The sequence below is a fragment of the Triplophysa rosa genome, linkage group LG5, assembly GCF_024868665.1.
Source record: "Triplophysa rosa linkage group LG5, Trosa_1v2, whole genome shotgun sequence".
NCBI lineage: Eukaryota > Metazoa > Chordata > Actinopteri > Cypriniformes > Nemacheilidae > Triplophysa > Triplophysa rosa.
In genome coordinates this window covers 25489869-25632273 of record NC_079894.1, presented here as the reverse complement: position 1 = coordinate 25632273, position 142405 = coordinate 25489869, and the positions used below count along the sequence as shown (strand labels likewise).

Below are 142405 nucleotides of genomic sequence, written 5' to 3'. Positions count from 1 at the left end.
GCTGGACCACCGGACTGGACGCCGGCTGGATCACCGGACTGGACGCCGGCTGGATCACCGGACTGGACGCCGGCTGGATCATCGGACTGGACGCCGGCTGGATCATCGGACTGGACACCGGCCTGGAAGCCGGCTGCACCGGACTGGACGCCGGCTGCACCTGACTGGACGCCGGCTGCACCTGACTGGACACAGGACTGGACACAAGACTGGACACCAAACAGGACGCCGGCTGCACCTGACTGGACGCCGGCTGCACCTGACTGGACACAGGACTGGACACAAGACTGGACACCAAACAGGACGCCGTCCGCACCGGACTGGACGCCGGCCGCACCGGACTGGACACCGGCCGCACCGGACTGGACGCCGGCTGCACTGGCGTGGACGCTTCTCCGCTGCGCCTCTCCCTCCTTCTCCGCACCACCTGATCCATAGCCGACCTTGGCGAATCCGTGGGGACCGGAGGGAGTTCCGCAGCGGAGGAATCAGCCGACGTCATCCCCGGATCCCCTCCCTCCCGCTCGCTACCGGCGCCACCAGAGTGAACGGGGACCGTGGAGCTCAAGCCGGAGGGTACCGAGTCCCCCCTGGCAGCGGCAGTCAGGTCGAGGCCCTCCGGCGTGATCGACCGCGAGGTGGAAGTCCCACGTGGAACCCCACCCCCGGGATCCTCCCGGTTGGCCACGAACCTGACCATTGCCGCGAACCCTAGGGGACCCAGCAGCCTCTTCTCAGACGGGGTGAGGCGCTGAGTGAGGCAGCAGTTGAAGATCGTCTTCAACTCTGCCTCGTTGAACTCAGCTCTCTCAGCCACCGCCGAGAATGCCCCGGCGAACTCCCGATTCCCGTAGTTCCCCTGGCGGAAACCTAACAGCAAGCGGGCTTGAGCGGACCATGAGGACGATGCCGTGCCGTCCATCTTGCTGCCCGCTGGGTTCTGAATTGGCTCGTGTATTCTGTCGTGATCGTGGCAGAAGAACCCAAATGCAGGCAGGCAGTGAAGGGGTTAACAGACAAGACTTTAATAAATAAAGAACAAACAAAATACCCACGAGGGGGTGACACGAAAACAAACTTGAAAATAAAAGACTTCCCACGAGGGGGACAAAACGAAAACAAGAAAAGTAAAAACTAAACTAAAGGACACGACCAAACGTCTTAAATCAAACACACGACAATGGTAAAACACAACACTCACGGAACACTGGCATGGCTAGGAACAAGGAACACTCGATGAGGTAAACAGAACATACAAAACGTAACATAGTACATCCAAGCGACATGGTACAGGGATACATACGTAATACACGAGCACAGGACAATGAAACATGAGGGTATATAAAGGGAACACAAACGAGGGATAACGACAAGGGGCAGGTGTGGTTAATCAAACACTCAGGGAAAGATTACGAGGAAACGAGATGGGGGGAACAGAGACGAGACACTGGAGAGAACGCATATTATTGTCAAAAGGACAATAATATGTTTCTCTCCACACATAACCAAAGACTTTGCCATGGCTCTGCTACAGGACCAAGAAAAACATGACTAAAGAAGCAGAGCCATGACAGTCACGACAACTTGACATTTTGACATTTTATATAGTATCATCTGCATAACAGTGGTAGCTAATTCCATGTTTTCTAATAATGTTTCCAGCATGCATATGGAGAATAGCAAGGGTCCTAAAACCGATCCCTGAGGTAATCCATATTTTACTTGCGTTAGATTTGATGATTCCCCATTAGTGTTGTCAAAAGTCCCGGTACTTCGGGTCCAAGTCGGTACCTAAAAATAAAAAAGTTGTCGGTACCTAATTTTCATAAGACCCGGTACCACCGCCGTCCCGGGTCAACCGGGTACTGATGCTCTGTCTGACAGGTTGTCAGTCGGAAACTTTTTATAGACGCAATAAGACGTGATGAGCGGATAAGCGCGGCTCCTTCCACAAGAGATGCGCACAGAAATACTTCAGATTAAAGTCATATCATGAAGAAAACGAACAGAGTTTTGTGGTGAAACGAGGAAACATCCGGATTTAAGTAACAATTCAAGCGGTAAGTTTCAAATTCTGTTCGCGTTTGCATTATGAATGTTGTAGCATATGTAAAATTAAAGGTTACATCAAATGAAACGTCTGTTTACGTGTTAATTTGTTAGTGCAGTCCAATCCAGTCAAGTGTCTTTATTAACCATTTAATGCTTTTATAACTGTAATGGGGTCAAATAAATGGGAGGACAGGATGGGGTTTACAGTATCTATTTTATATAGGCCTATCTGAAATCTATGTGCTAGAAAACGAGCATACTAACTGTATGACTAGCAATGTGTATGTCTTGGATAGATACTGTAACTCTATTAGGTTTAAAAAGCCACAATTAAACTAAAGGAAAATATATCTGTTGCATTTATTATGTTAATATACAGTTACCTTAATGTAAGTAATCTTGTGTAAATGCAGTATAAAAACTGAGGTTTGTTTTAATATTGCATATGCATGTTTGTTCAGTCAGTTGACTTACTGAAGTTTATTCTATTTGTCTTTTACAGCAACAGACTGAGGAGGACGTTCATCAGCATGAAAGACCCCAGTGAGCACACAACAGTTTCAGCAACAATTAACTTATACTTCATGTAAACAAAATGGCATTGCTTTCTATACATTTATATCAACAATGAGCTTCATTAATAAAATTGTGTTTCAATTAGCATTTACTGGTGTTTTGCTTTGGTACCGAAATTGGTACCGAGAACCGTGGAATTTTACTGGTATTGGTACTGACTACTGAAATGTTGGTACCGTGACAACACTATTCCCCATTTAAATGGACAAATTGATGTCTGTCTGAAGATCTGACCATAAATAACCAGGGAACGTTACTTTCTGGTTGCAAAAAAATAACCAATAAATAACCATCAGGGAACGTTACTTTCTGGTTATTTTATGGTTTGCAAATAAATTACCAAAAAATAACCACCAGGGAACGTTATTTTCTGGTTATTTAAAAAAACAGCCTGCAACGTTCTGGGAATGTTATTTTCTGGTTGCAAAAATAAAACCTGAAAAGAACGTTCCTAGAATGTTTTTTGGTTCCCAAAAATAACCAAAAGGGAACCAAAAACTAACGTTAGGGGAACATTCTGTGTTTGCTGGGTATATACTTTGCTAACTGCATGAGACTTTTTAGTTAAAAAACAACCTGTAAACCTTTATTGCATACCTGAGTGACACAAAATTGTTAATGAATTATACATAAATAACACTACAGAAGTGCATCAAAAGCAAGAGTTAAAAACTACATTAATATTTGTAAGGGAAGTCAGAAAATAAGTTATTTTTGTATGTAATGCATTATAAACGCATCTATCATATCCCATGACAAAATAACGACTCAAACCCAAAGACTCGGGAGATGAGATAAACATTTCTGTTTCCGGCACAGTCTGCGACGACTGGCTTATGGGGTTGTCACATGACAAAAGAACGAACGGACCCGTGGACTCGGTAGGTGAACTAATTATTTATTTTTTCTGTAAATGCCGCCTATATGGGGAAAATAACCAATGACTCGGGCATGAAGTCTCTAGAGTTGAGCTATAATCTAATATAGTTTCTTGTACAGATTGGAGAGCTTATATGGCTGTCAGAAAATAGTTAAATTACTGTTTCTCATAACTTGTCCTTAACTGCAATATAAGTTATTTCTTATTATAAATCTGATCAAAACTAGCATGTAATGGGGTAATTTGGCTATTACCACATTAATTTAACTCTGCTCAGATGAACGAAATGACACGAAAAAAGATTTGTTCATTTTGTTGAGCGAGATTCAAACATCCGAATTGCAAAAATGACTCGAACTTCCCATGCATGGGCATTGCGACATATTGCAATACCTCTCCAGGCCTACAGGGGTCAGGTTTTCTTCTAATACCTTGAATCAATGATCCTAGGACACTGTTGCCACCTGGTGGTTAAACTAATTACTGCAAGAAATGGAATGCGGCCTTTTCACATGACCTCACGCATCTTCTGTCCCAGCCAACATTTTTTTGTGGGGCCAATGTATGCCCCATATGGGCTTGAGGCATGGGCCCCAAGTGGGTTTGTCCACGGGTTCCATGTCGGCCCTATGTGAATTTCACGAGCGCGTATGATGAACGCATTTCATACTGTCCGCGTATCTGGAGTCGCGGCTCTGTCTTCAGCGAATATAACTTACGAGTGTGAGCAAAGGGATATGGTGAGAAAGCGGAGCATTTTAATGTTGAGTTTGTCTGAAAGACAACATCAGTCTATTCACAAAGTTGTAATTGTGAATGATCCGCAGGTCTGTCAGTGATGGTAAACTGCACCAGTACTATCTCATGCGGGAGATGACATCTCCTGCTGACATCCTATTTATGTTTTCAATTAGCCTAATATGATAGCCCATTCCATACTACATTGTCAGACCTTTATCTATTTTGTGAAACAGATACTTATTACCAAGACCTTATTAGACGGGTAAAAGTAAATAGATAAATGGTTTAAAATAAATAATTGACATTGTTATTATTAGGGCCTTTTTATAACATTTCCATATACTGAATTTACTTAATAAAAGTAAACCAAATAAATGCATCATAACTAACAAATCTTTATACAGTAAATACCTAAATAATTAGGGTCTTGTTAAACTTATTTTTAACCTCGTTTTAATGTCAAGCTGTCATGTATGAATTGAAGTCCTTGAACTGGTGTTTGAATTGGTGTTTTTCACCTCATTTTGGCACACTGAATGTGGCAACTCTACACGTTACAGAGTTTGCTTAGTTGCATCTGAAAAGTGGAATAAAGAATTTCAGGTAATTCAAATAGACCCACAATTATAGGCTAAATAAAAGACCTCAAGCTGGAGGTTCAATCTGAACTTTTTGAGTGGTAGATCTTGCCTTTCAACAATTCCGAGGTCGGGGATCATGGGCTCAAAAAGGTTGGTGACCACTGCTCTATATGAAGAAAACAATGGCATTATGGTTTTGTTAGAATGAGCAGACAGTAGGGCTGTGCGATTTGGGGAAAATATCTAATTGCGATATTTTTGACAGACATTGCGATTGCGATTTGATTTGCGATTTTAACTTTTCTAATTCAAGCTTCAGCTCAATATTGTTGTGTGGAGCACAGTATGGGTATAGTTACCCTGCTGAAAGAAAACAACAAAAAAAATATTACAGAAATTCTAATTGTTTCCATTAAAACCATTACAAAATTCATTTTTGTAGTGTAGTTGTTGTTCAATTGGTTCCCAACTTCCAGATTACATCACAACAATAGAATCCAAATACCAGTGTACACTATTATATTTTCCATTAAAACAAATACAACTCCCATTGTAACCCTTAAATCCATAACATTTTCTATTGTGTTAGTGAATTATTAAAATAGTTCATAGGTTACATAGGCTGATTTATAATTTTTTAAGTATGTGGGATTTTTTAAAACAAGTAGAAAATGTGCTGAATGTTTAATTTCATCCAAGTGAAATTAGCAAAACAGTTAGATAGAATTTACATTTGTTTGAAACGCGGAGATAGGCGTGAGTTGACACAGGGTGCGCGCGTGCGTCAAGCCTCCTCCATATTGCCAGATGCCCGTGTGGAGCCGGACTCAAGTACTATAAACGTCATTACGAAACAGGCTGTGTGTGCGCGTCAAGTTTAAACGGCTCGTCCGCGAGACGCGTGAGTATGACACAGGCTGTGTGTACGGTCTTCTGAATTGGACGGTTCTTTAGTATTTATTTGCCTAATATGATCGATCTGACTCTGCAGATGCCATAATAACACACACTCTCTCTCTCCTGCCTTCTGTTTGTTTGTTTTTTTAATGTCGGATGTTTACGCAGTTGGCTAGGGCAGTGCTGATTAGGCATAACGGAGGTGCGCTCACTCAGTTGGTCAGCAAGAATGCCACTCAAAGCGGGCTTGGAACAGACGCGTTTCCTATTTTTCACATCGCTTCCACATCGCAGCCTCTTGCGATTAGCAAATCGCAACGTCTCACATCGCGATTGCGATTCGATTAATCGTTCAGCCCTAGCAGACAGTCAAGTAGCCTACTGTCAAGATAGGCTTTTATTTATAAAATAAGAGGGCAGTCTGTCATGACTCTGCTTCATCATGTCATGTCTATTCTTGGTCTTGTAGCAGTGTCATGGCAAAGCCTTAGGTTTTATGTGGAGAGCGAGATTGTTGACCTTTCGGCCTTCCATACTCTCTCTCTCCGGTCCGCGTCTCTGTTCCCGCCATCGCGTTTCCTCGTTAACTTTCCCTGAGTGTTTTATTACCCACACCTGCCCCTTGCTAATTATCCTTTGTCTGTCTCCCTATATATAATACCCTCATGTTTCATTGTCCTGTGTTTGGTCATTTTGTGTGCTATGTGCTGTATTCAGTTGTCTTGTTCTCGTCAAGCGTTAGCCGTTATTGCCTGTTCCTGTTGCTGTGTCATCGTCTTAGTAAGTGTTTAGTTTGTCTAGTGTTTATTCAGTCTAGTGTTTAGTCAGTCTTCGTTCTGTGCTTGTTTATTATTTTCTTGTTGCTGTTTTTACCCCATCACGGGTCCTTGTTTTGTGTTTGTTAAAATAAAGTCTTTTGTGTTAACCCCTTAATCCCCGGCTGCCTGCAATTGTGTTCTTCCCCTGCTGATTCCTGACAGCAGTCATCTAGCCCATATTCAATTAGAGAAATGTTTACTATTCCAGTAACGGGGTTTCCCCCAGAAAATGTATTCTTTTTGTTAGTCTTTAATTTCATGCAAGGAAAAGTAATGGCTAATAAGCCCTTTTCACAATGACGTCACTTAACTTTCACCTTTTCGCAAAGCAGTGTATCATAACATCCGCCTTGCAACAAACAAGAAGCAGAACTTCCGTTTTGACGTCGCGCTGGAATTTAACAATAGTGAGAAAAAAACTGACAGAACACGTATTCCTACTTATCCTAGCACCTTCGCTAACATAAAAAGAAAAGAAAACACTTACCTTGATAATCAAACAGGTACTGTTCAACAAAGAATTTGTATCCTTTCTCTAGCTTTGATCTTGTCGTTAGCTAAAATTTGTCTGCAAGACGTTTGTGACAAGCAGAGCGGGATGAGGGATTTGGAAAGGGCTTGAATATGGTATCAAAAACTGTATATAAATTTGCACCATGTGTTGGGTTTTCCCAGATCGAATCACATATGAACATAAACATTAAATACAGATGAATATGAACAACAACGGCTTTATTGGGCATTCAGTTGTATTTTAATACAACAAGTTCGAGACGCAAGTACAGTGTGATGACGTCACGAACATACTAATTACCACGTAGAGCCACCTTGCACCATAGTGACGGGTAATAATAGATTATGACGGATTTTTTACGAGCCTGTCAGTCAAAATGATGGACAATAAAAAAGTCTAGCGCAACCTCTGGTGTGTACGTGTGAAAATGCGTGTGCTGCAGTCAGACAGAGAGAGGTGAGTAGCCTAGGCCCATCAGTTAAACAGAGTGGATGTAGCCGCGGATGATGAGAGAAGATGAAAAGAACGATTGACAACTTTTTCGTGAATAATGTTAAGTTAAGTCCTGATCCGTCCGAAAATCATAAGCAATGCTCTGACACGGAGCCATCAACCTCCCAGGTTATGTCAAGCCCTGGTCCATTTATCTTGAGATGTTTTAAGTTTAAATTCCAGTTCAGTGAAGCACTTTAAGCACCAACACTTTTTCAGTAAGTTACCTTTCTTGTAGAATTGTGCTTCAAATAAAGAACTTCATGTTGACCAGATTGTTAGTTAATCATTTACAAGTCAATTTTGCCTATATGGACAGCGATTAAAAAAAAAGTGAACTGGTAAAACTGCGGTGTTAAATGCAATGCGGTCGAAACTTTGGGTGCACCTAACTTTTGTGCTGGTGCACCTAAGAAAAAAAGTTAGGCGCACCAGTGCAGCCAGTGCAAAAAGTTAGTCTAGAGCCCTGCCTCAGGTCAAGCTGTCCATGTCGCTTGGGCTTGGCGATGTTGCTGAAATCACTGGCACCAGTACCTGCGCTGCTATGTCGCTGACTCATGTGACGTCAATTTAAAACAAATCGTCGTGTCATTATATGCACGTTCCCCTCGTCCACAGTATTTTAGCCTATTCAATATTCTCAAAAACTAAATGTTGAAATAGTGGTAAATTACCACTGGTAATATTTACACATTCATTGATAAACAGGGGATGGGAAGGGGGATGGCCATTTTAGAAGGGGGATGATTTCGATCATCTTTAATTCAAAGGTGGATACCATCCCCCTCAACTCGAGTACTGATAGGCCCTTTTCACAATGACGTCACTTAACTTCCGCCTTTTCGCAAAGCAGTGTATCATAACATCCGTCTTGCAACAAACAAGAAGAACTTCCGTTTTGCCGTCGCGCTGGAATTTAACAACAGTGGAAAAAAACTGACAGAACACGTATTCAAGTACTTATCCTAGCACCTTCGCTAACACAAAAAGAAAAAAAACAATTAACTTCATAATCAAACAGGTACTGTTCAACGAAGAATTTGTATCCTTTCTCTAGCTTTGATCTTGTCGTAGGCGAATATTTGTCAGCAAGACGTTGAACATCATGTAGCCGTATTGGTGGCAGATGTGCAAGGGACTTGGTAAACTCCATTCTGAGGCGCTAGCGGAAGAAAACTTCTTCTTCTTGAGTTTTACTGGCGGTTGGCAAACCAGCTTATAGGTGCGTTACCGTCACCTTATGAACTGGAGTGCTAGCGGAAATAATGATAAACTGCTTCGCGGCAGAACGGAAGATGCGTGACGTCATGTGAAAAGGGCGTATTGTGGACCGTCACATAAATTCTACTGGATTTAATGGTTATGATGGGAATTTTATTGGTTGTAATGGAAACAAAAGTCTCTACTGGTATGTCTATTGATGAGACCATGAAATCACACTCAAATAATGCCCAAAACACACTACAAAAAAGGTATTTAATAAAACCTAATGGTTTCTGGTTAGTAATATATAGTTTATTACATTTTAGAGGTAACTTGCCCAACACTGTTTATAAACATTAGTCAATCCATGAAGACCTGTAAAATCATAAAATCTCATATTCAACACATTTTGATGTCACAAAAGACAGCTGAAATCCTTTAAAAATCCTCAACATGAAATCCTTAAAGTGATAGATTCACGCTAATATTTTTAAAAACAACGTTCAACTTCAAATTATTGCAAGAAGCGTTCGATTCGCTTCACAGGACCTCAATATGTCACCAGGAGGCATGGCAGCTATTCACATCCATTACATAAAGCACAGAGGGCTATGGATTTACATAAGAATCTCCTTTATTGTTCTGCTAAAGAAAAAACTGTCACCTACATCCCGGATGGCCTGGGGGTGAGTAAATAAACAGCAAATTTTGTTTTTAGGCTGAACTATCGCTTTAAGAGTCAACTGACAGCTCCAGGTCACTGTGTATTCATTTTGTGTTCTGTTGAAAAAAGAGGAGAAATGAAAAAGGTTTGGAATAACAGAAGGGTAAGCGAACGATGGTAAAAGTTTAATTTGGTTGAAATCAAATCCCCAAATCATTTGTTCAGTTTTTAAATTTGGTAATGTAAAAAGTAGATCATCACTGAACAGATTTGTTTGTCTAAAGACACCCGTAATAAACTCATCACAGGTTTAAACCTAGATGCAAGCCAAAATATATGACCACTATAATCTAGATATTTAACAGTGCTTGACCTGCAATGTAAAAATAACATTTCTATACCAACATTTTGAAAAACATTTAGCAATGGCAAAATGCTCTTTAAACATAACAGCAGAGAATGTAACCAAAATTCAGAGAATATTCCCTGTTAGTTGGGAGGCCACACAATCCGAGCTGTCAATCATGTCTGTAGTTTCATATTTGTGTTATAAGGGGCCAAACATGTTCCAAATGAAATATGCAGCTAACACAAGAGCAGCTAACACAATTAATACAAAGATGTATGACGCATAACTGTCACGACACCTTTCTTAAGTTTGGGAAAACCTTTAAGATAAAAGCTTTAGGCACTTGGAACTAACTTTCTATAACCTATTACTGTCAAGCATGAATGTCTAAAGAATATGTTTAAATCCTTCCTTTCAAAACCAACTGCGGTTAATAAAAACAAACAGGAACAAATATGTAGGTCAAGTCAAATATATAGACTTCAAATGCAAAAAACATGACTCAATGCTTATTTTGCCAAAAGAAACACAGACGCTAATTCAATAATATGAACATGCTTCTCCATTGTTTTATTAATCCATGACAACACTTGCTATTGGAGGATTTGTGAGATTGGAAAACTTAAATTTTAGAGATTACATTTTTTTAAGATGACCCTTTTATTCAGGTTGTCAGTAGATGCAGTTCTGAACGTGTTGGAGCTCATCTAACACATGCAGGAATATTAACACAAGCACCACAAACAAGTTTCTTTCATACATGATCTGATTCTGAAGTCAGAGAAACAATGCAAGGTTCTAAGGTTTGGAGCACAACAATATAATACAATTATTGAGATTACAAAATATTATATGAATAATATTGTTAATATGATATTGATATTGTTGTGCATTTAATTCATTTTATGGTTTACTCTTTTTATCACACGGCTGACAGCACTTGAATGCACATTATCTCTTATGTTTGAATCAATCGGCTGATGATGATTTTAATGAAGAGAAGATAAATATTTCAATTAAAAAATATATTTTGGTTCAATTTAACGCAGAGAAAGTCTTTTTCACTTTAGAGTAACACTGATATGTCAAATCTTCATTTTTAAGCTAATACTAAAAGATGACCTGTAAGAGGAAAGTTAATCTTTTTTTTAATACGCTTCTAATTCTCACATCATGCATCATTACAAAAATAAGCAAATCTTTTTTTTCATTGCATGTCATCATTAATAAATGTAAATTTAAACATCATCAATACTTATGCTGCGTTCACACTAAACGCGAATTAAGCAGGCGATGCAAATGAAACGAATCAGACACGATTGCCGCAAACACGCGTCAATCGCGTCTTCCGCGCAAGTTGAAAAATTTGACGTGTTTTTCACGTCACGCACGTTAAAATAACCGCGTTTTTAAAAAAAGAGCGTGGAACGCAATTGTTCGCGTTTGGTGTGAACACAGCATTACACCGCGTCCTAACCAAACGCCACGATAAAAGGTATCTTTCCATGTTAACCAGAGGTTTTGTCCTAACCAGCCGCGACAGCATTGCGCGACGAGCAACGGCCGTTTTCTATTTCTGCGACGTCGCGGCTGACAGCTCCGCCCACACAACGGTCTCATTCGATGTAAGTTCTGCACCTCATGAATATTAATCGCCAAACATGGATGAGGACAGGCTATATACGTTTGATTACATACGTTTAGATTCTAAAATTATAGCATAGCGTCTGGTGAGGCATAACTAAAGTCATGAGAACAGGACGCTCTCTTTGTGCACTCTTCAGCTGCACGTGCGAGGCTGTGCGGAAAGAGAAAAACTGTTCTGATTGGCTGAGTCTTGTGATTGATTGTCGCGTCCTGCCCCTTTTTCGCGTTTGGTATGGACAATCATCGCATCGCGTTTGGTTAGGATGCGGTGTAAGACAGATTCTTGCTCTCTCAAAAAATAAAACAAACACAGAAAAGTAACTGTAAACTGCCTCTTTGAGGATGGATTAGGCCTCATATCTAAAACCCATTTTCACATTATTTACATGCTAGTTCATAAAATTTGGACGTTATGTACCGCTGTTTTGACACGTTTAAATGTGGCAAATAAAAAAATCTGGTGTCCTGCATCTGGTGCCCATTGAACTTATTTCACACAACAGTGAAATGTCTGGGGAACTTCAAGATCAACAATTACAATCTATCATGCCAACAATGTGCTACACCTAAACACATATTAAAAGAAGTTTCCCCAGGGCAAGTGTTTAAAAACCTACGACAACACTTATTATCCTTTTAAACTGTCTGATGATCACTATTAAAATCTTTTAATTTCATACCTGTTCACAGGCCATAATGAAGCTTAAACAATTTAATAAATGAATCCATCAACAGTGATTACAACTTTTAACACTTCTGAGATTTTTTTAAGTCGGCTGCACGATTCAAAATCTTCTGCTTTTACTGAAGTCACCAGGATTAACAGCCTAAAACTTCAATTATCTAAAACCCCTAAAGGACTTCATCATGTCTACATATGTCCTCAAGATTCTTACCCAAACTTAAACATGATAAAAAATGATTCTCTCCACACAGCGTTCAGCATGAGACAGGTTTAAACACAGAGCGTGGAACATTTTGTTTCTACATGGACCTAATAGTTACTCTAGACCAGAACAAAATGATAATAAACTGCCATGACTGTGATAGAAGATGTCAAATTCACAATCTGATCTGGATGTGCTTTAGTAGAGCATCACTCCAGGGGCCTCTTTAGAAGAGGAGGTGACTCATATGTTTTCATAACCCCTGTGCCTCATGAATTTCCTAAAATACAGCAAATCAAAATGAAAGAATTTGGCACTCACTGACTGTAAATATTTCAGCTGTATGATAATTAATCAAACATGGGTGGGAAAATCTTGATGCTTTGACATTAATTGCTTCACCACAGCGTTTTATGTTCGCGAATGCAAACACACTGAATCCGTTCTATCAATATCGCAAATATTAAAAGCCATAAATTGTGATGGGTTATTCTACAAATGTTTTTCAGTTTTGTCAAGAAAATCTATAGCACGCTGTATACAGTAGTACATCCCTATAGAATTTAATTGACATATTACATAATTGTAATGTTATGTTAGAGACATTCACTAAATTAAATAAAAAATTGTGTCCCTACACTGTAAAAATAAAAGGTGCCTCAAATATCCTGTTGTGTACTCAAAGAACCTTAAACCTTATTTTAAGTGCTTCAAAGCTCCTTTTCTCATAATAGGGTTATTAGTGGAACCATAGTCTTTGTGGTTCTTCCAGGAACCTAGAAGATTCTTGAATAACCCCACATTCCGTTCTGAAGTTCTGGAGTCACCTTTTCACTACACTGGGACCTCAAAGTGTTTTGCGGGTTATTGAAGGAACTCAAATTCTAAAAAATGGTTCTTGTAAGATCTGTAAACTTGTAAGTGGTTCCTGGAGAATCTCTCTTGTACAAGACAGTATCTAGAGGAACCCCCAAAATTCTGCATGAAATGGGGATTTTTAGACTGATCATTTTGATGCTTTATAAGAATAGGCCAAAGTTTGGTTTGTGGCCCCTGCTATGTGAACACACATTTTAAAATCATGCACATGATTAGAAAAGGCTAAATGTTATTTTGAAAAATTTCAGCAAGCTTTTAATTCTTTTATATTTATTAATATTGATATTATATTAACTGGAGACAAAACTATCATTCAATAACTATTCATTCCATAAGATCCTAAATCACTGAAATCTTTTGAAAATGTAATGTTGTTGTGTTTTCCATCCAAACAAACTGCAGCTGCTCTGTGTGTTTATTGTGCAGTCTCGCCCTCCACAGTACTGTGGCGCTGTTGGCCCAATGTCGCAGCGTCAAGGCATGTGTCATGTGGCGCTTTCGTTAGTATGTGTGTTTAACTTTTTCCAGCTCTGCGCAGACCGATCACCTTATGACAAAAAGCATACGGACTTAGAATAACATCTCTAAAGCATACAGAGCAGTCAGTTCACAAATAGCTCTCACTGTGCTTTGATGTCATACGACGTTCCGTCTGCGATCAAACATCTGACTGGCACACACGAGGTGTACGAGTTTTCACCTGTGTCCTCTCGCGCCACAGGCGGGAATTCAAAATAACGGATGGCAACAACCTCTCGACTGTCCCATTGGAGGTAAGTAAAGTAAAAATATATAAATAACTGAAATATATTAACTATATACTATTTATACAAATGTGTACTCTGACACGTCTAATTGTATGGCCGCTTTTGGCTGTTTAAACCGTTTACTTATTTTATACAGTGTAGACAGCGCTTGTTTTAGCCGAGATGCTAACGAATATAAGTTAATGATGAAGCTTGTGGGGCTAACGTTAAATTGGTGTTAAATGACAAACAATGACTTTTAGCCACTTTTAGCTATTATGTTCACTTTTAGTGAATGTATAGCTCTTTTTTAACTTATTGATGTTTGTGTTGAATGGTTTCCCCACCCATGTTACATAAATTGCCTGTAATTAAATATTTTTATCATTCAGTTCTGTTTTTATCCTTTTTCCTCAGAATTTTCAGTATTTTCCAGTTGAGTAGACAAAAAAAGTAAGTATTATATTTATTATGATATTTTTATTGTTATGTTATTTGTTATATTTGCACATGTAAAAACACTCACTGACTAGGGTTGTCACGGTACCATAAACATGTCTTACGATACTATACCAGCTGAAGTATCTCGATACCAAGTAGTATCACGATGCTGTGCCATATAATTCAAATCTATACACAAAAACACAGATTTAGATTGAACATTTTGTATTTACTATAGTAAACTGTATTATACTTTGCACTAGAATATGTTGTTGTATTAACTGTAGTAATTTGATAAATTGTAGCAAATACATTTACATTTAGTCATTTGTAAATACTGTAGTATACTTAAATATTTACTATGATAAGACTCAAAAACACTAGTATCTATGAGTTTTAGTAGTTTACTGTAGTAAATACTAAAGTACACTAGATCATTTTTCACGTAGGAACTAATTCAAATGTTGGACAAATTTAATTGATACAGCAGTCTTTATAAAGGGAAATATTAGGCTTACTTTAAATGCAGAACTAAAACGGCCAGTAGGTGGCGTCAATTTTCCACTGAGTTAGTGAATCATTTAACCAACTCGTTCAAATCGCCAATTTGAATCATCAACTCGCCCGAGACATTTAAAACACACATTCATTTAGGAGATAAACACCGCAAAAAGGCAGATGTAAGTGTTCAAATAAATATTAATGCGCATATGCAACATTACCTACGGTACTACGATACTACCGGTATTTTGAAGCTTTAGCATCGCGATGCTACCGTAGCACCGGAACACCGTGCAACCCTATCACTGACAATGAAAAAATCGGAATAAAGTGGATTGTTGATATAAATAGCCTACTGTACTCCTTAACCATAGACCAAAGCAGTGACTAACAGGCATTGTAATATTTTGTTTATTGTTACATTTGTAAACCAATTTGTGATGTGCTAAATGATTAAATGTAATGTTATGAGACGTTATCTAAATCCCTCTTTTTTGTATCCATGTCTTATTCCCAGGGACACCCAAGGCCAACAGATCCAGCCCACCCTGATGCTCATCCTTGCACTGCCTGGGACACCTAAGGCCAACAGGCGCAGCTCCTGTTCTCTTTTTGCCATAAATACATATCTACTTTAGCAATACAAAATTGTGAAATGCACTATAGAAATTATTTTGACTTTGGATCCTCACACCACCTGGTAATAGCAGGAAACCCATTTGGAGAGAACAGCATTGTTTTCTCTAGCTCGCAAGGATTTGCTTTTTGGCAAATTACAACCTTAACATGGGTGTAGGCCTTGCTATTAGAGACTACTTTTTTGCTGGACTTTTTTACAATTGTACATTTGTACAAAGTACCTGAAATATTTCTGTATTTATATTTAAAGTTAAGACAAATTATTTGGTTAGTTTTGTTAAGATGTTGTTTTCATTTATAAAAATATCACCAACACAGTATTAATTATACATTTGATTTCATGAATTTAGAATTGTAATGTACAATATTTACTATTTTGTGAATATTTATTCAATGTAAATTGTTGTTGTTTATCAATAAACTGTTTGCTTTGTATTTGCTTTTAGTATTTCTGCATATTAAAATATTGTGAATAGCAAATATAAACTGAAATGGTGCCTTGAAGCACCCAAGATGGTTCCAGACCATTTTAATAAGAGGGATCCCCAAGAAGCCTTGAGGGTTCCTCAGAGAACCGCCCTTCATTAAGCGGTGCCTTGAGTTTCTCCTGAGGGTTCCGCCGGCGTGGCAATGTGAAGAACCTCAAATGGTTCCTCAAAGAACCTTTAATTTTTACAGTGTAGGTTATGTGTGAATCCTGTTGTCATCATGTTGTGTAAGTAATTAAATAAATCAAAAAACATTTCTCATGACATCATAGTCTTTGAATTGAACTCAAGAACAAGTCAAAGTCTCCTTTGTTTTCATCCCTTCAAGTGGTTTTGCAAAGAACTGATGATTACTACGAAGAAAAGTGGATGATTTTGTTTTGCTGTATTTCCGATTAAACAACACAGACAAAGATTTGATTTCAACGTTTTTCCAGGTCAATGCACTGGCTTGTCCCAGCCTCTCAAATGTCTGTATTGCCTTGTAAATCATCTAACAATAAAAAAAGCATCTTTTCAAATAGGGCTGTGCAATTAATCGAAAATTAATCGTAATCAGCAATTTTGGCCTTCAACAATTACAAAAACAAAATAATCGAGGTAAAACGATGATTGTGCCGCATTCCATTTTGCAAGGATCCTCTTTTTTCTTGTGGTATAAAACCACAGTGCACAGTTTTCGTTTATAGTGGTTCAACAGTGCTATTTTCTTTACATTTATTTTTCAGTTGAATTCACATATTAAAAGCCAAGCTTTTAAATTTTTCTGTTGTTTCAAACGTTAAGGAGTAATCGTGTTAAATAATCGCGATCTCAATATTGGCCAAAATAATTGTGATTATGATTTTTGTCATAATCGAGCAGCCCTATTTTCAAACTTTAAAGACACCCCTTTAATAGCAAAAGTGACTGAGCACTCATAATAGTGTGTAGGCCTAATTTATATTAAAGGGATAGTCCACCCAAAAATGAAAATGCTGTTACTCATATAAATATATTTTGAACAATATCAGTATCAAAACAGATTTCATCCCCCATTGACTCCCATAGTATTTGTTTTACCTACTAGTGCAGTAAATGGGTGATGAGATCTGTTTGGTTACTGACATTCTTCCCAAAATCTTCTTTTGTGTTAAGCAGAACAAAGAAATGTATACAGGTTTGGAACGATCCAAGGGTGAGTAAATGATAATATATATATATATAACTATCCCTTTAATATGTTTCATCTTTGCCACAATGCTAATACAAGTGTTAATGAATAATGATCCGTTTAAATTAGCCCTGATATTAATAGCCGTGATTATTGATATTGTGTTAATATACTACAATTACGATTAATTGTAAATAATTCAGTGCCAGGAGGTATCTGGTTGACCTCCAATATAGGTGGTGGTGGTATTGCACCAGTTTAACAGTGTGCCTTAAGAGCAAATACAGCAACAAACTCTCCCTTCTCACACTCATTGTAAAATACAATAAACAAAATTAAATTAAAATGTGACTGATTCTTTTGGTCGCGTTATGTAGGCCTACTGAGTGAGAAAATAAGATTCTGGCGCCCTCTTCTGATCACCAGTGAAGCAGCTTCAGTCACAAAACCTCAAAAGACTTTTAAGAAAAGTGTCCCAAAACTTACTGTAACGATGCCCGGGTGGTGGTTGTCAGGGTATGTTGCTATGCACCTGCTTACTTAAGTTGTTCCGATTGTTTTTATGCAGTTAGGGCCTTTATGGATGAATACATGACGTTTTCTTCACCTGTTTTAACTGTTTAAAATGCGTGAATGAATTTCACTTGTACTAATTTTACTTGATTTCGGTGCTGTGTTTAGATACAGAGATCTGGTGACTCACAGATGAAAGTTGTGTATGCAACACAGGGTTTTGTGCTATGCATTTGAAGACGCCGTTCTTAAAAGGATACGGGTCCGTGTACCATCTGATCATTTGATTATTCCATTCAAGATCTTTGGAAGAATGCTTATAACCAAACAGATCTCAACACCCATTGACTACCATAGGAAAAAAACAATGGTAGTCAAACGTGCCCCAGAACTGTTTGCTGTCCTATATCTTCAAATGTGTTCAACAGAACAAAAAAATGGTAAAGTAATTTTTCCTATATGGGAGTCAATGGGTGTTGAGATCTGTTTGGTTATAAGCATTCTTTCAAATATATTTCTCTGTGTTCATCAGAACAAAGAAATGTATACACATTTGATGACAGAATTTTAATTTTTGTGCGAAGTGTTACTTTTAACTTCACAGGTGATCTCGCGCCTCAAAATTCGTTTATTAAATAACTTCTCGTAAGCTGTAATGTGGTGTCATTTGGGTCGCCATTTTTGACATTTCTTTAAGTCACTCACGCTGTAATTAACGTGGGTTTACACTGAAAATGCTAAGTATTGTTTTGGAATCCGCTCCCTTTGGCTCTGCGCGTGAAGACTGCTTTCGCGCAGAACACCGGCTCTCACTAAATCCTTGGTGTTTCGAGTCTGACGTCATCACCCAAACGTGTTTTTTCGTCAATTTTAACAATCTTAGGTAGTTTAAATGGTTAGAGTAAGGTTAGGGTTAGGGTGTGGGAAATGTTTCGTAAGACTTGAAACACCAAAGATTTAGTCAAAACCAAGCCACGCCCACGGATCTGACTCGAAACACGAAGGATCCCGCCGCGTACGCGTTTTGCTCGACTTCCGCTCTGTCTAAGTGAAAATGTCGAAATGTGGCGCTCACCTTCGCGTAAAACGCGCCATAAACTTTATTAATGTCAGACAGCATTTTAATCGCTGCTTGAATTATATATGAATAGGATCATATGTCTCAACTGTAAGTATCCGGTTGTGTATCACAAACACTTTGAATTTCTGCATATTCACCATTTGAAGTTTCACTTATTTTAATAAACTTCTTACAGTTATTTTCACAAGCTTAAGGTAAAACGTCTCGTAGAGTGTCTCAGTTAACATGAAAAAGGCTGCACGTATATCGTGATACAAACAAATGCTAACAAACAGAATCCAACATGTCACATCGCAGGATATTACAAGCTTTTCAACATATTTTTTCTAACAGTTTAATTCCCATATAATGTGTAGAGATGTCACATCAAAAACTGAATAAATGAACACGAATGCCCACATGAAAAACATACTGCTGTATATGGAGGACTAAACCTGCAAAAATTATAAATAAATAAATGTATAAATAAATAAATATATAAACGAATAAATGTAATAATATGAAAATAAATAAAGGAATGAATGGTTTGATAAAACAAAATAATTCGTTTTAGCTATTATTGATCTTAGCTTTAACTTTTCTTTTCATTTTTTAAATTGATTTATTATTTTTTGTGTCCATTTTTTAATTATTTTTAATTATTATTATTATTTATTTTTAGATTATTTTATTTATCATTTCCTTTTATTTTTACATTTATTTATTTATACGTTTATTTATTTTTATATTTATTTATTATCGCATGTATTTATTTCCACTTTTATTTATTTATTCTTGAATTTATTCTTACTTTTCTGTGTCTTGTATGATAATTAGATGGGTTGGTCTTGCCTACTATTGGTTCAGCGTAGATTGAAGCGTTTGATCGATTACTCTTGACTTGTTTTGGACTAACGTCACGTCACTCACTGATCGTTTGCTTCGTGTATAACGTTAAGTAACTATGGCGTGCGCACAATTAGCTAGAGAGTTACAGCATTTAGCCAATGAAGTCGATAACCATGCATCAAATGACTGTGTGTCATTCAGATTAGATGCACTTATTGATGATTTATTACAGATTGACGGCGAGATAAATGACAAAGTTCTCCCTCGGTTGTTAGCCTCTTTGCAGCACATTCAAAGTCTGTGCGAGTCAGAGGGTGCTATGCTATGGTGGCGTTACAGTTCAACTGGTGAAAATCATAAAGCACAAAATGTAATAAGGTTTAACTACACAGATGAGCTTGTAAACCGAAGTCGCAAGCTAACGCTTTGTCAAAGTGATAGTTATTGCCTTTCGGTTAGAAAAAGCGTAAAGATTTAATGTAACATAATGTAAATGAATTGAGACATAGTGAACTTAAGTCACAAGTTAACACGGTAGTAATGAGCATCGTTCTTTCACTACAGGGGCCATCAAATGGAAACCATTCCTTCTAAAAAGACGTGGTTACTAAACGGTACTCGTAAACTACATTCCATAAGAGATAAATAACACAGAGGTCACAAGTTAAAACGGGCATATTCCCTTGATTCATCCAGCTGCATATTGTTGTGTGACATCTTGATATTATTGCAAAGATCCGCAGCAGCTAGCATTGCGAAATAGCTTAGTGTGATTGTTACCGTATGACACGCTTCCTCGCTTTATTGTATGGGTACGAATCCTGTGTCAAATCGCTTTATTTATTTTTTCACCTCGCTTCAGCCGTTACGGGCGATCATACCAATAATTTGCAATCTTAACAAGAATGTCAAAATCATGTAACAAGAAAGTCTGATTAGACATTAAGATTAGACATCTTAATATCAAGTCGTCTTGTGCTTTCAGAATCGACGAATCTGCTGAGGTCGTTCATGCACCTCTTTGGCAGAGGACCTGTAACCGGAACTTGGTCACCACCTTAGCACCCCCTGACTCGCACAGATTTTGAAGAACTTTGTCATTTATCTCGCCGTCAATCTGTAATAAATCATCAATAAGCGCACCTAATCTAAATGACACATAGTCATTTGATGCATGGTTATCGACTTCATTGGCTAAATGCTGTAACTCTCTAGCTAATTGTGCGCCCGCCATAGTTACTTAACTTTATACACGAAACAAACGATCAGTGAGTGACGTGACGTTAGTCCAAAACAAGACAAGAGTAATCGATCAAACGCTTCAATCTACGCTGAACCAATAGTAGGCAAGACCAACCCATCTAATTATCATACAAGACACAGAAAAGTAAGAATAAATTCAAGAATAAATAAATAAAAGTGGAAATAAATACATGCTATAATAAATAAATATAAAAATAAATAAACGTATAAATAAATAAATGTAAAAATAAAAGGAAATGATAAATAAAATAATCTAAAAATAAAAAATAATAATAATTAAAAATATTTAAAAATGACAATAACAAAAAATAATAAATCAATTTAAAAAATGAAAAGAAAAGTTAAAGCTAAGATCAATAATAGCTAAAACGAATTATTTTGTTTTATCAAACCATTCATTCCTGTATTTATTTTCATATTATTACATTTATTCGTTTATATATTTATTTATTTATACATTCATTTATTTATAATTTTTGCAGGTTTAGTCCTCCATAGCTGTAAGCCTTCTTTAGGTTTTACTATATTCGTTAAAATATTGTAAATTGTAGCGTAGCTATATTATAGTACTTTTTGCACTTTGGTAATGTATATTATAGTAGTCTGTAGTATTAACTATGAACTTTAAATACTGATAAATTGTAAATACTGTAGTGTTAACATTTAATTCGGTAAGGTTAGGGTTAGATTGAAAAACAGTAACCGAATGCTAGTCTCAGCCTCAGACGTCACTCCCACGGACCGTTGGCTAAACGTCTGATGCACAAGGCACACTTTTCTGGAAACACTTCAGCAGCACGTGCAAAGTCGTCATCTGATTGGTTGAATTTCACAGGATTTCTTTATCTTTAAGTTTATGATTATAAACTTATAATCATTGTTGTTGCTGTTAACTTTTGACGGTCGTGAATGTAGACCGGTCTATTACTGCGGGGACATTTCCACGCCTCTAAACATGACGCGGCACAAAACGAAACTTGATTGGTTGCTTTACCTGTGAGTCATATGGCCTCTTGGGCGGGCCTTGGCCAAAGAAAGCGGCGAAAGCTTAGTTGACTACGCGAGACTATCCGAATGTTACAGTGTTGTTTTTTCATGTTGGAGTAGGTGCACATAAATAAAGTTTCGTCCCAACTTAAATCTTAAGAATGATACTCTGTCAAAGTTCTGATTTTGCTCAGTTTGATTGATTTTGGAACCAAGATTCAAGAACTAGCATTCATACAACATTTTACATTTTTAGGGCATTATATAAATGTATAATAAAAACAGATTTGATATTTAGATATGAGTATATTTCATGTTAAAACAGCTCATTTAGGCTGTAGTGTAACATTTGTCTGTTGTGTCTATAGGATGGAACATACAGCTGACTCGTCGTGTTTCTTTGGAACGGTTGTAGGATGTGACCAGCGCCGTCTTCTGGGTCGGGTGTTGGCGGGGTAGAGCACCGTGTATCCAGCTGCCTCTATGGATCTTGTCCTTTGAATGCGATGCAGAAGAATGCGGTAAACCCCGGTCAAGGGACTGCGGCACTCCAACACCACATTGTTCCTCAGGTGAGCCTCGGTAATGCCCAGCGTCTCCAATGCCTTCTTAACCGACTGCTCATCCACAGAGAGCGTCCGTGAAGAATCGACCAGGTGTGATGCTGTTGGTAGGGCAGGTGTGTAAGGCCGCGGGTACTCGATACCCTGCAGCCAAGGGCTAGACATGACCTGTGCCAGAGATACACGACGCTGAGGCACAAGCCTCAGCGCCCCCTTAATAACCTGCTGGCAGGCATCTGGGATGTACGCTGGGATGGAGTAAGAACCCCTGAGAATACAGAACCTCAGTCGTTTGAGGCTAGAACCGTTAAAGGGGAACGTGGCTGTCGTCATGAAGTACAGCAGGACACCCAGAGCCCAGATGTCCACCAGCGGCCCAATGTAACTCTTGTCTCTAAAGAGCTCTGGGGCGGCGTAGGGTGGAGAGCCACAGAATGTTGTGAGGTGGTCACTGGGATTGCATTCAGTACTGAAACCAAAGTCACCCACTTTGATGCAGTAGGTGGTGGTGTAGGAGATGTTTTCAGCTTTCAGGTCCCGGTGGATGATGTTGTTGTCGTGCTAAAGGGCGTGAAAAGAGAAAATAGCATTTTAGATAGTAACATACAGTGAGGGAAATAATTATTTGATCCCCTGCTGATTTTGTAAGTTTGCCTGCTTACAAAGAAATGAAGGGTCTATAATTTTTATGGTAGGTTTATTTTAACTGATAGAGACAGAATATTTTAAAAAATCAGGGTAAAAGGTATTATATAAAGGTTATAAATTGATTTGCATTTCAGTCAGTGAAATAAGTATTTGATCCCCGGGCAAAACATAACTTTGTACTTGGTGGAGAAACCCTTGTTGGCAAGCACAGAGGTAAGACATTTCTGATAGTTTGTCACCAGGTTTGCACATGTGTCAGGATACATTTAGTCCTCTGTAAATCTTTACGGTTTCTAAGGTTTCTTTAATTGGAGTTTTAGCCTCCTTCACAGATGTTCTATAGGACTAGGGTCTAGAGACTGGCTAGGACATTTCATGTGCTTCTCCTTAAGCCACTCTTTGGTTGTCTTGGCTATATGTTTTGGGTCTTTGTCATGTTGAAGGCACATCCACGACCCATCTTCAGTGATCTAGTTAGTGGTTCTCGTCCAAGATTTTATGGTACATGGGATAAGTAATTTACAATAAATGATGCAACACTGTGTAGATCAATTTGAATTGACATTTTTAATTTCATGCCGACTTTAAAATTGATTCTTTGCAAATGTTCTATAAACAAGTTAATATTCAAATTGAAATGTAATTAAAGTTAATTAAGTTTCTTACTTCTAAAAATAGTTTTCACATTTGCATGGACTTTGTCATTTTTATATTTTTATTTTAGTATGATCTGTTGGGGTTAAATGGATTTTTCAGATGAATTTGAGAAGTGCTGGTCTGATTTTGATCTAGACTTGCTCTTGCCCTGCCTTGGTCTTGGTGGGTCTAGTTCTGCCTTGGTCTTTGTCTCAACACTCTGGTCTTGACTCGGTTTCGCCCGGCTTTGGTCTTGGTTATGACTTGGTCTAGGTTTAGGTGGTCTTGACTACAACACTACTATCTGTTAAATGTGCAATAAACACAGTTTCCCACAACACAATCCACCTAATCCTTTATTTTATTTCTATTTGTCTTTTTTTTCTCTTTTTGACTCATTGTGTAGTTCGCCTGCCATTTTATAAATGTATTATTTTGACAATATTAAGTTAGTATGTTATATGAATTGGTATTTCAGGGATGATAAACAGAGGTCACTTCATATGTACTCACCATGTGTTTAACAGCAGACAGTATCTGTGAGAACACTAGTTTGCTCTCTATATCAGACAGTCGCCCTCTGGTGGCAATCCTGGAGAACAGCTCTCCTCCGGGGGCGTACTCCATCACTAGATAAAGCCTTCGAAATGTCTCCACAACCTCAAACAGATGCACAATGTTTGGATGGGACAGTCTCTCCATGCAGCAGATCTCAGACGAGAACAACTTCTGGGAATGCTGGTCCAAACGCATCTTGTCCAGGATTTTGATGGCGACTTTTTCTTGAGGAAAAGAAAGAGAAATGTTCATTTTAAATGGGGCACATGGGAATGTCTAAAATGATCCAAATATATCTAAATTATGTCATATTCATAGATACTGGTAGGCCTTGACACACCGTAATGTGGGACTACATACATTTGTCCTCTGTGATGTCATTTCCTGTTTAATGGTTTTCATGTCACATGACAGCACGTGTTCTTTTATAATTTTTTCTTTGTCATCGTAAAGTGATTTCATCACCTTAATATTTTTTACTTGGATAGGCCACGAAAATGAGTTTTAGTTTAGAAATGTATATGTTAATCAAAAAATAATTTAGCATGATATAATTCTTGTATTTACAGCGTGATAACATCATTTTATGAAATATCAAGGAATTGGAGGGGTCTCGTGACTGAGATTATCAATAATCTTGTCCAGGATTAACCTACATCTGACTCCCCCCCCGTACCGACATACTGTTCCATACTCGATGGAGACACACTAAGTATTTGACAAGCAGGACATGTAATATTAAAAATGACTAAAAACAATGTTATTGCATTACATAAATATTAAAGTATATGATTATATGATATAATATAAAATTAAGGAATATTTATTTTGAAAGAAGATAGTACAGGCAATTTTGTAATAAAATATAAAATGTTTAAGTTTGTGGTTCACACATATTTAATGTTCAAATACAATGTTTTAAAATGCTTCTCACCTTTGGTCAGGTCATGAATGCCCAGTTTGACCTGAGAGAAGTTTCCGCTGCCAATTTCCCCACGAAGTTCGTAAAACCCGATCCGTCTGCCAAAGGTGAGGTCATCAACAAGCTTTTGGTTGTGTGTGAGGTCATAGACAGCTTTCTCAAAGGGCGTCTGCTTCACGCTGACCTCTGCAGGTTTTCTGTCCAGTGAACGGCCGCTTTTCTTTCTCTCGTCTGTTGTTTTGCTCAATTTCTGCGCGGCTGACTGAGAGAAGACCTCTATATGATGAGAGGGCATCGTCTGCTGTGCCACCTGCCCTGTACAGAGAAACAAAGGCTTTTTAACATCTGTTTTGTTCAGAAGACCTCTTTAATATCATTCTGAAGTTCTACTAAAAGAGGGTTCTATTTAAGTTTCTTTGGACAAATACACTCAACACACTTCAACATAGTTGTGGATAGCATCGTCAGATCATTCGTTCTCACATTATATATGAGAAATGTTTCATTTCATAGTGCCGTTAACTCTTGTATGGTTTATGTAAGTAAAAACACTTTACAGATGTTTACAAATACAAGCATCATAGACCGTACAAATTGTAAATATTTGGCCTTTACCTCTTCACAAATGAATGAAAAAAGGTGCTACTCACTTTTTGTACAAAACGAACCTATGAAATAGGTGAAAAACATGTTTATCTTGAACCAATATAAATGTCTGAGGTTGATTTTTTAGTAGGCTAAATATTCAGAACGGGTCCCAATGACTTAAACACCACACCAGTGTTAAAATTCTGAATTTCATTTGAAATTCAAATTCTGGTAAAGGTGTACTTCCATACTCACAGAGAACGTGACTTCTTCCATCCTCGTGAGTTATTATAGGCAGAACGGCAGGATTCATACTTAAAAGCATCCTCTTCTGTCTTCCAGTTTGTCCTCAGGATGTCAGATATGTCCAGTCGAGTGTGTGTCTCCAGATCACTTAAACTGCACATGTAGAGTTCAGGGCAGCGCAAACTCTTTGGGAGGCGATAATAATGTTTGAGTGAAGTTCTTGGTGTTGTGTGATACAGCAGTGTTTCTCTGTCACACACCTGTTCAGTCACACCCGAGCTGTCCGGTCTGCTGGACTGTGTCTGTGTAATCCAGTAGCACACAGATTACTGACCTCCAGACAGGTGACTCACACCTGACCTCTACTGTCTGCCACAGACAACACAGCCGTCAGATTACAGCCGCTCAAGAGCACGTGTACTTTGTGTCTGGAACATGAATTCCGTTTTTATCGCTTTACAATATTGTATTATTGATTGTACATGAGCGCTATCATTTGCAAACTTCCACATTTCCCAAAGAAAGCCATGATGCTGCACTGTAAACCCGGATAAATTGCCAGTCCTCAAAAAAATGAAGGCAACTCGTTGCCTCAAATTTTTTGAGTTTTAGAGGTTCTTGGTTTAAGTAAGCAGAACTTTTTTGATTACTGTTAAATTGAAGTTCTTAACATAGATCTTTGTGTACTTTTTTCAGTTCTGCCTACTTCATTTCATGAGAATGTGGAATGAAATATTTAAATCACACGTGCTAAGACTTAAGTTAACTCAATTTTCCCAGTTTCTTTAATTTACACATTTCTTAGTCTTAATATGCTCAAATACCTTGATGCACCCCAAACTGAGCAAGATAAGACTGGTCTCAGAACTGGCATAAGCAAAGTCATTACTTACTGGTGACATAACGCATGTTACAGCCGGGTTACATATAGCCTCCCACACAGCCTTAGCACATGCACTACTCTTCTAAACAATGATAACCAGAAAACTGAAAAATATGTCAAACTCTTCTAAATATCCAAGATAAGTGAACATTAACTTTACGGAAAAGCACACAAAATAATCATTTAAAAAGTTACTCTCCTAATACAGTATGACGCAAAGCATGCTGGGAATTGGAAATCCTTCTCGACCAATTGTGTTGAATTTGCTTCTTTAAATTAAGTAAATTGATTTGTTTTACTTTAAACTTCAAGTTAATAAAAAATAATCATTATACTTTACTCAAATGTAAAAATGTTTTTTAGGAACTTAAAATATTTAAGTGAGTAGAACTTTTCCATAAAATTAAGTTTACGTTACTTAATCTGCTTGATTATTTTGAGCATTTGGGTTTACCGTGGGGTATTCCCTGCGATAGTAGCTAGGGTGTGTCAAGACTGGTGGTGAAGAACCCAAGCGCAGGCAACGGCAGTGAAGGGGTTAACAGATATATTTATTTAACAGAAACAAAACACCCTCAATGGGGAAAACGGAACTCAGAAATATATAAAACAAAAGACTTCCCACGAGGGGGCAAAATGAAAACAAGACATAACTAAACTCAAGGAACTCGACACAACGTCTTAAAATAAAACAAGGCAGGATAAAACTAACGCAAAAACACAAAACTCACAGCTCTCAAACTATGCAGGACACAGGACCACGGGCGACGGCATGAACACATACACAATACAATCCACGAGCACAAGACAAAGAAACAAGAGGGTATTTAAAGGGAAGACAAACAGGGATAACGACACGGGGCAGGTGTGGGTAATCAAACACTTTGGGAAGGATAACGAGGAAACGAGATGGCGGGAACAGAGACGAGACACTGGAAAAACACATGAGAGGTAAAAACATAAACATCTCATGGCCTTCCCACATAAAACCCAAGGACTCTGCCCCGATCCCACCACACGACTAGAATTTCATAAACAAGACGTTGGGACCTTGACAGGGTGTTCTTGTTGTTTGCTAGGTCTGTAAGTTTCGCTAATGTGTTGCTATGTGACATTTTTGGCCAAACATGTTTAAATTTTTCTCAAAGTTGAGCTTCAGTTTACACTCAAGCACAACTTCACAACACTTTTCAATACATCTTTAATAATATATTTGACTATAGAGTAAATACGTCAGTTTTCCAAAGTTGGACATCATCACCTGCTTTTCTTGTAATTGGGTAATAGATATTTTTTCTTGTGCTCCTCAGGCTGAAGGATAAACCAAGGATAAATCTGCATCAGGACCAGACATGTGACATCACAGAAAGCAGGAGGTCTCGCTCTGTCTCATAACCGTCTCTCTGTCTCAGAGTAGATTCACGTCTTTCTGCTGACACTGAGGGAGTCACAGAAGGTAGATGTGTTTTATTTCAGCAGTTTACTCATGACAAAATCTTATTTTAGGGTTTGTGCATTATACTCGAGGTTTGTGTGAAGGCAGCACACACTTTAACAAAATATATTTTTTGATTTGTTTGTTTAAATATGTTTCAAAGAGCACTTTAACATTTTTAATATGAATCTAATCAGATCTAACACTGTATGTGACCTTATTTATTATCAGACATGACACGTTTTTTAATTTTAAGATTTGGGCTCGATCTTTGAACACCGCAGTTGTGGTGTGCAAAATCGCATAGATATGTGCTCATTATCTTGAAAAGTCTGTTGCCTTAAAATTGCCTTGATTGACATTTCACATATCACACATATTTAACATATTACCATAACACAGTTTGAAGGGACAGTTCACCCAAAAATGAAAATTTTGTCATCATTTACTCACTCTCAGATTGTTCCAAATCTGTAAATTTCTTTGTTCTGTTGAACACAAAGAAAGATATTTGGAAGAATGTCAATAACCAAACAGATCTCATCCCCCATTTACTGCAATAGTAGGTAGAATAAATACTATGGGAGTCAATGGAGGATGAGATCTGATTGGTTACTCAAATTCTTACAAATACCTTCCTTTGTGTTTAGCAGAACAAAGTAATGTATACAGATTTGGAACAATCTAAGGGTGAGTAAATGATGACAGAAATTCATCATTTTTGGGTGAACTGTACCTTTAATGGTAAAATGTCTGGTTTTAAATTCCCTTTACTATTTACAATTTTTATTGGAATTAACATTCTTTCATTTCATTCTTTTATCTCTGAGGTGACCGATGGGCCTCTGAAATTTTCGTTCATTCCCTCCATCTTTTCTGTTCTCATTATTTCGCTCTTTAAAATGTTCACTGAATTCACATGCTTCATGTGGAGAAGGGCCCCAGACTCCCAGAACGCTTTTATCATGGAAAAATGGCTCCCGTCATTCCATTGTGTGTCCAGGAACGAATCCATCCACAATGCTTTCAGAAACAACACGCTCGAGAAATATATAACCGTGATTGATGTTAGACGTTTGCTTGAGCAGATTAGCGGATTAAATAGTGATGGTATCACAGTCATCATGTGTGTTTGTGATTATAATGAGCGAAGTGAAAATGGCTCTGGACGGAGAAGACATCAAAACATAGAAACTCATCTCACAGTGCATATTCTCAATAGTTAGACGTCAAAAAAAAATGTGTCTTCATATTATCTTCAGTAATCGTGAGCATTCTCAGTGAAAGAGAGAAGAGCTTCTGTCTTCCACATTTAAAGGCACCATTTGTCGTGATGTTGAATAAACACAAAGGGTCGGCTGCTCTCTCCGGGGGGCTGGGCTCCCACGCCGGGCACGTTTACGTGCTTTGAGCCCGTTTTGTTTTAAGCGGAGGTGCTAAACACCTTCCCCCTGAGATAAAAGATGATTAATACCTTTGAACGAGTGCCGCTTACTGGCTCAAAGTCCCTTAAGTACTTAATTAGTGAAAGGATGGGCACAGATCTCACCGTCAAACACAAGACGTTCCCTTTGATGTTCACGTCACCTAACAGCAGGCATTAGAGTGATGGAAATTTGATTAGTTCTCTCCCATTCATTTGACACCGAGCGCCAGCATTTAACCTGAAGAGGAGATCCATATAAAAACCCTGAGAAACGGCAGAAGTCACAGCAGAAAGTGAAGAGGTGTGTGTATGTGAGAGAGAGACACCGGATAACATTACTATGGATTTACTGCCACTGTTTCTTCTGCTCGGCGCCGTCCATCAGATCTGTGAGTATTGATGATTGATTATTTCCTCATGATCTGCGTAAACTTCATGTACTTGACTGATGTTAACTCACTATGAGATATGTGAGTGTCACTGGAAATGTGACTGATGCATTTTGGTTTCACAGAGAGAGAGGGTTGAATTATTCTTGGGTATGGTTAAAACTAGAAAAAAAGAAAAGTTAGAACACCACAGTCTCAAAAAAGAACATACTTTATTGCATGTTCCCACCACAGGTGACATTTCGAGCCTTGTGGCTCTTCATCATGTGGAATATCATATGATATACCCAGATAGCAAAGATAATTGCTAATTCAACATGAAATCAAATTTCTGTGTTGTCTGGGGTATTTACGATATGGAATACCATGTTTTCATTTAATTATTTTATTTGTGGGTTGGTTGGAGATCCATGATTCCATGGGCCACACTACTTTGGAAATACCTTTAAATGGTGTATATTCAGTACTGTGAGTATAGTGCCATCTAATATGTGTTATCTCAACGATGTGTTAAAGGAAAAACGTTTCCTTTGAAGGAACAGTTCACACAAAAAAATGAAAATTTTGTTTTAATTTACTCGCCCTCAAGTTGTTTCAAATCTGTATACATTTCTTTGAAAGAAGATGTTTTGAAGAATGTAGGAAAGCAAACAGTTCTGGCTTACTTTTGACCGCCATTGCCATTTTTCCTTCTATTAGTCAATGGGGTCCAAGAACTGTTTGGCTACAAGCATCCGTCCAAATATATTTCTCTGTGTTCATCAGAACAAAAAAATTATACAGATTTGGAACAACTCGAGGGTGAGTAAATGATGACAGAATGTTTATTTTTGGGGTGAGCTGCCCCTTTATGAAAATGAACACAAATACTACTACAAATAAAACACAAAAAAATCACTAACTTTGATTATACAACATGGACGTTACACTTTTAATATAACAAACATGGTTGATTTTACGCGTATTTTGTGTGTGGTTTAGATTCAGCTGCTGTAGACAGAAACCTGTTCACAGAGCGCGCGTGCTGCAGACGCCAGAGTCACGTGATCTACATCGGCAGAGGTGAGTTGGTCGCCCTCATCGGCCGCGCATGGAGCTGATCGCGAAATAATTTAGAGTTCACTAGCAAAAGCAGAAACTCAATTTTTATTCATTTTCATAAATCATGTTGTATTGTGTTATCAAGTTTTTATTGTGTTTTATTGTGTTAGTTAGCTGTAATTATTCAAAACAGCCCAACTGCAGTTTGATTGATATTACTGGGAATGCACAGCAAAAAACATGTTTTTCTTAAACAGAGTTATCTATTTTTCAAATGAAATCTTCATTTTTCTTTACAATCACGATTCCTTTCTTAATTTAGCAGACGGTGTTATCCAACGTGACTTACAAATGAGAGAGGATTTAAAAATTTTTTATCTAATAAAATCAGACACACCGTGTTACAACAATGATTTTAAATGTTAATAATATAACTATTAAAAAAAGTCAGCCTGTAACTTTAGATGTTAGCTTTATACTAAACAACCACAACACTGACAGTCACTAAGGAACAATTTGGTATTTGACAAATGTTAAATTTTAAATTAATGATTAACTTTTGGATCACTGTACAAGTTTCTGATAGTAAGTCATGTTTGTGATGCTCCTAAATCAAGCAGTAGTTATACCATCACAATTGTTTTATTAAAAAGTATATTTTCCTTTTTTGTAAATAATAATTTCATGTAATAATATTTTTCTTGAGAAAAATCAGGAAACCTGATCGGTGTTTGTTTGTTTTCATTTTATGACTTAACCTTTCCTGTAACGTCACAGATATTTCAGGCAGTCCTGTGAATGTGGATGTTGGCCTGTGTAAATCGCATTGTGGTCAGTCAGCATCATTTGACACGAGTCTTCGGGCCTCCAAATTTTCCTCAATGCTGGATTACCTGAGGAACAAGAAGGTAAAGCGATTCCACAGCTGACCACACGAGGGAGACATATCTCATCTGTCAAAATAAATAACGTGTTCGCTTTCATGTAGCTCTGTATTACTATTTTACTACTCTTTATTCATTTGAGATAAATATGTTCATTATGAAGGCAGTCCTATATTTGTTTGTCTTTTTTTACTCGCATATTTACAATGAAGGGTAATTCTGATATATTAGAAGCATAGATTCATCTCTTTCTCTCACTATCATAGATGAGACGGCTGGAGCCATCGTCATCATTCTCAGGGGCAGCAGACCTGTCCTGTGGTCTGAGCTCCACCTGTGAGTCTGCCGGTGTCCGTGTGGACAGAGTGATGCTGTATGAAGGTCTGCGTGAGGTCGAGATCATTCAGGACTGCCACTGTGAAGCCAGAATGATTCAGTGTGTACGAGCACCGGCATTAAAAACATACTACTCAGAGACGCCGTATGAGACAGTTATAGACGCTGGCAAGTGTGTGGGAGTGAAAGGAGCACCAGGTAAGAACGTGGAGAAAAAGAAACCAAATTAACAAAAGAAATGTTCATATTCCAATATTTTCATTAAATACAGTGACCCCAAGAAGGTATTTGAAAGCTTATTTAAAAAAAATTAATGAATGAATGTCATCACACTATTGAACAAAATATTAAATAAAAAGTGGAATTTGAAGTGTTAAAGCACATTTTTCAAGCAAAGGTTTTCACACAAAAAAAGTTACAAAAATGTGAATTTTTGTAACAAAAAAACTAAACACTTTGTGGTTGTCAATCGGAAGAACGTGTCCAGTTTAGTGTTAGAATTTCAATGTGTGTAATAGATACAGAATATATGTATCTTTAAAACATTATTCTGGACACTTGGACGTTACAACAATTTGAAAGATAAATGATGATGACAAATTAAGGAATGATAATGAAGATCACAGTTTTTTTAAGTAAATAATGTTTGCGATGAATAAATGAGCCCCATCATAGCTGTACACCCGTTTCATTTCTCAGAGGGATTTTCATGCGTTCCCACAAAGTTTGATTCCACCCTCATTGAAACTCCAAACAAAGTGGAATTGATTCAGACTGTAGCTCAATGTAAACTGATGGAGGGCTGCTACAGAATCCCATATGTTGAGTATCACTACGAGACCACGTACAGCGATGACGGAGTCAAAGTGGAAAGTCTCAGGGTGAGTAAACCAACACAAATGACCATGACGCATACACTGTTTGATTTGCAAATTGAATCCTTTTTTGCATGACAAAATCGAAGACGACATTCTTGCTGACATTACATTTGTGTTATAAAGATTCAATTCCATTTTTGGAGGGGATTGTAAGTCCTCCAATGCAGGGAAATGTCACACCAGTAACTGCTGCTGGTTAGAGGAAATCAGTCATTTCCCCCATTAGCTGAACACAAAGAGGATCACAACGATTCACTTCCCTCCTCACATCCAATCCACATTCTGATCCAATGACATGTGCGAACTGTGCGTTTGTCATAAGGTGTTTAACATTGAGCAGCTGCTTTATCTCATTGGTTGACGCTATAAAAGTTAGTTTTGCAATACATTTGCAAGTATTTCCGTACTTATTCAGTTCTTGCATAATACGATTAGGCCGTCTTCACACAGCGAAGTAAATTAATAAAGCTGGCGTCTTGCTTATTGAAGACATGTGTGGTGTCTGTCGCAGTGCTGGCAGAAGGTGCGAGGAAGCCACAAATGGTCCCTGCAGGTGTCAAATCAAAGCACTTAGCATGTTAAATGGCCGTCCCGCATTAACAGCAGGCGGTGAACTGATGGCCTCTTTCTCTTGTGTTGCTAATGTTCCTACAGGAAATAGATGTGGGCAGATGTTTGGGAAGCTGCACCGCAGGGAATTGCTGCCTTCTCAGGTACACTACGAAACATCCAAGCCTACACACAGCTAAGCAAACACAAAATCAATCAAACAAACAAACACACACGCCCTTTATAGTGCGCACTAAAACACAACACACTTTGCTTCGACGCTTAAAGGGATACTTCACCCAAAAATGAAACTTCTATCATCATTTACTCACATTCGAGTTGTTCCAAATCTGTATAAATGTCTTTGTTCTGATGAACACAGAGGAGGATATTTGGAAGAATACTGTGGTAGGCTGTATGAGACCAGTTTTATTGCACTTATGCTTTTTGTTGTCCTTATGTTGTTCCAATTGGTTCTTTGTTCACCTCATTTGTAAGTCCCTTTGGATAAAAGCGTCTGCTAAATGACTAAATGTAAACGTAAATGGACGAATGCTTATAACCAGACAACTTTTTCCCCCCATTGACTACCATAGTAGGAAAAATTACAGTGCCCCAGAACTATTTGCTTTCCTACATTCTTCAAAATGTCTTCTTTTGTGTTCAACAGAACAAAAAAAAAGATAAAGTAATTTTTCCTACTATGGGAGTCAATGGGGGGCGAAATCTGTTTGGTTATAAGCATTCTAACAACTATCTTTCTCTGTGTTCATCAGAACAAAGACATTTATACAGAACTCGAAGGTGAGTAAACGATGACAGAATTTTTGGGTGAAGTATCCCTGTAAGACTCTGTCTAAACAACATACACACACACACAAGTTCACATGGGTTCTAGCTAACTTGACCGCTAGATCAGGACACAGACACTACACAGAGAGGGAAATGATAAGAACAGTAAGAAGACAAGAAAAAACATGAAAACATTCGATATTGGCATTTTAAAATATCGATTTTATTCCATTATAATGATGAAATACGTGCAAATTGTCATGTGACTGATCATGTGAGAACCGTTTTCCGGGTTCACAGGATTATAAACTCACACCTCCACTGTGAATTTATGTTCATCCGAATGCATGAGTTTTATCACCAAGGAGCCATGCAGATTTATTTTTACAGACGTCCTTATGAGAAACAATTACCATCTGAATAGGGCTATAGATCTTATATTCATATTACTCCCCAGACAAAATGCTGCTATAAATGTAGTCAACGTAGTGTTCAGTGTACACAATGTGCTAATATATTTAGCAAAATGTATGCAAATATAGTTGCTGTTGTCTGTCCTGCTAAAATCCATTTAAATAGGTTGACTGCACGGATTTGTTTGGAACTATTGTTCGCTCTGTGAACCACGTGACTACATGCCGGCGAGATCGAGTGTCGTAACTCTTTTTTTCAACGGCCCTGAAATTTACTACTGACACACTACATCAAAAGATGTAAATAACTGGTTTAAAATAAAAAAAATTGGGGGGGGGTAAAAATACTAACATTTGCACAGTATTGTAAATAGCTGCAAAAAGTCATGAAATTGAGAAAAGTAAAGAACTCACTTGCATGTGCGAAATAATGCTATTTTATATTATAACACAGCTGTTGTTTTCACTATTGAGAAATGTATTTGCGCATTTTGACAACAGAAAATAAAATATTTAAAACAGATGTAGTTAAAAAGTGAATTTTCAGTATACGGGAGAAAAACATTAAATATGAAAACATTATTTACGATGATCGTAATGTTTACTTTTTTAAATGTACACTACAGGTTTATAATATATTTTTGCAAAGATGTTTTTTGGTGACATTTTCTTATTTACTTACATAGAGCTTTATACAAAAGATTGATTCAGAACAGTTTTGCAGTAAATTTCTCTCATGAAAAGTTCATTTAATTGAATCACATTGTTTTTTGTGGTCTCTTGGGTTATACCAGTATGTTTTGTAGTGTAAATAGTTCAGTATAAATGGACAATTTTTGCATTCTCAGCTTTTCAAAAGACAGTATAAGATAATGTCAGCTTTACTGTAGCGCTCAAGTCAGTTCAACTTTTGTTCAAGTCCAACAGTGTCTATAGAGTCAGATTCGTATTATTATTGAATTTTAGGAGTCTTTTACATACCAGCTAAGCAGGCCAAAGGCAATGTTGGCAAGAGACCTAAACCGAAATACTATTACACACAGAAAACCATTAGAATTTTCCATTTCTTTAGCTTTAAATTCTTACACTGACATGCATACTTGGTGCATCTTTAAATATTGAATAAAATACCCCACGGAACACACATACCCCAAAACAATTGCTTTACATGAAAGTGTCTGCTTAATGCGTAAATAAATGTAGCTGTATGTATTGTGTGTGTGATCTGTGTTGTGTGAATGTGCTCACTAACTCTGTTTTTTGTTGTTGCAGAAGTGCATCTCACTCGGGGGAGTGTTTGCTTCGGGCTGAAGGTCGAGGAAACACTTGTGTTCCACAAGACTACGAGAGTCACACTTTCCTCAGTCAACATGGTCAAATCCGCACCGTCCTGGCCATCACCTCCTGTCTGTGTCAATCTTAAACACAGAGCCCACTTCTGGAAACTGCGATGAATTCAGAATTTGATAATTTTTTCCACAATGTTGCATGGCGCTAATGTCAAGGTTTTATGGGAGGTGCGAATGAGTTAAGGATATTTTAAAGGCACGCTGCAGGTATGCAGTTCACTGATGACAAACATCACATCTGTAATATATGTATATTATGTAAAAAAATATTTGTAAATAAAATCTACGTCAACACTTAAAAGTAGATTGCAGTCTTCACTCTTTGGATTAAAGGATTTCATGATGACATGCATAAAGAATGTTACACATCCAAATCATGTCATGGGTTTAAATCACATTACATATCAACCTAGAGTTTAGACATTAGCAAGCTATGCAAATGACAAAGAGGTGTCGTATATGCAAAGTGGCCGACAGAATACTGTAATCCTGAATAAAACATTATGATTGTCATTAGACAGACAGATAGACTGACAGACATACAGACTGACTGATTGATTTTATGTTATAAGAGCAAACAATAAGCATTATTACAGTAATCAGAATTCAAAGCTATATAGACTTTTTATTTTAATATTGCAAATGGCCAGTTTTTTTAAATTATATCAAATATATGAACTTTAACTATTATTATTACACGGCTCGTTGGAATGCTTGATTTTGATTGGCCAATCGTGACATCTGCAGGTTCGTTATTCCCAGATAACAACCACTCAAAACGAATAACACACAGTAACCCGGATGCAGCAAATCATTTTGACAGGTTTTTTTGACAAACTAAATATAAATATGTCTTTTAATAACATGTATGACATTATATTTACAAATGATTATACCAAATCGCCTGTTCTTGACATTTGAACATCGTTTCTCACCAGGGGCGTCACACCCGTGGGGGATACTTTTCCCGTTGAGAGGGTTCAACACCCGCACTTTTTCTGCAGTTTTGCACAAACGCCTTACAGCAGTCGCTCCTCCATTTCTCTGGCCGCTCTGTGTCTGCGCTGGCTGCGGCTGCCTCCTCTCCCCTCCCTCTCAAACATGACACTGGCTTTGAGTGTGACCGGCTGATGATTGGCTGTTCTGCCTTAAGTCCCGCATCTCTTGGTGTGTTAGATTTATCGGTCAGCTCGTGCAGAGGAGGCGGGAACTTATGGTTATGGTTATGGTTATGGTTATTTACATCTCCCTTTTCCAGGTACTTTGAATGAGTGTTTATGCTTTCGAGGTTTTTAAATAAGCTTGATATGTGTTTGGGAAGATGTTCTGTTTATGTTTTGTTGACATGTCGAGTGTTTTCTGTATTATATTTCGTTTTTTAGACTAATGCTAATTGCTAATTGGGATACTGTTCAGCAGCTAGCTAAATTCGGTTATGTATGAGGCATGCAATGTATAAAGTAACTGTGATGAAGAAGGCAGGGAATTGACGAGGAGGAGGGACAAATTGTCATTGTTAAGCAGTGTATTTATGTATTTATTGCCAGTGCAATTGATTTTGATATTTTGAGCATTGTTTGTTGATTAGCTGAATAGTTTTGTGGATACTTACCTGTTGTGTTTGATTGTACCTGTTGAGGAGAAAAAAGTGAGAAATGATGTCATTGTTTGCATACCTGTTGAAGAACTATGAAAGAAAAGTGTATATTATTTTAATGTTTAAAAACAGTAAATTGTTACATTATTTATACCACCAGAGAAAAAGCTTTGTTTGGTCGTTTTTAAAAAAAAATTATATCTCCCCTTTTCAAGGCGCAAGTAAGCAAAATTTAGCAGTCTCAGTCACAGTCCTGTCAGACCCATGTCACTATCAAGCTTAGCACCGAGTGTGTTTTCATACTTTTCTAGTATCACTCATTTAAATGGGAAGCTTTTTATATCTTGTATGTTATACCTTTTGTACCCTTCTGTCATTGTATTCATCGTTCTTATTGTTAACAAACAAACCACATCCATCCCCCGCACTTTAGAAAAGCTTGCTACGCCCGTGTTTCTCACCTTAAAACCGAAAGTAAACGGCTTTTCCTCGCGGAAGGTCTGCATTCGGTTAAAATGAGCTAATAAAATATTTCAAATTCACATTTCATGTCCAGTTTTTTTTTCTCATGTGTCAAGTAGCCGTGTAAAAAGCGGGATAATGATCACTGATCACACTGTCGGGGCTTATTTCTGCGATAACAACCGGCTGCCTGTACATTATCCCTTACATTGCCCCAACCTGAATCCTTCAAAAAAAAAAACAGTTCAACATTTTATTTAAAGATACTTGTATTATATAGTTGACCCTTGTCTGAACAATTGAAGAAAATATAGCCTACAATGTATGAAGTCTTTCATGTCATGTTTTACGGACCCCGCATGTACGCCTCCAAATGCAACATGTTGCAATTGTGCGTGACTTGTGACGTGTGTGTGTGAGTGACAACATCCAGAACATGGACAGTATTTACACAAGCTCATCTGAGTCTTTGAAGATATAGAATCATAAAATGTAGCAATGCTTTAACCTGCTTGTGACCACCTACTTGGATTTAAAGACTGAAAGATCACATTTGGAGAAGACTGACATTTATATTATATGACTGATGGTTTAACAAGTGATTTTAGGCATCGCAAAAACCTACATTAACAACTGAAAAAAAACAAAAATAATAATTTTATAAGGAATAATATAAGGAGAGCTCAAGCCATTAAGCTCCATTAGTATTGAGAAACCTCCAGAGTGCCAGACGGACCTGGAAAAAAAACGCTCTGTAATGAGCCACTAATGAAAACAAACACATCAGAGCAAAATGAAACGAATCCAAAGGACCCAGCAGAATCCTCACACTTACATTAACTGTCTATTGATTCAGACTAACCGAGAAATGAGCCCCGTTTTTATGCAAATATCTACTAATGCTTTCATTAACATAAGTGTCAAGGCTTGATTTTCAATCCAATGAGCTCATTTTTGATGCGCTCGGGCGCAAATCCTGTTTGAGCAGGTGTGTTTGCCATTACCATGAAAACACAGGGCACATGCTGGAACCTTTGTCGAAATAATTGTTGTTCCTGTATCAGATTATCCTCGTTTGTTTCAATTAATGGATCCATTTTGAAGGAAGTTAACCACCTGCGGTGCGCAAACAGTGCGTAAAAGAGGATCTCGGACTCTCCAAACGCGCTTCGTGCAGCATATATGCTCATAAAGCACTATAACAACAGCGTCGTTTAACCATTTTTGGCTAACTTTCTTATTTTTATTGAAATATGTAAGGATCGTTTTATAAAGCAATACCGGTGCACAGTTGAGAAACAGTAATTTCCTCCCAGAAGAGCACCGCTCCAGTTCGCACCTTGTTAACAGCTCCAATTAGATTTGCTTTACATTCATTGATTGTTGATTTACATTTGCGACTAAATAGCGGCTCTTTATGGCTGTTGACCGACGGCTTTAGACAAAGACCTTGGCAACATCATATAAATCGGTGCCAATCTAGAGCTGGTTCAGTCAGTCCACCTTCAGCTTCTTAAGGACATCTCTGAGGATTTGCGCATTCGCAGCACCGGTGAACATGTTGCCTGTGGTGATCTGGATGTCCCTGGTGGGATTAACCATTGGCAGACCGTCTCTGAATTACTTGGAAAACCGCTTTGGCGAGGAAAACGAGTCTGAAGAAGTGCGTTCGGAGGCAATAAAGAGGCTTCTGGAAGTGTTTGGAATGGAAGATCCTCCTGCGGCGCTGGCTCGGGGACACAAACAGCCTCCACAATACATGCTGGACCTGTACAACACCATCGCTGATGTGGATGGAGTCACCAAAGACCCGACGCTGCTGGAGGGAAACACGGTCCGCAGTTTCTTCGATAAACGTAAGTTACGCGTCGAATTTTCTTTACACCTGCTCTTAGAATAACGTAAAAGAGACGGGTTTTAGGTTATATCGTGACAAAAACACCTTTGTACAGTACATCTCACGTCTATTAAATATTTTAATTAAAGCCGTGCGACTCCGTGCGTAAAGTGATTGTGTCTGCGCAATGGTTGGTGTTTATTTAAATGCAACGGCAGTGTTAACATCCAATTCCTTCAATTGTATATTTTTGTCTAATCTAATGTCACCATCTCTGTTTAGTGCACAGCGATCAGGTTGAGTTTCGCTTCAACCTCTCCACGGTGGCCAAGAGTGAGAAGGTCCTCACAGCTGAACTTCATCTGTTCAAGCTCAGGCACCAAGCATCGCTCACCTTCAACAGACATCACTTTTGTCAGGTATTTCATACTGACCCACAAAAAAAGTAAACGATGACAAGATTCTTCCAGGTGTTCATGAGATGGTTTCTCTTCTGCAGGTCAATGTCTATCAGGTTCTGGATAGCAGCAAAATGAATGTTTCTCAAGGGAAGAAGCTGCTGTCATCCAGACTGGTTCCCATTCACTCCAGTGGCTGGGAGGTTTTTACCATCACGCAAGCTGTAAGTATCTGTGAAGCTTAAACTGATGTGCTCATGTTAAACAGATAAAGGATGAAAATCAGGGATTTTTTATCACATGAAATATAGTTATGTTATGCACAGACTTACCTGTGAGGAAACAAGATAAGATGTTTTGTTTTCGGCATATATTGTTTCTGTTCATGTTTCTTTAATAACACTTGATGTTTTTTTCTTCAGGTAAGGTCTTGGATGTCAGACGAGGGCAGTAATCTTGGTCTCTTGGTGACGGTGAGAACACTCGCAGGCATGGACCTGAAGACCGTGCGGTTTGCATCGGGCCGTGATCACCATCACAGCAAGCAGCCCATGCTGGTTCTCTTTACCGACGACGGCAGACGGGCCACTTCTCAGGAGAGCTCTCTTAAAGGTACAGGTGAGATTTTATTAATCACAATATTCAGTGTGAACACTTCTCATTCCTCCTTAAGCTCTTTCCAAAGATATAAAAGATCAACTTCCCTCGACTTACTTTAGATTGTCATTCTAAACTAAACTGTTTTCTCTTCAGGCTCAGATGAATCTGCCGCTGTGTCCAGTCTTCCGTTTCCCAGCCCCCCTCGGCCATCAGCGGGCCGCCGCATCGCTCGCTCCACAGACTACGATGACGGTGGAGAGATGCCATGCCAACGTCTGCCTCTCTACGTGGACTTTGAGGAGATCGGCTGGTCCGGCTGGATCGTCTCACCGCGTGGCTACAACGCCTACCACTGCAAAGGTTCCTGCCCATTCCCACTGGGACAAAACATGAGGCCGACAAACCACGCCACGGTGCAGTCCATCATCAATGCCCTTAAACTGACCAAAGGCATTGAGACGCCATGCTGTGTTCCAGACAAACTCTTCAGCATTAATCTGCTGTATTTTGATGATGATGAGAATGTGGTTTTGAAGCAGTATGATGATATGGTGGCAGGTAGCTGCGGGTGTCATTGATTTATTGATCTCTGTATGGTTCATACGAGCCACGGGATTGGACAAAACACTGACTCGATTATTGTGGCAGGACTCGCCCAGGTGATGCCGGTGCAGGGTGTTCTTGCTAAACTGTAAATATGTGTAAATAAATCAAATTTAATATATAGAGGAGCTTGAGTTGATAAGTTGTTTTGTATAAAAATAAAATGTGTATATTGCATGTTGTGAACTATTATAAAGTCTAAATAAATTCTTACAAAAAATTGATTTACTGAGTTGTTTCTTTATTTCTTCTCCTCCCATAAAAAATATTTGCACAGAGTTGGTTCAGTTATTTTACTTGTAAAGTATAAAAGGTAGTATGCACATTTTTTATAATAATGGATTGACTGTGCAACATGATTTTTATGATCATAAATTCACTTGTAGAATTTAAAATTATGAAAGGAATTATGATTCTAAATAAATTTACAACAAAGATGAATTCATAAATAAATAATACATTCATTAAATAAATTATAAATAAAACATAATTATGAAGAGTTATATAATTATAGTGTTGAATGAATAATAAAATAAACTTGAAGTATACTTATTTTTTTTACCCATATTACCTCACACCGATATTAATAAAGGTGTTAAAAAGGGTTCTTCACAGTTGAAGAAAAAATTGGTACCCCATAGAACCTTTCAGTCAAAGATTCTTAAAGGTCAGTTTATTTCTTACCTTTTTCTAGTCTTTTTTGAAGAATTCTCAGTAAGATCATAGGAATTTGTTCCAGCAAAGGCAACAGATGACAGATAGAGCCATGCTGACATCACGGCTGAGAGAGAAAGTAAAAAGTAGAAAGAGAGAGAGAGAGAGAGAGAGAGAGAGAGAGAGAGAGAGAGAGAGAACAGATGGGTACAGGATCAACTGATACCACGAGTCGTCTCTGCCAACCAATTCAACTCACAATAATGAGACAAAGCATGAAGCTTGCATATTTAATAACATAATTGCAAAGCTTTTGTTGACATTAACACACAATACACTTGAACCTGAATGTTTTTCTGTTTTTGCAAATGAACTCTTCATTTGGTCTTTCATTTAAATTCACTTATAAAAAATCTATTAGATCTTCAATGACAAACTTAAAAGTAACACATTACAGCTCAAAAGAAAAAAAATCACAGACGAGATCTCTTCTCAATTATTTCTCCTAGACATCAATGTCATTCAATAGAGAACAAATGAAAGAACTCTCGTCTGCGTCTCAGATATTTCTCCTGAGAAAAAGAAATCTGTCAAATGTGTCTGTCATTAGAGTTTGAGAAGAGATGTCAACAATGTGTCAAACTGAGCTCAGATTTGTCGAGTCTTCCATCAAAAATCAACATTATTGAAGATGAACTCTAACATTTCTCATCAAATTTGCTCAAATCCAGATTATTTGACCTCAACCCTCCATACTCCTCATGTTTCAACAATTGTTTCTCTTTCTAGTTCTCTTTAGCAAATTCAGGAGACACATCTGAGACAAAGTTGAGACTTAAACGAAACACAACCGTGAACTTCAAAAATCTCATGAGCTATGAAAGAGAAACATCTCTATCACGATGCAAAAAATCCTCAAAACAAGTTTAATCAAACTTGTTTATTTGATCATTTTGTTTTTAGAATGAAACATGACCATGACCTATTCATTGACACAGTCTTTATTTTGAGGATGTGTAGATTTGTACTGTGTTGAGTTAAACCTTCAGCATAGAAAGAGCAGCACATCATCATATGAAGACATGAGTAATCTGACGCTCTCACCCCCTCAGTCTCCATCTGTACTCTCTCTCTCTCTCTGATCGACAGGCTGCATTCACATCACCAGAGACGCTCATTCATGCCAGTAAAATGATGAAATGCTGCCATTATAACAGAGAACTAAAGGTTGATGGAGGCCGATACCTGATCTGCATGTACTGTTGTCTCACTGTGTGCCAGTATTTCATATCTGAAGCATCCGCTGGCTGGAGTTGACTGAGACTTTGCCATGGCACTGAGAACATGGGCAACAAACAGACCATCTTCACATCTCAACAACTGGACGCTTATCAGGTCTGTCACATCACTTTCAAACTTTTATATTTTAACTTCAGCTCTTGAAGAAAATGCCTTTACATTGTAGGAGGGAAGAGTTTGAGATAGTTTGCTGTGGAAAACAGACAGAATTTAAGGTTAAAATCATCAAGAATAGATACATGTAGGCTTTACAAATTTCATCGGAATAGTAACGGACTGACTGTACGAACTAGATATTTTACATGATTATCATAAATTAGATTTTGTTTTAGACATTTTTTTAATTACACATCATTTTTCATCTAAAAATACCTTTTTTTAAAACATGTGTATTCCTCTTAATCAGGTTAATATTTTTTTTATATTGTTGTTACATTTTATGCTTCTCTTGTATGTTATAGGACTGCACTTATTTCACCAGAAAAGAAATTCTGAGGTAAGTTAACAGCACTGTTAAAAATATTTGATAAATATGAATTAACGAGTAATTGTAACGAAAAAAGCCACAGAAAACATTCATCCGTTGATTTGTCAACTGTAAAAACCTTCACAGAGAAAAACTGTAATAAATGGATCAAGAATTACATTTAATTAGGTTGTAAATAATAGAAGTAAAATATATGAATTATTATCTATGAATCTTTGAATTATTTTACATTTAAAATATTCAACGTGTACTTTTACAGCGAGGTATGGGCGGTTCATATCATGTTTTATTGCAAGTAAAAAAGTTAAGTCACCCCAAAGTTTAAAGTGAAAAATAGTGAAAGGACTTTAATTCCTTGACTCTTCACATTTGATGATTTCATTTAAATATTCATGTTTCTTCAATTTTAAGCTAATATTATTATCACTTATGTACATTAGAGTGTTTTTATGTTACACGCAGTGTTGGGTAAGTTACTCAGAAAAAGTAATTAATTACTAGTTACTAATTACATATTCAATCATGTAATTAATGTACAAATTACTCTCTCCAAAAAGTATTTAATTACTTATTACTTTCTATATCCTACATCAACCTTGATTAGAATTGATTCAAGGAGAATAGACATTAAACGGTTTATTTAATTCATTCAAATAAATAATAAAATAACTACATAAATTATTATTTTTAACTGACCAACGTATACAAATGTGAGAAGGATACATTAAAGCATACATTTAGTTCAATTACATCAGAAGTAACTGTAATTAAATTACAGAAAAAATAAGAGTAATCCCTTACTTTACTTTTTAAAAAGAAAAGTAAAGAAAAGTAATTAAATTACAGTAACTAATTACTTAGTAACTAGTTACACCCAACACTGGTTACACGTTGTCATTTAAGAAATGTTTAACGTTACGTTTTGCATTTGTGTTCATGATCTCACTTTAAGTATTGATAAGTCTATGGCAAAAACGCTTGTGAAAAACTTTCGTTCAAAAGCAGATTTTTATGACCAGTTATCACAATTTAATATGAAAAACAATGAAATACACGGTTAAGAATTGTAAAAACTTCACGATGAGTCAAAGTTGCATCTTTTCATATCACCTTCACAAAATGTAGAAAATACACAAATCTAGGGGGCAAATGTAATAGGAAAGTTGATCCAAAATTAAAAGTTCTCTAATCGTTAATTCACTCTCATGTGGTTGTAAAGCTGTATGTGAGTCTTTCTTCAGTGGAACACGAAAGAAGATATTTTGAGAAATGTCTCAGTGGTTTTGTGTTCATACAATGGAAGTCAATGGGGTTCAGTGTTCTTTGATTTCCAACATTCTTCAAAATATCTTCTTTTGTGTTCTGAAGAAGAAAGAAACATACAGGTTTGACATGACACGAAGGTGAATAAATGATGACAGAATGTTTATTTTAGGTGAACACCTTTTAAACACATCGCCTTTAACATGTATAAAGTAGTATTAAAGAAGGTCATCTCTTTCTCAGACTGTTTCATCGGTATCGAGATTTAGCTCCTCAACTTGTACCGCTGGACTACACAGAGCAGCCTGACGTCCGCCTGCCGTACGAGCTGATTGGCAGCATGCCCGAGCTGAAGGTTTGACACATCTCACGGCCCCTCTGCCGTCTCCATGTTCCTCATGAATTATACATGTCAAACTAATTGATAGCGGTCTTGGTGAGGTTAAGTGTTATTAGATCCCCTTAAACCCGAGAGAAGAAAAACCTCAGCGGAGTTTCATCATCATGTGTTTGTGAAGTGTTTTATACAGTTTCTGTTGTTGTTCAGGATAACCCGTTTCGTCAGAGGATCGCTGAGGTCTTCTCAGAAGATGGAAAAGGAAACATGACTCTGGATGATTTTCTGGACATGTTTTCAGTTTTAAGTGAGATGGCACCACGGGACCTGAAGGCCTACTATGCATTTAAGATCTACGGTGAGAATTTATTTGATTTCGTTACTCAGGTATAGTTGAACTTGTACTCAACGCGAGATTCCTAAGTGTTGTTTTAGTTATATTTCTGAGAAGCACATGAAAAGTAGACTTTGTTTTTTTCCAGTTTAAAAGAAGTACACTCATGGCACACTTGAATAAACTTCTTTTATTGAATTACTGTAGGAGCAGCGTTGAATAAACGTCACGTCTTTCCTTTAGACTTCAACAATGACTACTTCATCTGTAAATCAGATCTGGAGAAGACTCTGAATAAACTGACTCGCAACGAGCTGACAGAGGATGAGGTGAGAATGGTGTGCGAGAAGGTCATCAATGAAGCCGATCTGGATAATGACGGACGCTTGTCACTGGAGGATTTTCAGAATATGATCACAAGAGCTCCAGACTTCCTCAGGTGACACTTCGCAAACCTCAGTGATTTCCATTTACAAGTTGGATAGGGCTGGATTATTACCTGTTGCTCTTTAAAGGGCTCATCTGATGAACATTTTCAACAAGTTGGCTTGATTTATTTGGGTCTTCATGAAATGTCTGTAACATATTTTGCTTAAAAAACACTCAATGGTTGTTTAAACGACACTATTATTGCCTTGTCAAAAACACTTATGCTCACAGCAAACCGTTTTGGTGTATGTCTCCTTAAATGCAAATGAGTTACTGTGCACCCCACCCCTCTTCCGTCCGGGGTGTTGACGCAATGCACATGTAGTGTTTCCCAATGCTGGTCCTTGGGTAAAACTTCCCAGAATGTTTTAGAGTATGTTTACACGATAAAAAACGGAAACGTTTTTCCTTTGTGTTTTCGAAAAGTTTCACGTACACACGACGGAAAAAACGATGTATTATGCATGCCATGCCAGTGGATGGCGCTGTTGCGCTATAAAGAAACCCTACGTGCTTGCGCACATCTGCATACACTGTTTTAATCTAAAAGCGCTCTTAATACACTTTGTTGGTGTGTATGTGTGTTTATAGTAGTGTGCATATAAATACTTGAGAAATGATAATAAGTATGTCACGCGGCACAAACAACCAGCGTGGAGGTCGCCATTATTGTTTGGGGTATACTCATACATGCATACAGACTGAACGCGTAATATGCATGCGTATGACGTCATCGTTTTTGGAAAACGCTGCCTTCAGAGTTTACATGGAAATTACATTGCCGTCGTTATCAAAAACGTGCATTTTGAGACCCGTTTTCAAAATTTTGCATTTTCAGTCCCCCAAAACACCGTTTTTGTGTAAATGAAGAGCCAAAACGCATAAAAAGTTTTCAGTTTTTAGTTGAAAACGGTCTCGTGTAAACTGCCTCTTAGATTCAACGTGATTCAACTCACCAGCTTGTTTGTGTTAATTAGGGAGACATTTCAAACATTCTGGGAGGTGTGCCCCGAGAACCAGGGTTGGGAAACACTAGTGTAGTGCATGCCATGGCCATGCAGTGGGTGTAAACATGCAGATTAATGGGCTGTAATATTATAATAAGAACCCCTTTCTATGTCACAAGGAGAGCGAAATCTGATCGGCTCGATTTCTCACATGCTTGCAGAAAAAGGCTCACCAAAACAAAGTTCTTTTTCCCCCACGTTTTATGAGTCGCTAGATGCACCGGGTATCCGATTATAGCACTTAACCACAGAAAAATTTGGATTTTTCATCCGATGGGCCCTTTAAGAGACTTAAAAAATGAAAATTTATTCATCCTCATGTCATTGCAAACCTGTATGAGTTTCTTTCTTCTGCAGAACTCCATAGACTTCCAATGTATGAACACAAAACCACAGAGATATTTCTCAAAATATCTACTTTTGTGTTCCACTAAAGAAAGACATACAGGTTTTCAACCTCACAAGGGTGACTACATGATTGGTAAACTATACCTTTAACTAAAAATGTTGATCTCCAATTTACACAACTTCATAGCTCAAATAACATATTTTTACTTGCAAGTGCTGTCACAAAACTATAAATTCTGCTTTTAAAACCAACTTCCAGCTTGCTCCGTAAGCTTCGTTTTTATACATAACTGTAAATGCAGTTCATGTCTTGGACTATTTTATTAAAATGCATTAACTTCATCTCTTCCAGCACCTTTCATATCAGGATATAAAGCTTTTCCATGATGTTCTGGGATTGACCAACAGTATTGTTTGTACAGGGGATAACTACATGGGATGCTCAACAAAAGGTCACTAAAAAAAAAATTATGCAAGAATAGTTCAGTTTTGTTCAGCACTGATGCTTTACATTAAAAGTTTCAATGCAAAAATGTGTCGAATAGAAGTTTTCTCGTTTTCTTTAGACACAAATGCAATGTTTAATTTAAATGTTAAAACTGCTATTTTATACCATTCTTGCTACATCATTCACATAATTTAGCTGATAAATCAACCCCTGAAAATGTATCCATTGAAAAGAAACACAGCTGCATTTCTTAAAAGAATCTCATTTTAATAAATCAAAAGTACAGACATCTACAAAAACTGTAGATCAGTTTCTCAATTTTTAGAAAGTACAGTACAATTTAAGTAGATCTCTCTTTTTTTGTAAGAGTATTTACAATTGTTTCTTTTTTATTACCAAAATGTAATTTACCGATCTCCCCGGTTACCTCACAATTGAACACATGGTCATATAAAAGATTCTGTAAATGATATGACAGCGATTTTAAATCTGTAAATACAAGAAAAGAGAAACAGATCTGAAACTGCTCAGATAAACACTATACAACTGCAAAGCTGTTTGCTAACGTTCCGTTATGCTTGTTTGAGCATTTTCTCATTCTGAAAGGCCAAATGAATTATTGCGTTTGAGGCCCGTCATTACGGTCAGACCGACACAAACAGACATCATGCCAACCGCTTCAATGTGCAGAACATCAATACATGAACACACATACAAACGAAATGTACAGGAGGTCATGGATATCACCTTCATGATGCGCAGATCAGAAACGAAAGCTTAAGTATTAGTTATTAAGACAAATGGCAGGTCGAGGACAGCATTACATCAGATGAGAATAAATGAAGTCGATGAACCCAAAGCGTCATGTCATGGAAAGGAAAATAAAGAAGTGCAAACCAAAGTCGTTTCAAGTTGACTGACGTTTGAAGTGCGGCCGAGTTCAACCAAAAAAATGACAATTCCTTCATCATTTACTTCGCATCATCTCAGTCCACGAGGGGGAATAAATGATGGAAGAATTGGTATTTTTGGGTGAACTGTCTCTTTAATAACAGATAATATTGCAGCAAACATCTTTACCTCTCTGGAAAAAAGTCAAACACTGTGCTTCTGTTTTTATGTGAATCTTCTGAAAACATGTCCGGGTCGCAACCTTTTTGGACCATTCAGATGTTTTGTACTTTGTCTTTTAATTGTGAATCTTGTCACTGTACTTGCAAGCAAAAATACAATATAACAGAAAATTTTGCATAGTACAACATGTACTATGTACTTGATAATGATCAAAATCATTTGGATTTGGGGATGAGATATGACCAGGCCATGTTCTCAACAAGAGCGATTCACCCTTCAGGAGAATTTTGTTCTTTCACTTAAAGATCGCGGGCATTTCAAGTTTCCTGACCTATTGCTTATATACATCACTGCACCAAATGGTAAAAAACTACAAAACGTGCATTGCATTAGACGGGACCACATCTCCTCTGCCTATTCAGATTTTTTTATTCTGGTTTGGATAAACCCAGTCATACAGACCAAATCCATGCAAACACGTGGCTGCTGGCGAGCCGAGAGATGTTTTGGTGTTTGCCACTCACTGACTGCCCGAAATCTTAAGAAACATACTGCTGTACAATCTATTAATACCACAGATAACACTTTACAGTAATGTTTCATTCATTTACAAAACGAATGTGTTCGATAACATGAACTAACAATGTTACAGCATTTATGATCTCTGCTAATGTTAGCTCATTAACGTTAACAGAGACAAATTTTGATTTCATTTATTGTTAGTTCATGTTAACTAACAGAGTTCACTCATGTTAATAAATAAAACCTTACTGTAAAGCGTTACCAATAAATAAACAAATCAACCGAGAACATAACTGAATGATTCATTCCAACTGCATCATTAGCGGCCAAATCAACATCTTTTGCGTACTATTTACTAAACCAAACGCAATTCAAGACCGTGGTGGAAATATTCTCTCTGTAGATGAAGATATTTGGGAATGTATTCATCACTTTTCTTTCATTTTAAGACATACTCCATGGAAGCATGTGTTTTCTTGATGATAAACTATCACTTGGCACGAACTACACACAACACAGAAGATACTGATAAAGTGCATGGAATTCCACATGGGAGGAGTACAGCTCGCGCGTTTGGTTCAACAAACTTCTTAATACTACTAGTTAGGAATTCCACATGGTTAAAGGGGCGAAGTGTCAGTTTAATTTAATGATACTCAACCGAATTCAAGTGTTGAATGCATCAGAACGCTTTCATTTCGGGAAGATGTCCTGAGTTTTGGATTTATGAGTTTTCGGAAGCTAGCTAGCGCTACTGCATAAAAGAGCAAACTATTTGGAAATAGCTTCTTGTGCACATTTACGAAAAGAAGAAATTAAACATACAAAAAAATATCACGTTTTGATGGAAAAAAAACTGGTTCTTCACTTGATTATAATAGTTTGGTTTTAAAATGTCATGATGGTGTCAGTGAAAACCAGACTGATTTCATAAACACTTTAGGATGAGTACTGTTTCCTAACCAGCCAATAAAATAATCCCTTTCATTTAAATCTGATATTTTTACACATTACTAGCAAAATTTCAGGAGGGCTGCTGGTAATAAAATTGGGCGCAAAATGCAAAATCATAAAAAAACAGTCCATCATCATAAGAGGTGGGTTGTAATATTCCTATCCTTACAATAAGGTCATGTGATTGTCAAAGAATGCATAAGGGTTGAAAGTGAAATGGAATGATAAAGAACGTTCCATGTAACTCTCGGAACATCAGGTCACGCTCTGTGGCCGTACCCACTTACAGGGTGGATTTTGGCAGTTGCGCGTTCAGGAGCGTTATAAAAAGAGACGGAGATATGGACTCTTCCTTAACACGCACATTTTGAGGTGTAACAAATCACACGACGCATCAGATCTTCACCTGGACTGGAGAACCAACGCAGTCTCGCCGCAATGGCATCACGGAAGAAGAAATGGCATCGCTTCAATGGAAGAAGATCAGAGGAGTCAGGAACTCCAACTGCCTGAGGCCTGGAAGCCGAGCGTGAACGAGAACAAGAAAGAGAGAGTGAGAGAGAGAGATGGAGGAAAGAGGAGGAGTGCATTGTGGGAGAGCATTGTCCAGTCACGTCCAGCCTCGGGGTGGTGGACAGTAAGGCCATGGTCTTCACAGTAGCACGCAGCGAAAGAAGCTGCTCTTTTTCTGCTGTTCAGTGGCGATTTTGACTCCGTGGTTGCTACCCTGAGGATTGTTACCCTCCTGCGTGAAAGGAGAAAATAAACTCATGAGACCAAAGGTTTTCATTGTAACACCACGTTTTCAGATGAATCACTAAAGCTTTAACAATTTAGCATTTTTGCTCAAAAGGCAGATCGAAAGTTGTTCAGAAAGAGAAAATCTTACCAATTTCGTGTCCATCTTTGCTTTAATATCTCTGGCAAGAGTTAGGAATGCCTGTCAGGTGAACAGAAGACATGACATCATCACTGCGTTAGACCTTTAAACTCTCTATCAGCGGAAGACTCGATAAGAAAACGAGATGATGATCAGTCATAAAACTTACGTTCTCAACGTTGATGTTAGCCTTGGCGCTCGTCTCCATGAACTTGATTCCGTATTCTAACGCCAGCTAAACAGGGCAGACGTATAGCCGATTTAAACCGACAACACTTGTAGGACGATTGGAGATATTAACAATGAATAGATGACCGATTAATCAAATCATTATAATTGAATCAATTAAGAGTGCGATTGTTGATTAATCGACTTAAACATGAATGCATTCAGTAATCTAGCATATCAAATCTGATGCTAAAATCTGATTTGTTTCAATTTTAAACAATCAGACATTCAGAGCGAAAGGAACTTATGACTAAACATTTTGGTCAAGAGACCTTCAAATTTTCAACAGTATCATGTACGGTTTCAGACATTTCCATTTTGTGGAACTAATTCAGTGAACCTCTCCATGTGTATTTTATGATTTTAATGCTAATGGTTCGTAATATTTTTGAAAAAGTACATCCATAACGAAGACGGTAGAGTACAGAAGCCAAACCCTGTACAATCCACTCACCTTCTCTCCTCTGTCTTTAGAGACCTGCCTCTTCTCATTGATGTCACATTTGTTCCCCAAAATCATTTTCTCCACATCCGCTGATGCATGCTGGGAAGAAAACACAAAACATGAATACAGTGGCTGTTGGTGATATGAAGTATGCAGTGTGAGTGACTCAGAAAAGCCCTTTACAAGCAGGTGACCAAAATAGGAGTCGACTGTTGGACTAGTTATGTCTTTTAGAAGTTTAGACACTCACCTCCTCTATGTTTCGAATCCAGTTTTTGATGTTGTCAAAGGATTTCTCATTGGTTATATCATAAACCAGCATGATACCCTGAGATCAGACCACAAGACAATATCACTATTTGTTTTTGGTGAACATTTAAACAAGCGCTGAAGAATACAGCATTAACCAACAGCTAAGACAAACATTAGACTCCTAAAAAGTACCCTACGAGATACACAACAGAATATGTATAAATGTTTATCACCGTCTTACCATTGCACCTCTGTAATACGCTGTTGTGATTGTTCTGAATCGTTCCTGACCCGCTGTGTCCCTGCAATAAGAAATCAATCAACTCTTTTAAGCGTGCAAAGGTGTGGTCAAATGTAGGCAGAATATAGAAAGGTCAAATGAAAGAAAATATGAAATAATGCTCAGACAAAGTGGAAGATGGACTAGGCCGACCTTCATAAAGGAGGAATTAGCCTGCTTGTGGTTTGAGTCATACAATGGTTCCTTTAGAACAATCTCATATGTACTTCCAGAAATGAAGTCACCTGTGCTGTTCCAGCAATCTGCTAATGTTCAAGCGTGGCATTAAGAGTAAAGTCGGGCAGAAACTCACCATATCTGTAACTTGATCTTCTTGCCATCTAGTTCTATTGTTCTGATCTTGAAATCGATACCTGTAAGAAAGAATAAGTAAGCGCACAGCTGTCACAGTGATGAAAACAAATGCAACAACACAGCATCTCTGTCAAATAAGAGTCTGCTAATGACCATTATACACTAATCATACATATATTCATATACATGTTTGTTATTGTATAATGATGCCAAAGATAAAAACAGACTTTATTTCAAGATTTTTTATACTACCCTATGAGCATGGCAGGAGAGGATACGTGAATCAAGCTACATGCTATCGATTGTTAAAATAGCTGATTTCAGCAGAGCAAAATATATTTATACACATAATAAACTAAAATAAAACCCTTATGCCATTAAACTACCAAAAAGCACCACAGTAAATATACATATTTTGGGGGATGACACCTTTCTTTTGATACGGTAATATTTGATCTTGTCAGAAACTTAACCATGGTTTTAATATGGTAAAACATCTAAAGTTAGTAACCATGTGTATTTGACAAATCGATTATCATTTGTATTACCATGGTTTGAATACAGATAATAAATTATATTTACCGCAGTAAAACCATGGTTAATCTCTTTAAAAGAGTTTCTTTGAAGCCTTTTTGAATCCCAATTTGACACCTTAATGTACAGTACTATGTCATACATCAAAGTGCAATCTGATATCATACCTGCAACGTTAACGTACCCATGGTACAGTCACAAGAAATCAGTTTTACTTTAGATTTGATACATTTTATCCTTTAATCTGATTTCCATTAGACATCGTCTGGCATTTCAAGCTATTTCATGTGTTAAGACGTTTAAAACAAATAATGAAATAAATTTATCATGTAGTGTCCGATTCGTCCTGTCAGAGCAACTTGCAGCGAATCACCGGCTAACAAAAGAGTTACAAACAAAACTGAAACTGTGATACATACACCACATAAATCACATAAAACAGCATACAAAATATAACTCATCACAAAACTGTCAAAGTATAAAACCAGACGCTGTTAGATGCTGGAAGTGACTGGCCCGTTAGCTTAGCCGTTAGCACAGGCTGACGTTTTCTAAACTATCAGAGGCATCAAAACCGTTACAACAGTGAAGTAAATACCTATCGTCGAAATAAAAGTTGAGTTAAAGGCATCCTCAGAGAATCTAAACAACACACAGGTCTTCCCGACGCCGGAATCCCCGATTAACAGCAGTTTAAACAAATAATCGTAAGTCTTCGCCATACTGGATGTATTGCGGAAATCCCGCCCGGTTCTTCAGCGAACAGCGCAGAAGAATCCGCAAGACAGCAGCCCTTCGACCAATCATATCACGGCAAAGGCTCGTCCCAATAAATATTAATGAGGTCAAACGAACTAGCTCATATTCTTCCTGGAGCGTCATGAGCTGCTCCTTTATCGTACTAGGATTTACTCTGTCCAGCGGCCACGTCTGACTTGTACGTTACCTTACGGTACACCTTTCTCATAGTAGGATTCGCGAATGCGTTTCCTAAATCAATAAAATCTTTTTTTAATGATATATTTGTCAGATGTATTGGCTTTGCATATAAATCTTATTCTGTATTAACTACAAACCAGATCTAATGGATTTTTGATTCTAAAAATGTTTTGAATGAATTCCGTTAGCTCAATATGTGGCTCAATACTCACGGTCACATTTCATCACCCAACATGATAAATAATTATACATAAATGTACACATGTAGATTTTTAGATTATATAGACAATAGATTTATTTAATAGAATATTGTATTTTACCCATGTGCTGAAATATGACAGACATGCAGTCCCTTTAACAATGTAAAACATATTTTCTACTAGATTACTGAAATGTGATTAATTTCTTTACATTCTGATGCTTTATTAAGTGTAAATGATGTTCCTCTTCATGTTCTTTCAAAAGAAATAAATAAAAGTTGTATTAAGTAAAATAATTTTACATGCAATAATGAGCAATAATCTTCAATGTAACTCCAAAGTTGACTTTATTACAAGCATTAAACACGTGTTGGGTTTCATACAGTACAGCTCCAGCTCAATACAGATGTTGTCAGAAGTGCTTCACATGTATTTAACCCGGGACAGTCATGTACAGACAGAATTGCAGCACAGGACGTTTTTTAACTCACTGGGAAAAGTACAGTAAGAATTATTATGAAAAAAAAAATATATATATATATATAGAAAATGATTGGCAGGACATGACATAACTTATTATAGAAAACATGACAAACTAAACACAAAACACTGTTGGAATGATTGACTAAACTGGAATGTCGTTTGTGTGTATTTCTTCTCTTGAATGTTCACAAGCTGTTGAGCTCCTGAAGCGTTTGATCCAGAACTTGATGCATCTCCAGGTTCTGTTGTTTAGCCTCAGCCAGACCCTCTGAAACAGACAAGCATCATGATTTTACTAAACATGACACACATGAGAATTTCTACATTGTAAAATCTAGACAGCACAACGTGTTCATGTAACTCACAAAGGTGTTGAATTCATATCATGCATCTTTAAAGATTTATTTTAAAGTCTTAAATTACAGACATGAATTAAAATCCTTTTAAATGATTTAAAGCAATAATCTATGAAAATTGTGTTTTAATTGCCGAGCTTGAAGATAGGTTCACACATCAGATACATCACATACTGGAATAATCTTTTTAGACTTAAACACAACGGCTATAAATGGATAGTCTTATATTGATCATGTCATTCGCAATGCATCATGGGAATATTCCCTCATAAAAGAGGTTCAGAAGTACACACCCACATAATGTCACTGTTGCTCTATCACACACATAAAATGCAAAAAGACTAAACACACACTTCCAATTCAAAAGTTTTTAGCATGTTTCAGCATCACATTGGAACATTATTTTCCTAACCATAGGTGTCGTAACCAAATGTATGTGTTAGTGCAAACAACTTCATCATCACTTTTGTTTTAAAGAAATTGTTGTGTGCTTTCCTCTTTTGAGAGAAGAACTACAAAGCTGAGTGAACAAAGAAATATTTAGATGGAAATATATCGAGCAGACAGAAAGAAACAAAACAGATGTTTAAAGAGCGGGAAAAAAATCTTTATTAAACTTGAGAAAGTGTCTCTTAAAGTCATCATAACATTGGCAGCCACAAACCATTCACTGCCTTAATGTAAAATATATTTCTGAGTGAAAAAGAATAAGCAGATGGATGAATGTCACTTGAAAGTAACTTCATAAGATTCAACATAAAATGTTAAAAACAAATATTTTTCGATGAATAGCAGAATGTGTATTAAGAAAGTAAATATTCTATTTTTATTTGGACTTCAAAACTTTTTTTACTTTAAAAGAGTGGAAATACACAAGGCACAAGTGGTGTGTGTGTGTGTGTGAGAGAGAGAGAGAGAGAGAGAGAGAGAGAGAGAGAGATTCAGAACAAACATCTCCATAACATTCCAGCGTATAGAGTCTTAAAATGTCCACTTCATGCGCTATAGAGGCATGACGCCATCTACAAAGAGGTCATATCATTGAGTGCATGATCGAGCTCCTCACTGATGGCCTTGTATTTCAGCTTCTGAGCATACAGTTCATCTGGAGGTCAAAGGTCAAGAGCGGAGAGCACACAGGAGGTGCACACAGGAAACAGGAAGTAAAAAGATAAAGAGAGGACAATGAGTTAAAGTTCAAGAGGACGAGACAAAGAAAAGTTTATAAGATTAAAGACAAAAGCTAAAGGTGGGAAATGAACATGGTAAGGCTATGGTCACTTTGCTATCTGCCCTCATGTCTGCTCAAAACCATATTAAATCTGGCTAAACAGGACTAACAGCATTAGCACTGTCCTGTCGCTACAATGAAAAGACAAAACAAAACTCAACTAACTGCCCCACGCACAGAAAATGAGAACAAAGGTGAAATTCCAGCTGTCGGTATGCGTGACATCATGGGCTGGGAGTCTGCATTACTGAGGAAGTGAATCAGAGAGAGAGAACAGAGGGAGGGCCGCTTACCCTCCAGGTCATCGATGGTCTTTTCCAGTTTGGCGACTGTCCTTTCTGCGAACTCAGCACGAGTTTCAATCTGTGGGGGGAAGAAACGAGGAGGAGAATGACCTGATGCGATACAACTGCTGTCACTTCAAAATGTGTCAGACTGTGATTCATTAGGCAAATAAAGTGTTAAGAAATACTTGCTTGGAAAAATATAAGGATAAACAGCTGTGTGTGTTTTTAGGCCGCCCACCTCTTTCAGTTTATCAGTGAGAACTTTGATCTCCTCTTCATATTTGTCCTCTTTCTCTGAATACTGCATATAGAAAACAAGCAAGACGTTATTTGAACCACAAACACACAGACAGGTGAATTATGGGTGACTGGAGGTCAGCTGACTGACCTTGTCTGATTGGGCTTCTAAAGATTTGAGGTTGTTGGTTACGTTTTTTAGCTCTTCTTCCAGATCAGCACCTTTACTGTAAAATATAGACATATCATTTTTGACAATGAGACTTTATGTGATGTTTATGGTCAAGTTACTGCATATCTAATATTATGGATCACCGTAACATTTTAATAAAACATTTTTTTTTAAAGAGTACATATTTTGCGATTTTTAAGGTCCTACTTTGGTTTATGTAGTGTCCAACAACAGGTTTACGTACATACAAGGTGTAAAAACACTTTCATTTTCTAATAATAGGCAGTTATTATTACCTTACTTCTTGATTGACTCTCAAATGATTTGTTCGACGATTCATCGGTCACCAAATGTGAATGAAGCATTAAGCGCGAGTGATTTACATGTTAAGTCAATGCAAAGACACGATAGGACATCCTGCGGCGCGATTCGCGCGAATGAGGCGGCGCAAATGACACGAATTGAGCGTTTCGGGCATTTGATGCGCGTAACGTGATTCGTGCGAGTTCTTTAGCGAAAATTCGCGCCACGTTAACCAATCAGGAGCTTGCTCTAGTAGTGACGTGATTATGACATAGCGAGCAGAGGCAGATATCCGAAACAACAATGGAGGACAAAATCATCGTCGCTGTATGTGGATACCCAGAGCTGTACGATACTTCTTACTTTTATTGAAACAGGAATAAAAAGTATCTTGCTTGGAAGAAAGGGAGTGAGGAGGTAATCTGGTGAATTGTAAAAAACGATCTTTACTCAATTTGAGCTATATATATATATACTGTATATATATATATATATATATATATATATATATACACACACACAAGACTGGAGCCGCCTGGCAGAAGCCCCTCCCATGACGCAAATTTGCATCTGTTGTGAAGTGAATTTCACACGCGAATGAAGCGAATTTCATGTAAGTAAACTCAAAATGTTCAAACGTCCAACTACGCGCGAATAGCGCGATTTATTCACGCAAATCGCGTTTGCTGGGAATGCTCTGTAATCCCCTCCTTTCTGTCAGACTAATCTGATCTGATTGGTCTAGGAATGAAACGATTCCTCGAGTAACTCGAATACAAAAAATCATAGAGTTTAATCCATTTAACTACAGTACACACGGAGCACTGCGTTTCCCCACGGACCATTATTACTGACGCACAGCCCGCTAAACTCTGGTTAACTGCTCATGTTATGTAAACACAGAAGACGCTGCAGAACAAATTGCAGAATAATATACCGAGGGCAGAGGTTTTCATTTCTGCTCTGACAACCGTGAGACTGCGACAAACACGAGTTTGAGTCGGTTATAACGTGCATTTAAAAAAGCAACACCCGTCAAACATAATCATTATACATATACTTTATTATCATGAAAATACCCGAGGACTGGAGGCTTGAGGAACAGTGAGTCCTATGCTGTGTCCGAAATCGCCTACTTCCATACTATATAGAAGGCTATGAGTAGTATGTCCGAAACCTCAGTATTGCAAAAAACAGTAGGCGAGAAATACCCGGATGGTCTACTACTTCCGCCGAGATTCGTGAGTGTGGATCGGATGGACACTTTTCTATCCCATGATGCCACGGTAGCTGAGCAACGGTCAAATTTCAAAAGTAAATAAAATAAATATAGCGGAAAACTTGAAGGCGGACGTCCGATTTTAATGTAAGTGCCAATAAATGTATTTCTTGTGACTAAATTATGTTTTTATAAACGCTCACGTATAGGCTGTTGTTAATACGTCATAGGTCAAAGAGCATACGGGTCACATGACCATAAAACATGGCGGACGCAGTATGTCCGAAATGTATTCATACTACACCCACTCATACTATATAAAACTTACTGTTTTAACGGCCGATAGGTAGGTACTTATTCAAATTCAGTACGTGCTGTCAGTATGCGATTTCGGACGCAGCCCTAGTCATTTCCTAGAACTATGTGTGTTATGGTCTTCTTCTGCAGTGCGTATTTGGAGTTTCTGCACGAGAGCGCCCTCTGGCTTTCAGATGCAGCAGCATTTTACTGTACTTCACTCACAAGCTGTGCATAAAACACGTGATATATATTTTCGGTTAATCGTGCACAGCGTGTGTGTGTGTGTGTGTGTGTTAGAACGGTGTGAGAACATTGTGCTTGGTACGTTCCTTATCTTTAAAGCGAACTTTTAAGACTTCAGCCTTTATCCTGTCTGACTAGCGCGCGTCCCATAATGTTTACAGTACGTATTATGTCCAAAGGCTGAAAGCGGTCTTTGTGGCTGTTCAAACGCATGCGCTCCTACTGACAGGGCTGTACAGTGTGGCATATATGTATTTACCAGAGTAGCACGCATGCGATACAGATTGGCAGGTGAATTAAACAGAGCCGCTTGTTTGTGTGAAATGCGTTTGGTTGTGCTTGTTTCTGTGTGACGTTAATCAATGACGCACCGTTATTTTACTTAGTTTTAGTCTGTTTTGCGAGTGAAACTCGTTTTACGGCTGCATTGAGTCCATACAGCTAGATGCGGATGCCGAATCCTGTAATTTAAACATGCCATCTGGCTGTTCTGCGTGTCTGATTGAATGAACTGCACAGTTTAACGTGCTACACGCGTGATTCTCATGGATTTGTCTGCGTCTGCACTGTATGAGGACATGAACACATGAACTTAATTTCCAGGGTTGCTCTGAGAGTTTATTTCACGAACAATTTACTGTTTGAGCGAAGCTATCTTAAAACACACACTAAAAAATAAGCGTCTTCCGACGACCTGCCAAAATAAAAGTCCGGTTAACTACAGTATTTTTATGTGGACATAAAAAAATAAAAATAAAAAACAGAACTTAGAGAAATTAAAAATAATTTAGGTAAACTAAATGCATCATGCATAAGTTGAAGTTAGTTGTTTACCTTTGAAATTATTCTTTCAATATTTATTTATGTGTCTTATTTATATATTTGTATTATATTGCATTTTGAATGTAATAAAGTGTACTAAATGGGTTTAGTTTTCACAGATATGAATGTAGGCAATTTCAGCAATAAAATGTTCCACAAATGGAACGTAGGCGGGCATTACACCAATTGACGCAAACCTGACACTGAACTGAAATTAGAACAACAGAGGACTCGATCGCGTGATTCAGAGTCGACTGCTTTTTTTCCCGAGCCAATAACTTTGTTATTCGTTCACTTTCGGCTTTGCAATTCAGCAGACTGCTTACATTCACACAAAGCAACATTACACACTTTATGAAATGTAATTTTAAGGACATTGTAATAGTTACTCTTTAAAACTTAATTAAGAATGTACATTTACTAACAGTTCAGCAATCTCTGCTCTCTCTTCTGCTCTTTCTAATTCCCCCTCCAAAATCACCAACTTACGAGCGACCTGAAGCACACACATATACAGACCAAGGTTATTTTAGTTTACTAAAATTAAAACTTTGAAAACGTTCCTGTTCATTGAAATCAAATCAAATATTGACCTAAAAATTATTGGAAAAACTTAACTCAAGGAAAATTTTGAATGTTGCTTCAAAAATAAACGGATGTAAGTTTAAAGCAGTAAAATTATAATCATACACAAAAATAAAATTAAATAAAAATGAATTAATCTTATATAGCAACATTCAAAATAAACCAATAAATTATAAAATGACAAAAGCATATGCCAAAATTGATAAAACTTTAACTAAAATTAACACAAAAAATAAAAATCTAAAAATAAAAGCTCATTTAAAATATTAATTAAACAAAATAAAACTATAATAACTCTGATACAGACATTACTCATAGATCAAAACAAACCTTCAACACCTATAAATATTTCAAGAACCGCTTTATATTTCAGACGTGTGTGTGTTTAACCTCCTCATATTTGCGATCTGCTTCCTCTGCGATGTGTTTGGCCTCTTTAAGCTGCATCTCCTGAATTTCCATCTTCTCTTCATCCTTCATGGCACGATTCTCAATCACCTTTATGCCCCTAAACAGATAACACCAAACTTTTCAGACACAGAGATCAGTTCAGATGTTTGTTGTGTGAAGGTGTAAAAGAGGAAATATTCCCTTCGCATGAATCACTAATGTAAAATTGCGTCTCCATTAATGACGTGAATCTCTCCAGCATAATTATCCGTCCACTCCACTGTGGTATTTTTCATTGATTTATTTATTAATTTCTATGTCAGCAGGCAGGTATTTTCACAGCGAGAATACATCAGTTAAACATACATTATGGTTGAAATGTTTAGGGTCATTTGAGTGAAATGTTTCTCTTGACTTCACCAAACCTCTGATCTGTTCACTTAAATGTCTGTAATTAGTTTTATAGACAAAAACCTAATTGTGTAAAAATATGAATTTCTCTCACTGCAAAACCCTTTTTATGATAAAAAAAAGTTTTAAATGGACGACTTGGACCAAACAATAAAGAAAAAGCAGCTAAAATCAGCTTGGAATAGAAACTCCCACAATACTGTTTAAAACACATCTCACTGTGAGGCATCAAGAAGCTGTGTAATAAAATGACAAGAGAAAATTTCTTAAATCACTGAATATTATTAGATTCGCTTAATGGACTAGGTGTTATAATCCCACTACTTCAGCATAGTTTTGATTTATTTTAGTCATAGTGCATATCATGTCAAAGTTTTGACAAATTTACTATTAATCTAAAAATATTAATAAATGAGTAATGAGTAGGTGATCCTACACTTTTCAAAGTCAAAACATATTAAAGGTGCCGTTCCCCGTGATGCCAATTTTAGAACTTTAGTTAGTGTGTAATGTTGCTGTTAGAACATAAATAATATCTGCAAAATGATAAAGCTCAAAGTTCAATGCCAAGCAAGATATTGTCTATAACAGAATTCGCTTTTCAAGGACTACAGAGAACCGCTGAAATCGGACAAACAGCCCTTTACTTTCCAGATAAATGATGTCACTATTTCGAGTTTTTGAAAAACATCTGCACAAAAGAATACGCCAAAAAAGGGGCGAGGCCTTCCTTAGAGAAGAGGAAGAATCGCTGGAGTAGTGTTTGGTTATCAGAGATTGTAAACGTTTGACTGAGATGCGCACTTAATTACTTTCACTTTCATCACAGTCCTACAGCTGGTAATAAGAATTCAGCTACACACATTCTAAGATAACCAACGGTCAAATAACAGCTTTTATGACTTTAACATCGGCTGTGAAAGCTGTTCTGTGTAATACACTGATATTGTGTAAGTGCGCATACCTCTAAAACACTTCTATGAAACGTCCTTTGAAGTCCTGCTTGCAAACGTCTCCTGGTCAATATGCTTGTTTTATTATCCAACTTACATCCAATATAAAAAGGCAAAACTAACGCTTCTGTTATTATTGTTAATTAATATAACCGGTCTGACGCCAATCGGTCCGGTGTCATTTGTCTTGCCATAGTAGGAAAACAAATTGCGATCTCTAACGAAGATTGACATTTTCACATGCACTAGCAGACCTCCGTTACACTTCGATCGATCCGAATGTTTTTAACTGATGATGTGAAGTTGACGCCATTGTTACTGTTTATTGCTAAAAGCCAAAGCTTATGACTACAGTGAGAGCGGGACCGACCAATCACAACAGCCTGAGAAGCAGAAGATCGCTGATGTGTTATGGGTGGGACATCTTCAGACACATGCTCTAAGCGGGGAACCAATCACGACAGACTGGGTCAGCTTTACCAATCAGAGCATTTCGGAAGGAGGGACTTTATAGAAACCGGACAAAATCTGATCGTTTTGTGAGAAGAGGGACAGCAGTTAACAATAAACTTGAAATATGTGAAATATAAAGCGTTTTTTGAAATTAGAAACATGAACATTTGAACATCATGAACGTTTAACCATTGTTAAACACCCCAAAAACATAATCAAAGCTTCAAAAACAGCCAAAGTACGGCACCATTAAAAATAGTCATGGATTTTGGCAGGAAGGGCATGATGGTGGTTCCTCAACCTCAAACTGTACATCAATAAAAATATCCACCTGTCAAACTTACATGTTTTTCAACGGATAATCTGATTTCTGTATAAATGTGTGTGTGTATAGTGACCTCTCGCTCTCATCGGCCGCTTTCTCAGCCTCCTCGAGTTTCTGAAGCGCGGTGGCCAGTCTCTCCTGAGCTCGGTCCAGTTCCTCCTCCACCAGCTGGATCCTGCGGTTCAGAGCGGCCACATCACCTTCAGCCTGCACGTGCACACAAGTGATTGAACTGGTTCAATTCCCACAAGCAATGATGAACAGAAGCTGTGAACATTAATGGGACTTCTCTGTCATATTGTATCCTATAAGCATCTTACGTTTGAAAGCCAATTTGCATTATTCAGGATCTTAAGGGATTATTATTTGATGTCTTTAGGATTTGCTTCAAATTACAATTGATTTTTGTTTTGAAGTATATTTCTAATTTGGCTATGCCTCGCTCTGTTGACCACAATTGATCGTATTTAAATCCAAAACAATAAACTCAGAGAAAGTGAGTGATCAGATGTGTTTTTGGAGTCTGAGACTGACTGTTATTGCCCTTCAGCACTTATTCGTTTTCCTCGAAAGCCAGAAGAACACGTGCTGTTCATTTATTCTGGAGAGCCAGATGTACATAAATCACAATATTCAGAGTCTGCTCGCTGTTACGAGAATGACTGTCAGCGTTGAGGAAAATCACAGGTGATTGTGTTAGAGTCTTTACTAAAACAGTCAAAACTGAATGACGGTAGTCCGCTCCGCTGTCTCTCCATCAGCATCCTCCTGAGATGAGACAAACATCTGCTGTCTGTCTGTTACTTTAATACTAATACTAATACTAACTTTTATATTTGTTTTGCCTTTCTTCCTCTTCCTCATGCTATGACATTATTAACTCATCTCTGACATTAGGACATGTGCCTAAAGCATATAAGGTGGCTGTTATAAGGCCCCTTGTCAAAAAACCCCAACTCGACCCTAGAGAACTAAGGAACTACAGGCCTATATCGAATCTACCTTTCACATCTAAAGTTCTGGAAAAAGTAGTTTCAACTCAATTATGCTCCTTCCTCCAAAGGAATGACATCAATGAAGAATTCCAGTCTGGATTTAGAGCATGTCACAGTACAGAGACTGCTTTGATCAGAGTTACAAATGATCTGCTATTGGCGTCTGACCGAGGTTGTATCTCGTTATTGGTGCTGCTAGACCTTAGTGCTGCATTCGATACCATTGACCACAGCACACTCCTACATAGACTCGAAAATTATGTCGGCATTAAGGGAATAGCTTTGAAATGGTTTAAATCTTATTTATCCGACCGTTTTCAATTTGTAGCAATAAACAATGAGGTGTCACGCAAATCGCAAGTCCAGTACGGTGTACCACAGGGCTCAGTCTTAGGGCCTCTGCTCTTCGCATTATACATGCTACCTCTAGGAGATATAATAAAGCGACACGGAGTTAGCTTTCACTGTTATGCTGATGATACTCAACTTTATATTTCCTCGAAGCCTCATGAAACACAGCAGTTCCATCGAATAATGGAATGCATAGTCGATATAAAAAACTGGATGAGTAACAACTTTTTATTACTGAACTCGGACAAAACGGAAGTGTTACTTATTGGACCGAAAACTGCTATAAGTAACAACCAAGAATACTGTTTAACTATTGACGGATGTTCCATAAAACCCTCGTCGTCAGCAAAGAATCTTGGCGTTCTATTCGATAGTAATCTGTCATTTGAGAGCCACGTCGCCAACACCTGTAAAATTGCGTTTTTCCATCTTAAGAATATATCTAAACTACGTCATATGCTGTCAATCTCAGATGCAGAGAAGTTAATTCATGCATTCATGACATCAAGACTAGATTACTGTAATGCACTGTTAGGTGGTTGCCCTGCAGGCTTATTACAAAAACTCCAATTGGTCCAAAACGCGGCAGCTCGAGTTCTTACACGTACAAAAAAGTATGAACATATTAGCCCGGTTCTGTCAACCTTGCACTGGTTACCTATAAAGCATCGCGTTAACTTTAAAATCTTGCTTATTACCTATAAAGCCTTACATGGTTTAGCTCCTCAGTACTTGAATGAACTCCTTTTGTATTACAGTCCTTCACGTGCATTACGCTCTCAGGCGTCCTGTCAGTTGGTAATACCTAGAATTTCAAAATCAAGTGCAGGTGGTAGATCCTTTTCCTATCTAGCGCCTAAACTTTGGAATAGTCTTCCCTGCACTGTCCGGGAGGCAGACACACTCTGTCAGTTTAAATCTAGACTAAAGACGCATCTTTTTAATCTTGCATACACTACTCTTCCATAATATAAATCTTCAGAGGGTTTAGGCTGCATTAGTTAGATCAACCGGAACCAAAAACACAACTGATGTACTTGTTGCATCAAAGAGTACAGAACAGTACTCTACTCTCAGCCAGTCTTGTCTCATTGTTCCAAGGTTACCACAGCGAGCAGGATGCAGTTCATGGCCTGACCTGATGGTAGAGTGGAGAATGGGAAGTGGGGACCTGACAAGAGCTGAGATGATAGAGCTGGATAAAGAAGGACGCGGTCTCTTGACATGTCTTCACCACAAAACTTCAAATGCTATTAGATTATTAATGATAATCTTAAACTACAATTTATTTTATTATTAAGTTTATTTATTTTATTTAGCCTTGTTGTGCAAGTTCTCTGGAGCTTGTGCAGAGGCAGCAGCTTTTGCCAGAGGGGAACTGGAATCCCCTGGTTGGGCCTGGGTTCTCCTGAGGTTTTTTTTCTCGATTAGAGTTTTGGGTTCCTCGCCACCGTTTGCATACTGTTTTTGCACTATCTGCCTGACCGGGGGGGCTGCTTTAGAATCTTAAAGTTTTACTTAATTAATATTGCATATAGGAATTTATTATCTGTTATATTTGACCTGTGCTTCTCTCTCCTTTATCCTAAATGTGTGCTCTCACTGAGCGTGTGTGTGTGTGCGTACTTGTCTGTGTACGTACGTGTGTGTGTGTGTGTTGTGTGTGTGTGCGTGCGCATCCGTGTGTGTGTGTGTGTCTCTATGTCTATGTGTGTTAGTACGTGTGCATATTGTGTGTGTGGAGTGTTTTGTATGTGGGTATGTCTGTCTTCTGTGTTTTCAACCTTTTCTTGTTTTTGCAGGTACAACTTTAATTATTTTGCTTATAGTCAATATGTCTCATGTACAGCTGCTTTGTAACAATGAAAATTGTAAAAGCGCTTTATAAATAAAGTTGAGTTGAGTTGAGAGTTGAGTTGACACAATGCAACATTGTAAAAAGCGCTATATAAATAAAATTGAATTAAATTAAATTGAGTTGTCTGCTCTACTAACATCTAACCCAACAGTTATGGAACCTTCCCAATTCCATCATAAGTCGTCGGTTTATGACATGGTTAAATGGACAGTAACAGAAAGTAGATGAAGATGTGAGAAATGAGCACACAAATACAACCTTCTTGTATTTAGTAGACAAAATGGATTCTGAAACCATGTGACAACTCTTGAATTGAACCATTTGCATAAGAGTAGTGTGCTTTGGCCACGTCTCCTTCCTCTTACAATGAATTCTAAGATCATGTGGGCCTCACGCCATATGAGGTACTCCAATAAGCATACGATTAGCATATCATTATATCACTTCAAAGATAACTTTAAATCAGAATTTCCTTTCGTAAAGGGGGACTTTATTTCTTCTGCAGAACACAAAAGATATTTTGAAGAACGTTGGTAACCAAACCCTCACTGACTTCTATTGTATGAACAAAAACCATGGGGACATTTCTCAAAATATCTTCTTTTGTGCTTCTTTGTAAACTGCCTCTTTCATTTACATTCTGGATCTGTGAATGCTTCATTTTTAAAAAAGTTATGCCAAAACATTTTTTAGAACATTTCCCTTTTTATATCAAAGATAAAACCGGGAGAAAACGTAGCTTTCACATCCAAAAATCATTCATTATGCCCAAAGGATGGGGCTCACTGTTAAAGCAAAGGATAAAATGAAATCCTGTCAAACACGTTTCTCTTAAATGGCAATTTTCCAGGGATGTCTGGCTTAACCACAATGCAATTTTCAGAACTTAAAAGATTAAAGATATATAGTTGCAAAGCTAACAGTTTACATTTGTTTCTCCATTTATCCATATTTAAATACAGGACGTCAGAATGAACCCAGTGGCCTTTTCTGTCCAACAATCCCTACGTCTCGCTATACTTCATTCTTCATTAAACTTTGGCCTGTCTGTGTTTTCTATGATGACACTGAGTACACTAGCCGATATGAAACAACATTTAAAATGGCTTCAAATATTTTCTACAAATGGGCATGCATACCCCGTGACGTACTTCCGCTAAAATCTCAGCCAGCTAAGCCCCTTCCGCTCTCATTGCACTGAGGTATTTTTTCATCAAGCGATAACGATGTGTTTAGTAAGAAAACGTTCGAATTTCAGCGAACCGACAGCAGTATGGCTGAACATTGCTATATGCATCTGTGATCAAGCCTAGAGATAGCACAAAAGTTCACTTGGCTTTTTTCATATTTGTGAAACGGATAGCCCGAAGCGCTTCTCCTTTTTGGTTGTCGATGTACGTAGATGTTGGATAATTTGACTTGCGTCGTTGACTGTAATCCTTTGTGCATCCTGAAGCGACCGAGTGAAATGGACGCAACGTGTGCTGGATGTAACAGAGCTGGCTGAGATTGACATACGTCATCGCTCCGTGTGCATATACCCCATTCTCTCGCTGTCATAAGAAAATGTGTAATGTTTTTCTTTCCTATTTCCTATAGGCAAGAAATTCACATTGAAATCTTTTAAACACCTCAACTATTTCTCCCAGACAACAATTGAGACTAAAAACTTTGAACGGCTGATAATAGATTTTTCATCCAGATGAACATCATTATTCTGATCACTTAGAAAAGCATACGCATACATCGGAACAATCTTTTAGAACCACAGCACAATAAATTACTAAATAAACAGTCTTCTAAACTATGAAAAAGCAAAATCTCCATAACAATTTATTTTCTGGAATTATACTTCACATTAGAGATTTAATAATAATAGTGCCTGTGAAGAAGTAGGCTATGGGCTACTGTATATGCATGCGTGACTTCCTCGTTTCACAGGAAGTTTCTGGTTGGGGAGACTTAAAGAGAGAAATGGAAAAATGAGAAAATAGTTAAATTTAGCAGATGATGTACACTGCGGCACACAGCAGTGGTATATAGAAGTGCTGTTCTTCCTGTGAAACATGGAAGTCACGCATGCATAGAGCCCATTAAAAATCTGGCTGGCCATCTGGATAAAACATTTAGAGCCTTAAACACGTTCACTTGTTGGGCTCCATCACATCATCATTCTTCAAATATCTTATATCCTCCACTTCATTATATGAAGCATACAGTTTCAGATTCACCATATATCTTCTCATCTAAATGAGACACAGAGATAGTGCGAGGGCCGGTGTATGGAACAGTTTAAAGTTAAATCTCCTTACAAATGTTTCCGTGGAAGTTTCTTTCGGTGCATTCCAAATGGGATACATCGCCTTCCGAAGGGCCTTTCGGGAAGGGGACACCTCAAAAAACGTCGCTTCAAATGAAGGCAATATTACATTGTTTTTATTGCTCCTTTTGGAAGTAAATTTTAAACGGACACATTAAATGGGTCATATGACACGGCTAAAACGATTATTATCGTTTGTTTTAGATGTAATGCAATGTGTATACACGATTTAAAGGACTCATTGTATTAGCACTTTCAACAAGTTGGTATGATTTATTAGGGTCTTCGTGAAATGTCTGGAACATATTTTGCTTAAAAACACTCAATGGCTGTGTAAACAAAACCCTTTTTTCCTCGTCAAAAACAGCTATGCTCACAGCATCCGTTTTGGTGCATGTCTCTTTAAATGATAATGAGTTACAGCGCACCCCACCCCCTTCTGTCCGGCGTGTCAACACAACACACGTGTAGTACTGCCATGGCAATGGTTTAGCTAAATTATGTTTCCTGAACTCCTCTGCGGTTAGTTTCATTTTAAACGTCTCAAATCATTCGTCTTGAGACTAAAAAATCTGTCATAGCAAACAGTGCTCACGTTGTGCGTGTATGCTTGCCTAAAATCCACGGAATGCGCACCTGCAGATCTCAGCTGAATTACGTGGATTTTAGCGCTTGTCGTTGACAAGTTATAACGTTACACACACAACGTGAGAGCGTAACTAGTATGCTGTGAGAGATTTTTCAGCCTAAGGACGAATGATTTGAGACGTTTAAAACCAAACTGACCGCAGTGTTCGCCCCTGTTCATTAGCAAAACAAACAGCTTGCCGCAGCTGAACATATTAACGCACATAATGTATTAACACACATACAGCTAAACTCCAAGTGCCCATTTGCCAAATAACATATACTGTAAATATAGAGTAAGTTTAACACTGGCTTTGAATGTTCTATTTAGCCCGTGACTGACTTAGCTCCCTTCGCTATCGTATGCTAACGTTATCCTCCTATATATACGGTAAATGTACGTCAACTTGATAAATATTACTTACATCGGCAGCTTTGTCTCATTCAGTTGGTCTCGATCCCTCTTGAGGAATAACTTTGAAGCTAATCCTGCTTGTACTGTCCCAGGTTGATAAAGCACTCCGGTTTGAAGTGATTCACGCAAACAAGCAGGTTTTTACTTATGGTTTCTGAGGGATTTCCGCTAAAAATAAAATAAATCCACTCCTGTCTCTTCCGAGGTTAGGACTCTGTGCAGCGACTACATTGCATGTTGTCCACGAACTTTAGCCACGGCGTCACGTACACCGCTGTTGCTTGTGAAAACAACAATGGCGGCAGCGCCGTGGATGGAATTGAATAGATTAAGGGGCGGTAATATTATAACAAGAGCCTGCGTCTACGTCACATCAGGAGCGAAATCTGAACGGCTCGATTTCTCACATGCTTGCAGAGAAAGGCTTACCAAAACAAAGTTACTGGGATCTTGTTTTTCACGTTTTCTGGGTTGCTAGATGCACCGGGAACCTGATTATAGCACTTAAACACAGAAAAAAATTTACTTTCATGCAATGAGTCCTTTAAGGTTAAAAAACGCTGTATTTTCCACATACCGTGCATGTTTGTATCTCCTCTTTTCCCCGCCTCTCTGAAACGTGCAGATTTTTACAAAGCTCATCGCTCTGAAAAGCAAGGTGTGCTATGATTGGCCAGTTAACCAGTGCATGGTGATTGGTCGAATACTGCAAGCGTGTGACGGAAATGCAACGCCTCTTACCATATTTGGAACATCAGGTTCCAAAGCAATTGTACTGACAGGTATGCCCACCTTACTTGCGTATACATTTGGGCGGTCTTAGTCAAATCATACCATGAACTGACGTAGATTTGTGGGGTTGTGGTTACACGAGGTGTTTCAGGCCGGTCTGGGTGAGCATTCGCTTTTAGATAGAGTGCATCTTTTGTTCTGACACTTTAATTTTTGCAGTTGTACGTGTCTAATACATGCATGCGCAACACACCAAAGATACATAAAAACACGTGTTTGCGCCATATGACCCCTTTAAGAAATGCAATTGTGTTTTTCCCTCTAGAGTTGACAGATCAAAAGCTTTACTCTTCGAAAGGGAGTATGGCATAGGGATGATCACTTTGGAATGGAACGCAGGGTTTGTCTGTGATATATTCAATTCAATTTTATTTATATAGCACTTTTCACAATGTGCATTGTTCCAAAGCAGCTTTACAGGAGCAAATAAGAAAAACACAGAAAGGTAAAACACAGCACATTGCATGGTGTTTATAGACCAAGCAAGATCATTATAATAAATAATATCTAAAAAATATATGAATAAATAAATAAATGCAGTCTCCCGGTGAGCAAGCCAACACTGCACTGCTGTGGCTAGGAACCCAAACTCCAATATATCAGCTCATAGGGAGGAGCCAGACAACAGGATCTGCTTCAAACCCCCTGGTATCCAAATCATATCAGAGCTCACTTTTAAATCTGCTTGTGCATTTAGTAAAATTGGTGCCTTTACCATTTCAGAACCACAGAATAAAAATGTTTCATGTTCTAGATATTCTAAGTGATACAGGGGGACTGTGTGAAAACACAAAGCAACAAATAGTAGGCCTACAGGAAGTGAAGAGGTAAAGTAGGGGTCACATCCCCAACTTCCTGTGGTCAGCAGTACTTTCCAGGAAAAAGGTTGCAAACACTCTCTAACGTTTAGACAACCAAACATACTCAAAACAGAGTTTAAAATATTTTCATAAATCAATGAAAAGTGTTGATCCTGATTTCCAGTCAACTGCATCTCAGATATTTCTCTGAGAAAGAGAGTCATGAATCACACATATGTCTCTGTTAGTAGAGTTTGAGAAGAGATGTCAACAGTGTGTCAAACTGAGCTCAGATTTGTCAAGTCTGCAATTAAAAGTCAATATTATCTCAATATGAACTCAAACATTTCTCATCAAATCCAGATTATTTTACCTCTACAATCTACATTCATTTCACACCACCCCAAAAGATCCAGGTGTTGACTAGGAGTGCACACTGACACACTATGGGGTAAGTTGTCACAAAGAATATGCTGTATGTTGACAGTGATTTCAGAAAAAGAAAAAAAACTGTATTCCAGTAGCTCAAATGGTAGATCATTGCGTTACATGTAATGATAAAAATATACATGCACTGTCAGTTGCTTTGGATAAATGCATCTGTAACATGCTTCGGATAAATGCATCTGCCAAATGCATCGACGCAATGTAAATATAAAATACTATGTAAAGTAGGCCAACATGCATGCAAAAATATATTTTTTAGATTTTATTTTACAGCAAATTTGATTAAATTATGTTTGTATGCGATATTGCGATTGGGCTTTTGTTTTTGCGCATACTTTCCGTGTGACAACTAGCCCCGGCCTCTCAATGCACCGAGTCACCGACCCCCTGCAATAAACTAAAAGCAAAAGAAAGAAACAGAAGAGAAAGGAGTTTAATTATGATGAGGTAAAGCTCGATCTCTCACTTTCTCCCGTAGATTTCGTTCATTGTCTAGTTCTCTCTGTAGAATCTGTGCTCTGTCTTCGGCATCATCCGCCTGCTGTTGCAGTGATTGAATCTTCCTCTTCACCGCGTCCAGGGAGTTTATGGACATCTCCAAAACTTTATATCAATATATAAAACGCGTAGACAACAGTTATGGAACGTGTTTGAAGCCTGTGCACGTTTGCGAACGGATAAAATCCAGTGAAGTAGATAAACACTGCAGATCTGGATCATATGTGTGCTTCTGCTCGCGCTTAGATCCAGATTGCAGATTCTAGAAGCAGCCAGCCAGGAATGCGTAAGAAAGTCCGATCCCAGGAAGAAGATGCTGGATCAGATGACATCAGAATGGGGGTGGTCTTCCTGTATGAAGGTATTTCAGTAGCAAAACTTGAGAGCATGTAGATTTTAATTTGTGAACTTGTAAAGTAAGTATTTGTATCTGTACACTAAAATGTACACTCACAGCCCCAATGTGAAAACTTGTCAAATAAAAAAAAGTTGAATGTTGAGATTTGTACTCGTGGACAAAACTCACAAATCTGTCTTCTGAATTTGAAGTTGCAGAAAAATAGTCACAAATGTGTAAACTGGCATTTATAAAATACATTGGCAGATACAAATGCATAGCACATATTTACATGAGAGAAAGAACGGCATTTGATGACGTCACGCGGCTGAGCCACACTTCCCCCTAATGGCGGGAAAAATTACAATGAAAGGATCTAGCAAATAATAGTTTAAATAATGTTTAAATAAAACAGTTTTCAACTAAAGCGAAACCATCACACTTATGTATACTATCATGTAACTATTCCATGACTTATACTATCTTGTATATATATCATTTCGTAATGTATTTTAATGATATCATTCTGTATACTATCGCTAATCCGTTGTGTACTATGGTTTGTTTTAAAATATAATGACGGGATGACTACATTTTCCGTTATGTATAATGTTCATTGATATACTATATAAAAATGTACATTTACACAGTTTAACATTATGATTCTATAGCCTAACCCTTGAGAATTATTATTGCTTTAGTTATAATGTTACCTATATTATATTAATATTTAAAAAAACATGTTCCTGCTAGTATAATATAAATGTAAATTAAATTCAGTGAGCAATGTATTATTGACCATTATTGCACTTTTAAGCTATTTCTACTTTTTTATATTTTTTGTTATTTTCAATATGTAAAGACATTGAAAATGAACGGAAATTGTATGCAGGACTGTGCAATGCCACCATATACAGTATTGGGGTTGTGGGTTTACCTGGAAGTTTTTTTTCTCATGGAAGGTTTGGATTTTTAACAGATGAGCTTAAACATATTTAATCAATATTTAGTGTACAATTATTTTCTCATGTGATAATTACTAGCCGCAGGATAATGCATCCAGTCAGTTGTTATTGCCGAATAAACCCTTCAGTGTTAGAACTGATTCTGATCATTCTGATATAGGAGTGTTTCAGTCAGGGTTGCCAGGTTTTTGTAACAAAACCCGCCCAATGGCCAAGCAGTAAACTAGCCCAATTTTAGAGCCACTGGTATGTATTAGACACTTCAATCAATGAAAGTAATTGTATAGGAGCAATCATTGACATAGTATATTTACATGAATAAAATCATCTTACCTCGAGATTTATAGCTGATGAACAAAATCCTTTAGGAAAGCTGGTTATTCTTTTTTAGAACTATTTGAATGAACTAGCTATTTACAGATTTATTGTCTGATTCAGTTTTATAACTGTTAGAATATACGTTGTTTGGTAGAGTAAATTAGTTAGGTCAAGTACAATTTATGAATATGTAAAATTTCAACCCGCGAAATAAAAAACACCAGTGAAATAGTGAAATAGTCTTGTCACAGTGTGCAAAAACAAACAAACATATACGCAATTAAAGAATGAAAAAGAAAGTAATCTGAAAAACGTAAGATTTAGAAAAAAGGTGAATACAACTGTACTCACCACTTAAGATTGTACATATTTCACAACAAATGAAGTTGTGTAGTGGCAGCAGTTCAGCACAGTTTATTGTGAATGTGAATTCACTGTGTGATTCAGTAAAAATGGAAAATATAGTTACTGCACGATTTCTTTTGTGGTTATTCAATTCCAGCATGCGTGGGAGTGAGTGTTTGTCAGATGTTTAAGTGAACTGCAGACGGCAGGAGTGAGTATGTGTGCATGTATGTGCAGGGGTGCATTAGACTCGAGAGTGCGGAGGTCATTGTTTGCTTTAGTTGAATTCCTCACATTCCTGAGCTGTGGGCTTTGTGTGTGTGCGCGATAGTGAGTGAAAAGAAAGAAATTACCTTGCTTTGCACAGAGCCATATTATTGCCTTGTATAGAGATATTCCACAAGCTACAATGTACTACAATGAATGAAATGTAAATAATAATTTAATCTTTTTTTGGCTTATTACTTAAGTTACTTTTTTAGAATGCATTTTATAGGAACCAGCCTCAGGTGATGCTCAGTTAAATAGCTGCTTTTTTAGTAAAGAAAATAGCTATTATTTTGTGTTTCACAGAAAGGCAGTAAATGACTTATTTTTATATTTATTTCTACTGACACTAACATAGTTTTGTATACTTGTTGTTGGCTTTTAATGCAAAATGTGAAATGCTCTCTCATTTCTGTTTGGATTAAAGCATCTGCTAAATGAATAAATGTAAGTGTTTAATCAATTTCAATTTAGGTGTGCTTTATTGGCATGACAAAGTCTACATTCGTATTGCCAAAGCAGCTGGGCTGCCTACAAATAGTGCAATATGTAAACAAACGAAAAGAAAGATAATAATAGTAATAAAATAAAAAAGTGTGATGTATGTGCACTTAAAGTGGTTTATAATATAATATATGTAAATATATAAAAACAGAACAGTTTAATCTCAGTTTAATCTCTCTCAGCACTTTGAAGAATGCAGCTCTTCAGTGACAGAATGTGGCGTCCAGACTGTTTTTCATAATGGTTTGCGTTTGTGCAGGTCTGGCACTCATGCTTTGTGGTTTGGTTTGTCTCCCTGTGGCTTTCAGACGTGGTTCTCACCCTAAATATCCATTTCCTCTGAGAGCCACGAGTCTGAGTTTGTTACATAAAAAAATGAATTCAAGAGCCTCGCTAGTAAATCCTTAGACGTCTCTGGGCGTCCGCTAACATAATGAGTGGGAAAGACATGTATTCCTGGCTGTCAGCAGAAGCCGGAAAGGAATGCGGGGAAACTTTTTCTTACAGTATTTTTTTCTCGTGGACTTGCCGACATGCTCTCGCTGTGATTAAAGCATATTCAGTGCTGGAATGGGAACAATTTGTCTGAAGCTTCCCATCCGAGCCAGGTGCAAAGGTTTTACTCTGGTGCCACATGTGTTCAGGGATGTAATTATGGTAATTGCTGTTTTTGATGTTGGGCTTTAAATGAATAGTGACTCCATTGGCCATTTTTTACAAAGAATGAAATGCTTTGTATGTTCTCATTTTTTATTTTTCATTTGAACTGTACTGCTACTGATCAGAATGCTACTCGCATGAAATTTAAGGGAGTATTTATTTGAGGTCTTCGGGATTTATGTGCTTCAATTATTAAATAATTTCATTCATAAATACTCACGTCTGCCGCCTTTTTCTCAGACAGTTCCAGTTTCTCTTGCGCGTCTTTAAGAGCTTCTGAATATTTGTCCAGCTCATCTTCTGTTCCTTTCAGTTTCTTTTGTAAACCAATCAGTTCGTCTTCCAGCTAACACAAAGACAAAACCAACAGAAACAAATAATATAAGTATAAATCTACGCAAAATAATCCAAATACACATCAGGCAATAAAATAAAGACATGAAAATACTGCTAACCATGGATAAACCTGAGAGAAAAGATACATTTTAAGAGATGCTTTAATAACAGCTAGTGTATGAAAGATGCAATATCAAGAGGTACGTAGAAGGATTTTAATACAAAAACTAAAACCTTAAAGGCGGGGTGTCCGATTTCTCTTAGCCGTTGTTGATGTTCAAATCACCAAAACAAACACACCCCTACCCCCATCTTTCGCTTTCGTCAGTGCTCCGCTCGACTAATGTCCGTCCTGTGCACTTTGCACCTTAATGCTGATTGGCTACAAGGTTGTTTTGGTACTCGGCCCGACTTCGTCTAAACAAGCGTAATTCGGGATTTTGGACACCCTGCCTTTATAATAAATTCTGCATTACATGGGAAGCCAATGAACAAAATAGGTGAGATACAGTATGCTCCCTTTTTTCAGATGCTTGAGTGGTCAGATGGTTGCTAGGGTGTTCCTTGTTGGTTGCTATGGGTCTTAGGTTGTTGCAAGGCAGTTGCTGGGAGGATGCTAAAGCATAATTTATGGTCATGTGTAGGAATGCCTTAGGCTGTGCGTAGCCTGACTTGCACCTCTACAAAAATGTAACAACGCGTCAACTCAACGCCGACCACAAGTGCTGTGATTCGTCTGCTTGAACCCCTCCCTCAGGTCAAAAAACTCTGCAATAGCGTCATGTTTACTCAAACGCATTTCCGAATTAATTATCTAAGTAAATTATTTGTTCTTCTGTATTTAACATTTCAAGCTGCAACAAAAGTGACTTGACTTCCCGCTATCACTGCTAATGCTTCTCAAACAAGCTGCTTGTCTTCGGCTCTTGTCTTGGGAAAACCGCCGCGTTGCCTACGGCATAGGTCCTACGCACGACTTGCCCTGGCTTAAGGTGTTGCGGGGCATTTTGTGATTGCTAGGGTAGTGCTTGCGTCTTGCTGGGTGGTTGCTAACGCTTTGCTAGACAGGTTTCTGGGTGGTCTCTAGGGCACTTCCTTCAGAAAATGAAAATTATGTCATTGTGTAAGCCCCTGCGTTGACCTTTCTAGAGAGTTCAACAAATGTGTGTTCTTGTGTTGATTGCTGTGTGTATTTTAAGTACATCTACACAAACTACACAGCTGTCTCATAAGCTATAGATATCAGCAGACTTTTATTATGCTGTGATCATGCATCTGTCCACAGAGACTGGGATATTTCTGTCCACACAGCTGCTGAGTTGAACATTAGTGATACTGCCACTGTTAAATGTTATTATGTCAGAGACTCGCTGAGGCCAGATTTATAGAATGTGTTGAGCGGATTTGTGTTTGTCCATGTTAATGTGCTGGAATCTTAATTCTAGATCGTGGAGACTTTGAAACATCATCACATGCATACCACCAGTGTCCCAGGCGACACTACTGTAGATTAAAACACTATAGGTTGTGGGTTCTCAGGAAACACACATACAGATTAAACATACTTTAAATGAAATGTGTTGTCCAAATGCATAAATGAAAATGGCAAAATGTTAAATGAACTTTTATTTGCAAGTTGCTTTGGATAAAGGTGTCTCTAAAATGAACAAATGTAATGTAACTTTTTGGCTGTGTTGTTTGTACCGTTGCTCTAAATGTAGATAATATTGGCAGTGCAGTCAACATCTCCAGGCCATTTTATCTTTCAAACCCTCTCCGCCAACCACCTGTCATATAGAGAGATCATTTCCCATCATTGAATCTTTAGAAATAAAATCCGGTCCTGTCCCTCATTTTCTTTCTTGGAAATGCATAATTTTAAGGAAGTAAACGGTTCATACTGTTCATAATTCATACTGTTTAAACATAAAGTTCAAAAGGTACAAATAAAATAGAACAGAGGCGTGTTCTTGTCCTGGAATGTTTCAGAACATTAAGAGATTTTCAGGATACTCCAGAGACCTGTAAACAGGCCCAGAGAAACAGCTGAAATGGTTCTGGAGTATTCCTGGTTGTCCCGGTTGACCTGAATTGGGTTTTGGTCATCTCATGTATCGTTCTCCTCATCCTTAACTAACCCATCAAAAACCATGTTATATAATTGTTTACACAATCTTAAAAATGAAGGTGTTTCACAATGCCACAGAAGAAACTTTTTGGCTAAATGGTTCCATGAAGAAAATTTAACATCCGAAGAACCTTTCTGTTTCACAAAAGGTTCCGATTATAAAACGGTTAGAAAGAGATGGCTGAATGGTTCTTTGTTGAACCAAAAATGGTTCTTACGGCATCGCTGTGAAGAACTTTTTGAGCACCTTTATTTTTAAGTGTGCATTTAGAGATTTCTTTGTCTGACAGTATCAACATTTCTATTATTTAATCTGTTTTAATGGTGTACTTCTTGTAAACCTACTTATTGTACAGCTTTTTATGAGCATTGTTACAGGACTTCTCATACATGCTAAACAATTTTTGGCAAATTTTACTTTTGAAAATTTAATACACATATTATATTTTTCTAATAGATGTACATTTTAACAAACGTAAAGATGTTCCAATCGAATGTTCCATCCTTTTCTTGGCCTCCAGCACTCACCTGTTTGCACTTGTCTTCTGCAGCTTTCTGATCCGACTCGGCCTGCTCCGCCCGGTCGATGGCGTTCTCCTTGTCCAACTTCAGCATCTGCATCTTCTTCTTAATGGCCTCCATCCTGCCCTTTGTGCTTGTGAAGAGAGTAAGAGAGTCGAGGAGAATGCTGGAGGTTCTAGAGCAGAGAGAGAAATAACAGAGCTTTTTCTCTTCAGATGAGGAGATGAAGTCCACCCGCAGTGACGCCAGAGAGAGGGGGGTGTACTATGAAATGTAATGCTGCTGTTGATGGTTTAAACCTGAGGTTGTGGAGGCGAGACCCTCAGACTCCCCTGTCTGAACCCCTTCACACACACACTTTCACATACACACTAAACGTGTGGTTTTCCCTCCCCGACTACAACCTTAACTCAAGAAATGTCTCACAGGCAGCCGATTTATTTGGTCTTCTACTAAACAAGACGTTTTTCTTGGTACATTAAACATGCTTAAGGTTAACATAAATGGACTCTGTTTAATGTCTTGTCTTGCGTGTGTGTGTGTAGGTTTCATTGTGTGCATTTTATTAGACAGAACATTTACTTGTATGCATTTGGCTTTTATCCAAAGTGACTTGCAGTGCTTTCATGCTATTTTCTCAGTATGTAGATAGTATATAGAAAAAATGCCTTCCCAATGTCAAAATCTCTAAAATATCAAAGCGATAGTTCACCCAAAAATGTTCATTGTCTTTCATCATTTATTCATCCTCATGTCATTTCAAACCTGTATGAGTTTCTTTCTGCTGAATATTTAAAGAATGTTGATAATTAAACAACACTGAACTCTATTGACTTCCATGGAATGAACACAAAACCACATTTCTCAAAATATCTTCTTTTGTGTTTCAGAGAAGAAAAGAGTCATATACAGGTTTAAAACCGCATGAGGGGGAGTAAATGAGGCGAGAATTTTTGCTTTTGTGGTGAACTATCCCTTTATATTAAAAATGTACTGAATAAACATTTACATTCATTCATTTAGCAGACACTTTTATTCAAAGCGAGACTTAACAATGCAAGAGCATTTAATTTTTTTTCAACAAGCCAGCAATAATTGTAGTCTACAGCAGTTTACATGTAGTTTAGTTGAAGCAAGGGAAAAATGAACAAAATAAGATTGACAAGCGTTTTTATATATATGAATATCCTGATTCACAGAAGTCAAATGGGTTACAAACTCATAAACCATTTATTTTATTTTTTGATAAGGCCTATGTGCAGTAAAATTCTTTGTGTTTTCTTTTGAATTGTGATTAGGGCTGCGCAATATATAGAAATGATCGGAATATCACAATATGCATATCTCAGTATTTTGCAATAACTGAATTATTAAAAAAATTCAAAAAGTTACGGATAGACCTCCTTGGATGACGTAAACAACGCTGATCCAAATCTGGTCCAAAAGAACTTCCTGTTTCAGTTTTTTAATACTACACAATGGTTGAGCAAAATGCAACTTACAGAACATTTTTAACCGAATCAAAATGTTAAACGAATATCTTAAATTTTCAATGAAATATGTGAGATTTAAGAAAATAAAAGTGAAACCGGAAGTGCTTCTGGACCAGTGTTTACATCTTGCAAAGTGGTCTATAGTCTGTAAGTTTTAGGTTGATGCAGATAGCAGAGACTGTGGGGAAGATGATCAACCATCAGAAATAATGTATAAAATATCTATGTTGGTTATATCATGTTAGTTTATATACAAACTTGAACCATTATTCTATCTCACATCGCATTATTTAGCTAATTATTGTACATCACATTTTTCTTTAAAATCGTGCAGCCCTGTTGGTTATATAATTTTTCAATATATTTTAAAACAATTTAAATTGATTTTAGAAAAAGAAGAATCTTATCACATATTGAATATCGCATTATTTAGCATGGTATTGCATATTGCAGTTTTCTTTAATATCGCACAGCCCTAATTGTGATGGAATGTTTGTGGCATGGCATCAGTATTTTTATTGCTTGACATGTAAGTGTAAGTGGTTTGTTTATATTGCTTTGTTCTATCAACTTTATCTCATTGGGGAGAGTGCTTATTTTTCTACTTCTCACAGTCCTTTGGTATACAAACGTGTGTTTGATGTTATTAACAGGGTTGGCTGGAGATTTGAAAGGCTGGTTTTGAGCCAAAGGAAAGTCTGAAAAAAGAACAATTCTGGAATGTTCTCTGCTGTGTCTCTACGGCAAGATCATATTATTTCACACAGGCATGGTACTCCTTTTCTAGAACCAAACATGTGTTTATTAAAAATGAAACTAATACAAGACAATCAGTGATGAGAATAATGACATCACATTTTAATATACTTAAGTAAAGTAAATTTTAAAGTATAGTTTATGCACTGGGTTATTTAAAATATATTTATGACAGCATAAAAAGTGGCCCTAAAGTGTAGTAAAGTATAGGCTACTAACAGCACACTAGATTAAATTTATTGTAAGGGTTGGTTGCTAATTTAAAGATGATAGTCTCCGTGCAGACAGGTGATTGGTCGCGATGGTCTGTCTGTGCTCAGCAGCTGTTCAGTCTAATAATACAGTCTAGAATCAAATCATAACATTTGTAAAAGCCCGGTACTTACGCAAAACAAACAACTGTAGTAATCCTTCAAGCATGACTCTCCCAGATGAGCTATCAACCTTATGTTTCAAGAGCTCGCTGGAGTCTCATGAGAAGTGCTTCTTGATGAGATGAATAATCCGTGAGACATGTGGAGAACGTTATTGCTCAGATGTTGCTCTTTCATAGCACAGGCAATGTAAAATGAATATAGACACAAAACATTTGTGTTGAAACACTACAACATGCAATAGCTCAGATTATGTGTTCTTTGATCAAGTGAATGAAGACTGTTTAAGATTATATTTGATTGACAGATTAAGACTTTCATTTTGGTCTCTTTTTGTCCACAAAAAAAACCTGATACAGGAGATTTGACATTTGCCTATCATTGAAATTAATTTACATCTATAAGAAATAATTGAGATATTAAAGAGATCTCATCTCTGTTTTTTTTCTTGTGGAAACATGAGTTATAATAAACACATGTGAGAACATAGAATAAGATGTGATATGCATGAATGAAGGGAGAGAGAGAGATCTATCAGTCACTGACAGGAAAAAAGATCCTCCCACAGGAAGTAGATCTCCTCTCCTCGTGTCCTTTTATAGTATAAAAGAAAAGCTTTGGGAATAGACTGATTTGATACACTGAGTAAAGAGCAATTACTGAGGTCCTGAGAATGGAGCCAAACGCCGCCGCGATTGGCTCCTCTAGAGGCATTCAACTTCTGTAAACACACTTTCATTATAGTACCTAAAAACCTTTCAGTGGCCACCACACAGTTCAGGAGAATAGGCTACTTCAAATCATGTTATTTCTTTGATATTTTTTATATTAAAGAATCAATGTAATTATGAGCTGTGTGACCACATTGACAGAATAGTTCTTTATTTCACACTTTCATCCAAAGTTACTTATCAACATTTATGCATTTGGCAAAGTGAGTGAAAGTGCATTAAACTCTACTTTTTATCGTTTTAAGATACTTGTAATAACTCCTGGAATGTAACGATTCACCGTATAAATCTACCTGAAAGACGATTAAAGTCGGTTGAGTTGTAAAATGAATCGCAATGCATGTTTTGAACAGCAGGGGCCGCTGTGTTTTCTGCAAACTTGGAAAACGTGGATATGCTGATATTTCTTAAGTGTAAAAAATCCAAAAAAAGCACAGACAAAGTCCTAGTTATTTTACTAAAGAGACTTTTGTATTATTCATCGTGAGTCGTTACATCCCCGGTTCATTTCTGGCGTGTATGGTTGATCAGTGTTTAGTCAAATCTCAAATCCGTTACTGAGAGCTCAGCCGAAATGAGTCACAGAGCCAGACGAGCCATCTGAGACCTCAGGGAAAAACAGATTTAGATCTCTCTCTTCATCCATCCATATAACCTCATTCAGATACTGTGAGATTCTTTAGATCACTCTTGTGGGCTGTAGATGAATTATAACTTGTGCACGTATTTTTGTATTCTCGGTAAACAGGACTGGACTGGGACTTTAAATTTGCCCTGGCATTTTTGACCAGCTTCGGCCCTCCACCATGTTTGTCGATGGGGGGCGGGGGGGGATTTGGCTGCGAGTGGTAGGTTGTGCTGCTGTCATTGCCTTTCCTGCATTCATGTCCGATTCGCAATTGCATTCGCGTTCCGTGCATACGTGCCCGATTCACGCTTCTAATCCGTCCGTCTCTCTGGCCAGTGCATCCGTTTCGGCCCAAAAAGTGTATCGGCCCACCAGGAAGATGCCCGGTATGCCCGATGGCCAATCCAGCCCTGTCGGTAAACATTACTGATGTCGTTTGAGGTAAAAGCATGAACCCAGTTCATTTGTTGAAGCTGTGATTGATATGAATGTGGGATGTTTGACATGAGGAGGATGTTCTGTGGCAGAGTCAGTCATACCGACACAAGAGGTATGATAGTGATTTTCATGTGGGCTGGCAGAGGCAGAACATCAGACCCTTTAGAACCCGAAGCAAAAATAGGCTGTTTTCACACATTTTGGTTTTTTTGACTATCAAATTTTAACACAATGTGCCATCATCAGAATCAGAATCAGAATCAGAAGAGCTTTATTGCCAAGTGTGCTTGCACACACAAGGAATTTTCTTTGGTGTTGGAAGCTTCTAGTACAGACATTCAACACAATGACAATACAATATAATACGATTTACAGTCTAAAAGATTCTAAATCATAATGTTCTAATCATAATGTGCAAGGTATCATATTTTTCAGAAAACAAATGTCTTTAAATAAATTAAGGTTATTGACCATTACTGTGTGTTGTGAGCAGTGTTGGGAAAGTTACTCTGAAAAAGTAATTAATTACTAGTTACTAATTACATATTCAATAGTGTAATTAGAATACTGTACAAATTACTCTCTCCAAAAAGTATTTAATTACTTATTACTTATTACTTTCTATATCCTATATCAACCTTGATTAGTTAAGTGATTCAAGGATAGACATGAAACGACTCTTAATTCATTCAAATAAATAATATAAAACTACATTAAGTGGTATTATTAACTGACCAAAGTATTACAAATGTGAGAATTATACATTAAAGCTTGGATTTTAAAGTTAGACTTTGACTTTTGATGTGTGTCCCACTATTGCACACATATATATTACACAAAGTATTTAGTTTAATTACATCAGAAGTAACTGTAATTAAATTACAGAAAAGAATAGAGTAATCCCTTACTTTTCTTTTTCAAGGGAAAAGTAATTAAATTTCAGTAACTAATTACTTAGTAACTAGTTACACCCAACACTGGTTGTGAGTATAGAATTTAAATAAATATACTGTAGCACATGCATAAAAGTCTTTTTAGTTTTTTTTCATGAGCCTTTTTTACCCTAGTTCTCAGGTGTATTTTTTGCACTAGTCACTCAAATGTGGTGGTGTCTGAAGCAGTTCCCAAGCACATGCCCACATCACACACGTTTCATTGTCAAAAATCATCCCAATCGCCTCTTCTGTTGTGCATCTCCTCTTTGTCATGTTTTGTTTGCTACTTTCATTAGAGCGCTCCACGAAAACAGCAGCAATTGGCTGACAGAACGCAAGACATTACCGTAATATACCATATGTTCAAAAAGCACAGTTTGCCTACTTTTAGGAGGAATTCGAATTTGTTGATTGCACAAATGGTTGCAGAGTTATGGTAAAATGAAAACCGCACGTCCGTTTGTGAAACAATACACTTTTAGTTTTACTAGTCACGGTTATTATAAACTCTCTTTGTATAATGGAGCTGTTAAGATTCCACTGAAATGATAACAGCATGCGGGTTTAGAGTAAGTAGTGACATTTTTCTGTGTCAACTTTTAAATGAAAACCTGACAAATATAGAACAAATGATCAGTCCAAACACAGTACACAGCCTTTTCTGTATATACAGAACACAAATCAAAAACTTCATTTAAAGAGAACATGAGATCTAAATATATCCTATTTACTTTCTCAATAAATGTCCCTGGTCTTATTGCCCCCTGTTGAAAAAATCAGCATGTGGTGGTTTGGTATGTTGTGATGCTGGTTTGCTGGTTTGTGCTGGTTTAAACTGGTCATGTGCTGGTCCATAGCTGGTTTAAGATGGTCAAACCAACATCAAAACATACCTAACCCGGCATATGCTGTTTTTTCAACAAGTTAACAAGTGTATGTTTGTTTCTTCCTTAATCTCTATGTAGACAACAAAATGACAAAGATAGGTACCAGATTGTAAATAATACTTTTAGTTTCTTTATAATTCTGGTTGTAATTAAAGTTAATTTGAAAAATGGTTGTAATAGGGCTCTTCTCAACCTCAGAGGTTTCAGTGGTCTTAAACTATACTGAGATTGGAAAATTAGCCCAAACTTTTCCTCCTCATGAGTTTTGAATCTGTCTAAAATTATTTTCCTTTCAAACAATATGTATGGAGATAATGTGGAATTATGCATTTGTTCACGAGACGCACGTGCCTCTCAGTAGCTTATTTGGTATTAATGATTTATGCCTTAAGACTAGTCACAGATTAAAATTAAAGTTTGAGTTCTCTTAACTGAAAATAACGTGCACTGATATACCTGAAATATACCATTGCCATTGCTTTGCCTGCCAAGGCATAGTCCTGGCTTAAGATAAACCTTGTCTGTGAAACCGGGCCATAGAGTTAAATTATCATTTGAAAAACGTAATAACCAGTTGCTTGTTAAAGTCACACTGACTAAAATTCATTGTATTCCGATGTAACTTTTTAACTGTGATGCAACTAAAAATTTCAAAAAAATTTTTTTTTTAATAAAATATGTGTATTGTCCATTTTTGGCACAAACGAATAGGCTACCTATCTTGGCCTGACCTGTAGGCCAGAGATCAGATATTTGATCTTAGGTCAACTTCAAGGTCTCAGTTCAACGTCATATGTCAAAACAAACAGAAAACACTGATTTTGTCATGTAGATGAATTTGAAACAAAGTGAAGTTAATTTCACAATGGTCCATAGACACAACATAATCGTATAAATTCGTCTCTGTGCTGAGTGGGTGTTGGTCATTTCTGCCCTCTAGTGGTGACATTACACCATTTACACACCATTTTCACTTCTGCATCAGGGCAATGATGATATTATACTGATAGAAAGAAGTGAAAAGTTAAGACAACCCATTTACATTGATTCATAAAAACATTAAATCATGTATTATGGCAACTTTTGCTATATTTGTCAAATATTAAACGCAGGTTATAAACTGTTTTTGACTGTTTGTTGTAGGGTTAGTATTTAACCCAAAAGGGGGAATCATAGGACAAGTAAGTCTGGCCAACCCTCTGTAGCTATAGAAGAGTCTTCATCCTCCTGCCTTCATGATACTGCAAGGTACAGCTCTTAGAAAAATGAACCATATTTTTATTATAGTAAAAGTGTTGTAACGTAGTTTTTGGATTCAAACAAGTTTTGTAAAGTAAACATTGTAAAGTCCACAGGACCAAAGTGTTGCAAACATGTATGTGTATTCTCAACCCACTCTTCTATTAAATGTTGTTTTTTTGTGTTTGAAAAAGGGGACGCTGAGCACAAAGATCGATCACAGCAGGCTAACACATATGGATGGAGTTTTCCATGTTTTCCAGTCATAATAATATAAACACAGACCAATGTGAATATCAGGAGATGAAGTGATGATATATAGAATGAGATGAGTTCATTCAATATAAATATTTGTCAAAGTTGAGTCTTACATTATCTGACCAGTTGAGATCTTTACAAATTCATACATGCAATAATTCACTGCACTGTTCATTGACTTTTTAATTATTAGGAAATGAACATGTACTCAACTGAAACTTAACCCAACACAGCTCATCTCAACTCATCTTCAAGTTTACATTTAGTCATTTAGCAGACGCTTTTATCCAAAGCAACTTGCAAATGAGGCAAACAATAGAAGCAATTAGTACAACACAAGAGCAACAATGTGCAATAAAACTGGTCTGTCTAAACACATCTGGCAATATAAAAAAAATTGCAGAACATTCTTCAAATTCATGACAATATCTGAATGCTGAAAGAATATCATAAATTATTATAAGACATTAGCAAATCTGACACCCTAGAGATAATGCAGCAATGTAGGTTATTGCCCGTTGATTAAAATCACCCACAGAATAGAGACTTCAGTATTGAAGGAGGTCCATCAAGACTGTTTGTGTAGTTATAAATCTGTCACAATGAAAAACATCAATCATGTTTTCATAGATCATAGATATACTGTTTAATACATCTGTGTTTTTCATAGACAGCAATGAGATTAAATAGACAAAGTTGAGATGTTTGCTGCTTCTCAGATGTCAAAGAGTATTTTGTTTCTGAGCATGAAAGAGCAACTTTGAGAAATAAAACCAGACACCGTGTTACAAGAATGATTTTACAACAATAATCATATAACTAGGCTACACCTTAGAAACCACAAATTTACAATCGGTTCAATATAGTAAACATAGTTTTACCGTGTGGTAACATGTTTAGTTTTCTCACGTGTAAACATTGACTTAAGCCTTGCGGGACGTATCAAAGCACTAATAAAGAAGGCTTAAATGTAAAACATTTACAATTATTCACATCGCATGTTTAACTTTCTATAAAAGAGGCTACAAAGATGACTAGAAATAGAAAGTCGATCGACTTATTTAAATGCGCTTGTTTACGTTACGCTTGATTGACAGCGGGCTGAATGTACATTCATTGAACTCATAGTGGGCGTATTCGACTTCACGTGGCGCTGCCTGCGCAGACCCATCAGCGTTTGACATAGAGTATCGCGAGAGTGGCACTTTCGACTCTCTGTCGCGGTACTTCGATGCCATACGCCGATTGGTCTGCGCAGCGCCGCGTGAAGACGAACGTATAGCTTAATAGCCGCGCCCCCCGCCCAATCGCTGAAGAGCACGAAAAAAACACGCCTGGTTTGGTATAAATGCAGCCCGCAGAAGCAGGTTCACACGCTACACGCGCGAGAATAATCAGAAAGTGCGGCTCTTTTTACGGCCATAAATAACTGTATATTATTTGTTTATACTGTACTATGGGAAAAGAAAGTATCTGGTTGCTGGTTATTGGACTTTCTTTTATTGCGAGCGAACCGATCTCTAACTCTACTGGAGCTCACTTTACAAGTAAGATGCTTTAACTCTAGCTATTTACAGACTGAATTTTATGTAATTTTTTTATTTTATATTTATTTTATTACACGTGCTTTTAAACAACATATCTAGTGCATTAAAAATAGTTTGCATTGCATTGCCTAATGGCATCTGTGAGTGTTATGACAAAAAAAATCCGAAACGTTATATATTAAACATTTAAGTATTTAACAAATCAATGTATTCGATAGTATTATAAGTGTAGCATTTATATTTTATTATATGTTTATTTTCTACCATGTTTATGGTATTGATTTTATTAAATATTTCACCATCAGAGTATTTAATTGACCATATTTATTATAAAATTGCTTAAAATTGTTTATGGCCTGGTATGTAAAACGTAATGCGCATGGCAGGTTGAGGAACAATAGTTGTGTTCTATGCAGTCTGGTCACTGTGTAGTGATCAGCTTCTAGATTCTGGATCAACAAGTAAAGAAACCCACAGCTTTAAAATCAAAAGAAAGGTCTGAAATATAGACCAAATAAACTGCAGAATATAATACAAACTATAGAATAGTTATTTATTGTTATGCATGATTTTACATGTGAATGATGTGAACAGGTTTGTGTACTTTCAGGTAACTCCACTGAAGAAGTGGACTACAGTCATATTGAGTCCAAGTTCTCTATCAGAAATGCAGAATTCCCTGACGAGGATCTTTGCTCCCTGATCCCGGGAAAACGGGAGTCCCTTTCCGACTGTCACTTCAGGACTGATGTCCAAACCTTTTTGATCATCCATGGATGGTCGGTGAGTCAATGTCATTTTGTAAAGTAGGCCGATGACAAATAGAAGCAGTAAAAAAAACACGTGCAGCAATATTTACATTTGATGTCAGTGTGTAAGAACTTTCTAAAGCTTGTAGACTTCATATTTTAAACTACTGTTTACCATTTATTATATTTATTTACTTTATGTCAGTTTTGTTACTATGGGTTTCTTTGTTACTCTGTTAAGCGACGTATGTTTCAGTGAATAATTCTATATCCACACACACCGAATTTGTGATATCGCCTGCAGGTTGCCGGACTGTTTGAAAGCTGGATCTATAAACTTGTGACGGCTCTGTTCGAGCGTGAGCCCGATGCTAATGTCATTGTGGTGGACTGGCTGGACCGGGCCAGTAATCATTACCCCACATCAGCAGAAAACACCAGACTGGTGGGAGAAGATGTGGCCAAGTTTGTCAACTGGTTGGAGGTATGAAGAGAAAAGCATTGCTTACATTCCGTGCAGGGCAGGGCCATCTGACAGTTAACATACAGCATTTGTTATTTTTGTCTTGACTAACGTTTTCTGATGTGTGTGTGGGTTACACACATAATATGCCCAGATGTGTTATCCCATTATTGTCAATACTGACTTTCATGAGGACATTCATTTTTAATGTAAATCCAGTCTCTTTTTGGTGATTAATGGGTGAAATATGACTGGATGGGTTTCTTGAGGTGATTTGGTTTGGTTTGTTTTGTTTTACAGGAGTTAGACTATCCACTAGAGAAGGTGCATCTTTTGGGCTACAGTCTTGGTGCACACGTGGCGGGCGTCGCAGGAAACCTCACAAACAACAAAATTAACAGAATTACAGGTGAGAAGCCGTTCATTTATTTATTTGGCCTCGTATATGAGGTCATAGGGGTATTTTTCTTATTTTATTGCTATCAGGAAGAAAGAACTGAGTATATAATGAGTCTCATGCTTTATGCTGTGTGTTTTGTCGGCTGCGCTGTATAGGTCTGGACCCAGCAGGTCCCAGTTTTGAGAATGCCGACAGTCTTCGGCGTTTGTCACCTGATGATGCCACTTTTGTCGATGTCCTTCACACAAACACCAGAGGATCGCCGGACTTCAGCATTGGGATCCAGAAACCCGTGGGTCACGTGGACATCTACCCAAACGGTGGAACCTTCCAACCGGGCTGCAGCATTCAAAATACAATGAAGCTCATTGCCACCTACGGCATCTACAGTATGTGACTATTACAACTTTGCATGTTGATGCGTCAAAAATCACACGATTTATCTTTCTAATAATGGGTTAATACCACTGATCTATATAAATGACTGGATTGCTCATGACGTCATTACACTGAAGCTACCGCGCCGCCATTTTTGGTGATTATTAAATTAATAGGGAGTTATCACATATTAATGATTAAACAGTAACGTACCAGTCCCCGTTTTTATATCTAAAGTCTCACTGTACATTCTTACAATGCAAATATCTTAAGCATGTAAATGGTTAATGAATTAAAGTCGGGAATTTCCCCATCTTATTAAAGTGAGTTATGTTCACTTTCATTACAGTAGCGTATGTATCAGATCAGGAGACTCACGAGACACCTCAACATATGACAAATGTGCTTATTCTGAAATCTAAATACAGGCTGTATATGTTCTTTAAGTCATGAAGCTTTATTTCTAAACATTTACACATGTGTCATTACAACAGTGTGCAATACACACTCACCTTCTATGCATTGACTTCTATACGTCGCCATTCTGCCCAAAATAAACATAAACATTGGAAAAACATCAGAAGTAACAATTCATTTAAACATACATGTGAACTGAATGCTGAAAAACTGGTTATTTAGATCGTAATTTTGACTGTGAGTCAATGGCGCTCTCTATCAGTTGGGCATACCAAGATGGTGGTGCGATCGCTTCCGGTGGCTTCACCTCCTGCCGTTGGTTTAGCGTTCTAGGCGCAATCCAGTCATTTATACAGATCAGTGGTTAATACCGACTGTTATTAAACTGGACCGTCACAAAATTCCTGGATTTTGTGTGTTTCGGGTATTATGCCAGTTGGATATAATGGTGTTCTGTTGGTTTCCATCTGCCAGACAAAATTCCACCATTAAAACTCAACACATTCGACTATTATAGTCTCCATTAAAACCAATACAACTCCCATTATAATTAAACCCATTAGAATCTCTCTAATGGTTTCCATTTTTTTTCAGTATAGGGCAGTGATAAGCTTGAAGCCAAACCGCAAGCATGTGTTGTACATAAAGTTTGTGACCTCTCTCTTCTTCCTGACATAAATCAGACATGGACCAGATTGTCAAATGCTCTCACGAGCGCTCCGTGCACCTGTTCATCGACTCGCTGGTGAACCAAGAACATGAGAGTTTTGCGTACCGCTGCAGCTCCAGAGATGCCTTTAACAAGGGACTGTGCCTGAGCTGCCGCAAAAACCGCTGCAACAAACTGGGCTACAACGTCAACAAAATCCGCACCACCCGGAGCGCAAAGATGTACCTCAAAACGCGGGACATGATGCCTTTCAAGGGTGAGATTTTTGTAGGTTATAGCATGAAATTTGGACACGTAGTATCCAACCACACAGATCACATCTGATATATCTCTACATTGTATAGTGACAGATAAGACATGACTGATCTAAACTGAATGTAATTCTTATTATTTTGTCTCTCAGTTTTTCATTACCAGATGAAGGTGCATGTGTTCCGCAGCACAAACATGACTTTACTGGAGCAGCCAATGAAAGTGTCTCTCTTCGGCACGACCGATGAGAGAGATGATATTACCATCACTGTGTAAGTATTTTGGAAATTTAAAGCAATAGTTCACCAGATTATGAAAATTCGTTCATAATTTACTCCCTCTCGTGCCATCCCAGATGTATATGACTTCATTAGAGTAATCCAAATGACTCAATCGTATTAATAAATGATATGTGTGTGAGTAAAAACGATTCTCATTGGTTCTCGCGTGTCTCGTGACCAGTTGACAGATGCATTTTTTGGTCACGAGACACAAGAACCAATGAGATTTTACTTTATTGACATGCAGCCTTGTTGATCTGTATGTTTCCGTTGATCATGCAACTAAATTAAATCAAAATATTGTTTTCTCTCACAAATGCTACGTTTCACTTTTGGGAATGTATTTTTTTCATTCTGTTTTAACATTCAGCTACAAGTAGGTTAATAGGTAGTTAAGTTTTCCTAAATTAACCTGTGTCTTCCCATATAGTCCCATCATGATGACCAACAGCACCATCTCATTCCTGGTGACGTCAGATAAGGACATCGGTGAGCTGCTGATGGTGAAGCTCCAGTGGGAGAAGGACTCGTATCTCTCCGGCTTCTTCAGCACCAATGAGTTCATGATTCGCCAGATGAGGATTAAATCAGGAGAAACGCAAGCAAAGTGAGTCGTTGTTTTTGTCATAACTCGTGTGTGTGTGACGTGACAATATTCAGACGCACCGATGCGACAAAGCCACAAAACATCTACTCTTTGTCACCTGTCAAAGTTGCCTAATAACATCTACTTTCTTTTATATTTTCAGGGTGATATTTAGACCTAAAGAGGGTGAGTTTGGTTTGCTGACTCAGGGCGGAGACTCTGTTATCTTTGTGAAATCGAATGAAAGCCCGCAGCACAGGAGAGAGCAGAGGTACCATGTGTTTTTACTCACATAATTTCATTTGAGTCAAATATCAGGTCTTCACACTTTTCTTTCCATTGCTGGATTTTCAGGCAGCACAGACTGAAGCATCATGGAAGTTTCTTTAAACAGGGTGTCAACGAAGCAACTGCAGATATGACAAAAGACAAACTGATATTTGAAACGACAGTGATCACGGCAGAAGTCACTACAAAGCCAAACCCAAATTCATGAGATTATAGTTAAGATCTGTGTGCTGGCGGTTTAGGGAATTTTTATGGTATTTAGATTTTTTTTGATTGAATTTCATAAACCGGCCTCTACAAATGTACAAGTTATGATTTTCATATAACTGTATACCAGTAATCTTTCAAAATAATGCAATATATCTTAATGGTCCTGTTGGCATATTTATTCGACAGTATGTTTAGTAATGGTCAAAACATACAGCTGGACATTATTTAGTAAAACATTATTTAGCATTAATCCAAGTTGAGTTCAGTATTTTAACTGAATGAAAGGTGTAAAGATGAAATTTGTGTCTAAATTCTAATTTAAACTCAAAGGGCTAGTCCTAGACTAAAATAAATCTTAGAGCTGTCCAAACTGATAACAACTTGTACTAACATATCTTAAAATACATCAGTGCCATTGTGTTGTCTCAAAATGCATACAAGTAATGTTTTTAGTGTGACATGTTTGTTAAAATCACTTAAATTTCATAATTAAACTAAGGTCTAGTCGTGGTTTAAATTAATCCCTAGTTACAGTATATTAGTTGTTTGTATGAATGATAATATTTTCTTTTTTAATGGTGCATACGCAACAAGATTATAGGCAGTAAACTACAACCAGTACAAAATGACATAAAATTCCAATCAGAAATTCAAAATTACTGATTTAGTTTTTCCCTTTTTTGAAATGAATTGTAATATAGTATGTTTTAAGTAAATATTGTGTTTCAAATGAAGTACCATTAGTTTGTACAGACATTTGATTAATACATATATTAATACAAATGAGTCCTTAGAATTTACCCTGGCACATCAAGTGCCTAAGTTTTTATTTGAGCACAAAGTCACTTGTAAAGCGCAAATAAAATGCTTGTGAAACATGAAGCTCACAAATGTTCATCTCTTCTTTTTTCTCTATTGTCATCCGACAAATGACACGTGAAAAGCATCTTGTGTGCTGTATACTTCTGAAATGTATATACGTTTTGATGAGTATCATCATTGTGTAAATGTATTTCAGTAAAATCATATCAAGAGTGTAAATTAATCATTATTCATTCATTATTCAAATTCTTTCTATAAGTCAGTATAAGGCTAATTCACACTGATCCAACAAACTCCAACACCAACAAATGCCAAACACCAAGCAGAGGTTCAGATGTTGTTCTTCTAAAACTCAACAGGAGGCTGGACAGGATGATATGAAATATTTCCCCAATCTCTCTCTCTCTCTCTCTCTCTCTCTCTCACACACACACACACACGCACACGCACACACACGCACAGGCTTTGGTTGACTATCCCCGTGGGGACAGTCCATAGGCGTAATGTTTTTATACTGTAGAAACTGTATATTCTATCCCCTATCCCTATCCCTAAACCTAAAGATCATAGAACACTTTTTGCATTTTTAGATTTGTAAAAAATATTGTTCTGTACAATTTATTAGCTTTTTTGCCCCTGGGGACCTCAATTTTGGTCCCCACGGTGACACGAGTCCCCATGTGTTGGTGTGTATTCAGGTTTAGGTCCCCACCGGGATATACAAACATGAACGCACACACACACACACACACACACACACACACGCACACACACACACACACACCACACACGCACGCACGCACGCACGCACGCACGCACGCACACACACACACACACACACACGCACACACACGCATGATGAATTTAATATATTTTTAATATCTGTTAATTTTAATTTTAATTGTAATACCAAAATGCGACAGGAATATTCAACAATGCAAAAAGACGAAAACACATGGTTATACAATTACAATAGCTTACTCCTTGTAAGAATGAAAATGAGGTTCCATATAGTTCATACTGTATTTGAATTTTACTATTGCTTTAACTAAGGAAAAAGAGATTGCTTTAATACCTCAGTCATTAATGATAGGCTACAACAACTTTTCATATTTACATTTCGAAAGTGCATTTAAGGTAGAAAGCAGGTTTGTTCCCTAGAAATGAAACCTGTGGATCATATCAGGAGAACAAGATCATCTTGATAAAATCAACATTGCAGTTTCTCTGTGAATTCTATCTGTCCTGCAGCCGTGACACACAGCGGTCTCAGTTTCTCCATGTCAGTTATACCGCAGGCAGAACTTGTTTAGATTTGGCATCTGTTTTTGTTGTTTACCTGTTTAAGTGACTTCAACACACAAAGATCTCAAAAACACTTTCACTAAATAATTTTTTATGTTTTGAATATGTGATTGTTTGTATGTTGTATGTCAGTGTTTCAGTAGAAACATTGTATGTTTCAGTAGAAACATTGTATGTTTCTACTTTCTGCATTCTTTTTTGACACCACTGGTTATGAAATGACACATGTGCATCACTTTAATGGCAAATTTATTTGTCATCCGGCAATACATAATGTTTCATTAAAATGTTTGTAAAAATGTGTTTCTCTTTGTCCTGTAAACGAATTTGCTGAATGTTTGACAGGAGACCTGCCGTCTGTGAGGATTTCCACAAACCTGTTGTGCAACAGTTTTGATAGTGTGGTGTTTGAGTGAATGTCAGGTGAATGTTGTCTTCGGTTTTATTCATTCATCTGCCTGTATGCTCAAAAAAGAAGTTGATATACGTCTTTTAAACTAACAAATGGAAAAGTCAACTTTTATGTACGTCTCAGAAGCATAAAATTATATTTAAGTAACATTGCTTGACTTACATTGAGTATACTCATACCGTAGAGAAGTCTTTAATGTTTTAAATGGTGTCTTATAAACTCACATGTTTGGGTTTGTAAAGGCTGGTATAAAGCATAGATATGAGACACACAGACTGATGTTGGTAGTCATGTAGAGTTCATGGGGTTGATAGCTTGGGAACATTGGGAAACCAACAATAAATCACAGATCTAAAAACCAGGGGAGAGGTTACAAAGAAAACACGATGAAAGTGTTTCAGCCCTGTTGTGTTCACTGACCGATGTCTCTGTCCGTCCTGTTGCTGATTGGTCAGATGAAGAGGTGTCGGTGTAAGTCAGCAGATGTGTTAAAATGGCTATTGTTGGCTAGGTCACGGTCGACAATGCCTTACTGACATGATCATCAATATTTATACCAATGCCAACGTGTGCTTACAATACAGCAATGCAGGACAATGAAGAAAAACGCGAAATGTGGTGGAAATAATTTGTGACATGAGCTTGATTTTGTTTAAAACTGTTTTCAAAATTGTAATATTTTGAGGTTAAAGAAATAATGTGTCTACTGTTCTCTTTTCTCCAGTTATTTTACTGTTCAGAAACAGGTGTGCATTGACAGACACCTCATCAAAAACAGAATTAGCGTGGCAAGTGTACACTTACACAAACACATGTCAATGGAAAACATTTGAAGCATCCAGAACAGCGCCCCCTGTCTTTATAATGTAAAATTGCAATTTCAGTCTCGTGTCTAAAGGATTTTTTGGTCTGTGCTTAATGTGAGGTCTGTGTGTGTCTGGATGTAGTTTTTACTTCTTATAATAATCGATAATAATAAAAATAGAATAATAGTAACTAAATGAACAGCAGAAGTGAGTTTGAACAAAGTAAAGAATCAAGTGTTAGAAAATAGGTCATTTCTAATACACAACATCTACATTTTAATCCTAATTATGTAAATACATATTTATATTAAATAATATTATATATAATATTATATTTGTATTATAATCTTGATTAAATTGAAATCAGGTTTGTTTTAAAGATTTAAAATTGTTTTATGTTAGAAAACTCCTTACTCCTTTAAACTCTTACTATAATTTTTTTAACTGTAAATGTTTTCGCTTGGAGTGTCATTTAGATCTCAAGGTTAAAATGTGTCTGTGAACCTGCTTGTCCCATAAATAAAAGTTTGACGTCAGTGACATAACTCACATTGACCAACGGCATGCAGAACATACAGACACACTGAAGTTCTCTGCACACGTGTTTTTGATGTCAAAAAAGTGAGGCTCTTCACATATATGACCCTGTGTCTTTATTCAGAAAATTGCATCAGTTTATTTGAGAATTTAATGTAGATTCACCAATTTCCACACCGTTTTTAAAGAATTTCTGTTTAGTGAAGTGCTCCAATCAGGTGTATACTTATGTATTTGATGATAACGTGACATTTAAATATAAAAAATCGATCAAACTTCTGGCCAACTAGCAAAAACCCATGCAAATCCATAACAGCCACTCAAAACACTGTCCATTTCAAAATGGAGATAAAAATGAATACAATTAATCAAATTAAATATGCCTCATTTAAAGATGTTGACGTAATTCCTTATTTAAAGCCAGAGGTTTAAGAAAGAGTTTATCAAGTTGCATCACAGAAAAATGGCATTGCAGCACTTGTTGAAGAACGTTTTCATGAGAACATTGAGAAACTTTAAGCATTAGGATTTCACCAGCCTGGACTGTCATTGGCAGATCATTGCGTTACTGACCACAGACACTGACTGTTATATCTCATCTCTAGTGATGTATCCTAGCAACTTCATAGCAACCATTTAAAACAGCATAGAACCTAAAATGTCAAGCTAGCAAGTTTTTTTTCTGATTTTTTTTTCAGAAAAACTTTTTCCAAAAGTTTTAAGGTGGGCCATTACTGGAAAGCTGCACGTTTATTACATAAACACTAAACACCTTCTGATTCTACATGTTTTCAATATGCAGTAAATGTACAACCTTCATAAAATTGACAGCTAAACCATGAGAGAAGGTCATTGAATGTAAATACTGTTAATAGCACTTGTAGAGCTGTTGATTACCAGTGGTGGAAATGGCTGAAAGAGAGAGAGGGAGGGAGAGAGAAAGAGAGAGAGAGAGAGAGAGAGAGAGAGAGAGAGAGAGAGAGAGAGAGAGAGAGAGAGAGAGGAGAGAGAGAGAGAGAGAGAGAGAGAGAGAGAGAGAGAGAGATGTTCTATTTCTTTTCAATCCAATCGTTCTTCCAGTGCAGTAGGTGGCGCTGCGGTCACACGGGCTCATCGCAGCGGCGTCTACCGGTTCCTCAGAATATCTCTCATCCGCACTCTGGTGATTTGGATGTTGTCTGAGCTTGATTAACGGATGACAGTTATTCGTTAAATTCATAAATGCATCAGAAGTGACCGGACTTCTGTAGCTCAGCGATATAAGGTGTCGTTAAAGGCGAGAAGATGTCGGCCAGCGCGGTTTATGTGTTGGATCTGAAGGGGAAGGTAAGATAACGGTTCAATAGCACCGCAGGCTTAAGCTAACCCATAGCAAACATGACGTGAGGGTATTTAAATATTAATAAGAATTCCTGAATTAAAATATATTTACACGTTTCTGCTCGTCTGAAAGCAGTCAAATGAATTGAATTAAAACAAATTAAAGTGGTTGCGTAGCTGAATGTTGTTTGACGTAATGATTAAATCGAAATTCAGTCACTGTTTACTTTTTTATACTAATTTTGAGTATTTTTCATTTAATTTTCACATAGAAGGTGTCCATAAATAAACGAATAAAAATAATTTTCATGTGAATATTTGAAATGATTATTATTGTTTTGTAATCGACAAATATGAATGTTTTTGAACCCTACGTGCACCTGTCGTAAGTGCGGTAACTAGAGGTGTAACGGTTCAAAGTACTCACGGTTCGGTTTGTGTCACTGCTTGTGGTTACGGTTTCGGTTCGTGCTATTTTCAGGGAAAAGGGACTACTGACAAATAAAAATAAGAACAAATAATCAAGCTACAAGTAACAGCACCAATAAAGCAACAAAAGCAGAAAATAAAATAAGATACTGTATATATACCTTTTAAGGTATAGAAATGGATTAAAGTAATCAAATAAAACATAACATTGCATATGTACAAATGAAATAAAGATGAATCGTAATTGAAGTTACAGAAGCTATTGAGTCACAAGCAGTGAGTGATTTCCTTGACTTTTAAAAGTTTTAACGCTTCAAGAGGAATGCAACAGATCGAGTACACTGATACTGTACACATGCGTTGTTTTTCATCTGTTTCATCCGTTCACTTAAGACATAACCTACTATATTTGTTAATATACTCGACAAGAGGGGCATATTGACCTACTTCGTGTGTGAATTTGTCCGTTTAAGCGCTTCAAAGACAACTCAATATTTGCGCCATGTCTGAGACTTTACTTGTGCGCGCTTCGGATCTTCTCACAGCGCGCAAGCGAGTTTTCTTGTACATCATCTTGCACTTAAATGTTTAAATTGGCAAGGCTTGAATGAGTGTAGTTTAAACGGCAACATGTGCTGTTCAGGTCTCACCTGCACTCGCGCGCTCACAACACCCAGGTGATGAATGCATAAATGACTGTATAGCATACGTCAGTCCTATTGAAATTTGTCTACGTTATTTGATTTGTTGTAGGTATTAAATGTGTATCCATCGACAAACATACATTAGCTGAACTTTGTCTGTTTTACGCATTATCATTTTTAACGAACCACATTATAAATGCGTCGTCAGATTTAAGATGAGCCGCTTGGACCGCGTGCCGAACCGTTGGTGAAGAACCGTGCGGTTCATTTTTTTTTTTACCAAGAACCGTTATACCCCTAGTAGTAACGTTATAGTGACAGTGATACCATGGTCCTGAATTATTGGCATTTATATGATACTCCAAGGTACTTAAATACGTATTATATTTATGGGTCGAATGCGGACATAAATTGCAGTACAGTTTTTTTTGCATTACATTTTTGGCGGATTGATTGCCATTTGTATAACCCCAAACACCATGGTAAACTATGTTTATTGTATCAAAACCATGCCTTATTTGGAGTTACCTTCCCATGCTTTAACTATAGTAACCATGTTTGATTACTATAGTTTTATTTATAGTAAAACCATGGTTAATTTTTGTAGGGGGAAGAAACTCAATTTTGTACAAAGCTCTGATGGTTTAATCTGTTAATCTGTTCATTCCTGGCTCTGGTTACTATGGCTACTCTAGTGTTTTGGGGAAATATTTATGGTGGTCTAATGTCAGCCCTGACCCTCTGAACTTGGATCAGTTTCGCTCAGTTATACAAGTAGAGTAAGAAAACAGATTTTGTGACAGATTACAAAATTCTCCGCATTTCTTAAGAGAATTTCTGCAGTAGTAGATTTTGAAGAAGGAAAGCTAGAGACCTTTGGGAACTACTTTTTTTAATATAGAAAGTGATGAATTGTGGTTGTTTATAAGTCACATGTGTTTTTCAGGTCCTGATCTGTCGTAATTACCGCGGTGATGTGGACATGTCAGAGATTGAGCATTTTATGAGCCTGCTGATGGATAAAGAGGAAGAGGGCACGCTGTCGCCAATCCTGGCTCATGGAGGAGTGCGTTTCATGTGGATTAAACACAACAATTTGTATCGTATCCTCCCCCACACCATCTAACTGGTCCTGAATGAGTTTTTACAGTGTAATTTGGTTTTTGTTAGTACTTAGTACTCTGATTTTTAAGTACCAATGGTACATGAATGCTGTGTTCATTGCGTATTTTAACCTTTTCTTTACAGATGTACCACATTAAATAAAATAATGTGTATTTACAATATGATGCTGAAAGAGCTAATCATTTTGATGAAAGTATGGTGCTGCTAGTGGAAAACAGAGCTTTAAAATGAAGAGTTTGCTTGATTTGTGTTTTTTAAGCATATTTTCTTAACTTGCGGGCAAACAGTTGTTGCAACATCCAAAAAGAACGCTTGTGTTTCCTTGGTTTTTTCATTCCTCTACAAAATTGTGCAGGTTGGTTGCATCAGTTTTACGGTTTATTTTATGCTCCGTAAATTATTTAATCTTCAAAAACCAAAGCTTGAGAAATTAGTGTCACATTTTAGCCTCTGGGGCCTTTTAACATTTTTCTTATGATGAAGGATTTGTAAAAATGAGATGCTTCCTTGTCTGTGTCTCAGGTGTTCTCAGAATACTTTAAGGAATTGGAGGAGGAGAGTATCAGAGATAACTTTGTCATTATTTATGAGCTGCTGGATGAACTCATGGACTTCGGTTACCCTCAAACAACTGACAGCAAGATCCTTCAGGAGTGAGTCCATGTTTACATTCTTCATCCAAACCTTTCTGTCGCCCACCAGCGGATGTTAATCTGGAATAATTGATGGAAAGTTGTGTTTGCCGCGTGCGTTTATCATTGCGTGTCGATACACAGATACATCACGCAGGAAGGTCACAAGCTGGACACGGGAGCTCCGCGACCCCCCGCGACCGTAACCAATGCCGTCTCCTGGAGGTCAGAAGGCATCAAGTACAGGAAAAACGAGGTTTTCCTGGACGTCATAGAGTCTGTCAACCTCCTGGTATGTTTTTAGAAACACAGCGTTAGACCTGCTGAAAATAAACACAGGAATTCACAAAAACAAACAGGACATAGGTCGCAGTAACATCTATCCTATTGTGCTTTTGTTGTGTTGAGGTGATAACGCTGCTGGTTTTCATAACAGCATTAACGTTTCACCCAATTGGCTCGTACAGAATAGTTATTGTTTCAAACAGTGCCGGGAAAATGATGAACGAATTTAGCTTGATCTTGGGTTCCATCCTATGCAACAGTTTCATAGCAACTAGATCAATCGAACTCTAAGCAAAAATCATTGGATTATGTGTATGTATCATGTAAACTGATGTATAGATCCCTGAGATCAGTTTATGTGTTCTACGTGAGCGACTCACGGGTTCTGATCTTTTTCCAGGTCAGCGCGAATGGTAATGTTCTTCGCAGCGAGATCGTCGGCTCTATAAAGATGAGAGTATTTCTCTCGGGAATGCCAGAGCTGCGTTTGGGTCTGAATGACAAGGTTTTGTTCGAGAACACTGGCCGTGAGTTGCTTTTAAATCTGGTTTCTCCTTACAGATGTTAGCACCGTATTCATCTTATTTTACGTTGGTTTATAAAAGGAATACATCAAAAACTTTAGATTCAAGATTTTACGGTGGATTCTTCTGATGCATTGTGTTTTTATGATTCGACTCTTGTCTTTCTGTCTTCAGGTGGTAAGAGTAAATCTGTGGAGCTGGAGGACGTGAAGTTTCACCAGTGTGTGCGTCTGTCTCGTTTTGAGAATGATCGCACAATCTCCTTCATCCCTCCGGATGGAGAATTCGAGCTGATGTCATACCGCCTAAACACGCATGTGTGTGTCTCCGCCTTTCAATAACATGAATGTTTTCAGTACACACTTAAAGCGGCCGTTGCTTGATTCCGTTTCTGCTCCTGATTGAATGTGTTTTAATGTCCTTTGTGAACAGGTGAAGCCTCTGATCTGGATCGAGTCTGTGATTGAGAAACATTCACACAGCAGAATCGAGTACATGATCAAAGTGAGAACACACACACCTTACTTCATCTGTATATGATAAACTTTGTGTCTCACACTTGCTTGTGTGTGTTTCTTCAGGCCAAGTCTCAGTTTAAGCGACGTTCCACTGCCAATAATGTGGAGATTCACATTCCTGTACCGACTGATGCTGACTCGCCCAAGTTCAAGACCACCGTGGGCAGTGTGAAGTGGGTGCCGGAGAACAGTGAGATTGTTTGGTCCATCAAGTCTTTCCCTGTAAGAACACACTCGCGCACACATATTCAGAGTCTGTTTGGTTGTAATACACACAAACCCCCAGCTGACGGTATGTGTGGATCTATCGGTCTCAGGGGGGTAAGGAGTACCTGATGAGAGCTCATTTTGGGCTTCCCAGCGTGGAAGCTGAAGACAAAGAAGGCAAACCACCAATCAGTGTGAAGTTTGAGATCCCTTATTTCACCACATCTGGAATACAGGTACTGTTCCCTTCAAATCAATCTTTTGTTACGCTTTTTTGTGTATGTGAAAAGCAGGCCGTTTAGAAGTTTTCCTGTCCTCATTTCAGAATAATACAAACACATACAAACTATAGAATGACACAAAGAGCGCTTTTCCACCATCGCGCCGAATCGTTCTAAGCACAGTCTGAAACAGTTACAGTTATGTTTCCACGTGAGCCTGGTTCGACATGACACGATTACAAACTGTTCTCGGCTCGGAATTTTCAGCACGGTTCTATAACTGTGCTGAATCGTGCTAATGAATGCGCGCAGAGCCGTTATAGCTCAGTCTCTTGTGTTACCGAGGCAGCGCGTGAATCGTTTGTGTTTACGTTCTAAAAATTTCCGTTATCAGCTCTGTGGTGGAAAATGAAACCATTTACGTACCGGCTGGCATGGATCGGCACTGAGTGGAACGATCAAGCAACGAGAACGATTTGGCGCGATGGTGGAAAAGTGCTCAAATATAACTATGGCCCAGTTTCACAGACAAGGCTTAGCTTAAGCCAGGACTATGCCTTAGTTAAACCAGGATATTTAAGTCGATTTTTTTAAATTACCTGAGATAAAATATTACTGGTGTGCATCTTGAGACAAAACTGGCAATGGCAATGACAATTTACGATATGTCAGGGCAATTGGTTTTCAGTTAAAGTTGGCATGAAACGGAATTAGCGATTGTCTTTTTTTTCCCGTATCGTGAAAGTATACCCGAGTGAAACGACGTCTGATATGAGAAAATAATGTAGGGCGGGACTTGATTTCATCCACCGACAACTGATTGGTTCGTTAAAAGGTGAAAGATTTGAACGCCAGTTTGCAGTCTGTTGTGTTTGCAAAAAATGTTGTTTATTAAACAAATTTTAAACATTTAATTGTACACCTTCAGTTCAGATGTTTTTTTTTAAGATCTTGAGAAACATTTCAGTTTAGTGACCCTAAACTCTTCACTGGTAGTATGCATGTTTGAATGAAGAGGTGAAATAAATTTATGAATAATTGAGATGTTGTTTAATCATGCCTGATGTAATTTGCTCTCTCAGTCCGGCTGCTTCTCTCTTTGTGTTTGTTAGCGACAGAATAAGTGCTGTTTGGTGTTACCAACCATATCTACTGGGGGATTTTCTATTTTTTTCATCAGGAATGCCATTCCTTACCCTAAGTTTTTAAATAACTGAGATGTAAATTTGTACTGGAGTATCGTTTTAACCAGTATTTGGTCTTTGTTTGGTTAAAATGTGACAGCTGTTTGTAAGAACAAAAAGCCTAGATGTCCTGAGCAGATTGTTGTATCTTCATGTTTCTGACACCAGGTGGCGCTACTGACTGTTTCTTTAATGTTTAATGTAGTAGTTTTTTCCCATGGGTGCTGTACACCTGTTTCTCAGACAGCCAGTGCTTTTTTATTGTGTCTGATCAATAGATGGCGCTACAGATCTGCATGTTTCACTCACCTTGTCATAACAGTTGACCAGACAGTGTTCCCAATGTTGAAGCAATAAGACGTTCAACAGAAAACTATGCATTACTAGATTCAGAAATGTACCATGATTCTTTTGTACCCTTTGAACAGAAAAATAATGTATTTAATTTACAATGCAGTCAACTTAACAATCCATATTCATATAAAACAAAAAAATAACTTTTTAGGTTCTTAAATCTGGATTGTGTGCATTATAATCAACCGTGTCGTCTGCACTTCATGTGGCTCATATTAACGCATTTGTACTAGTGATTTTATTTTGTTGTGATGTGCCATAAGCTCTGGTGTTGAGGAATCAGTCGTCTTCATGACAAACATTAAAATTCAGGTTTTAATAGGTAGCCGGTTTGTTTTTGCTTCATTTAACAGTTAAATTTAAACCCTGTGTGTGTGTGTGTGTGTGTGTGTGTGTGTGTGTGTGTGTGTGTGTGTGTGTGTGTGTGTGTGTGTGTGTGTGTGTGTGTGTGTGTGTGGTGTGTGTGTGTGTGTGTGTGTGTGTGTGTGTGTGTGTGTGTGTGTGTGTGTGTGTGTGTGTGTGTGTTGTGGCTTTGATGCTGTGATCCAGACGCTGGCTGACGGTCAAAGGCTGGACAGACACAACTTCACTACAGCTGAATCATGTGTTTTAGCAGACGCTGTGTTTATTTGTTAGGGTCAGCTGTGTGTCTTTGCGTGTGTTTGTGTTTCTGAAGCGTCAGCAGTTTATGAAGGTGGGCAGAACAGAATGGGACTGCCGATTGATTTGAACGCTTTTTTAAACATGCATACAGGCCCTTCACCTTTAAATGAGTCTGACAGTGGATTTAAGTCTTTTAACTTTTACTTTATTTAGAGTTTTCTGTGCTTCAGTTTCACACGTGCGGTGTTGGCATTGATGTGCTCTGAATAAAGGCAAGTGTCCTTCTGAGCATCTCCCTGAGAAATGACCTTCTCAATCAAGAGTTAAAGGAGTTGGATTCCTGTGAATGAGAGCTGTTTCCCTTTGAGAGATCCGAGTATGTGGCATGATAAGAACTACACACGTATGTATGTGCACTCTTAAAAATAAAGGTGCTTAAAAGGTTCTTCATAGCGATGCCATAGAAGAACCATTTTTGGTTCCACATAGTCAAAGGTTCTAGGGGTGACCCCGAATAGTCGATGCTTCGATAGGAGGAGCCTGATTCGACTACCAATCTCACAGTCGAATCTTCGCAGAGGTGTTATGCAATGGGGATCATGTCATTTTGGTTAGATGGTCAGTGGCGTAGCAGACAGGCACTGCGCCGCTAAAAATATTATTTATGATGTAAAGAAATGGGACATTTTTAGGGTTGGGTACCGAAACCCTGGTATTATGTTATTATGGCTTAAATCAAAACAAACCAACTGCAGTTTGATTGATAGAATGCACAATAAAAAAAAACATGATTTTTGAAAATTTTTAAAAACTGAGTTATCTCATTTTGGAACCAAACTCTTCATATGTTCCCCTGCATTTCAGACATTTTACCTAAACACGTTTATTTTACACATTGCGTCTTGAATCTGGCTTATTTCGTTATTTTTATTTACTATAAATGTATATTCTGTAATTCTGGTATATTCCGCGTGCGTGCGATTCGACTATAGGCAAGACGTGCCTACTGATTTCGACTATGTAAATCCTTAGTCGAGTACACCCCTAAAGGGTTCTTTAAAGAACCATCTCTTTCTTACTTTTTTATAATCTGAAGAACTTTTTTCCCCACAAAGAATCTTTTGTGGAACAGAAATGTTCTTTATGGAACCAAAAGGTTCTTCTATGGCATCGAAGAACCTTTTGAAGCACCCTTTTTTTAAGAGTGTTTTTGAGTAGATGTTATTGTAGAAAATATTCCAGGTTAATAGCTATACAAATCTCAGTCGGCTGCTTCTTGGCTTGTTGCGTAAATGTTTTTGTAAGTCTGTTACTGTACATGGAGTATTCCTTTAATAGATTTTCTACGAGCATCACACCCATCACGCTTGCATCGCTTGACATTCGGTCTTTCTCTATAACCCACAAACCAGAGAAACAATAAAATCTGTGGGCCATACACGCTTAAATAACAGACTGCCGTGACATACAGACACATCAGGCAAATTACAGAGAATGCAAGAAAAAAACATAAATACGAGTTTTGGGAAAACGCGAGAGATCTGATGTTGAAACTGCAGTTTTCTGTCACATGGTCATATGGCTGAACTCTGTGTGCCCTGCGTGCAGAATGAAATTGGCTTCAGTAAAATAATCCATTATTTTGAAAGAGGGGAATTTGACAGGATGGCTTGATTTCCTCTGTTCAATAGTATGTTAAACAGCCCACACGGATATAAACGACAAGAATGTTTCTGAAAACTCAATTTGCTCCTCACAGTGAGGATGGTTCGGCAAAATGATGAGGGTAAGTCAGTTGTGCGTCAAATCGAATTAAGCGCTTAACTTATACGCCATTTCCTCTCTAATTTTTTGCCGTTTTCATTGGCTGCTTCTCGTCTGCCTCGCAGCTGTCCGACAGCATCTTATTTCCCCCAAATGTCTTGTGCTCAATTACAGCTTTGGGGAGCTTTAAACGTGTGCCGTAAATCAAGACGTATCAGAAATCGCCCACATCACATCCAACCCCGCGGGCTTCAGTTTGAGGTGTGTAAAGTATGAATGCTGTGATGTCCTAAGGTCTTTGAGGTGGGGTCACAACTCTGCGGTGAACTTGTTTTGACTGTCGCGTTCCCGTGAGAGAGACGGTCTGAATGTTGACCTGCTCTGAAACCTCAGGAAGGCTTTGATAACCTCTCCCAGCCGCCCAGCCCGGGTTTGATACGCCAGCGCCGTCTCCAGCCCTGAGACAATCTCGGCGGTGCCAGGCGTCAGGTCCCCTGAGATCAGTGCCGCCCGCTGATGGAGCGACAGTCTCACGCTCATGATCCAGCCTGCGGTGTGGTCAGGCCTCGGGCCGTTTGTCTGAGACTGGCCAACCACAATCTGATCTGCAGTCTGTCTCAGGGGACCGAACAGTCTGTCGGACGCTGGCATAGAGAATCCCATGTGTTGACCATTACAAGTGCCCTGTCACAGTCACAAATAGACGCATGCGTACTCTCACAAGTGTGCTATTTTTAACATGCATGGTTTTATGTGAAAACAGAAATACTTTTCCCAGCATTTCGATATATTTATGATTTCATGAACAGCCAGTCGTGTGATCTTCAATTGTGAGCTTATGTCTTGACTCGTGGGTTTCTGAAATATGTGTGATTTAAATGTGACTTCATGTTTGGAGATCAAGCGGTTGGCAGATTCTATGACGTGTTTAACAATATTTCAGAAATATTATTTATATCAGTGAATTAAGACGCATGTTATATTAGAAATTAACTAACTGTGTTAATAACTACAATCGAGACCAGCAGGGGCGTAGCCAGAACTTTTTTTTAGAGGTGGCCAGGTAAGACCCAGTAATTTTATTAGGGTGAGCAAAAAATCCTTACAGACAGAAATTCTTTAACTTCTAGTGTAATTTACACCAATTCTTCATTAGTTTGCTGGTCAAAAACATACACAAATAACATAAAGTAAACAATTTATTTGCAATGCTTTCATGTGCTAACATTATTTTTAAATAATTTGCTAGCTATCATTTGCAGTAAGTTAGCATTTTTATAGAAAATAAACATTGCAGTACCCCAAATTAAACTTTCGCGAAAATGTAATTAATGAATGAAATCCAGTTAAACAAGACTGATTTTACTGACCTGATCCTTCTGCACGCGATGAACTTCCATGGTACACAGACCAGTGGCGTAGCCAGAATTTTGATTTTGAGGGGGCCTGTCTGTAAATGAGGGGGCCATTTTGTATATATATATATAGCCATTTATATTTTTCTATTACTAAACTGATACACCTATATTATACAGCACATTTCACCATTTTAGCTAATTTAAACATAGCCTAGCGGTTCTTAATCCTGGTTCACACTGATTTAAATCACCAGCTCGTTAGAAGAGCGCTCCATGAATAAACTGTGTTCCTATTGACATGGTCCCTAAACAGTGTTCACTGCTCTCTACTCCCTGCACACAGGAAATCAGCTGAAGTTACTTCTGAAGTTAACTTCAGTTCAGAACACGAATTTGCGCTACACGATTGCCTGCAGCGTCTTCACACAGGGACAAAACTTACTATGGAAATTTGAAGGGTTATTTAATCGCAATCGTGAGATTTGCGTAGTAGTCACGATTCGTGCACTTCAATGCCTTTTATGTTCACTTCGCAAACCCCTGAAGCGGTAAGAGAAGCATACAAAATATGCAGAGCGGGGGGTCGTAAGGATCAGTATTGAACCGCAGTAGCTTGGCGGCTACCAGTCAAACCATTGGCTTACCTTTTACATGACAATGCGGAGTGTTCGAGATCGAGAAAAGTTTCTGTTGAGAAAAGTCTTTGGACACTACAAGAAGTCATATGCAGTGTAATCGTTATCTTTAGCAGTCTACTCATTTTCTTCTTGCTCATCTTTTCGTAATTTATATGAAAACAGACTAGTGTGCACCCGCCATCGCAGCATATAAATTAAACTCTTGGCGCAAAAGATGCTACGCACAACACGTGACATAATTAAACCAATAACTTTGAAAACAGCGAAGAGCACCGATTGGTCGATCAACCAGAGTAACAAATCAACAATTCCTTATTTTTTATTTTAAGAAATCAAAGATCTGAGGGGGCCGTACATGTAAATCGTGTACATGTACGGCCCCTCGTGGCTACGCTACTGACACAGACAGTACACTGTCACGTAGCGGTTAGCAGCTGTTCAGCTATAGCGCTCAGACTGTTTGCGTCAGTGCGTCAGCGTATGACGTCATATTAACGCGAGAGTAATGTTCTCGCGTTACTTTCAGTGCATACGCTAAATGATCTGAGCAGCACTCCGTATCCGTAAACTCCGACACATCTTAAAACTGCTTCGCACAACAGAGGTGGCCAGATAGGTGGCCATCCATCATTCAGGGGTAGCCGTGGCCACCATGTAGCTACGCCCCTGGAGACCAGCATCTCTAGGGTCACATAAAATGGCCCAAAAGTTATAATTGTTTATAATATAACAGCCTAAAAAATTGTATGTTCACTTAGATGACCAACCAAAATACACAAGCTTTCTGTTTACTGTATACAAGCTGACCTGAACCACCTGAAAAGCAGATACAAAAATATCATTTTTAAACGCTCCCAGGGTGGTGAAAATACGCATGCCCTGCCCCTGACAAGCAACAGTCCAGTAACCACCATATGACAGGTTTTCACCCAGCTTATCCTTCGTTCCATCCGGACCGCAAGACATAATGAACCATTAAAAAATCAGACTATTTCTGTGGTTTAAATTGAGCAGCGGCGTGCGTCTACATAACTGAGTTGTACACATCACGCGCACTCGGGGACATTTATGTTGATTATATTTTGCCGATGTATCCTCTAATATCTTTATTTAGCACCAAACGCGCTTCATTTTAACCCTTTCCGCTCCGTGAGCGCTGCTTATCCCGCCAAAGACATCAAGAGCAGGTAAATAAATGGACACTTTTTCTGTAACGCTTAAGTAAACGAAAATGCAGCAGTAATAAAGTATTTTTTAGCTGTCAGTCAGTTTACTGTTTGCTATATAGGTTTGTGACGGATTATAAAACATAACGTCTTGTATCTACATATAGCATTTATGATATTAATAGCATAAATAATCAGCATGTTAAGAGCATTTCATTGTGAATCATGATAATTTATTTCAGTTGTTACATTTTGTTGTCAGTAGTTTTTTAAAATATTAAAATAGACCGCTCAGTTACCAGACCTTCTATGTTTCTTACAGACTGTGGCTATCAGAATATAAACAGGGCTTTTCCTGGCTCAAAATGAGGCGGAGGTGGTGCCATCCTGATCTTGTACACACAAACGTAGGCCTACCGTACCTTTAAGTGGCTTAACGTCGTGGTTACGGATGTAACATCGGTTCCCTGATGGAGGGAACGAGACGTTGTGTCGAACCGACAGAATGGGGTTTGTCTTGAGAACCTATCATCTTCTGAGTATTTAGAAAAGGCCAATGAAAATTGGCGAATGAAATTTGCATGCCGGGCTCCTCCCCGGATGTCCGGGTATAAGAGGGAAGCCGGCGTGCTCATTCATTCACCTTTGGTCTGAGGAGCCTAAAGCATCCTCCCCCGACCGCTGGGGTGGGCGGCCAGTGTTGTGGCATGAGGGACACAACGTCTCGTTCCCTCCATCAGGGAACCGAGGTTACATCCGTAACCAAGACGTTCCCTTTCTGTCGGTCTCTCGACGTTGTGTCGAACCGACAGAATGGGGTTCCTATGGAAAACGCCACAGCACTGAGCCGCGTCACAATCTCTGCGGAGCGACGTTGACTGGCCTGGGCGAGTCAGACGAACACGCTAGCGCGAAATTATGACCTTCCAGTGGAGAGGAAGGGGGACCCAGAGCTTTCCACAAAAAGTTGGGAAGCCCCCTAACGCCGGCCGTCACGGGCGGAGGCCTAATTCTCTAAATGGCGAGAAGCCGCCCGGCACCGTACGGGCCACTGGGTAAGCATTATTCCCCCTGGGGGAAAAACGCTGCAGAGGCCACTACCTACCGTAGGGAGGAATTAGTGGAGACACCACATGGTCTCACCATCAGGGGAGAACTCATGGGAGGAATGTGCGGACTGCAGGAGTTAACCGCAAGGTGGGAGTCCACCTGGGGAGGTCATGGGTTGCCAAGGTGGGAACCATTCATGAGGATACATCAGACGGAACAGCCCACGGAGGGGGGGTTACCACGTCTGGAGCACTAGGTCCGGTTAGAGCTATGTGGGAGATAACTCAACTGTTCCCCGGCCTAAGGGGGCAGGGCTGCTCTGCCCAGCCTGTCCCCTGGAAGGGTGCTTAGTGATGGATGGAATGCCTGTTCTTTACCCGAGGGGAAAGAAGTGAGGCGGGATCGCCACTGCTCCCCCCGGAGGGGGAAGGGCTTCCGCAGGCGTACGCCCTACCGGCTGCCGGTCCCACACCTTGCCAGGATGCGGGCTGACACCGGTTCCGCGCGTAGGTATTAGAACCTCACGGAGTTGTTGGGCATAGCCCAACCCGCAGCTCTGCAGATGTCTGCCAGAGAGGCGCCCTGAGCCAGTGCCCACGAGGGGTGTGCCTCACCCCCAACGGGCAGGGGCAAAATGAGATCGGTATGCCCTAACGAGGGCATCCACGATCCAGTGCGCCAGCCTCTGTTTGGAGACAGCCCTCCTGCTGACCTCCGAAACAGACAAAGAGCTGCTCAGAGCTTCTGGGCTCTGCGTGCGGTCCAAGTAGAGGCGCCGTGCGCGTACTGGACACAACACGGATAGGTTGGGTCTTCCTCCCCGGTGGGGAGCGCCTGCAGGTTCACCACCTGGTCTCTCGGGAGAGTGGTGGGAACCTTGGGCACGTAGCCGGGGCGGGGTCTCAAGATAACGTGAGAATCCCGGCCCCGAGTTCTAGGCAATCTGTGGACACGGAGGGTGCTTGTAGATCCCCTACCCTCTTGGAGGTGAGCGCCATGCGGAAAGCCGTCTTTATCAAGACTGAGAAAGAGCGGCAACCCCGAGAGGCTCGAAGGGGGCGGGGCCTCTTGAGGCCCGCCACCTAGGTCGCAAGAGGGTACGGAGCGCGGGTAAGGTGGTCACCCTCTCGCGCCCCTTAGGAACCTAATGACCAGGTCGTGCTGTCCCAGAGGCTACCCAGCACTTGGGTCATGATGAGCGGCCGTAGCGGCTACATACATTCCCAGTGTGGAGGGGGAGAGGTTACTCCCCCGTCTCTCTTGAGGACGGGACAGCTCGTACCCGACCGAGCAACTCCGCGGGTCTTCTCGCCGAGAAGAGCACCAGGACGAGAAGAGGCGCCACCTATGGGCGTATAGCCGCCCAGTGGCCGAAGCCCTAGCCTGAGTGACGTCCCAACCGGACCGGGGGTGGGTCACTCAGGATCTCCTCGTCCCGTCCAGACATGGAGACCAGGTTTTGCCTGGGATGCCGTAACGTGCCCCTTCCCCTGGGGAAGCTGTCCGCCAGGGGGAGCGGCCAGGGGGGAGTTGTTGTCAGAGCCTCAGCTCCGAGAACCAAGTCCTGGTTAGGCCAAAGGGGCGTAACTAGTACCACTTGATGCTCCTCTTCCCTGGCCTTGCACAGGACCTGTGCAATGAGGCTCACTGGGGGGAAGCGTACTTCCGCTTGTCCCGCGGCCAGCTGTGCGCAAGGGCATCCGTGCCGAGGGTACCTCGGACAGGGAGTACCAAAGCGGACAATGGGTGGAGTCCGGGGAGGCAACAGGACCACCTGTGCCTGGCCGAACTGCCCCAAATGAGCCGGCTGCGCGGGGAGGGAGTCGCCACTCTCCGCGAGGCGTCGACTGACGAGAGAGCGCATCGGCTGTCTGGTTCAGGACGCCTGGGATGTGTGTGGCTCGCAGGGAGCTGATCACCTGCTGACTCCAGAGGAGGAGGCGTCGGGCGAGTCATGTTAGCTGCTGTGAGTGAAAGAATACGCCACAGCAGCTGTGCTGTCCGACCGGACCAGCACGTCCTGCCCTGCACGAGAGGTAGTAGCCTCCTCAATGCAAGTAGCACAACCAACAACTCTAGGCAGTTGAAATGCCAACGCAGGCGGGGGCCCGTCCACCGCCCCGACACTGCTTGCCCGTTGCACACGGCACCCCAACCTTGCAGGGAGGCATCCCAAAGGGGACCCCTGTCCGCAAGAAGGTCATGGAGACCAGGGGGTTAGGGTGTGTCGGCAGAAAAGCGTGTGACCATACGCCTGCTGCCGGTGTGCCACGCTCTCCAAGGAACTTGACTCTGTAGCCAGTGTTGGAGCGGTCGTATGTGCATCGACCCGAGGGGGACCACCCCCGCCGAGGATGCCATGTATCCCAGGAGCCTCTGAAAGTTTCAGGGGGACCGCTGACTGTCTGAGAGCCTCAGGTAGTTCAACACCGATCGGGCGCACTCTGTTGTCGCACTATCTCTGGGAGGCCGCGTGGGCGCGGACTTCCTCATTGCGGGTCTCGCCCCCCCCGCGGGGGGTGAGCGGGGCCGCTCGTGAGGACAGAGTCGAGTTCCATACCGAGAAAGAGGACGCTCTGCACCGGGGAGAGCTTGCTCTTCTCAGTTGACCTGTAGCCCCACCGATCTAGGTGCCGGAGCACCAGGTCCCTGTGTGTACACAACAGATCTCGAGAGTGCGCCAAACTGAGCCAGTCGTCGAGATAGTTTAGTACCCGCACACCTCCTTCCCTAAGGGGAAGGAGGGCGGCTTCCACGACCTTCGTAAAGACTCGTGGAGACAGGGACAGACCGAAGGGGAGGACCCTGTACTGATATGCCCGTCCCTCGAACGCGAACCGTCGGAACGGCCGATGTCGAGGGAGGATCGAGACATGAAGTACGCGTCCTTCAGGTCGATTGCCATGAACCAGTCCTGACACCTGACGGACGTCAGGATGCGCTTCTGCGTGATCAACCTGAAAGGCAGCTATTGTGTAGGTGCCTGTTCAGAACACACAGACCCAAGATAGGGCGCAACCCCCCGCCTTTCTTGGGGACAATGAAGTACAGGCTGTAAAACCCGTTGAACATCTCGGCTGGTGAGACGGGCTCGATCACTCCCTTCACCAGAAGGGTGGCGACCTCGGCCCGAAGTACGGGAACATCCTAGCCTCTGACTGAGGTATATCGGATGCCCTGAAACTTGGCGGGCGTGAGGCGACTGGATCGCGTAGCCGAGACGGATCGTCTTCCCTAGCCAGTCTGACAGCCTGGGAAGCCAGACAGGCTCCCAGAATGAGACAGGGACTAAGGTACGATCTTTTTCATCGGCCCCCCGGGGGGTGGTTCGATGGCTAGCAGTACGGATTCCTTGCCGGGGGAGGTCCCCCGGGGAGGAGATCGGCTCTGCTATTTTTCCTGCCTGGCGACTGCGCAGCTCAACGCACTGTCTGACTGAGAGTGCTGAGGGCTGGTGTTTATACTCGACATTGCGCTTCGCCATGACGCAACGTCGAGTTTGCCGTTCACCGTCGTGCAGAGGGTGGGAGCGGCTGTGATAACCCAGAGAGAGAGGAAACTCTCTTTTTTGAGAGTAAGTGGGCGCTAGCCCCCCGGAGGGGGCCAGCAGATGGAGAGACGGGGCAGGATCCGTCCCTATCCGACTTCCCAGCGATGTGGCTGGGGTCGGGCCCAATGGTAGCCTCGATCCCCCTGAGGTCTTCCCATGAGGGCCGCTTCGCCGCGGCTGCTGATGGGGCGATGGTCTCCTCTTCGCTGTCTCCTCCAGGGGGGGCCGCCTGAGGGGGGGGGCGCCAGAGCTGGAGGGCGTCGAAGAGGACCAGGGCTGCTGGGAAGCAGGCAGTGCACGGGACTCGACGGCTGAGGCGGCCGAGTCGCGGCACGGAGGACTGCTTCTTTACTGTCGAGAACCCTCCGGGGGAGGCAGCGTGCGGGTCTCGCGCCCCCGACGGGCGGGGGGTGAGAGGGGCCGCTGCGACTCGACAGTAACACCAACCAGCCCCCCCTTGCGAGACGGGTGCGTCGAGAAAGCGGACCTTCTCAGCGCTACTCATCTGCGCAAGGATCGGCCAGAGGAGTTTCTCATGGACCACAAGTGTGGACATCGTCCGACCCAGGGCCCGCGTGGTCACCTTGGTCGCCCGTAGAGCGAGGTCGGTGGCGGCGCGGAGTTCCTGCATAAGCGCTGGGTCGGTCTTACCCTCGTGGAGCTCTCTCAACGCCCTGGCCTGGCAGGAGCCATAGCGTGGAGAGAGGAGGCAGCTTGGTCCGCCGCAATGTAAGCTCTCGACACCAGAGATGCCGAGACACCACATGCTTTGGACGGGAGTCTAGGTCGAGCCCCCCCAGGTGGCCGCCACCTACGGGCACGAGTGCACCGCGGCGGCAAACTCCACCTGGGGGACACCGACGCATCCTCCAGCTGTCTCAACCTCGAGGGAAGAGAGGGTGACAGAACTTTGTTTGACGTGAAACGTGCCGGGAAGGGGCGTTCCAGGTCTTACAAAGTTCCTCATGCACTTCCGGTAAACACGGCACTGGGGGCGGGCGCGGCTTGGAGCCGCGCTCAAACCCGAGGCGCCATGTAGCCAGCCGCGAACGCCGGGAGAGGCAGTGCGGGCACTGCAACCCAACACTCACGGCGGCCCGGGAAAGCATGGCTGACATTTCGACGTCCGCTTCTTCCTGGGCTCGACCCCCCGAGGGAGGGAGCCCGAGGAATCGTCGGAGTCGGATGGCAGTACGTCACCCCCCGATGCTGCAAGAGACATCTCATCATCACGCATCGTGTCCGAATACGTGATTGAGGAATAAGACGGCGGACCGTCTTTTTTGGGGAACGGTCAGACAAGCGAAACGAGGTGTGAACGGTCCGTGAGCCGTGGCTGGCGGATTATCGCTCACAGTAATCCTCATATCACCCTCGCTGCTTGCCATAGCGGACGGCAGGGCCGTAGTCCTGCCGCCACGGACCGGGGAGCAAACAAGGTGGTGGCTGAGTCCCGTGGGAACACAGCCACCTGTGACGCAACGTCTGAATCGTCACCACCCGCAGTGCGGGCAGAACGTATCCACAACGTCTGCCCCAGCGTACTGGAAGCAGGCATTGTGTCCGTCCCCCTCCTCGATGAGTGTGTTGCACCCATGAGAACAGCGGGACAAGCCACGCTGGAGAAATTTGCTCTTTTAGAAAAGGAAATTGCTCGAACACCTCCGGAACTGCCGAGACGCCCAGGGGAGAGTCACTGCAGGAAGGGACCGTCCACTGTCCACGTCGTAGATTCCAGCAGAAAGAATGATCACCAGATCGTAGAGAAGCTCATCAGATGCGTAGGCTCTGAAGAACAAAAGGTGAATGAATGAGCACGCCGGCTTCCCTCTTATACTCGGTCATCCGGGGAGGAGCCCGGCATGCAAATTTCATTCGCCAATTTTCATTGGCCTTTTCTAAATACTCAGAAGATGATAGGTTCTCAAGACAAACCCCATTCTGTCGGTTCGAAACAACGTCGAGAGACCGACAGAAAGGGAACCAAAGTGACTTTGACATGTTAAAAGTTCTAATAAAATTAGATGAAAATGACAATTATTAAATTATATAAAACATTAATTTATTCAACCAAACAGAAATGTTTTATAATCAAATAAAGTTTTTTTTTTTATCATTTTCAACTAACTTTTCAGCCCACAATAGCCAACTCAATTAACCAGTCTTACTAAATGACTAAAATGAGCAAAGCTCATTCACATCTGGCATTCTCTGTGGTTCACTTTAAATGATTCAATAATCTCTTATATTCGCTAGTGACTGAAAAGTTCAATAGTTTAAATGAATCGGTTCAAATGAGTCATTCGTATGCGAGTCGTTATGAACGCAATGTGTGTTCATACTGGCGAACTCGCTGTGTACAGTATACGCTGATTCAACGAGCCAACTGCACAGCTAAAGACATTACAATGATGTACGTCATGTTAATTTAAGAAATTTCAAGAAATTAAACGTACTTGGATTTAAAACAAACAGCCGTGAAACACAGCCAGCTCTTGTTCTGCAACTCTTTTTAGCGCCTCAGTGTGCTGATAACGAAACAGCGCCTCCACTGTGGCGTAATGCCGCAACTGCAGTTACAAATGACAATCTGTTAATGAGTAAGTAGCATATGATTTTTATGGTCCTACTTTGGTTTAAGGAGTGTCCAACAACAAGTTTATGTACATACAAGGTGTAAAACACTATTATGTCGTAATAATAGGCAGTTATTCTTACCATACTTCTTGTCTGACTCTCAAATGATTCGTTCCGCGATTCATCCATCTAGTCCCCTCCTATCCGCTAGCCTAGTGTCATGTGATTGGTCAGATGGTGTAGTCTGTTGTGATTGGTCAAACGCGTTCATCATGTGTCGCAAATGGAATGCCTACCATCATTACTGGATTACGGTTTACAGGTGGTTGGATATCATATATATTATATGTGTAGATGGAGATGGCGGGGATTTTACCTTAGCAGTTTGAGCCCGAGTCTGACGAAGAAGCGTCCGAAGACGCTAATCCACAAGAAACTCCACCATGACTGGAGCAGGATGTTTCTCAGTGGCAAGTGACAACACTTTGTCATAAAAACTTCCAGTGTGACAACATGCATGTTGTGCTTTTGCTCATCAATGAAATAAAATATTATTTTTACTTAAAATACTATTAATACGTTAGTAATAATATTATTTCGTCTGTGCGTTGTCATGGTACATAGAGAATTTCAGAAAGTTTCACATATCCTGCAGTGAACGCGCCAAGATTATTGAAGCAATCTTCGGTGAAATGACGCGCGCACAGTAAAACCCTGGGGTTATAGTCCTTTGGTATCATTTGAAAAATGAATTATAACCATTGTTCCCTCAGAAGTTCTTCCTTTGGTAGTTGAAATAAGACGGACTTAGTTTCACAACGTAGAACACTGGTTCTAGACATGATACACACGTATCACGAACGAGCGACAGCGTTTTGGGGGAAGAGACTAGTGAAGTTTTCGCGGCAGTCCCAGCAAAATGTAGGCGGGGACTATGTCTAGTGATATAGATACGCGGCGGTTAGAGACTCGGACTAGCTCATGTCTTGTTTGCATGATTCAGAGTCGACTCCCATTTTTACAAGCCAATAACTTTGTTATTTATTCACCTTCGGATTTACAACTTGGCAGACAGCTTACTTTCAAACACAGCAACATAACACACTGCATGAAATGTAATTTTCATGATCTCATGCTACTTACTCTTTAAATGCACGCAGCATTTCTTGTGAAGACACCCAACATAGTTTTGGCGAGAGTCTGAGGCGGCATGACATTTGACGGAGGCGGGCGCCTCCAATTTCTCTATGCAGGAAAAAACCTGTATAAAGTAAACGGCCTGATAAAACATTAGATTGATTGATTGATTTAACATTATTTATTTATTTTATTGTCTGGACCTCCGGCGCAAAAAAAATATAGAGACCGCAGCCCCCCCCCCAAAGCCGTAAACCTAGGGGAAACACTGTAATGGTTACATTCAATTCAATTTGATTTATATAGCGCTTTTCACAATGTGCATTGTTCCAAAGCAGCTTTACAGGAGCAAATAAGAAAAACACAGAAAGGTAAAACACAGCACAGTGCATGGTGTTTATAGACCAAGCAAGATCATTCTAATAAATAATATCTAATAAATAAATGAATAAATAAATGCAGTCTCCCGGTGAGCATGCCAACACTGCACTGCTGTGGCGAGGAACCCAAACTCCAATGATGAATAAATGGAGAAAAAAAACCTCGGGAGAAACCAGGCTCAGCCGGGAGGGCCAGATCTCCTCTGACGTGTCATAGCTGCACTCAGTGACCCCGACCAAAGCCACCGAGCAACGTCCACGAAGAACAGGGAGAGCCCACGAGCCGCGACCCAGGAAGCCCCACCTGCCGAAACCGTGCAGGTCCAACCCGGTCCCATTCCGTGATCAACAACAGACAACAGAGGGACAACCAGGGAAAAATAGTAATGGCATAATTAACTTTATTCCTCTGTTGTCCGACATCGACCACTAAACAAGACCAACCAGACCAGACCCACACTCCCAACAAATGAAACGCCCCGAACCACAACCAACAAGCCCCCCCACTCTCTACAAACACCCACCCAGCAACCTCCAATCAAAGTCACTGAGTGCAGCCATAACTTCAAACTGCTGTCATGTGATGTAAGTTTAGCATTAAATACCAAGTATTGTAAATTTAGCATTAATGTGACAAGTAGTCCGTCTTTGCTCTCGGTTGGGTATGGAATTGCCTTGGATGGAGCTGGGATGGTCAGTCAGTCCGCAGGCTCTCGCAGGAGGATGGCACGGGATTTTAAGATGTAGCTGGCATAATCTCTAGTTGGGGATGGGCATATGACGTTCATCTGGGCCTGGCGGAATCTCTCCCTACACCCGAGGCGAGGGCAGAAAGAGAATAATTAGCGTAGCTGCTGTTCATTAGCTATGTATTAGTGAATGCTTGGCTGAAAAGATGTCTTTAATCTAGATTTAAATTTGGAGAGTGTGTCTGACCCTCGAATAGTATCTGGGAGGCTATTCCAGAGTTTAGGTGCTACGTATGAGAAAGCTCTACCCCCTTTGGTGGATTTAGTTATTCTAGGTGTTATCAAAAGTCTGGAGTTTTGAGATCTTAGAGAGCGTGATGGGTTTTAGTGTGGTAGAAGCTCTGTTATGTAGGTAGGGGCTAAACCGTTTAAGGCTTTATAAGATATTAAAAGAACTTTAAAGTCAATACGATACTTAATGGGTAACCAGTGAAGGGTTGATAACATTGGGGTTATGTGATCGTATTTTCTGGACCTGGTTAGAACTCTGGCAGCTGCATTCTGAACTAACTGTAGTTTGTTTTTACATGTTGTGCAAAAGTCCGGCTGTGAGCTCACACATGCTGATTTAATGAAAGACCGGCGTGAAGAAAAACCACTGACCACCAGATCTGAGCGATACACACACATCAGCACTAGAGGCATCACGTTGCATTGTGTAGATTTCATCCTTAAAACGTATGCACAGTCAAGAGCGTCTAGAGTTTATTTTTTATAAATCCCGATATATGAGTGGAGAATTGAGTATCCATGGGTCAATGCCCAGTTCGTATGCATTGTTTAGATGCACACAAAAAAAAGGAAAGTCAGACACTATATTTTATATTGAAAACGATTTTATCCAATTGTTTTAAAAGCTTTTATCAGCTCCTGGGAACAAGTTTACGATGTTAATATTTTTATTCTTTATGTTAATGCATATTTAGCATGTTTTCTCGAATGAAAGAGGAAAAAATCAAGTATGCATGCTTTTCAACATCACCGGGTGTATATACCAGAGGTGGGACCAAGTCATTGTATTGCAAGTCACAAGTAAGTCTCAAGTCTTTGCCCTCAAGTCCCGAGTCAAGTCCCAAGTCAAGACAGACAAGTCCCGAGTCAAGTCCCAAGTCAAGACAGACAAGTCCCAAGTCAAGACAGACAAGTCCCAAGTCAAGTCCCAAGTCCTACAGTTTGAGTTTAGAGTCCTTTCGAGTCCCTTTAAAGCGAACCCGGTGTATAGAGAGATGTATGGCTTAATGCGTTGTAATAGCCTTACACTACTAGCATTTGTCGTTAGAAACACATCAAATATTTTCAGTTCTTAAAAAAAAACCCTAAATGTAATAATCATTTTAACCTAAGGAGGCCGCCATGTTCTTTTTCGATGACGTAAACTGGTTGCAAGCACAGCTAGGCAGCCAAACTAAACACCGACACACTAATCAGTTCTTCAGTAAATATAAGGTTCTGTAGGATAATATATATATATATATATGTGTGTGTGTGTGTGTAACAATGTTCACAGCAAGGAAGAAGGAGGAGGGAACCGGCGAACGTTGAACAACAAAACTTTAATAAAATAAACAAACAACAAAACGAAAGTAAAATGCCGGCAGCTCCCTCAAGGTCGACTGCCGGTCACACATAATAAAACATAACGTAAAGTCCAGGCCTGGTTCTCTCTCGTCCTTTACTGTTGTCGCTCCTGCTTTTATATAATGCTAAAAAAAGAAAGAAAATAAAGACGCTACATTTTAATATTGTTTGTCAGAAACAACACAAACATGCATATTAATAACCAAAATCATTTCGAATTTATCATATACACGATGTTTTAGCCATTATACAATGCATTTGATCCAGATTTTGACTTTTTGATGTTGATTTTTCAACATCAGTAGCCTAACGTTATTGTCTTCTCTCCCTCGGTCATTAGCTGACGGGGGCTAATATTCACGTGTGCTCCAATACAGAATAAATAACCAAACCGCAAGCATTATTATTGTGTTTATCATTATATTCTCATAATGTATAAAGTATACGATTACGGTGGATGCTGATGTCTTAAATAGTCTTAAATGTCTCAAAGGCGGTAGTTTAAAGCTATGATTTAATGCACGCTCACCTTGAACAGACGTCTTAATACTGAACGCCTTCTTTTATGGCTGGCTTGTGTCAAGAGGACATACCGCCACCTACTGTCCCTGTGTGTTTGTATATCTGATCTTATGTTTTACGTGTCATATTTTACTGTTATATATGGAAAACGTGTGTGCTTCGCTGTTGCGAAAGAGAACAGGTTTAGGTCGCAACCATTTGACATCACGGATTCTGACGCAAAAAATAGCGGCCTCCTAGTAAAAATATTTTTTCAAAGTTTATGAATACTGTGACAGTTACACTGTTTTTTTTAATTTCACAATTATAAAGTCAATGCCATTGTTCATATATTAAGCCATACATCGCTATATACCCAGGGATCCTTTTAACGTGTTTGAAATGTAACGTTAACAGTGAGTTTACAGTCTCATTGATTTGACTATGCAGCTACCAAAGTTACTTAGCCGATAAGCTAACGTTAGCGTCATTCAAAACTTACCGTTCTTTGTGCAACTTCAAATGTCGAACGAAGTTAGAAGTTGTTGCGTCTCCATCTGTAATCTTCGACCCGCATGTTTTGCATATTGCAGTTCGTTTTTTGTTGACCACCTCGTAGTTTTTATACCCGAACGAAACTATCTTTGGTATCATTTTTGCCAACTGGCGCGTTGTTTGACAGTTCTTCTTCATTGGTTGTCCTGCAATTTGATTGGATGGATACTGTCGGATCAAAACAACGTGGATCTAAATTGATTGGATGTTGTGCCGACAGCACACACACACAGATGCACATAAAAACACAGAGAGAGATAGAGCGGTCCACGTCAACATACTTTTTAATCTTTGGGTTTTGGGGAAAGTAGCAAGTCTTTTCAAGTCAAAAGGCTCAAGTCCAAGTGAAGTCACGAGTTACTGATGTTAAAGTCCAAGTCTAGTTGCAAGTCTCTTTACATTTTGTCAAGTCGAGTCAAAAGTCATCAAATTCATGACTCGAGTCTGACTCGAGTCCAAGTCATGTGACTCGAGTCCACACCTCTGGTATATACACATCTTGTTCAATCATCATTAGAAAAATTGTACATGACAATGAGTGCGTTTACATGCACAGTCTTACTCCGATTATGCATAAGAAGCTGTTAAGGTCATGTAAATGTGTTAAATGGTTTTCTTTTATCGGGGAAAGCTCATAAACGGCGTAAGCAAAATCCGCTCGGCAGAGGTAGTTTTTTGCCCATTACTCTGATTTCGCAGTGCATGTAACTGCTCCCAAGAAACCTGGCAAGTCTCAAACTTCCATGTCAATGCAGTTTTTCTATGTAAACACGTGTAAACAGATTTCCTTTATAAGCTGATTTTTGATAGAAATCTGTTTATTTTGCACATGTAAACGGACTTAATATTTACTTTATAGTGTTTATATTGTATTGCGGTATTTTGAGTGGTATTTTTCTAGGGCTGTTTAACGATTAATCGCATCCAGAATAAAAGTTTGTGTTTACATGATGTAATGGACAACACGGGACATCGAAGTTATCATTTTGACAAAGTCTGTATTTGTTTATACGATGTCTGTAAGAACACCGAACACGTGCACAACTGAGGTTAAACGCATTGAGTCAGTACTGTTTGACTGAAGACCATTCAGCTTCCAATATAGACCGTTTCACTGTACTCATCAAGAGCATCACATAAACACAACCAAAACAACATTCAAGCGCTACATTTACACAAAACAAACGTCGTACAGAAGCTGACGTTAAACTACATTTAGACCTTTACAGTCTGTCCGTCTCTTCACGCTCCGGCCCGCCCGGCTCTACACTGATGGTGGCCCGGTCAGTTTGTGTGAGCGGCACCCAAGAGTGACACATTACCGGCCCACGATCGCCAGGACGCTTCTGAAAATACCCGCGTGGGCAGACAGCAGGGTTGTCCTTAAGTTTTATTTGAAGCGACTTCTTCGAAATGCTCTTTTGTTGAACACATCTCTTATTTTCGTGCGAGTCTCTGCTTCTATTTTGCTTCTGAAGGAGTGTATTTTTGAACGTTGAGACAGGGAGGTTTTCTGTCTTAGAGAATAGAGTCTACAATTAGAACAAAGATTAAAACCCTAACAAACAAAACTACAGAAGATGGACAATACTACAGTACTATAATTCTGTACGCCTAAATCAAAATGTCCACCCTGTTGCAGCGCTCGTCCACCCGTCTGGGCGTCTTCCATTGTTTGGACGAAGGTGTAACGACAGCCGAAAGGGTTAAAGTGTGTTTTACATTAGAAACTGGCATGTTCTTGTTCACTTCTGGGTATTGGGGCATCTAGCGGCTCTTACAAAACGTGATTGTGCTCTTTCAGCATGTTTGGAACAGTTGTGCAAACGCTTCTGTTGTGAACAGTGATGCAAGGCCGGCCGTACAGATACAGCACTTGACACAACACTGCTGCCCGGAGTAAGGTGCCATTTCCCCAATCTCACTTCTTCATGTACTTCCAGCTTTCAAGTTCCACTCTGCCACTTTCCCAAGCTCGGTTGCCCGTGTACCCGGCTGTGACCTTCATCCAGATGCCCTGTGGGGACCTCACGAGACACTGATGTCTAAAATCTAAACTTACCTACAACTATCAATTCTTCTAGTGCAGAACATGTGGATTGAATGAATTCACCCACAATGCATTGCATGACATCATAATGAGGCGTTCTCTGTTTTGACAGGTGCGTTACCTGAAGATCATTGAGAAGAGCGGATATCAGGCCCTGCCGTGGGTTCGCTACATCACCCAGAACGGAGGTACGTTTGTTCCTCACGTCTTATATATTTCTGTCTTCATGTTTTTACAGCATTGCAGGTATTTGGCAACAATTAAGCAATGCGGTAAAGAACGATGGGAGATGAGTTTGTGAGTGTGGAGGTGACATTTTTCTATGAAAAGAGAAGCGTGCAGAGGTGGTGAAATCATTTTAAAAATAGAAACGCTGTTACAGTATGTTGTTTCTGCAGATTTAAGCTGTCCAAGCACTTTTCATGGGACGCAGTTGCAACCAGATTTGTTGGGTTGATCGAGGGGCATCTGTTCCGATTTAAGAGGCAGATCTGTTTTATAAGAAGATGAATTCTGGTTCTTTTTGTCCGGACAAAAAAAGGAGAAAGATACTTTTAGTTCTGGTTCACTTAGTGTTCACACTTGCATTTTTAACACCGAACCTAAAAGCAGAAAGATCACAACCCATTTGATCAGCTCTTATCATATATGATATGTACTGAGCAATGCTATGTGTTGGGCAAAATGTTCTTTTAACTAGCCGAGAACTCGCAAAGGGCTCATAGAATATTTGAAGGAGTCAAAACAGCTTCTGGAGTTCCTCTGATGCACAAATGCAGATCCATTAAACTTTCTTTATATGTCATCAAATCATGTGATAGTTGTGTTTAGATGTCTTTGATCCATGTTGTTCATATAGTGTGCACTACTGTGCCTTATTATATCTACATCTTATGTATACATGTATATAACACTACCTCTACTTACTAAATTATCCATTTGCACAAGTGTACATACAATCTGTTAATATGTTTATTCTACTATATACTACCCGGTACAATGTCTCTTATATGTTATTATCCCCCATTTTCTGTAAAATAGTCTTTATTTTATATATGCACAATTTAGAATCTTTTAGACTGTAAATCGTATTATATTGTATTGTCATTGTGTTAAATGTCTGTACTAGAAGCTTCCAACACCAAAGAAAATTCCTTGTGTGTGCAAGCACACTTGGCAATAAAGCTCTTCTGATTCTGATTCTGATTCTGATTCTGATATGGCTGTATAAAGAGCCTTTCAGGGCTCTCGGGCGCACATTGTTTGGGCAACCATCCGAGGGTTCAAGGATGGCAATCGCATCACTTCAAATGTAATAGACGCAACATCGAGAACAACAATGAGCACCAGAGTTTAGTTTTGAATGCAGTACCATGTGTATGAAATTTTGCCGACATCATACGGGTTGAAGGTCAGAGCAAATTGCAACCAGATGCTCACTTCATACCCCTTCCCTCTTTCTTTTGAAGCACTACGGTGGCTCTCACAGACAAAGATGTCGTCACGTTTTCTTTGCCGAAGTAATATGTTACGAAACGCGCTCTGTAGAGCAGTTGTCGTTTAGGGCTACTGTAGAAACAACATGGAATTCCATGAAGGGGACCTGTGGTGTATGTAGATAGAAATAGCTCATTCTGAGATAATAAAAACATAACGCTTCATTATGTAAGGTCTTATACACTCTGAACACATAGTTATGTATATTATATTGCATTTCTGTCAATAGATCCTCCAAAAAATTACTCTGGACTTTAATCGATCAAACCTGTCAAGTGTGAACACAAAACCTCATTCGGTCATGCTGACTGTTATGTTGATTGATTGAAAGAGTTTTGAGTTGTGTTGTGAAGGGTGTGGAGAAGTATCAGCTGTCATATTAAATGATTCAACTTTCTTTGCTGTGTTTTCCTGTGATTCTGTGCATTTAATTAAAGCTCTGCTCAATTTCCTTCTTGTCTTACAGACTATCAGCCTGCGGACGCAGTAAATGAACTGCATTTACTGCTGAGCCATCACAGGTCACGGGCGCCGGTCTCTCTCTCTCTCTCTCTCTCTGTCTCTCTCTCTCTCATCTCTCTCTCTCTCCTCTCCTCTCTCTCTCAGTCTCTCTCTCTCTCTCTCTCTCTCTCTCTCTCTCTCTCTCTCCTGTGCCTAGGCTAGACACTCATCTGCAGTATTGACAACATTGTAGTGATCTGTGAAATAAAGTATGTGTTAGGTTGAGTTACACCTTTACAGTTTTACTTGCATTTGGATTTTTCCATATATAAATAAAACGATAAAGAAAATAGAAGAGCATCTCTTGAAAATATTTCACCCCAAAAACTGAAAAAAATCGTAAAGTATAACTTGTATTAAGAAAATAAAATCACAGCGGTGAAACAAGATTTTCATTGTTATATCTCACTGAATCATTAATGAAATAAATTAGCTAGAGAATAAACAATATCACAAGGAATCAATAACCAGGATTACACTGGGTTCACACCAAACGCAAGTCAATGCAAAGACGCGTATAGCCGCGAACTCGCGGCAGGCGGTGCGAATGACGAATTTAAAAAAATATGTGTCAGATCGCGTCACTCACACGAAAATAACCAACTTTTCCCACGAATAATAAAGAGCGTGGAATGCGATTGTTCGCATTTGGTGTGAACCCAGCATTAGTTTTCTTTATGCGAAACAGTATTATTGGTATTTTTTTAATTATTGTATGCGTTTTGATGTGGATTTATTTAAATTCAGAGTTTCGTCACACGTTTCTGGATTTGTTTGTAATACTGCAGATGGGTGTGTTCAACTGTGGCCTGATGGGACGCAGAATGGTGTTGTCATGGACCAGTCATGTGCGTCTATGTGTGTTTGACAGTATACAACAATTACATGTCACGTGAACAAAACCGTTGTCACTCAGCATCAACGGATATGTGTCCGATCTCCTGCATGTCACATTTCAGATCAACATGTTTCCATACTGTAAATGCTTCTTCTTTTAGAACAGAGATCTTTTTGTTTGTTTATGTATCAGTATAGACAACAACAGTCATGAGGTCAAATGAATTAAAGTCAAGACGTCAATACACATGTTTTACATTTGTTTTAGTAGCACTTTATGGCTTCGACATCATTTCAGTCAGTTTTTCACGACAGGCTGTGATTCCTGCACATTAAATGTCTTTTTGTTGCGATTTTGCTTTGGATTTATTTGACGTTTTTGTAGCGTTTGTGTGTTTGTAACTCAGTATTATTTGTTACAGTCGCAGTACCTCGTGTAAGTTTACTACACTGCAGAAATACAGAACATGATCTCTACACAACTATTCCAAACTCAAATCACAAGTCAACCATGGTGCCATTTACAACACTGTTTTTGATATATTTTGTTGATTTGCCTTTAAAATATGGAATGTAATGGTTACCATTTATACCATGGAGCTGAAATGTGACATCAAACTGTTTCCCTCAAAATCTTCCTGTATCTCCTGCGAGTCATAATTCATCTCTCTGTACTTCAAACATTATAAAGCATCTGTTTACAAAATAATCCATCGGCTCTGTCTCATTTTTAAAGTCGAGTGAATCTTATTTTACATGCATAAATAAATTGTACAGACATAAATGGTTTTAAATCTGTCTTTTATATTAGACTATCGATCTAAACTATAAACCTTTCGAAAATATGAAAAGTTAGATACGTTAAACTTTTGTGGTAAAAATCACTTTTTGGAAAAAAAAGTAACTAATGTTGAAAGCCTTTTATTATTATTATGCAACAAATCCCCAGAAGCAAAAACAACAATAGCAGAGATTTCTGTACACATACTAAAGAACAACATGTTACAGCACATGCTTCATAACTATGTGCAGATAAATACACAAACATCGTGCGTAGTGGATTTAAAGCGGCTTTTGTAATTACGTTTTATGGGCTTCCTCTGTGTGGGATGTTGTTCTACGTGTTTGTTTTCTCCGTCTCTTGATTCTTGCCTGTGAAATTGTTCATCAGGTTGGTCCTTGAGATCATCCCAGCAGGTTTTCAGGGACAAAAAGATCGCGGCCTATTGAATTTACCCATCCATTCATTTGGATCTCATTGTTCCAGTTCTGTACAGGATGTTCTTGACAAGCACGTAACTCACGCATGTCAAACACGTCACGTGCCGGATGCAAAAGCTTTAATTACTTTTAGCTATTCTTTTGTTTTTCCTCATAGTTCCATTACTCTGTATTCACTTTGTTATCAAATTAAACGGACACATTTTTTAAAAGACAGTAAAATACAATTGATCAAATGTAAAGTGCTTGACGTTTTTATCATTACACATATGATTTGATTTATTATTTTTTCCTTGTATTGAATGACAGCGCTTGACTGCTTTTCATGTCACTTTATGAAAAGACGTCTCTTAGAATTCTGTGAAATGTGTCTTAACAGTCATTAAACATAAGAAAACCTTTTTCATATTTGCAACACATCACCAACAATATTCTATCATGTTATGTTATTTTGATTTAATTTATTATATTATATTTACATATATGTAAATCGTAAATAATACATTTATTAATAACTTTTGATTTGAAATGAATGTTTAATAGAAAGTGTAAGCAAATTTCATAAGTCTTACAATTAAGATGATAAAAGTTGAATGCATATGAAAGGAATATACGTTAGGAATCATTTCACCCGGAGGGCAATGATAACTTTCCAAAACGCAGTATATGATGCAGATTAATATGGGTGCTGGTTGACATTTCCATCATTGACAGACAGGGTTGAGAGGCATTCCCTGCTTCAAGTTCAGAGGTACAACTCGGGGTCCAGAGTTTCTGTCCAAAAAAGTGAGGAATGCCGCTTGGTAAGAAAGCGTACAAAGGAGTCCCTTAACATTTTTACAGAGCTTCGTAGCCAGAATATTTTACAGTTCAAAATAGAAAAATGTAGCTCTTTGCGACAGCAACACAAATGTCATGTTTGATTGGGAACGTGTAAATTGTAAATATATTTATTGATGTCACTTTAGGTAAAAGCGCACATTTCAACTACTCTTTAAATGTTCTACTATGAGAATGTATTTGTTTCTTGTTACAAACTGTAATTAGTGGTTGTTTGGGGTTCACTATGACATTCTTGGTTCTGGCTCGGCCAGTTTCAGTAGTTGTAGAAATGACAAAAGCTTTTGTGTGCATTCCACAGTTCGTCAGGTAAATCACACGTTCACATCAGAGCTTCCATTCATACCCGCAGATCATTCGCGGCGCTTTCTCACAGTATCTGCGCACACAGAAACAACAGGAATGTCAAACCAACAGGACGAACCGCTAGTTCAGCCCTCAAGGAGGATTGAATCACTGACCAGAACTTTTATTGGCCCTTATTTCTTCTGTGACGATCAGAACATATTGACTTGAGATACAAACGAGAACGACGTCACAGGACCAATTATCCCCCCGAATTATACACTAATCTAATAAAACACTACTGTTTTAGAAATCTTGGATATTTTCATTTAAACAAGGAAATGAATTCATGCCGTTGACCATTCTGTGACTCCCTCCATTGATCATGACCAAAATAAATGTACTTCAAATATATTTTAAGTCGTATACTTAAGTGAAGTTCATGTACATTTTTAAGTATACTGTATGTCCCACACTAGTGTATGAAAGATGGGTTCAAGTGTACTTCAGTTGGTAACTACGCGTTTTTTTATTACAGCGATAGTATGTTAAAAGCACATTTTACTTCATATTTGTGACCCTGGATCACAAAACCAGTCTTAAGTAGCACGGGAACATTTTTAGTAAAAGACAAAAATACATTGTGTGGGTCAAAATTATCGATTTTTCTTTTATGCCAAAAATCATTAGGATATTAAGTAAAGGTCATGTTCCATGAAGATATTTTGTAAATTTCCTACCTTAAATATATAAAAACTTTATTTTTGTGAGTGGATGATCTGCCACAGTGCCCCTGATTAACAACTTCAAAGGCAATTTTCTCAATATTTTGATTTTTTTGCGCTCTCAGATTCCTGAGTTTTAAACAGTTGTATCTCAGCCAGATATTGTCCTATTCTAACAACTCATATATCTATAGAACGTTTATTTATTCAACTTTCAGATTATGTAAAAATCTCAATATCGAAAAATTGACCCATAAGACTGGTTTTGTTGTCCAGGGTCACATTTATGGTGTCTCAAATACACTTAGATGTTCTTAAGATTTTCTTAAGAAGCACTGAAGAATATTTTTTTAGTGTATTAAATACAAAATTAGTGTGTGAAAATAGAACACTTTAAGTACATTATCGAAGTACACCACTTTTTTCACCTGAGGTCGTAAGTGTAGTAATGTCAGTGTAGTAGTAGTGTATTTAAATGTGTACTACTTGGGACATTGGCCCACAGTAAAAGTATACTTTTAAGGATACTGTATGTGTTACAGTAGTCAACTTTAAGTATACGAGTTGACAACAGCATTTTTGTTTGTACTGCAAGTGAACTGATAGATAGTTTACTAGTTCAATCCTTGTAGCACATTGGTTTAGTTTATAACAGTATATTTCTAGTTTAGTAGTAATTGGACTGAAAGCATACTTAAGTTTTCCCTAAGTGACCCTAACAGGATACTTGATTAATACTATTATGAATAAAGTATTTAATAGGCTACTTGATCAAAAGAGTAAACAAGTATACTTAGTGTACTTATACAGTATAGGCCAGTAGTTCTCAAACTGGGGGCCGTGGCCCCTGGGGGGGGTGGATGTGGGGGACGGGCGAGATGGATCCAGGGGGCCACAGATTTTGTGGCATTTTATGAAATATAGAAATTGATCATAGATTTTATGCAATCAAACATCAGAAAAATAAGACCACCACACAAAAGAATTGATGTTTCAGCATTGTATAACAGAATATGTTTTTGTTTAAATAAAAATGTTACATTTAAGATTATAAGTCTTTATTTGGGGGCCGCAAAGCGATGCACTCTGCACAAAGGGGGCCTTACAACGAAAAAGTTTGAGAACCACTGGTATAGGCTACTTCATTATACTTTTACTGTAAGTAAATCTTCAACCGAAGATTGCAGACAAGTATAGACCAAATTAGTTTGTGAAAGGTACATAAAATATACAAAGTTTTTTGCAAGGGGAACCACAAGATGTTTTTTAGAACATTCTCAGATAGAAGTAGAAATACATATTTATTATTGTTATGTTTTATCATTTCGTACATAACTGTAACATAGGTTTTACACAGTGGGGAAAAATGTCAAATGGAAGCGCTTTCACAAGTGCTCTCAGACTTTTGCTTTCCACTCAAAATCACATTTATTATGACATTTGGTTTACAGGTCAGGTGCGTCAAGGCTGTTTTGCAGTTTAATTCATTTCCCATTGTGTATGAAATATAAAACAGGTCTGTGTGTGTGTAAGTGAATATGATAAACCCACGGGGTTAAAAACCCTCATGTGAACGAGTTTTACTGTCTGTAATTTCAGACTATTATGAAACTGGAACAGATTATCTTCATTTCATCATGTCGGCCAGCGTACCGTTTCACCCGCTCACACAAAGGAACGTCGCACGGAACCCCCGTGTTTTGTTTCAACACGGAATCCTGTTGCCTAGCGACACGGGTTCAGCGAGGGAAGCCCTGGTTACGCGATTGCCCGGGGGAAGACTAACGTGACGTCAAAACATAATTCTCCCCTGCGCCTAGGTGCGCCAGGGCCTGTGATGAAACCAAAGGAATCCTTTTACATGCTCTTACACAAGATAATAGCAGTTAATGAATCATTAAAAAAATGACCGGAAATAAACCGTCCTATAAAGCATGACGCAGAAGCGTGTGAACGGTTTTTTAATTGTTATGGCAGTTTAGCATACTCTGTAATTTACATTGACATGCAGACGTTTGGTGTGTGGCCTGAGGGGCGTGAAGAAAACAAACCAAAATGAACTTTAATGACTGGCCTGAAACTAAAGCTGTAAAAGACAGGTGGATAAAGGCGTCATGAGCTGGTGGTGACAGCTTTTCATTTCAAGAGAGACCCCCCCCCCCCATCATATTTTCTTCCCAATAAAATGTTCTTTTCAGTTGTTTTCGTCTTATTTTAATGCTTGTCCTATTTAAAATCATCATCGTCATCATCAACCTTGAGACCACCTTGGAAGTTTGTTGTGGACTCTGGCCCTCTGGTTGAGAATATATCATCTTGAACTCGATTTTCACCCTTTACACCGATTCATGATCTGTCAACATTTGTGGTAGCAGATAACATATATCATATAATGCGAGAAAACATTTGCATGTGATTTTGAAATTCTCTGACGTTAAACATATACACTCTAAAATGTATAAAATTATATTATTCAAAAAGTCATATTAACTTTATTTGAAACCTTGAGTGGGTCCGGATTGCTGCAGCTTTTTTTTTTAAAGTTACATTTGTTGAAAGTGTGAAAACATGTTGGCATGACTTGTAGACATGATCATTTTTCACAGTGTATGTACACAAATATCAAAATGTTGATCACATGCATTCATGAATTCAGTCAAGCAGCATGAAATCTGTGTAAATCTTTCATGAAAGCATTCCTTCATTGTCACTTTCAATTCTATATGTCGACAATGGGAAGAGATTTCTTCTGTTTGAATGAATTTCAGCTTTCCACAAATAAACAAGAAAAAAGTAATTCCAGTTTCACAGGAGAAATAAAGCTTTGCATTTTTTAACTTTTGGAATTTGTTAAATTTGTAAGTTTTGTAGGTTGCCTAGGATAAACAAATACATGTAAATGTAAATTCAGGAACGAAGCACTACAACACATGCATTTAATGTCAAGGCCTCTTGTTTTCATAAAGTTGTGACATCAAGGGGAAATAGTCTTTGTTGTAGGCCTACATGTCTGTCTTCACTTTCCAGTTGTAGGCCAAACAATAGGATTTTTAATCTCGCACCCTCAGCGTAAACCCAAATGCTCACAGTAATCAAACAGATTAAGTAATGTAAACTTAATTTTTTGAAAAATTCTTTTTAAACGGTTTTATTATTATTATAAGTTATTTTTTAAGTTCTGTCTACTTCCTTTCATGAGAATGATAAATGAAATATTTAAGTCACACTTACTAAGACTTATTAAGAACTTTAATTTCACATGAATCTAAATTTAAAAGTTCTGCTTACTTAAACCAAGAACCTCTAAAACTAAAAAAATTTGAGGCAACAAGTTGCCTTAATTCTTTTTGAGTATTGGCAACTTATCCGGCTTTATAGTGCTGTGTGCTGCCGCTAAGTAACGTCCAAATATTATGTGTACTTTCTCGAATCATCCAGAGTCCTTTCCAGGAATATTATCAGTATCGCTCGACAGTTAACAGTGAGGGAAGGTTTAACGTGTGAAAGGGCACGTCAGGTAGCTGTGTTGCCACATTTACCTGCCCACAGACATTCCTGTGTGTGTGTGTGTGTGTGTTTTGAAACACAGTTTCTATGGTAACGGTGTCATTGTAGGCAGGCGCGAGACGTAAAGACGGATGACGTGTGACGAGCCGGATGCAGAACGCCTGATACAGCAGGTATGTGCGAGATGAGGTTTTTATGACATAAATCACCTGATAAGACTTTCACCTCACCTCACGACATCATCAGCTGCAGTCAGGAAAACCCTTGTAGTGAGGCGTATCACCGTCCTTTCATTCGTTGTCTTTTTTTCCCCATTTAATTCTGGTACACTATGGAGTGTAAATGTAGGTTTGTCACACCTGGGATGGTCATTTAACCGTATTTTGGATCATTACCTTTAAATATATCTTTGTAGGTTTTTATATAATAAGATTTATTTGAACATTTTTAAAATAAGCCAAGCTGTTCAAAAAATGAATTGACAAAAAAGAAATATAAAATAGCAATTAAAAACGGAATAAATGTGTCATGAAATACCAAACTACTGTACAAAATGGTTACTGAAACTAATGGACATGGAAATTAAAAATAAGAGTACATTTAAAAATGGTATTAATGCAAAAAGTTTCACAATGCAAAATTTTATTTCTGCTGTGAAACAAAGATTATTCAGCAGTTTTTCTTGTGTATTTGTGAAACGCTATAGTTGATTATATCACTAGCAGTGATACATTTTAAATGTTACAAAAAGTTATAAAATCCTCAATACGTATTGCCAGTTTGTTTATATTGATTTCCAAAAATAAACTTAATTTGAAGGGGTTATTTGGGGTTATTTTTTCTAACCCCATCCTCAGACGACTTTTTTGTTTTAAGCATTTTGATGCATTTTTCATAAAACAAGACATAATATCTTCCATTCATTTTGCTTCTCAAGTTAATGCATCTTGGCTGATTTTAAGACTTATTTTGCAAGTGAATATGTTGTCTCCAGTTAGAAGTTTTGTTAAATGCTATAGGCTAATTTTACGACAATACCAGAAAAGCCTGTTTTTCTATTGCTAACATCATTTTTTATTTTATTTCCCTCTTGCCACATGTACAGCGACTCTGAGTGTTGTTCTTGCAGAGTTGCTGAAGAATGCTAAATATCTCAGCGGTGAGATGCTGTACAAACATGTTTGGATTGTATACTCTGTGTGTGTTGTGGAAAAGCTCTGTAATGGTTGTTATGTAATAACATCAATCACAGTGAAAACATAGCAACGGTGCTTGTACTTCTCTTTTGTAATCTTTAATGTACCTTCACATTTTCTTGCGTACCTGCACTTCTCACATGTTGCCGGTACTTTGCCACTCCAAAAAGTCAAAGCGTTATTGTGATTCGCTAAAGCCAAGCTGTTAGTATTAGCCGTTATGCTTTTTTGGCTAAAGATTGTAGGCTTTTCATCTAGGGTCTTTGGCGCGAAGCAGAGCCATTGAGAGAGAGCGTTCTGCCAACGGAAGTCCAAAACGCTGGCGCGTCACGTGATTCATGGAGCCTTCAGATAGTTCCAGGAAGTTATGTTTTCTTTTTAAATGCTTTATTTCTTTCATTTTTTTATTCATTAAATGGCTTTCGTCTTTAAATAGGTTAGAAGTTTACCTCAGTTGGTCTGTTTAGTCGCAGCTCCATGCGTTACTAGTACTTCCTGGAACTATTGCTATTGCTATGTGCTATTGAACTATTGCTGTGAACAAACTGTTCCATTGGAGTCAACGGAGTTGGAAGAACTCTCTCTCTCTCAATGGCTCTGGCGCGGAGCTACCCAATTACAACAGATTGACCAATCAAACATGGTTTACGGAATTCCAGCCGATCAAATTACAAAGGCCAAGCAGATGTTCAGCCAATAAAACTAAAAAAGACGGAACGTTCAGCCAATCAAATTGAAGAAGACAGTCTGCAGGTGGGCGCTAATGACTGTGACTGTGTAGTGAGATGTGAGAAGGCAAACATAACGAAGCCAATGGTTTGACAATTAAAATGACAAATGGTAAGATTTCAGAGATGCAAACTATTTATCTTTTGCGAATATGACTGTTTTAAATGAAAGCTTAGTTGTCCCATAATGTAGTGTGTGTTCGACTTGACTTGTATAAAAACATAACATATACGTTTAAAGCATATAGGGCATAAAGTATGACTGTGTAAGTTATATGATTTTGGTCAAATTTGAACGTAACATTATTAAATAAGTTATTTGGCAAATGGTTCCTTTAGTAAATAAATATGTTGTCCAAAAACCGTTTTTTCCTTCTAGAAATTTCAAATGTGGTCATTTGCATTTGGCAACGTTCACAAGACAGTACCGGAACCGTTTTTTCCATCTTCAAGCACTGCACAACAACCAGTAACATAAATAAATCTCACGTATAAACTTTAATCTATCTGACCTATAAACCGGCACTGAGAGACACAATAACCCCAGGTTTTCTCACCAGTATACATGACCCGAGACAACAGCCAGCAGACGGGGTCTGACAGACGGATGTATCTCATGTAAAGACCCGTCACAATACCAGTAGCCTCAGGTCAGATTTGACCTCTCCACACGTCCATCACTTCCGGTCTGAGAGCCTAAAGAATCACACGACTCCAGTTACAGCAGTGCCTAAGATTTGTTTTTGTGTGCTTTAATGTATTTTTAGAGCACATGGGCCATGTGTCATAATACATTTCTTGACAAAAGAGTGACAAAAAAAATGAGATCAGTGAGATTACATGAAGAGCAATAGAAACGTGTGTAAGTCTGACTTGCATCTCAGAAATCTCTCAAATGTGTCTGTCATTAGAGTTTGAGAAGAGATGTCAACAATGTGTCAAACTGAGCTCAGATTTGTCAGGTCTGCAATCAAATTATTGAAGATCTCATTATGAACTCAAACATTTCTCATCAGATTTACCCAAATCCAGATTGTTTTTTCTCGACAATCTACACTCATTTCACCTCCAGACTCTTATTGTTTCATTTTTGTCTTAGAAGACAGCTGTCTATGTAGGGAGCACACTAGGGTTTTGAATCGGTCTGTGTCTTGTGGAAATGTTGATCAGTTGAACAGCTGTGAAACACGGGGTCACTTGTCAAACCCCTCAATTCACTGTGAAACTGTTTCTGGGTTTTACGTGCTTCTTCTGAAAACAGTCTGGTTTTTCCTCCTTCTGTTTGGGAACGGCAAGTAGCCTTGGATGTCGTCCGGCATAGTTTCTGCAGATTTTCGCGTTTATTTATTTTCTCGTGGACTGTTTCACGAACCCAGTGATATTTTAGCACATGTGCATGGCAACAGCAAAACACAAAGGCAGCGGATGAATTCCTGCCCGACCGCTTTTGTGAATTAGTGATCATGTAAAAAGCCGCTGTGGCTTTAAGATTGCAAACAGGCCCGTGTGGAAAGCGCACCAGCTAACCAGTCCTAGAAATAAACCTGTCTATTTCTGCAGAGAGAGAGAGAGAGAAAGAGAGAGAGAGACAGAGAATGTGTGTTAGCCATCAGAGGAGCCCAGTCTCATGAATTGCGTATAAATAACACGCGCGTTGCATTATCGTGAAATACGTACGCCAAAGTTAAACTTTGCGTGCATATGATACGCCAATTTAGCGCGCGTGCATATTAACCGCCAATTTGTCTTATTAACCTGTCCCCTAACCCAAACCCTAAACCTAATGTTAGGGTGCGTGCATATTATAACCTCTACTCTAACCCAAACCCTAAACCTAACAGTATTATTTTAATTATTTCAGTATTTCCTCTTCATATACGTTTCAAAATGGCTGCTCTCCAGCGAGGTGCACGCAAACATTGGTGTATCATATGCACGCAAAATCTAACTTTGGCGTAGTACCGTACGTACTTCACGATAATGCAACAGCGTGTTATTTATACGCAATTCATGAGACCGGGATGATCAGAGACACTTTGAGTCTTCTGTATAGAAATCTCTTTAGGTGTTCAGTGGTTTTGCTTTCATCAGAAATTATGAATTGCATTTTACACCCAGACCAAAAAAAATCTTTCTTAATATTGACTATAAGACCCCAGCAGTCTTTTGGTTTTTGCACTTGTGTGCGCTTAGAAAAAGTAATCATTTTCTTTAAAAATATTCTTTTTTCTCTTTGTGGTACATTAGATTTAACAGAAACATTTACTTACCATTAAAAATATTCTATATATTTCTATTCTATATATTATGTTTACAGTTTACTGTTTATTATGTAATATATCATTAGTATAATATATATTCTATTATATGTAATATTATAACTGTAAAAAAATAGTTGATTCAACTTAAAATAATAAGGCAATCGAGTTAACTCAACAAACAGAGACTGAAGTCCACCCAACTTAAAAAAATAATTTAAGTCATCAGTTGTCACAACATAGTCAAGTTTACCTAATGAACAACAGAACTAAATATTTTTTGTTGGCTGAACATAAATAGAAAATACAGATTAATTATTTAAAAATAAACGAATTTATTTGTCTTTTACTACAATTGTACATGTTTTCTGCCTCAAACAGACCAAACCTTTGTTGTTGAGTGCATTTATACCGGTTGTGCCGTATCAACCATGGTAACAATCAAAATCCACCATTCATTAAAGTCCCCGTGAACCGGAAGTTGCGATCGTCTTTACTTCCGTATTCTGACACATTTCCGAGTCAAAAGAAATTTCAGAGGCGAAAATTAGTGGGCGTGGCTTGCGTTTTCACTGCGAATTGATTGGATGTGTAAAAACAGCTGTTGTATTTCGAAATGAAACTGGCAGCAGACTGACAGTTGAAGGGGAGGAGTTAACGGATGCTCCGTCTAATTTACGTCATTTGAGATGGATAGTCATTTCAGAGCGGAAGTGCATTTTCAGATTTTAACTGAAGATTAAGAGGGTACATGAACTTTAAAAAGAAAAATTTCTCAGATATTTCTCCTGAGAAAAAGAGATGTCAACAATGTGTCAAACTGAGGTCAGATTTGTCAAGTCTGCAATCAAAAGTCAATATTATTGAAGATCTCAATATGAACTCAAACATTTCTCATCAAATCCAGATTATTTGACTTCTACAATCTACATTCATGTTATACTCTTCATGTGTTTCAACAATTACACTCTCATTTGATTCTCTTTTTATTTCTTTAGGAGAAACATCTGAGACTTTAATGAAACACAACAGAGAACTTTATTAAATCCTCAGAGCTACGAAAGAGCAACATCTGAGCAAAAACATTCTTAATATTAGCAGGTGAGTGTCTCATTCTTCTTCTCCGTTGTCTCTATATTTCTCCATCTGTTTCTTCATCCTTCACCACAGAACTGTCTGAGTGATTTGTGTTCTCCCACCACAATTAAAGTGCGGCCCCTCGTCCTGGACCCTCTCCAGTACAGCCATGTGCCATCGAGCAGAGTAAAAATAACCCTGGGAGACAGATACTACACATGAGCTGAAGCTGTGGTCATCTGAACCCTCACCCCTGACAGGCTGTAGTCATTATAACAGCCAGACAATCCAGCAATACATACATAATTATACCGAAAGTACTGTTATTATAGCCGAGTTGGGACGGGGTATAACAGAGGGGTTAGTGATATTTCCCCGGCTGGAGAAGATTCAAGGGTAAAGCGAAAATAGCAAAATCCAACCCACATCAGGAGGATTTCCTTAAAAAGAGGCCACAAAAAAGAGGGTTTATAATGAAACCCTCCGTCCTGGGGTCTACCCGCACGTCTATAAATGTGTCTTTTATGAGGGAAGGGTACTTCACCAATACGTTATATTTACATTAAAATAAAGTGGTTTTTGAAGCGTATTGTGTCTTTTCTTTAAGTCTCATCTTTTAGTTTGTAATCTACAAATCGCTGCTGTCCTTCTGAAACCTTGTATCTCCATATTTCGTGATTTTATTTTTTTGTCATAAATCATTATTATTAGTCATTCTTTATTTTGTCACGGGGTTTTTAAAATATCTAACCAATAAAAGTATTAAAAGGGCTTGTCAACTTTGACACAGAGTTATTAGAGTTTTGATTTTAGTTTTATTAATATTTAAAATGAGCTTTTATTTTTAGATTTTTAGTTTTTATGTTAATTTTAGTTAACAATTTTAGTTTTAGCAATTTTAGTATATGCTTTTGTCATTTATAATTTATTTGTTTATTTTGTATGTTGCTATATAATGTTAATTCATTTTTATTTTAGTTTTTGTTTATTATTATAATTCTAGTGCTTTAAATTTATTCCGTTTATTTTTGAGGCACTTTTGAAATGTTTATTTTAGTTAAGTTTCTCCCAATAATTTTTAGGTGAATATTTTACTTTTTTTTTCATTTCCTGAAAAACAGCTAATTTGGACATACGAGCTTTCACAAAAACAGCGACGATATGCGAGTTTTAAAAGGTTTCTTAATGTTGTCTAGAAAAAGAGTTCACCCATAGACCAGAAAAATCGCAAATGAGATCTCTTTAATGTCTCAATCACTAATAGAGTAAATGAGAGTAAATTGAGACATTTTCTTAAAATCTCCAACATCCCAGATAATTCTCCTGAGAAAAAACAGCGATAATCTTATTAGTCACATTTAGGCCCAGTTTCACAGACCTTTAGTTAACCTTCAGGTAAATTAGGATATTTAAGTTTTATAAAAATGCATTAGATAAACACACTACTACTGTTTATCTTGAGACAAAACAATGACACTGACACAGGGCCGGCCCAAGCCTTTACGTGACCCTAAGCAGAATTTTATTTGGAGGTCTCCCTGTGCCCCCAATACAATCGACTATTGTCAATGTTTGATTATTTGCACACACACTTTAAACCTAACACACCCAATTCTATTAGTTGTAGCTGTGTTTGGGATGGAGGAATGTCATAAAAACAAAAACCAAAAACCCATAAACCTTGCAAGTGTAATGTGATTGTCAAAACATTTGATAATTTCATTACTTCCAATTTTAGGCGAACTGTCCCTTTAAATTTTGAGCACAGACCATACAAAGCTTGTGGAATTTATTGTTCAATGCATTTAACTATTTGCAAAGATTTTATTTTTAAAATCTTTTTTATTTTATTTTAACCACAACATGTAGACACCCTTTTAAAACCACACATCCCTTGAGGATGATGTGATCTATTTTATTTTTTATTTATTTAGTGTATTGATTTTAATTAAGTTAATTTACAACATGCACACACAATTATTCTGAACCTCATCCCAAATAAAACGTTGAATTGACAGATAATTGTAAATGACATGAATCACTACAAATATTGAATGTTTTTAGTCTTGTCTGTGAAACCGGGCCATAGTTTAAGAAAGTCAATCTCAACAATGTCTCAAACTTTGCTCAAAAGTCAGAGCTTGCAAAATGAACGCTACTGCACTTCAACAATTGTTTTATTTGTGTTTTTATTTCTCTTAAGGAATTCTAGGAGAAAAATGGGAGATGATGTCGATACTGAAATGAAACGTGATGAGATGTCCACGAGTCTGTGAAGCAGCCCTCAGGTGAAACTCAGGATTGAATGATCAGGTAACAGAACGGTTCATGAGGGGGAATGAAAGCGGCAGATCGAGTGCTGTGGGCTAATATTTCACGGCTGGTTGGTGAGGTGTGGGGTAACGCACTGAAGGTTGGGAAAGAGGCGTTGAGATTTGGATGGATTACAGGATGGGATGCCAACACACTTCTTAAAACCATAACACAAACTTTATAAGACAAACAATAAACAGATATAAAATGACTGGATCATTGTACTGTATATCAAATGATTTAAAATAATTATTTTTTAAATAAAATCTTTGCAAATGGTTAAGTGTAGGGATGCACCGATGTATCTGATACATCTGATATCACTCATATTACTGATATTAATCAGCCGATTTTGGATCAATTTAACACCATCGGCATATCAGCAATTGCGTTTATTAATTAACTGCATGGAGGCAATGAGTTGCATGTCTCAATAATAAGCCAACATTCTCTGAGCAAAATATTTAAATAGCAACAGCACAGACTTTATTTAAACTCCCAGTGAAATAAAAAATTACAATGCCTATTTTTTCATAAAATATTGCAGCGTTTATTGAAAACAGTTTATCAATGTGGGTCATTCTCTTTTAAAAATTCTGTCTAATTTACCTCATTTGAGATGGATAGTCATTTCAGGGTAGAAGTACATTTTCAGATTTTAACTGAAGATTATGAGGGTACATGGATTTTACATTCTGGCAACCAAACCATTGACAACTTTTGTCCAAAAGCAATTGGTTTTACTATAGTGAAATGTTTTTATTTAATCCACATATAACTCTTGATATATTTTACACGATTCACTTTTAGTTGAGCAGTAACAATTTCACATTTACGAAATAAGATCATATACAGAAACACAGTTGTATTAAAACATAAAACATTTTTTTCATTGTATTCTATGAAGTGCCCTGAAGTAAAGAATAATCACAGATGAGATCTCTTTAATGTTTAATAAAGCAAACAGAAACTTTTTCTTAAGTCTCATCTGCATCTCAGATATTTCTCCTGAGAAAAAGAGTCAGAAATGTGACAAATGTCTCTGTTAGTTGAATTTGAGAAGAGATGTCAACAATGTATCAAACTGAGCTCAGATTTGTCAAGTCTGCAATTAAAAGTCAA

General features: G+C 38.6%; 8 protein-coding genes across 11 annotated transcripts; 5 read left to right on the top strand and 3 right to left on the bottom strand.

Moving 5' to 3' along the window:
• Positions 1–22182: 22182 nt before the first annotated feature.
• On the bottom strand, positions 22183–26048 carry LOC130554813 (serine/threonine-protein kinase NIM1). Its single transcript, XM_057334685.1, has 4 exons — positions 25991–26048; positions 25160–25462; positions 24181–24449; positions 22183–22944 (listed from the first exon to the last, which is right to left on the bottom strand). The coding sequence occupies exons 1-4, from the start codon at positions 26046–26048 to the stop codon at positions 22183–22185; spliced, it is 1392 nt and encodes a 463-aa protein (XP_057190668.1).
• A 3615-nt stretch (positions 26049–29663) lies between these two features.
• Positions 29664–36638, top strand: pnhd (pinhead). The gene is made up of 7 exons (XM_057333401.1): positions 29664–30114; positions 31096–31176; positions 31933–32063; positions 32306–32573; positions 33075–33256; positions 33908–33966; positions 36280–36638. Exons 1-7 carry the CDS (start codon positions 30066–30068, stop codon positions 36428–36430), a joined length of 921 nt encoding a protein of 306 aa, XP_057189384.1. The 5' UTR covers positions 29664–30065; the 3' UTR covers positions 36431–36638.
• A 3335-nt stretch (positions 36639–39973) lies between these two features.
• admp (anti-dorsalizing morphogenic protein) lies at positions 39974–41915 on the top strand. The gene is made up of 5 exons (XM_057334684.1): positions 39974–40271; positions 40535–40671; positions 40752–40874; positions 41073–41262; positions 41404–41915. Exons 1-5 carry the CDS (start codon positions 39974–39976, stop codon positions 41826–41828), a joined length of 1173 nt encoding a protein of 390 aa, XP_057190667.1. The 3' UTR covers positions 41829–41915.
• Positions 41916–43740: 1825 nt separating this feature from the next.
• On the top strand, positions 43741–48630 carry cib3 (calcium and integrin binding family member 3). Its single transcript, XM_057333407.1, has 6 exons — positions 43741–43902; positions 44268–44302; positions 45800–45911; positions 46104–46251; positions 46471–46666; positions 48364–48630. The coding sequence occupies exons 1-6, from the start codon at positions 43852–43854 to the stop codon at positions 48383–48385; spliced, it is 564 nt and encodes a 187-aa protein (XP_057189390.1). The 5' UTR covers positions 43741–43851; the 3' UTR covers positions 48386–48630.
• Positions 48631–48716: 86 nt separating this feature from the next.
• Positions 48717–54699, bottom strand: rab8a (RAB8A, member RAS oncogene family). The gene is made up of 8 exons (XM_057333406.1): positions 54542–54699; positions 53408–53468; positions 53056–53116; positions 52813–52890; positions 52572–52661; positions 52059–52124; positions 51899–51949; positions 48717–51754 (listed from the first exon to the last, which is right to left on the bottom strand). Exons 1-8 carry the CDS (start codon positions 54663–54665, stop codon positions 51662–51664), a joined length of 624 nt encoding a protein of 207 aa, XP_057189389.1. The 5' UTR covers positions 54666–54699; the 3' UTR covers positions 48717–51661.
• Positions 54700–55380: 681 nt separating this feature from the next.
• tpm4b (tropomyosin 4b) lies at positions 55381–79706 on the bottom strand. 4 transcript variants are annotated; one of them, XM_057333403.1, is made up of 9 exons: positions 79344–79697; positions 76572–76697; positions 63926–64059; positions 61711–61828; positions 61161–61231; positions 57828–57903; positions 57678–57740; positions 57446–57515; positions 55381–55833 (listed from the first exon to the last, which is right to left on the bottom strand). In XM_057333403.1, exons 1-9 carry the CDS (start codon positions 79455–79457, stop codon positions 55751–55753), a joined length of 855 nt encoding a protein of 284 aa, XP_057189386.1. In that variant the 5' UTR covers positions 79458–79697; the 3' UTR covers positions 55381–55750. The 4 variants fall into 4 exon arrangements, with proteins under 4 accessions (XP_057189386.1, XP_057189387.1, XP_057189385.1 ...); XM_057333402.1 differs by lacking the exon at positions 55381–55833 and adding an exon at positions 55985–57026 and having other exon boundaries at positions 79344–79706; XM_057333404.1 differs by lacking the exons at positions 76572–76697; positions 79344–79697 and adding an exon at positions 72924–73264 and having other exon boundaries at positions 55390–55833.
• An 8441-nt stretch (positions 79707–88147) lies between these two features.
• On the top strand, positions 88148–94269 carry LOC130554017 (lipoprotein lipase). The gene is made up of 10 exons (XM_057333398.1): positions 88148–88623; positions 89234–89406; positions 89677–89856; positions 90136–90244; positions 90391–90624; positions 91714–91956; positions 92104–92224; positions 92664–92840; positions 92983–93090; positions 93174–94269. Exons 1-10 carry the CDS (start codon positions 88533–88535, stop codon positions 93313–93315), a joined length of 1578 nt encoding a protein of 525 aa, XP_057189381.1. The 5' UTR covers positions 88148–88532; the 3' UTR covers positions 93316–94269.
• A 4050-nt stretch (positions 94270–98319) lies between these two features.
• On the top strand, positions 98320–127357 carry ap1m1 (adaptor related protein complex 1 subunit mu 1). Its single transcript, XM_057334683.1, has 13 exons — positions 98320–98525; positions 100539–100695; positions 101005–101072; positions 101240–101370; positions 101494–101641; positions 102035–102161; positions 102333–102475; positions 102591–102662; positions 102740–102898; positions 102994–103119; positions 124411–124486; positions 126262–126316; positions 127327–127357. Exons 1-13 carry the CDS (start codon positions 98484–98486, stop codon positions 127355–127357), a joined length of 1335 nt encoding a protein of 444 aa, XP_057190666.1. The 5' UTR covers positions 98320–98483.
• Positions 127358–142405: the final 15048 nt, after the last annotated feature.

Bases quoted from the DNA above. Each gene is read 5' to 3' on its own strand.
- pnhd (XM_057333401.1), top strand. From the start codon at position 30,066: ATGGATTTACTGCCACTGTTTCTTCTGCTCGGCGCCGTCCATCAGATC. The intron at 32,574-33,074 runs GTAAGAACGTGG...TTCATTTCTCAG, and splicing joins GGGAGTGAAAGGAGCACCAG to AGGGATTTTCATGCGTTCCC. The intron at 33,257-33,907 runs GTGAGTAAACCA...ATGTTCCTACAG, and splicing joins TCAAAGTGGAAAGTCTCAGG to GAAATAGATGTGGGCAGATG.
- rab8a (XM_057333406.1), bottom strand. From the start codon at position 54,665: ATGGCGAAGACTTACGATTATTTGTTTAAACTGCTGTTAATCGGGGAT. The intron at 51,950-52,058 runs GTAAGTTTTATG...TTCACCTGACAG, and splicing joins CTAACATCAACGTTGAGAAC to GCATTCCTAACTCTTGCCAG. The intron at 51,755-51,898 runs GTAAGATTTTCT...CCTTTCACGCAG, and splicing joins CAAAGATGGACACGAAATTG to GAGGGTAACAATCCTCAGGG.
- tpm4b (XM_057333402.1), bottom strand. From the start codon at position 79,457: ATGGAGGCCATTAAGAAGAAGATGCAGATGCTGAAGTTGGACAAGGAG. The intron at 64,060-76,571 runs GTGAGTATTTAT...GTGCACGTGCAG, and splicing joins CTGAGAAAAAGGCGGCAGAC to GCTGAAGGTGATGTGGCCGC. The intron at 57,516-57,677 runs GTGGGCGGCCTA...TTCCCCCCACAG, and splicing joins TCACTGATAAACTGAAAGAG to ATTGAAACTCGTGCTGAGTT.
- LOC130554813 (XM_057334685.1), bottom strand. From the start codon at position 26,048: ATGAATCCTGCCGTTCTGCCTATAATAACTCACGAGGATGGAAGAAGT. The intron at 25,463-25,990 runs GTGAGTATGGAA...TTCTCTGTACAG, and splicing joins TGGAAGAAGTCACGTTCTCT to GGCAGGTGGCACAGCAGACG. The intron at 22,945-24,180 runs GTGAGTACATAT...CACGCCCTTTAG, and splicing joins TGTCTGCTGTTAAACACATG to CACGACAACAACATCATCCA.
- admp (XM_057334684.1), top strand. From the start codon at position 39,974: ATGTTGCCTGTGGTGATCTGGATGTCCCTGGTGGGATTAACCATTGGC. The intron at 40,672-40,751 runs GTATTTCATACT...TCTCTTCTGCAG, and splicing joins ACAGACATCACTTTTGTCAG to GTCAATGTCTATCAGGTTCT. The intron at 40,875-41,072 runs GTAAGTATCTGT...TTTTTTCTTCAG, and splicing joins TTTTTACCATCACGCAAGCT to GTAAGGTCTTGGATGTCAGA.
- ap1m1 (XM_057334683.1), top strand. From the start codon at position 98,484: ATGTCGGCCAGCGCGGTTTATGTGTTGGATCTGAAGGGGAAG. The intron at 103,120-124,410 runs GTACTGTTCCCT...CTGTTTTGACAG, and splicing joins TCACCACATCTGGAATACAG to GTGCGTTACCTGAAGATCAT. The intron at 126,317-127,326 runs GTCACGGGCGCC...TTTATGTATCAG, and splicing joins TTACTGCTGAGCCATCACAG to TATAGACAACAACAGTCATG.
- LOC130554017 (XM_057333398.1), top strand. From the start codon at position 88,533: ATGGGAAAAGAAAGTATCTGGTTGCTGGTTATTGGACTTTCTTTTATT. The intron at 89,857-90,135 runs GTATGAAGAGAA...TTTGTTTTACAG, and splicing joins AGTTTGTCAACTGGTTGGAG to GAGTTAGACTATCCACTAGA. The intron at 92,841-92,982 runs GTGAGTCGTTGT...TTATATTTTCAG, and splicing joins TCAGGAGAAACGCAAGCAAA to GGTGATATTTAGACCTAAAG.
- cib3 (XM_057333407.1), top strand. From the start codon at position 43,852: ATGGGCAACAAACAGACCATCTTCACATCTCAACAACTGGACGCTTAT. The intron at 45,912-46,103 runs GTTTGACACATC...GTTGTTGTTCAG, and splicing joins GCAGCATGCCCGAGCTGAAG to GATAACCCGTTTCGTCAGAG. The intron at 46,667-48,363 runs GTGACACTTCGC...CATCTCTTCCAG, and splicing joins AGAGCTCCAGACTTCCTCAG to CACCTTTCATATCAGGATAT.